This window comes from Thunnus thynnus, chromosome 3, assembly GCF_963924715.1.
Source record: "Thunnus thynnus chromosome 3, fThuThy2.1, whole genome shotgun sequence".
NCBI classification, from domain to species: domain Eukaryota; kingdom Metazoa; phylum Chordata; class Actinopteri; order Scombriformes; family Scombridae; genus Thunnus; species Thunnus thynnus.
Genome location: NC_089519.1, coordinates 10,206,766 through 10,327,719, shown reverse-complemented (window position 1 = coordinate 10,327,719; position 120,954 = coordinate 10,206,766). Strand labels below are relative to the sequence as shown.

At 39.1% G+C, this 120,954-nt stretch overlaps 3 protein-coding genes and 1 long non-coding RNA gene across 4 annotated transcripts; 1 reads left to right on the top strand and 3 right to left on the bottom strand.

Moving 5' to 3' along the window:
• Positions 1-1,608: 1,608 nt before the first annotated feature.
• LOC137179473 (uncharacterized) lies at positions 1,609-6,573 on the top strand. The gene is made up of 3 exons (XR_010927820.1): positions 1,609-3,291; positions 5,299-5,400; positions 6,443-6,573. It is a non-coding gene; the product is annotated as an uncharacterized lncRNA (long non-coding RNA).
• On the bottom strand, positions 4,601-55,959 carry LOC137179469 (neuronal acetylcholine receptor subunit alpha-7-like). Its single transcript, XM_067584144.1, has 10 exons — positions 49,448-55,959; positions 38,608-38,747; positions 29,733-29,777; positions 23,453-23,562; positions 14,845-14,924; positions 14,116-14,283; positions 10,298-10,492; positions 9,694-9,780; positions 7,951-8,060; positions 4,601-7,061 (listed from the first exon to the last, which is right to left on the bottom strand). Exons 1-10 carry the CDS (start codon positions 49,515-49,517, stop codon positions 6,462-6,464), a joined length of 1,605 nt encoding a protein of 534 aa, XP_067440245.1. The 5' UTR covers positions 49,518-55,959; the 3' UTR covers positions 4,601-6,461.
• A 13-nt stretch (positions 55,960-55,972) lies between these two features.
• chrnb3a (cholinergic receptor nicotinic beta 3 subunit a) lies at positions 55,973-73,035 on the bottom strand. The gene is made up of 8 exons (XM_067584146.1): positions 68,502-73,035; positions 62,021-62,172; positions 60,185-60,229; positions 59,078-59,187; positions 58,346-58,859; positions 57,167-57,357; positions 56,865-57,081; positions 55,973-56,570 (listed from the first exon to the last, which is right to left on the bottom strand). The coding sequence occupies exons 1-8, from the start codon at positions 68,554-68,556 to the stop codon at positions 56,439-56,441; spliced, it is 1,416 nt and encodes a 471-aa protein (XP_067440247.1). The 5' UTR covers positions 68,557-73,035; the 3' UTR covers positions 55,973-56,438.
• Positions 73,036-88,976: 15,941 nt separating this feature from the next.
• chrna6 (cholinergic receptor, nicotinic, alpha 6) lies at positions 88,977-112,474 on the bottom strand. The gene is made up of 8 exons (XM_067584145.1): positions 110,940-112,474; positions 100,423-100,562; positions 99,295-99,339; positions 96,558-96,667; positions 95,488-95,695; positions 93,920-94,531; positions 92,556-92,828; positions 88,977-91,164 (listed from the first exon to the last, which is right to left on the bottom strand). Exons 1-8 carry the CDS (start codon positions 111,022-111,024, stop codon positions 91,039-91,041), a joined length of 1,599 nt encoding a protein of 532 aa, XP_067440246.1. The 5' UTR covers positions 111,025-112,474; the 3' UTR covers positions 88,977-91,038.
• Between the last annotated feature and the right edge of the window lie 8,480 nt (positions 112,475-120,954).

Sequence of the window (120,954 nt, the reverse complement as noted above, 5' to 3'; positions counted from 1 at the left end):
CTCCTAACCTCTTTTATTAACCTACTTTCTTCTGATCAATCCTTTTATGAGCGAAGATTATGCTCTATGAATAACTGTGAATGTACTGTACTGTTATTAGGATAGGAGTCATAATGAAGAGGGGAGGCGGGAGGATTGAGGGAGTAAATGGGATTATATGCCCCAGTCACTCTGAAACCAGATTAACAATGTTTTATCGTACCCGCGCGCACACACACACACACACACACACACACACACACCTCCATCTCCGTGGATTAAGTCAGAGGGAAGAGGACATGGATGATGTTTGAAACAGATGGGTCCAAAGGAAAATTAAGGTGTTTTTTATGTTTGTTTTTTTTTTGAAGGGGAAGGAGGTGTGGGGATTTAAAAATGATGAAGAGTGTGAGATTGAGGCATAGAGCAAACACTGTTGATGAAAATCAGGAGAGCTGGTTACATGAATATTTGACAAGTTATCAACATTTTTGTAATAATGAAAAGCACAGAGCAACAGTAGGTCAGCCTTGAGCGCTGACTGCAGCGATGTGTCATTTGATTTAATGATGATGACAACAGTCATTTGGGCTGAACAGAAAATGTGTTTGCATATATCAGATTGGACTTTGTAGGTCACAGGTTATTCAACGTAGTTCATTAAATGTTCCACCATAGAAGGGATGTCAGGCTTATACGCAGTCATATTTAAAGGAATATTTAGACCTTTTGGGAAATACGCAATGCTACACCAAATATGAAGCTACAGCCAGCAGCCGGGTAGTTTAGCTTTACCGTAAAGACTGGAAACAGAAGGAAACAGCTTTAGCTACCTGCACAAAACACTTGGTTAAACCATAAAATGTCATTTTATGCTTCAGGTTTTGTACCGATTAAAGTCCCCCTCCACTCAAAGATTTGTTTTGCTTAATGTTACTTCATTTGGATGTTTGGACTTCACTGTGCAGAACGATGAATGTGTTGATGAATAAGTTCGGCACTTGAAGACTAAAAGTTTTCACATTCATCTGCTGAAGTGGAAAAGTTTCTCTGTGCTGCCAGAAAACCTGAGTTGAAGACGTATATCTGCAAGCATAATTTGTGACATTACAACCAGTTTGCAGCGTGTGATGTGGAAACTTCAATTCTCCAGTGCACTGAGAATGGACTTTTTGGTGAAGTAAGAGACATTTTATCTATAGAAGTTACACTTTTGAAAATAGAGATATTTGCATATTCAGATTCTGGATTTTTCAATGAGGGAGGAGTGGATGTCATTTCATTTCATTGCCAACTAGTTAACCAAACTTTTTTGTGGATAAAACATCACACACAAATTATTTCAAGCGGAGTATTTTATATGTCTTAAAAGATGTCTGGATGGGATCTTTAAACAAAGATATAACATGTTTTGATTTTGTTGGACAGTGCCAGACTAGCAGTTTATCCCCTGCTTCCAGTCTTAATGCTAAGCTAACCGATTCCTGGTTTTACCTTCATGTTTAGAGTAAAAACAAGGGGAAATACATAATACTTGACATTTCGATAGTGGTCTAGTTTGACACATTGATTCAGACTCCTTCTCTAGTTCTGAATGCAGGGCAAGGAGGAGGACAAGACTGAGTCATGTACAGCTGATTATATACTGGTCAGAATCAAGACTTTTTGAAGCTGTGACCATGAAGAGACCTTCCATCTCAGTCATGCAGAGGTTAAGTCGGACAAGCAGAGCACTGTCTGAACCAGTGGAGGGACCCCACCTGAAGACCAGAAGGGCGTGTGCGTGCATGCAAACGCTCTACAAAGCAAATGTCCATATAGATCTCACAGGAGGGGCAGGTGTGTGGTCTTTACATTACACTTACTGCACAAAGTCTGCAGAGATCTGTTCCAGCTGACCTGGCACGAACAGTGCCACCAAACAGAGCAAACATTATTCACCAGGATTGCGTAACTACCCCCACCCCCACCTCCAGCCCAGGTGGTCTGTTCTATTTCACGACCAGAGAAGGGAAAGCAGCACAGCACTGACAGTCCAACCCGTTCTCATCCCAGGTCGTCAAATACCGACACCTTGTCACGCCATTCTGGCATCTCATGCAGACGCACAAGGCACCCTAAAAGAATTGGTATTTGATGCCCGGGGAATGAGAACGGGCTGGACAGTCTGCAGGGAAGGCTGGAGTGGAGACACTGTCTCTGTCAGCTCAGCCTGTTCGCAAATGGTAGGGTTGTGCATTTGTTTGTGTGTGCGTGTGCGTGTGCGTGTGTTTGCATGGTGTGATACAGTGTGGTGCAATTCCAGCCACCAACAGCTGTCTGTCTGCGTGAAGTGAAGCCTGAGATTAGATTTGACCAATTTGAACATGTCATCACTCTGCTGAGCGCCATTTGGTGTGTGTGTGTGTGTGTGTGTGTGTGTGTAAGCTGCCAAACGTCCTGACTAATATCACAGGCAGTAAGGAGATTGGATCCCCCCTGACTTGGTCTATCTCAGCTATTCATTCCTGCTGGGAAATGAGGAAGGTTGCTAAGCCTTGCCCGCTGAACACTCACTCTTATATGTTCACATATCTGAGCTCATGTTGACCTGTCAGCTGTGGGTGCAGAGGAGCTTACAGCACAACTTTGTGCAGAAGTCTGTAACTTGTCCTTAACCTTTAACTCCCCTGTACCTGGTCCTATGTTTGAAAACAACCTCAAGGAATGAAATACACCTTCCATGGCAATTGAAGTTCAGTTAGTTGACAGAGGCCTTAAACAAAATTATTCATCCACTTGTATGAATACACAATGAAAAAAGAGAAAAAAACATGTATTCCCAAGTTCAGCCGAAGCTAAAATGAGGCCATAGCAGTCTGTTAGCCAAATAAAGTGTGTGCAAAGATGTCCAAGTGAAACGCAAAAAGAAAAAATTGCCCTGAAAAGACTGTAAGTAACCCACTTGATTTTCTAATTCAATAACTCTCAGAATACATGATAGCATGTGAGTATTGTTTTTTGTTTTTGTTAAGCCAGACCTTAAAAAACGTAAACCTATCCTTTGAGAATTTTTGCTGGAGATTTCAGATTTAAAGCTTATTGTGAGAAAGATTAACATTTCCAGTTTTCTGTTAGTTTGTTTTTTTTAAGCCATGGAATGGCCCATTTCATATAACTACGTGAACAGTACTGTTGTTGATCACATGCTATGACGGACCAGGCACATCAGATGACAAGCTATCATTCCAGGACCAGTGTTAGAATGACAAGAGCAACCCTGTTATAACCCTGTCACTTTCAGAAAGGAACGAGGATCGTCCGACAACTTTGGTGAGTAGAAGCATTTTTTAAGTGTATTATCTAGTGAATTGTCGGCCCATTGAATGCCAGTTATTAGCACATTTCTCCTTTATTTTTCTCAAAATAGTAATATACAGTGAGCATTTATGTACATCCTTCAAAGGAGAATAAACCATACTAAGCAGAGAGGCACAGACCACAAAGTAAAAGACACTCCAGTTGACCAAAGTACAACACCGGTGATTAAAAAAAAGCCTGTGATAGCAAAGCAAACTGTCACAACCTCATTTTAACTGCACATCACTATTATTTGAGCCAGTTGTATGGTTCCAGCTTTGACTGTTGAATTTCTTAATTTTTTTTTTTTTTTTTATATTCTGTTACAGTCTCATTTGAGAGTTCGTCATTCTTCATTTGACACACTCTGAACACTCTCAGTGCCATAAATGCTTCTCACATGAAAAACAGATATGCTGACTAGACATCAACATGAGTCGATAACAATAGAAATGGGTCAGGTTATCTCACAAAGTATCTACAGGATTGGCTGTCATTAGTTGTCAGTCCAAGTCACATACAGTATTTAAAAGACAGTTTTCATCCCAAGTCTCATATGAGTCATTAAATCTCCAGGGTTCATCTTCTTCCAGATGAGTCAGTGATCAAGGTTTTGCATTATTCCTTGATTTGTTACGCAACTTTCTTTCTGTAGCCAAGGCCCCTCTCTCCACTTTTGTCCACATGAACTTTGATAGGCAAAACAGTGTGAGTTCTGTCCAAAAACAGCTTCATTCTCTCAGCTCATTGATGCTTAGTTTTCTGTCTGCACCTGCAGTAACTTCAAACCTACAGTTCATAACTACAATGTGCAATGAAAAATGGATCAATATTAAAGGAACAGTTTGACTTTTGGGGAAATACGACTAATTGCTTCCTTGCCTAGAGTTAGATGACTCTTATGTTTGTGGAGAGTGGCATCAATCTTCTCATTGACAAGACACCCAAAATGCCAAACTATTCCTTTAACATTAACGTTAGCATCTCTAATAGCATTACATTACATTTTTGTAAAAAAAAGAAAGAGAAGAAAAAAAGACCATAATCATGATGTTTAAACCAAATGTAAATGCTATATCACATCTCTGGTTATAGATAAAAAGTGTGGTGGATAGTGACATTTCAATGCTTTTACAGTGTTGGACTCATAGAGTGGCGTGAAAGGTTGTCAGAGGGTGGCAGCCATTTGTTTGAACTCGGCAATTGATTAACTGTAACAGCATGAAATCTGTTTCAGTGACTATTTTTTGCATTGCAGTCACTCAGGACTATATGTGGTTGCTTTCATCCTTCCTCTTACATCTAAAACCGCCCACGTACTATGTCAAAAAAAAGTCAGTTGCGTGTGTAAACGTGAGAATTCACACAAGACTCGTACCACTGAGGATCAGAGGGGACGTTCGAGGGGCGGTGAGAGGAGACAAGGTTTAACACAAATCTGTTACATAAGGTCACCCAGTAATCCTTGTTGCATGTTGTTTGCTAGAGATTAGAGAAGAAAGTGTTTGCCTTTCGTTGAGTATTACAGAGTAAAAACACAAAGCACTCAGCACTACAAAAGATCAGTGCCAAATGCATCTCTACTTGGGTGTTGTCTCTATGTTTAAAAATCCATCACAAGAACAAATATTGTCTTTCAATCATTACTGACTTTGTTCTTTTTTCTTCATTGCAAGATTTTCTCAAAACACAGCAACACAGTGTGTAACTAGAACACAAGTCAAACATTAAATAACTATCAAAAGATGAACACATTGTGAGTGAGTGTGGCTCATTTACAAATAGCCAAAGTGTATCATATGCTAACACTAAATACGCTGTATTAGCACAAATTGTGCAGGCAAAAACTGCTGTTGGGAGCTCCATTCATGAACTGCTGCATGGTTTAACAAACTGACATAAAAAGAGCAAAACTTTGAGGTCACAGTTAAATATGACTTTCACCAGTAATGGTAAAACTTTCTCTATTCACATTTATAGATATAAAACCTGGGTCTGAGCTGTGCTAGAAGGAAATGAGAGGATTCGTGGCAAAAAAAAAGAAGGGCACAGAATGATAATGACTTGAAAGGCAAAAAAGAGGTAGGTAAGGAAAACATCTAATATCTACATTTATGGATGACAAAATGGAGATACTATTTTAATTATCGATTGATTGTTTTAGTCATTTTCCAAACAAAAATCCAACACACTCGCCTTTTTTGGCTTTTGATTCAATTTCATACTTTTCTTTGTCATATATGACAGTAAACTAAATATCTCTGGGTTCTGAACTGCTGGTCAGTTGAAACAAGCGATTTGAATACCCTGGGCTCTAGGAAATCATAATGGGCGTTTTTCACTGTTTTCTGACATTTTACATACAAAACAACTAATCAAATAATTAAGAAAATTATCTGCAGATTAATGTAAAATGAAAATAATCATTAGATGCAACCTTAGTTAAAAATAAAAAGGTGAGATGTACACTGCTGTAAGTCAACATGTCAGTAACTCGTATATTTTCCAAATCAATAGAGATTTCATCTCAACTTCACCACATTATAAAGTAAGATGTAGATTTATTTACAAAAAAAAAATAGCCTTAATGGATTACAGGCCTGAGAAAACAATTTCAGGGCATAAAATATACTATTTATTGAACTCTATTGACCCTATTGTATTGACCCTGCTGAAAACATTTACTTTATTGACTTTATGACATTTCTAGAAGATGAAATGTAGTAGTGTAAGGAAGTGAAAATTGTGAAAGTAGCAGAAAAGAAAAAGCTGAAAAGAGTGGGAACTGAATATCTGATGAGATGTGAAGCCCGTGTGGTGGCAGGTAAATTTATGTGGCTCAGCAGGGATACAGATGAAACGTGTGAGTTTCTACATCATTAACTACTGCATGTAGCCTCAACCTCCTACTTGACATACTTTATGTACGGTGTTAGTACATACAGTATTACTGACAAATATGTGAGAACACAGGAAAAGGTTTGGTTCTGAAGCACTATTACAACAATTTTAAAATACAGGATCTTATGTGCCTCTATGGTGTAGTAAGAAGGAGGCTTTTGTGGCACAGTTCTAATTGTGTCAGGATTTGAAATGTTAGTTTTGCCTCTCTTTTATCTCTCAGAGAGGGAAAAAGATCAGCCTTATGTGAAGTCTTTGGACACAGCCTCGATGAAATTGGGAGCTGACATGAGGATGGTGAAGGTGCAGATGATGGAGAAGAGCGAGAAGGCCACCAGGCATAACCGATCCACCACTGCCGCTGCAAACTTCCATTCACTGCAGATCGCTTCTCCTTCGTCTTGCTCTCGGAAGCGCCTGGCAATATACTGCACTTCCTCCAGGATCCGTGAAATTTCTGGTATCTGCTCCAGCAGCAAAGTCCGCGACTGCTCAGAATGGATGTCATGTGGAGAAGAACCATTAGGGTGGGTGCCCCCGCCTCCTCCGCCGCCGCACACCACCACACCTGGATCAGTGCTTGGTGGGAAAGCTGGGTTGTCTGTACCCATGGAGTGGTAGCCAAAGTACAGGTTCATGTTCCCATTGGTTGTGGTTGACTGGGTGGAGGCCTGGCCTGGTATGGTGCTCATCTGAATGCTGCTTGTACTTGTATGGTGAGGTGGTGGGTGGGAGTACTTGTAGGTTAGGGGGCTACTGGAGTTCACAGCTGTTTTGCTTTCCTCTCCAGGCTTCTTCATGCGCAAGAACCAAGCGCACCAATTGAGGAGGATGACTCGGACCTGGATGAAGAGATGAGATGAGATGAATCAAAACCAGAAAGAGAGGCAAGATTTTAAAAGGTGAGAGATAATCAAGATCTGCCTCTTAAAACTTTGACTTACTTCTCTTTTTATATCTGGACTACATTTGTCACGATTTAGGGATAATCCACAACAAGCCATGAGGTTATAGACAAATAATACTTTGAGGGTGAAGGTGGTTCACCTCCATAGAGTGCATTAATTTTTGATAACCGCGTGGTTCCAGGATTAGTGGATAATCACTGAGACTCTGGTGGGTCTACTACGACTTGTAAAGCGAGGATCCACTGACCCACAGAGACAGCCACCGGCATCAGTAGGCTACTTTTTGGAGGATACAACTCAATGCCATTGTACTAAAAAAGACAACATAATTTTCAGTAATCAATCCCTGATAGAATATGTTCATTGTAGAAAAACTCATAAAACATTATCAAACCTACAACCATTGTGGTCTATTGGTACTATTATAATAACAGCTCACACAGCCAATAGTAGTCAGCTGGCAGTAAACACGCTAGCAGAGAAGCATGCTACCTTGTCTACCTTCATCTGATACGTGACCCTGCAGGTTATAGTTTTCCCTAAAGACTCTCATAGATAATCCTGATTAAAAGTGCAGAATTAGCCAAAGAAAATACACTTTTAATCTTTTTTTTTTGTTGACAAAATCTTGGAACATAAATGTTTCTTTATCCCTCCAACAAATGGGAGCTCTAGCCTAGTATCGGCCTAGATGATGCTCCAGTATGTATAGCCATGCATTTAAAATAATACACCACCTATGCCCAATCAGAGTTGGCTATTCTCCATTTTTTAGTCTGTAGTGAGAATTAATTCTTGATTTTAACAAATATTGTTAACCTACCCATTTAGGCATCTTCCCACCATGGGGGTCGTGGTGGTGGAACTGTAGAACCAAGACTGTCACCACCACAGATAAGCCCACAATCATCATGGTGCTTGCAAAATACTGAGCTGAAGAGGAAAAAGAAACAGCATATCACAGATTCAGTAGAATACAATTATTACAGAGTCATGAACAGCCTATTATCTGAAAGTGACCGGTACATTTTGAAAAAAACATTACTCATCTACATGTACGAAAGAGAGGTGAGCGTAGTATTTTGGCCAGACATTTCCCAAGTCAGTCAGTCAGTTGGTTAGTCAGTGGGGAGTTTATCCCTATCAACAAACCTAAGGTCATAACGCCAAAGGGACTGGTAGAAGGATGACTAACATTTTGTTTCCTAATTTAAAAACCAGCCAAATCATACACATGCTCGGAGGCATTGAAAACCACAGAGAAATAAAAATGTATAACATTTGCATGTAAGCACACACGCTACCCCATTCACACACAAATCCTGTTACACACAAACATTAGATATATTCCCCTCTCAAAGAGAAGTCATTTTTCATTTTCAGCTGTAATGTTAGCGACCTCACAGAGAGGCGGGCCAATCAAATATCATTTTACATTTCCATGTCAGAGTATAATTGGAAAACCTGTCAGAGTGAACGCAGTGCAGCATTTTGTTTGGTCTTCAATCTATCAGTTCTGCTCCATCTGCAATGTGTTAATATGTCTACTGGAATAAAGGGGTGTTTGCTAATGACTTCGTTTTACATCACTGAGCTGCCAAATGATGCCGAGCAGCATCTCTATCTGCAGCCAGCCTCTCCTATCTCATGGCCTGCTGCCTTGTCGCTTCTGGTCTGTATCAGTGTGGCCTTATAGAGTGTAACTCTGTCTGTGCTCCTGCACTGAAAATAATCTTCACATCCTGCATCAGCAACCTCCCTCCCACCCACCCACCCACCCCAAGCCACAACATATCGGTCAATCTGTGTGAAGACTGGAAATTTTCCACTACGAACTGCCCTGCAGGGTTAATATGAGGTATAAATATCTTTGCCATTCAGCTGTCATTCTGTTGTTTTTTTTCTGACATGGCAACCTATCATGGCCAACTGCCTGCTGGGTAAATTATTCTTTGCATCCATCAGCTTTCCCAGGTTATCTGTCTGTTTGACAAAAACTACTAACAGTTAATGAGGAAGAACATCCACACTGACCAACCAGCCAAGGACTTCCATGCTATAGTACTTTGTAGCCTGTCCAACATGTGCCTATAGCTTTCTGCTGAAGGTCAGATTCAGGTGGAAGGTGAAAAAAACATGTGTGGCACAGCATTTCTATTTTTTGCAAAAAGATTGACACCATCATTTTTAAAAAAAAAAGTTTTTGGAGTAGAAGACTTACACAGATTTTCCTAATTGGTTTGGGAAATACACTTATTGGCTTTCTTTCCCAGTGTTAAATGAGAAGATTGAACCACGCTCATGAGTTTGGTATCAGTCTTCTTGGCTAACTCTCAGCAAAAAATCGGATTTGTGTATTTCCCATTATTTTCCAAACAGTATTCTTTAGGTTTTGAATGTACTGTACACTTTAAACACACTCACTACTTTGAGTAAATGTCACATATCTATCACCAATAACTGTTTGCTGGAAGATAAGCCTTTGATTATTATTTAATCCATCGTAATTGCTTTTCTTTCCTTTTCATCCTTCTCAAAGTCAATTAATCATCAGAAAGTGTCTTACCAATCAGAGGAACAGAGTCTGAAGTGGCAGGCATGATCTCTGCTACCAGTAACATGAACACTGTTAGAGACAGCAGCACTGTGATGCCTGGAAAAACACAGCAGACAGAGAGATGATTAGCTAAAACAGGGAGTGAAAACTTTCATCACTGATGAGATTTCTCTGAAATGTTGACTTCGGTTGATTCAAGATAGGTGAAAACACATAGCTGTGGATTTATTTTGGAATATTCACTCTCTTTTCTAACCTCAAGGGAACACTCACAGTTATATATTTATATATCTGACCCTGTCTCACTGAATGGCATTTTCAAACAAGCTGGCATTTTCTGGTCCAGGTGATTATCTTTGCTGTGTTTATAATGGAGCTTTTATTCATCTGCTAATGAATATAATCTAACACAAATGCTAATTGAAAGCCATAATGTCAGAATTAGCATAGAGCAATGACAAATAAATGGGTTGGCAACAGTGTTGGGACCTGGTGGGCTGAGATCACCATGGTAGGGAGGAGAGATACATTTTTGTCCGCATGTATGACTACTATCATGAATCATTGTCCCTCGGTGTCAGTGTGAGAGAATAGTGTGTGTCCTGCCCCGTACCCAATGAGATCTTCTCTCCAGAGTCTGCAGGCAGCAGGAAAACCAGCAGGGCCAGACCAGAGATGAGCACGCAGGGGATGAGCAGGTTGAGACCGTAGTAAAGTGTCCTGCGGCGCATGGTGACCGTGAACGTCACATCAGGGTATGGTTCTTTACAGCAGTCGTAGTACAGCTCATTACGCTTAGCCGGCACACCTTAGAGAGAAATGAAGAGGTGGTCAATTACAGGTCAGGACTCAGGATTATAAATTAAAGATCCAGTTTTCAGTCGTGCTTGGCTGACTCATTTTCAAAGACCTTATTAATGTGCAGCTGTGGCAACTGATTTCAATATTAATGTCTTTTTAAAGTGTTCGGGAGTTCAGTTAATAATCATTTAACAACCATAATTAACATAATTTGTAATGGTATAGTTTAAATATGATTGAAAGAGAAGGTTTCCAATCAGAGGGTCACTGGTTTGAATCTGTGGATGGGAAGGAAAAAATGTGTCAGTTAGAAAGATAAATGATAAATCCTCTCCTGCCCCTTGATAACCACTGTCACATGTGCCTCTGAGCAAGGCACTTAACTACCACCTAAAATAATAAAGAAGAAGGACTTTTTACTAAAAGCAAACTTGTTGTTTCGTCATATACTAGAGTGTATAAAATGACTGAATATCAGTTTCCACAAAAGACAAAGGTCGTTCTCTGTGATGCCCTTAAATCCACATTTTCTTTATCTGCAGGAAAATTCCACATTGTATTCCTATTTTCTTGGTAGCCATGTGGGAAGCAGCTTGTGGCTGAAAAAACAAAAAAACAGCACTCTTATCTAGATGAATAACACAATAACATAACACTATTCATTTAAATAAAACAGTAATCTATTCAACTCTATTCAGCTTGTGCAAAACATTTTAGCTTATCTAAAAATCACTTTAGATATCACTGTAAAGCGCAGCTCATTGCGGCTTGTCATCTAAATGGACTGACTGAGGTCCAAAGTCAAGTCCCAGGTCATAAACTTGTTGTGTTTTGAGTCTTAAATTAATATTTTTTTCTAAAGTAAATTTAATGCCACTTCAAAATGTCAGCGTTTTGTTTGAGAGCAACCTTTGTGTTAGGAATCTGCATGCTGACCATCTGGCAGTTGTTGCTTATAAACCTTTCATCTTTACTGGATGTGTGACTGGACATGTTTAGTGAAACCAGCCAAGTGATTTGCAGGCAAGTCAGCGTCAAGTTGATGTATGATCCAATGTCATACATACAGCGTGTCAATAGATTTTACAGCCAACATCAGCAACAGCTCCTGATCCAAGGCAAGGCCATTTATTTTTATAGCACATTTCATACACACTGGCAGTTCAATGTGCTTTACAAATTGCATTATAAAATATATTAGACTGTATAAAAAAATACACAAGTTAAAACATTAAAGTAGATGATCAGTGAAATGTAAAATGGGAAAAAAGTTCAATTATAGGCAGCAATAAGTTCAGATATGAACACGGTCACATTTGGACAGTGCCCAAGATCACTGGGGAGGTGTTGACCCAAATCTGCAGACCCAAGTCACAAGACCTGACTGTTCAACAAACTTCATATGGAGAAAGCATGGCAGAGATATCATTTGTTCCTAGTCCAGTGAAACCAGTAGCGGTATTTTAAAATCAATTCTCTGACTTAATGGTTACCAATGCAGAGACTTATGTTCATATTTCTTTGTTTTGGTTACAACTCTCAGCTCAAGTTTTCTAGGACAAAGAAAGACACCCAGGCAAAAAATAGTGCATAAGGGAAAATGGAAGGGACCTTAGGATAGGCAATTCATAGAGAGATCCCCCCCCCCCTCGGATAGCTTGGGTCCAATAGGTGCCATGAGTGGTAAAAAGGCAATTAGAGAAAATGAAATGAAAGTTGTAGCAATTAATAGAATAACAAAGTTCAAAACCAGGATTATAAATCCACATTTTTGCAGACTGACACATCAACACATACATCTGCATATGAGCGTGTGCATATTTGAATGTACTTGATGTTCATTGTGGTTGGAGTTATGTGTAAACTGAGAACTGGTTGGGAAGGAGGGACAGTTGAGATCAGTCTAGCTGATCAGTGGCTGTCCACTGTAACATCTCAGTCTCAGAGGATTCAGACAGACAACCAGTAAACTGACTATGTGGTATGTTTTCATATCAGCTTGTACCTTCTGTAGAACATGTTGCTAGCACCACACATCTCAGCAGCTGGAGAAGTAATCGTTAGGACAATATTTAAATGCTTTTCATCGAGGCCTTATCTGTATTGTTGGCATATTCATGTTCACTCGACTAATCTGTCTCAAACATCAGACCAACAACAGAAATCAACATCATAGTTGGATGGTCAAAGTTAAACAAGAGTAAAAAACGTTGTGTGCTCATCCTTGAATCTCAGCGTGAAAGCCATTGTGTTGCAGGGAGATTGATGAGCATGACTTTGATAGATTTCATACGCATAATCATTTCAAAGTGGACTACAGGTAGTGTTATCTTTTTCCTTGATGAAAGATCAGCAGTCTGGGAGCTTGAGTGTGTGTGTGATTCTGTAAGAAAGAGGGAGTGAGAGACTCAGTTGTAACTCGCAGCCAACAATCAGTGGTGAGCAAAAATCAACCTGGAGTGGCCTGAATTTGATTATAGCTTGAGCATCGTTGTACAGCTGTATTACCCAATCATACTCCTCAGTGTTTAGTGATTCTGAATGAAGCCCTGCTACGCAATCAGCAACATATTCAAATATGCACCTCATTTTGGGGTTAGCTACCACAAAAAAAACTTGATTTTGAGGCACCAGGACAGTGTGTGTTCTGGGCTGGCTTGCCGCCCGGCTGTGCCTGAATCAAGTGAACCATTCCTGGGCCAGCTGTCACCACACGCACCCATGCCCCCCCTTCCTCTCCATTCCTCCAGCCAGCTGGGTACTCTCACTTTGTGTATACGTATGGGGTGTGCATGTGCGTGGAAGTGAATTTTTTCTGTTGGCCTCTGACTAGCACCCAAACCTGAGTTAGTTAGAGATTATGTGAGTTCTTCATTACAACATGGAGAGAGAGGACAGACAGTAAAAGAAATAAACAGAAGAAGGAGAGAGAGAAACAAAGGAAGAGAGAAAAGGAACTGATATTACCTTTATTATCTTATCTTGACTATTGTTCTTTTCCTTTGTTTCTTGGGAAACGACAGACAAACTGAGAGGTAGTGTGGACAGAGTTAAAGAAGCTAAGATCAAGAAAAAAACAAGGTAACGGACAGAAACTAGCCAGGGAAAGCAAATAAGAGAGTGCAAGTTTGCATGTTTATAATATTTTATTTTTAAAAATATATACTGTATATAATTAAATAAATAGGGTTAGAGTCCCAGAATTCATCATCCTGAAGAAACTGTGGATACCGCTGAGCTAAACAGTAGCAAGCTTCCCCAGGCTATCTGTGAAGTACTCTTTAGCCAGGATTGATAGACAGGAAAATGTCAGTGAGAATGACATATTACAAAGAAGTCGACACACAGTTGCTAGAACACCTGCTGTCAGAACTGTTTGACACTGACTGGTTGTCTAACTCCATGGAATATGACATAAAGGGCCTACCTAATGTTAAAAGTGCCCGTCTGTCTTTTTCAGAGTCTGTCAGTCTTTAAAATTCCCTGCAGGAACTTCCAGTTTGTTGCTCCAGCATATCTCTCAAACATAGGTTTATATTTTGTGACTTACAAGACTGTTACTGTAGTATTCACTGTAATAAACAGCCTGCTCAAAACTGTTTCTCTCAGCAGGTATGCCTTTCTTCTTACCTACGAGATCCCACTCCCCATTGGGTATGTAGGTAGAGATGTCAACGTCCATCATCTGGAGGTCCAGCAACCAGCCATTGTGAGTCCAGGAGCCAAACTTCAGGTCACACTTCTGCACATCGAATGGGAACCACCGTACATCGATGTAGCAGGTACTCTTCAGGATGCCTGGAGACAGGTGTTGAGGAAAGTTATTTTTAAAACTAAAAAGTAATTTTATTATTATTAAGTTACTTAAATGTATTTTAAAAATGACCCTTCTGATGCCAAAATAAAACACAGCCCAGTTTGACATGGCTTTGGTGATTTGCAGGCACAAGACATCTTGGTTAAAACCCAGCTACATTTGGTTGAAAAGTTTAGAGAATATAGGACATAGTGAACTGCTATGCTTTACTATTTTTCAAAAGCATTTCAATACCCATAAGCCAAATATTGTAATACAGTAGTTGAAATGCTATAGAAATGTATGTCTAAACCACCAATTTTTCAACCATATTTGGGCCATGCAGTTAACTGAAAATCACTCAAACCATGCGTGGAAGGTGGAAGTTACAGCGAGTGAGTTATGTGATTGTGGAGGATGATGATGATGGTGAGGATACTGTAACAACAGCTATATATGATGATAATAGTGTATACTAATAATACTATAGTGTTAATAGATGAGGTTATCAACGGAAAATAATATGTGCCACAGTGAAAGAGAGAATATCTGGAATGTCTCACCTGGCGGGATGTACTGGCAGGATCCTGAAGCATTGACCAACACATTTGTATGGAACGTTGCATCAAACCTCTCATCAGCACTACAGGGACAGAAGAAGGGTTGGATATAATAATAATATAAAATCAGCAAATGAGCATTTTAAGATAAAGCCCAAAAAATAAAAAAAATATGAAGGGTTTTAAAGAAAAAGCTAGAAAGCAGAGGAAAGGGCCAGAGGTTGAATGAGAGTTAAGTGCAGAGAGAGAAACTCAGATAATCAACAGCAGGCGAGAATGAAGGTGACAGAGAGAGAGGAAGAGGCGAGGGGGATTAGAGTAGATCCAGACAGACAGACTGACAGAGTTTAATTTTACCGATTATCTTAAACAAACACGCCATCGAGACGTCCTTCAGACAGACGCGGATTATGTGCCCTCAGTTACCAAAGCACAGACATCATAATCAGAAAATTACACATTTCACACAAGTATAAAAATTATCCCTGGGAAAATTAGAATATTTGAGTTCTTACTTCAGAGAGTAAAAACAGAGGACTCATATCTGAGAACAGCTAAATTACAAATGTTGAGAACTCTTTTTGGCTAGATATAAATGTATCTCTAGGCGCTGACTGCAGTCATAAGAGGCATAACAGAAATATTAAAAATTTCATCCTGGCTAAGGGAATTTTTTTTTATGGGTCCCAAGAGCTGTATTCAATTAAGTACTTTCAGAGAGCACATCCTTCCACCTAGGCTACAAGTCCTCTAAATTTGTTGTGTTGATGACATAAAATGTTTAGTTGTTTTTTTTTAAAATATACCTGTATCTAAATCCACATCTACATCAGAATACACATTATAATAGACAATAAACACTGATTGTCTTGTGGCGGACATGATTTTTTGGGATACAAAACCCTGTCTGGTAATATTAAGGCTACCAAAAGAATTTGGCAACCAATTACAAAGTAAGACAAAAAAAACCCAACCCAATAATCAAGCAGAAAACCTAGGCTTATAAACCAGGGAATCCAGTAAAGTATGGTTATTTACCTATCCTAACTTCATTTAAATCTGTGGAACACATTTTGTGCTATAATGCTGAATAGTGGAACAGACAAACAGACACAAAAATGTACATGTCTGAAAACAACCTCCATGGCAGAAGCAACGAAGCAGTAAAAATGCTCCCTGTGATGATAACGCAATGTTTATATATTATTCATTTATTCATAAGTATAATATTTATTCATACTTTCCGGTACACTGTGCCCCCATGGATACACTAAATGAGGTACAATGAATGCGTCTCATTTTGAACAATGAATGAGAGCTCATCCAAAGCCAAACAAAACAGCCTGACTCATACCATCATCTATTATTGTCCATTAGTACATTTCTACTACCTACAGGTGGAGACTAGAAGCAGGGGGAGAGAGCAAGTGATACGCCTAAACTCTTCCTGAAGGCTTTTTGTTGGACAGGTGGAACATAAATTTTTAGCAAAGTGCACTGGGACGGAGCCCAGAAGACATATAGCGCGACAAGGCTTTACCCATAACAGATTTATAGGTGTGACATCAATAATCTAAATCTAATCACTCTTTTTGCTTAGCAGAGAGGGAAAAACAAAGAGGCTGTGACAACATTTTGGCTGTAATCACTCTTATCCATTGCCTAGAATAAATGAGCTAAATTAGCATTTAGCCTTGTAATGGTATTTGGATTAGATCTACCTTACATATAAATTACCTGCGTAGCATTAGCATTTGAAATTACATGGTTTCAGTTTCTCATTCTGAAAACCATCTATCAAAACACTAATGCAGGATGGGATGAATATACATTAAAAGGGATTCTTTTAAATTAAGGTTCAGAAAATGATTTTTTTTGCCATGGTTAAACAATGTATAGCAAGCACATATGAGCATCACAGGATATCCCCATCTTAATCAGATCTTAATCAGATCACTGAGTAAGTAGAACATGTTTTGAAAAGGTCATATGCCACATGGGAAAGATAAGGGCATGATAAAGGTGTTGAATCCCAATGAAGTCCTTTTGCCTGCAATGAGATTCTTCCACAGTTTAAGCTTTTTTTTCTTTGGTGTCATCCGTTACATTAAAAGCAAAAAAAGAGGTGGAAGTGAAATAATATGCTATAAAAAAGGAAGGAATTATGCTGCTGCAGAAATCCACAAACCTCCAGAAGAAGGTTTTAGGCAAATGACCTTTCCTCTCATACAGTACAGAATTTATTGCTTCAATATCCTCTGGCTTAATGCACCACCTGCATTTACATTTAGTTCCTGTAAACATTGTTACAATACGTGTTAAAACATCTTCATCAAAATATGCTGCCCATGTCAGGAAAGGCAGCATTGTACAGTCTAGACTCACAACAAGTCAAACTCACTGTACATGTCAAGAAAGCAGCTCAACAGAATGATGGCTTTCATTATTTACATAAGAAACACAATGAAAGCAGAAAACTCTGTACCTTTGGTTTCTAGCTTCCTGAGTGTCTGTATCAGATGGTGAAATATTTAGAGTCATGCTTGGGACAGAACAAATGGTTCCTGTATTATTCATCTGAAATGGGTTTAGGTTTGTTGCTGTGCTGACAAGAGAACATACAGAACATACATCTGTCTATCAGTTAGATGTCTGTCTACCGTTTAGATCCTCCACCAGTCAGTCTGTGCAACCACTCATGTCCATACAGTTGTGACTAACTTAGATGATGCAAAGGCTGTGAGACTACCCTGCTGTGGACCGAATAAACCGATTTATACTGCATATGGTGTAGTGAATACATGAACATGCATATCTATGCACATTATCTACAAATGAAATGAGTTGATCACTGATCTTAGGCCAAAGGGGTTGTAGTACCAGGTACAAACTCCCTTATGCTCAAACAATGTGTGTGTTATGGACAGAGCATGACTATCACAAAAGTCTTATGACAAAACACCTACTTTGTTCAGATCAAGTAGGCTGTTGCTCCCGATCCCCCCCTCCAGGTTCCACTACCTTTGCCCACATGAGCATTGAAGATCTCTGCAGATCTCCCCAGACTCCAACAGGCTTGATACTTTTAACTGCTGTACGCTGCACAGGCATAAACAACAGTCAGAGCTTTCCTATCCACAGCATACAGTCACATAGAGTCGATCCTCTTGATCTCCAGAGAAAACTCCAACATAGCAGCTCTCAGCCGGAGGCTTGAGTACTTTTCTACCTCCTGTACTACCTGCAGCTCCTTCCCCACAGAGAGAAGTGACATTCTACATCCCTAGAGTCAGTTTTCATAGCGAGATGTTAGCACACCAGGTCCCCCACCTTCATTTACTGCATAACTGACAAAGCACCAGATCCCTACACCTAACCTTGTGAGTGGTGGGTCCATATTAAAACACCCACAAGCTCCCAGGCCTGGCAAGATTGCTTGTAAGGCCAGGGTACACTTGAAACAAACAAGTTTGTACAACGTTTTGTCAAACAACGTCTGAAGGCAACCGTCTTTCTACCTATTCCAAATAATCGCATTTGAAAGCACGGCGAAAATCGTGCTGTCATAGAGAGCAGCGAGACGCAATGAGTCATACAAATTAGGGAAAACGTTGCACTGTTTGGACAGCCTCTCCTTAGAGACATCCTTGGTGTTGCACTCTGTTGTACACATAAAAAGTGATGGAAGTAGCTGTGTGAAGAATGAAAAAAGAGAGCATGAAAAATCCTGCATACTATCTTACATTTTTCAATATCCATTTTTGTTTTGTCATTTGGCAGACACTTTTATCCGAAGTGACTTACAAGACAATCAAACGTTAGAGGACAGTGACTCCATAACAGCCGTGGTACAAATTCTCAAGTAGCTGACCACGTACGAGTGCAATGAGAAAGACAGGTTTTTATGTATATGTATATATATATATATATATATATATATATATATATACTTTATATATATGACCTGTATAACACACAATCAGTCTCTTAGCCACACTTTTCATTTACTCACTCACTCACTCATTCACTCATTCACTGACCAACGCATTCACTCAGTCATGCACTCAGTGACTGAGACTGACACTCACTCGGTCATTTTCTGTTATTCACTCACTAAAACCCCTTATGAATACACACTTAACTTAGACAATTACAGCTTGCATTAGAAGAGCATGTTAATATATTCATAATGTTTGATGTCTTCATTTGTGTACAATGTTCAGACAGACTGCACTACTTGTTAAAGTATTTACTTTTAAATAACTGAAATGCAATTTTAATTACCTGAATGAGCGCCATGCTTTGTTTTTTCTATTACTTTCTAATTTTGTACAAATGTTTAGCATCTTCATTTACAATGTTAATAAAGTGAAACATGGATTGAAAGTAACACCTTGAATTGTCTTACAATTATAAGTTACAATTCAAATGGTTATTCACTGTTGTAAATACTGTCCATGAGTAATTATATCAAGTCACAAGGTTTGGAAAAAAATATTTAAAAAATTCAACAAAATTTACTGTAGTACTCACTGTTAGTAGTCAGTTACACAATAGTGTGTAGAGTAGTATGTCGTACATATTGCAGTTTACAGTAAAAATCTCTAATTTTACCTCTTGTGAAAAAAGTGCAAATTAACAGTAATAAACTGCAATTGTTTTGGGAGTATTTAACTGTAAACGTAGGAAATAACAGTTGTATGCTGTATTTATAAAAACAGCAACAAACTGTTAATTTCAGCAACAGCAAGACAGTGTTAATTTTACAGTAAATTAATGGCAACCCTGATGCCAGTTTCTTTACCGTTTTTTGACAGAAAAATCTTTAACAGTGTACTGACATATTTAGTTGCTCTTGGTCTGGTCCAACCCTGAGACTGGGACCAATTTGCCAACGTGCTGTTGCCCCAGCAAACACAGCTCTCACAGTCACAACAAGGTAGTGTTTCTCAGAGGGGTTTTTGTTCTGGGAAAATCCAAATACTGACTGATGTCAGTGTTTCTCTTACATAAGGTGACTGAAAAGTTCCCCAAATGCTGTTGTTAGTTTGTAAATAGCTGAAATATTCCTTTGTAGTTTACTTTTTTTTTACTTTATATACAATGTTTGTATTTCCTAGACTGTATTTGTCCCTGTGGGAGTTTTGCATCTGATCTAATTTCCTGATGAGGATCAGTAAAAGTTCATCTTATCTCATAGATTTAATCACTTTTCTTGCTTGCTTTCTTGCTTCATAAAAATAGAAATAAATGATTTCACTCACTCATAATTTATACTGCATGCATAAAGAATGTCAGTTTCAATCTGGGTCTGTGTCAGGACTACAGTGTCGTTATCGTTAGTGATCGCTGATCCCCACCGTAAGCTGCTTAATGTTCTGTATCATCCCTGTTAGATAGTGAAACCTCTCCCCCCTCTCTCTCCTCTCTCTCCTTCACACACGCAACTCCGGCCAAGCTGGAAATCTTCCATAAAAGAATCCTCAATCACCTTGATGGTAGTGCTGACAAGCAGTACCATCAATCAACTTCAGCTTGTATCGTGTTGTCTTTCCCCCATTACAAGTGTGATTTTTTGTGTGTGTTTGTGTGCCTTTGTGTGTGTGTGTCAGAGATAGTGTTTGATTCTAAGTATGCTGAGAAGGACTGATGCATTAAAAACATCTTATGCCCCTGTTAAATACCCTCTCTTGGCGCTTGACAGTATAATAATGGTCAACAATCACATAACCTTTCTCCCCCAGTGCTTTTCACAGTCAGCAACACTATAAATAAACTGTTTCAGTTACATAAACAGAAGCACCAAACACCACTTTAGAATTCCCTTCCAGATTAATATGTTTTACATTTAGTGGGTGGTTTCAAGTGAGAACTGTCTTCCATCACTTTATTTGCTATGGTACTATAACTGCATAGAATGCCATTGCGATACCCTGACTGTACAGCATCTGATTTTGTTTTACTGATACTGCATTACCTGAATTTATCTTTGCATTGCAGGTCTGAAAACGAATAATGCAATCCTCCAGAGCCAAAGGAATATCAAGACGGAAACAGCAAATTTTTGCGCAAGGTAAGCACTTTTATATAAAAAAAGACATTTTTTCACAGGTTGTCACGCTACATTTGCATCACTCACACCCTTCCACTTCTCTTTTTTGACAGTCTTCCCCTCCTACTTGACCTAGGGAGGACCTAGTGTTCCGTAGTGGCAATTCTTTAATAGCCTTTCAGCAAAATGAGCAAGAATAAGACCTGTTTTGCTCTTGTATGCCAGACAAAGTCATGTAGATGTACCACATAGTGGCACATTTCTTGTTTTGTTTTTTTCTTTATGCCACAGCTGTTTAGCAAGAATGTAAATGTTCTGGATGTTATTTGTTTCTAGGCAGCCGTCTGTAATAAACATCTAAAAGCAGCTTGTGTTTAAGGACAAAACTGACGTCACACGTATTCTTTTAATTTGCACAAAAGCCTGAAACACAAAGGACTGTGGAAAATCATCAAGTCAGTCACTGGCAGGTCTTTGAAGAGTTCTGAGACAGCGGGCAGGTCCAGAACACATTCTGAATATCAATCTCAGAAAAACCTAGCAACCTAAAGGCTTTCTATGTCTGCAATCTTGCCAAGCATTGACAGAACAGGCAAAGACGCGTCACCTCTATCCAAACCAAGAAGAAAGCTGAGATGATGGCCAAGCAGGGTGAATAGAAAAGAGGTTCTGTTCGACTGACTTATGAATCAAAGAAACCAATATAAAAGTCTCATTCTTTGACCAAAGTATGAATAGAAATGAGCTCAGCCAGATTACTGTTTCCACTGCGACAGTTTGATATAAGAGTGAACCAGCTCTTTAACAAAATGAAATTATTTGATGACGTCTCAAATAGTAGACACAAAGAAAAGAATAAAAGTAATATTTCATATAAATTACAGGATAAATATTACATACATTTAATATACTGTAGATTATGGTTATTCTTCCCAAGGTAGATGCATCATTAGTATTTGCATTATAAGTATTTCACAGCAGCTTTTCTGTTGACATTTCCAGCCATTTGACGCCATGTTTTCAGCAGGCACACTCCTATTGCCAGTTGCAGGCAACATATGCAAAGCCCCCTAGGAGTTATGGTTTATGTTCTCCCAGTGGGAATTGGCTCAATTATCTCATTAAATGAAGCTGTAACCAAGGGTGAAATTTCATCTGGGGATTTTTTTCTATCTGCTGTGTTATTGGATAAACAGAGCCCAGGCAATCTAGAGTATTTGTCCATGTATTACAGAAAATAAATTGGTGTAAATAGAAGAGGAGAAGAGAAGAAAGCAGATGAGAAAAGCAAAGAACAAAAATATGAACAGAGAGTATGAAGAATTAGATGTAATGAGAACATGAGCTGATTAACCACAGGGCTGATCATGCTAGTAGCCAGTAGCCACTGATAATTACCAGCAAAAGTGAAGTTCCATAATTGTAATTTTAATAATAATATGTAATACTATGTCATATTCATGAGCATAAAACTTCACTATGTTGATGACTTTTAAATGCAGTATTGCGAAATAATAAATGGCTCTGTCAGTACAAAAGTAGAGGAACTCTTTGGGCCTGTGGAGAAGAGATTAAACTTGTACAGTGAAATTACCCAAATATGATAAAACAAAAATTGACACTTTAATTCCTGAAAACCAAGAACTGATGTGACATTATAAAATATTTTAGATCATTTTCTGTGTGAACTAGTTCATAAGATTTCTGTTATACCAGTGAACCCTAATGTTAGTTTAAGAGGAGCACAGCTGTTTCATTCATGGCTCCTTTACCAGTGTGACTAACAGCTGACTAATCATGTCCAATCATATTCATGCAGGTGTACAGCGCCACCATTACAACCTGACATTCTCTCTACTGATGCTAGTGCCGTTTGCTACCGCAGCTACATATAACTCTACCACCCTAATGTCATCCCTATGCACTATATTTTTGATGTTGTTGATTTCACTTGCTGTAGACTTAAATTTGTGTGTGTTCTTTAGAGGGATTATCTCTCTCAACAAAATTCTTATCGCTGCACTGATTATTTGAGAGCTCCCACAAAGAGCAGAGTCATTTTCACCACATCTAAGTGTTTAAACATTTGCTATAAATGCATAGTCCCATGCTGCAAGTGTCTGACTGAATTCCATTTTGGTGAATGTTTTGATTTTTTTTTTTTGCTTTACTTCTTTCACTGTTAAGTCAACCTTTTAAAATCACCTCATTTCATTTCGATGAGAGCTGAGTAAAAAGTTTTTTTTTTTCTCCCTCCTGCTCCTCAGTGGGTTATTTGCCTGAGGGCCCTGGTAGCAAAGGCCATCAATGCTTAAGCTAAAGATGCCAGGATGTTTAATGCCTCATATGGTATTTAGAGATCTGTGCTGTAGCTAAGGGCCAGACCAGATGTATAAAAGTAGGTTAATCGTTAAAATTTTAAAATCAACTCACAAGTACCTGGTGAAAGAAAGCAATGACTGGGGTAGTACAGTATGAAGTGGGAGAGGAGAGGATACGAAATGAGACAAAACAAGACAAGACAAGGCAACAGAGTAGAGTAAAAGGATGTGAGACTACCTGTTGTAGAGGAGGATATCTGGGACCCATACCAGATTAGAAGGAAAGCGCAAGTTCTGAACCCCGGGGTAGCTGTCTGGGTTCCATGAGAGGTAAATGTCTGTCCAATACTGGAAAAAAAACAATAGATTAAGAGAGGAATCAAATAGGAGAAGATATAAGAGGCAGATAATGAGGTGAGGGCATCAAAAAACAAGATAAAATAAGTTCAGCAAGCAAATGGCAGAACAGGTGAGAAATGAGCTAAAGTTGAGATGTATTCCATATTTTAATTTCTCCTTGTAATCTGTTTTTTTTGTCTTCTGTAGTTTGTTTTTGTGTTTGTTTGTACCCAAGCCAAGTGAGCCAATTTGTTATTTTTGTTGTTGGCATCTTTGGCAAGACAGCACATTAGCAACATCCACAGCTCTGACAGCAAGACGTGTTCCACAGCTTTAATAGTGTTGGTACAACACCACACACTGCATAGCTGTACATCAGTTGTGTGTTACAGCATCTCTCCTAAAGTGTGAAATATATTCTGGCACACAAAAGCAACACAAGCAAAAATGCACCAGTCACTCTTGATGATTATGATCAACCTTTACCCATCAGAAATCAAAAAATCTCCCTTTACACAGGCTCCTATTCCAACAACTGTTGGCTCTGAGTCTGCCTTCTGCTCTGATAATGAAACCTCAAAGTGAAACCTTGCCAAGCTAACAGTTGTTGGCACTGACCCTTGCACTCCAATTTGAGCCTCAGCCCATATTCAGCAAGGGGCTAACTGAACCCAGCATCAAAGCATTTAAAGCACAAAGAGTGATTGTGTGTTGCCTCAGTGCCTCTTTTCATGACCTACAATAAGTAGCATAATATTATGTGATCTGTGGAATGATATACTTATTAGTATGTGTCTGGGCTTGTAAGAACATTAACTTTTTTGAGTTACTATATGTGTGTGTGTGTATGTCTAGTATATGTACAGAAGTTACATATATAGATGCAAGCACTCAGATGTTGTAGCCATAGGGCACATTCCCTATGGAGCAAACACAGTCCCATTACTAATGTGGCTACAGTACACCGAGCACATCTGTTTGTGCATGTATTTACGTGTTTGTGTGTACGTGCATTTGTGTATGTGCATGCATATATACATGCACTTATGCACATGAATATAAGTTCCAGTGTATAATATGTATTTTTCTGCTCTTGGGACTGTTAATGTATGTGCATGTTTCCGTGCACATGCAAATCTATCAGTGCCTCTTTCCATATGAATTGATTTACTATCAATCCAAAATCATATTCTCTTCAAAGAGACACCATCCATCTAAACTGGGCCTGCTGACATATGTCGCCACTCACGCAGCTAATGACTTAATCACTACACTTGTCATCTGTGGGCCTTTGTGTTTTGGTGCTAGAGAGCCTTCTTTTCATATACATTGGCTGGGAAAGCACAACTAACAGCCAACTGAAGAAATCACAGCTCAGTAACTTTGTAGTCTGTCAGGAACAGATGAGGAGGACACTGGGGTACATAAGGTAACAGCTGTCTAAGAATAGGTTTGCAGTTACGTAACAGAAATTTTAAAAAGCGTCACTAATTTGAGATAACTAGGTTCTTATCAGAAGAGTATGACATTCATTCTTTAAGTAAGTAACAGCTGGACTAGTTGGGCAAAAAATGTAATGTCTTAATGTCTATAAAACTATATATTAATTAAGAGACATAATTTAGAATACTAATTAAAGACGCTGACAGTTTAGGGTTTCTTTGTACAGGTTTTGAAACATCAGTTTCTGGTCCCAGGTTCCATAGGGACTGTTTTCGGTAGAAGGTAGTTCCAGTGAAAGCTATTGCTGGATTATTAAGATTAACAGGGATGCGGTTTTGAGAAAGATGCATAACTGTTGAATTTTTCATATTTTTCAATGCTGTGAGCGCCTCAAAAGTAACTCTATTCACATCTGCTGTATTGGGTGGAAGCAGAATCTGACATGAATTTCTCAGAACTTGGATGAAATTGTTTTTTGGTACCACCAGCCATGAGAGTTGGCTATAGGGGAGAACACAAAAGTAGCACGCAGTTCTTAGAAAACTTAAGCTCATTACACTTCTCACAGTTAAAAACCACATAAAATCCTATTCATTCAGATGTGGGACATTCATTGCCCGATAAATCTTTAATCCTAAAATCCTCTATGATGCAGCAGAGGTGAACCTTTCCCTTCTCTGTCTGACTGTCTGTGAGCTTGTTAATGTACTTCTCAGGTCTCCTTCAAAATATGCTGCATCTGCAAAGCCTCCTTAAGCCATTACACCAGAGTTGATGCCAATATTAAAGAGGTGGCTTCCTGAATAATTGATTCATTCATAACCTGTAAACCAGTCAGCAGCCTACTCAACCTGACTGCGTGTGGGCTGTGAAATCCTTAATGGGCTATCCTGACTGGGGTTGCTGTGATAATGAGGATGTTGTACCTGTACCTGACTGACCTGATGTAACATTACCCTCAAGCCACTGAGGATTGTAATGCATGTTTCTTGTACCATTCATTTATTTTCAACTTCCCATAATGGGATACATGTGCATAAGTAGTTCAGTATCTATGGCAGTACGAGACAAGCAGAGGCAAATCATTGGATCCTGTTAGGAATTTAATAATGGACCATTTGCTAATCCCTTCTCCCAAACAGCTATTGTTCAATCATGATTAGCAACTGCAACTATGCACAGCATTAAAGAGTTTTGAGGGTGGTGCTTTTTAGCTTACTACCTAGAGTAAGGCAAGGCAAGTTTATTTGTATAGCATGTTTCAACAACAAAGCAATTCAAAGAGCTTTACATAAAAAATTAAAAGCATTAAGACATAAACACATTATGAAAGGACATTTAAATACAATTAAAATAGTTATTAAAGGGTTAAGAGAATAGAAAATAAAAATAAGCTAAAATAGAATAAGACAGATAAAATATGAGAATAAAAGTTAAAGTGCATTGCAAGAAATGAATGAAAAGCCTCAGATTTGATTTAATAAAAGGCAGCAGCAAACAGAAAAGTCTTCAGCCTTGAATTGAAGACTTGAATAGAAGTGAGAGTTGCAGCAGACCTGCAGTTTTCTGGGAGTTTGTTCCAATTATGAGGTGCATAAAACACTGAACGATGCTTCTCCATGTTTAGTTTACTCTGGGGACAGAAAGCAGACCTGTCCCAGATGACCTGAGAGGTCTGGAGGGTTCATAACGTAGCAGCAGATCAGAAATTAATTTTGGCCTTAAACAATTCAGTGCTTTATAAACCAACAGCAGTATTTTAAATCAATGCTTTGACAGACAGAAAGCCAATGTGAAGATATGAGAACTAGAGTGACATGATCCACTTTCCTGGTCTTTGTGAGGACTCAAGCAGCAGCATTCTGAATCAACTGTAGCTGTCTGATAGATTTTTTGATTTCTGGCTTGGTTTATGGCTTTTAACATTATTGACTGAAGCTGGGTGCTGACTTTCAATCATTCTTCTTTGGCTCCAAAAACAATTACTTCAGTTTTGTCTTTGTTTAACTGAAGAAAATCCTGGTACATCCAATCATTGATTTGTTCAATGCACTTACTCAGCGCTTATTGCGCCCAGGTGAAATGGTTATGTTAATCTGTGTGTCATCTGCATAATTATGGTAACATCTTTTGTTGTTTTCCATAATCTGAGCCAGTGGGAGCATATAGATGTTGAACAGAAAAGGCCCCAGAATGGAGCCTTGGGGAACTCCGTTTTTAAAAACAGTTTTTAAAAAAATGTCCTGACTCGCAGTTGGAAACATGACACTCACAGTTGGGAATGGGAACTCGCAGTTGAGAACAGGGGTCTCTTGGAGCAAAGTCCAATATCTATTTAGCCATCCATCCAACCTGCCTCATTCTAACAAGGCAAAATCGTCTTATCAAGTCACCTTATATATTATATTGAATTTTAGACCTATACTGTTGTTTTTCTTGTGAGGACAGGCTGAGTTATATGGTGTGGTCGACCGTGCCGAATGCAGCACTGAGATCCAGTTATACTAAAGCCCCTTTCACACATGCAATGCAACCCTGAAGTTATCCGGACATTACCTGGAAGAGCTGTATGTGTGAACGCAAATGTCCGAATCAGTCGGAGCAGACATTAAACAGACTTTACTCTGCCAGCTCCCTAGAACAAATTCCGTATAATGTCTGATTTAGCCCATGTGGGAATACAGCAGGTCATTTTCTTGAGAATTCACATCATGTTGATGACGTATCTATCATGCATCTGGATAAATGCAGCAGTCCAGCTAAGCTGCATTGTTTTGACTGGGCCAGAATGCTCCGCTGTGAAGCTAGCATTAATGGGAAAGAGGGCTCCCTGTGATTTCTTGTGAAATAAATGTCATTTTATTTCTGGTGAAAAGCTTAAAAATGCCGAATTACAACCGCAGCCTACTTTTTGCGTCATGTCCTGCCTGCTGCGCGCTTTACACAGGTGCCACTCCTCACCTAAACCAAATGGAATATTTCTAGTAGGTGAGAATGCGTCTGACACTGATAATCTCCTGTTGTGTGCTACATGTGTGAAAGGGCAACAGATTCTCTGGTCCGGAGTTCATATGTGAAAACGGCTTAAGACTGAAATTCTGGTACTGTCTGTGTTTAAGTGGATGCCATTGAGGACCTTAACAAGAGCAGGCTCAGTGCTGTGGTGTGGTCAAAATCTTGACTGGAAGATATCAAAACAGTTGTCTAGTGCCAAGAAGTGTTCAGCTTTTTCAATGATTTCACTCAAAAACGGTAGGTTTGATATGGGCCTATAATTGTTCATTAGTGAGGTGTCTAGATTGTTCTTTTTTCAGAGTGGCTTGATGACGGCAGTTTTCAGGGCCTGTGGGAAGAAACCTTGGAGAAGAGATATGTTGGCAATTTGTAGAAGATCTGAGGCCATGCAATTAGAAACATTTTTGAAAAGGCCTGTTGGCAGAATATCAAGGCAGCAGGAGGAGGATTTCAGATGTTGTATGATGTCCTCTAAGATTTTATGGTTGATCGGATAAAATTGTGTTATGATATTTGAACCGAATTTAAGGGGACACAGGGACAACACATATCTTATACCTGGTATGGAGGCACTGACTGATTCTCTAATTTTCTAAATTTTGTCAGCGAAGAAGGAGGTAAATTCATTGCTGGCCCTATTGGATAGAAGAGACTGAGGCTATGTTTAATAATGTTAGATTTAGTGTGTTAAAAGCATTATCTGCTGAACTTTTAGGGACAGGCTGTGACTGAGGAATGGATGCTAAATTTGATACATTTGCAGAATTGTTTGGGTGCATCCTGTTTCTTATCAGATTCACCATTCTTTTTCTGTTATAGTAGTAACCTCATGTCACTTCAAAGGCCATAGAATATCATTAACTAACTAGTTTGTTAGTTTGTGGAATGAAAGATCATGTTAAAAAGCCCAGTTCATGACAGCAAAGCCACTGTGTATTTCCCCACTGTCCAGAAAGGTTACAGAAATGTTGTGTCCTGCTCTTTACTGGGTTTGGGGAAGTCTACATTCATTGATAAAATCTGTCAGCGATAGCTGTCATTTAACAGTCGCCAGTTAGAAATAAGACTATTTTTGTCTACTTCTATCTGAAATTGAGAACACATTGTTGCAAAACTTAAGAATTTTAAGGATGGTATTGTTAAGTATATGTGCTGTAGCTAAGGGGGTGGCGGTGTAGTGAATGGTCATTGGCATTAAAATCAAAGTCGACAACTTTGTAGTAATACAAATGTAAATTATAAAGTCTTATAAGGCAAAAAAAGTAACCATCTGTGAGTCTGAGAAATACCTTGAAAGAATATCTTAAACATGATTTGCTGGCATAATAAGATATTTATATCCTCATCCTCCTGTGATATAATGTAACCTGACGTTACTGCCTTTTTAGGAAGAGGAAGGGTGTGAGTAAAGTATTTTGACACTACTGTCCGACCTAAACATGCGGTTTATATTTTATATTTTGTCACATGAGGCCCTGGAGATGTATAAATAAACATTTTTGAAATCAGTGTTGTAAAACAAAAGGTTATCAGTTGCAGCTTTAAATTGTACCTGGCTCCATGGCTTCAAAGCAGTCAGATGTGATCACTTTTTGAAAGAGGAAATTAGAATGGTAGAGCCCAAAGGACACAAACAATACACACAGGCACCTTCCAAAAATATACTAAATAACAATTATCACGCAGTGATCAAACAAAAAATGTTTGGAGAGGAGACATACCAGCTGCAGCCAGGCATTTGTGATCAACACTTGGTTCTTTTCATCCTGGAGGGGAACAGGAGGAGAGAGAGAGCATAATCAGCAGTGAGTTGACGTTGTTTTAGACAGATAGTGAATGAAAATATTCTGCAGGGCAAGATAAAAAAAATACTGCATGTCTGGTAAACAGGAGGTGAGATTAGGAGGCAGATCAGCAATGAAGTCAAACTGCAGCCTCGATGACTCAGAGCTGGCATGCTCACTGAATGACAATGATGGCACAGCTTTTTCCTCTCTGCTGTTATTATTTTAACATAATGGATAATGCAACTCATGTTTTGCCATTTTAAACAATGCTGAAAACAAAAATAATAAGAAAAAAAAAGAAACAGACAAGTTACGTAGGGCAAACAGGAATTTGCACAGGATGTAGACAGTGACACTGAGCAGTACGGATGGTTCCCTTCTCCAAAGTGATGACCTAACACCAATTTCTATCAACGTCATGAAAAAAGAAATACAGAGACATGGTAACCCCTGCTGCATTTCGAGACATTTCACAAGGGTCAGCTTATGGTCAAAGTGTCAGAGAGAGAGAGAGAAAGAAAAAAAGGTAAGCATGGATAAATATAAAGAAATGAGTGACAGAAATCAAAATGACAGAGACAGAAGCAATGCAGACAGAGGGTGAGATAGTTCATGAGACAGCAAAGAGAAAAAAAAAACAGAACGAAGTCTGAAAAATAAGCACAAGAAAGAAGAGAGAAGAAATCTGAGATGGGAATGGACTTCTTTAGATTCTGTTTTGCAGAATCCTACATGACAGCGACAAGTTTTGTTCCTTGTGTTACACACCGGTACGCTGTGTGCCTGAAGTGTTACAGTATCTCTCTCTTACCTCTGAAAATATGTGCAAACTGCTTGACAGTAATATTGGGTCACAGCAGCAGCTACTCTCTGCATTTCTTAGTGGATTAGCCCTTTTTTCTTTCTTTCTTTCTTTTTTTTTTTTAATAGAATCACCAAAGTGACTTATCATCTTATCTTCTACCCATGACTGAAGCTGGAACAACACTTCTAGTTCAACCCTTTCAGAACTTTTCCTTTAATGTTACTGTGGTAAAATCTAATCATGAAATCAATTTGCTCACTTTATTTCTTTCTATTTCTCATCATACCAGACCTAATCTACTGTATGGGTTTCTTTCTTATCACTCTGTTTCATACCGCTCCTGCTTGTTTCATCCTGCTCGTTTCTCTCTCAGGACATTATTTCAGAGGGGAACCTTGAAAAATGTGACATTGAGAGACAGACACAGAGGAGTCTGCTTAGACTGGACCTTAACTGTGCACAAGGTATTTGAATCAATCGGTTTCATTGTTCTTTAGTGAGGGGTCAAATACCAGTGTGGTCCTTTTAAAGAGAAAAAGTGCTCCTAATTTAGGTATTAGGAATTTTCAGATAATTAGATTATACAACAGTAGATTAAAGTGCATAAGCCTGCTTGAGCCACATCTGTTGTTTGTTTTTTTCACACCTGAACACAGTAACCATTCAGCCTGATGATCTTGTTATTTTTATCCAGCCAGTTTTCAAACCACACCTGGAGGATTGATTTGTTAATCAATCCTTGTTCTTAATTAGGAATAAAGGCAACATGAGTGCAGACTGAAAGCCATCGTCAGCACTCATCCCCTCAGCTGTCAGTTTTATTATACAGTTTACAGTAGCTCTATACTACAACAGCCGTTCAGTAAATCCCACCCTCTGTTCAGTTTTTGTTGAAACTATGTTAAAGAGGTGTTGATTCAACTTAATGCACATGCTGTAATTTGTGATGCTGTAGTATTGTATTGCTTTATACTGAGGTGTTTTGAATAATTGATATGAAAGGGATTGACAAATGTATGCAATTTATGTTTGCAAATGTGTTTCATGCATATTATTGTCTTAATGACAAAAGCCATCTTATCTGGTTCCACTGTTCAAATCAGCTGTTAGTAAAATTTGAAGTGTTTCATTTTTTTCTAACTGTACTGATTTTATTTTATTTTACTGGCAGCATCAGTATTAAAGTTTTTACTTTTTGATAGTTATTTAAATAAACTTGTATCTTTGAATTACTGCCTTAGAAATATAGTGGTCATTCATATTTGAGAATGAGATCACAGATGTAGTGAAACCTAAAAAGGCCTCTTGCTTGTAGGTACATGCCTTTAACTCAGATTTTTGGAGACCACAGAGGAACTTTTCCCCTCCTGCAGATGAATGTGAAAACAAAGTTTGAGTGTCAAACTCTGCACATACATCATTCTGCACAGTGAAAGTCAAACATCCAAGTGAAGTAATAATAACAAAAGCGCTTTTTGAGTTGAGGGGGTCTTTAGAGGTCGCTCTAACACTCAAATCAGCTCAACTCATCAGCAAACAATGGAAAATATTGGTTTCATGACCTCTGTCTCACTCTCTCTTGCTCTGGTTTCTCTCTTCACTGTCTCTGTCACAATGACCTTTTGATGTAAACAGTGATGCAACAGAAAACATGAACATAGACTAACTATACACTCAGGTTTGGAATTACCACAAGTTGAACAACAACTATGTAAATAGAGTGTTTGTAGCATAGACTGTACTTATTAATCACAAACACCTATTTTCCGTGTGTTTGAAAATACCCTTGAGAAGAAATATATGAATCTGACACTCCTTATAATACACATTATCCCATTCACTCACTTTATCATTTTTATAAAGATGTATATCAGCTTCAGAAGGCGTTTAAACTCTGTGTAATCAATGACAACCTAACCAAACTCCCTGCTCTTACTTCCTATGCAGTGAAAATCGATTCTCACACAATTGCTGTTCCTCTCTCTCCTCCCCGCCTCCTCACCTCCTCCCTAGCTCCCTTCACGCTCCAATCTAATCTCTACCTGTCCTTTCCGATCTGTCCCTCTTTTAAACAGCCTCCTTTCTCCACTGCTGAAATAAAACAGCCTCCCATTGTGTACTTCACAAAGTGACGTTTTTCTGTCCCTTTGGTGTGAGCATGTGCGATCGAGCGCGCAATTGTGGAGATTTGGCTTCTGTTGGAGGTTGCTGTGTTTCCGCTCTGTTTTGTGCCTGACCTCTCTTTTGTGGTGTTTTGAGGGATTTCGCTCAGCTGCAACGGGCAGTATCAGCCTTGTCACACCCACTATAAACACTCTAATCTCCTCATAAATCTGCTCTGATTGGTTTTAGACAGGCTGGCAAGGGATTGACATACACTTGCACTCAGGGAAAGCTCCTTAACTGTATTTTATTGCAAGTCATCTGATATCATATGGCCCAGGACAAAAACATGTTTCCATATATATGAACTGATGATTTACTGTAAATCTTCCTGTGTATTGCTCCAGAAATGGCTTTGTCTTTGTGGAATTCATTCAGTTTCATCTTCCTCAGGGAACAATAGGATAACTTCAGTTCTTTCAATACACATCAGAGGATCAGTGTTTTTTTAAAAGATATTGAATCAACAAACGGTAGAGAAATGAAATCATGAAATCATGAATCATATCTCAGAATCCTCTGTTGTTCTTCCCGTACTTGGCTTCACCTTCAATTTTCATAATTTTCTTGAAAAATAGATCTTTAACAGGGCATGGTGATGTGAAGGATGAACACGATGCCCTCATGTTTTAACAGTTCAACAGATGTGTTTGAATTTCTGCTGCAACACAGCAGAGTCTGTGCAGAGGAAGCAATGCTGCCTGCTTTGGCAAGAGCACAATGAAAAGCGTCTCTCTACATATAGCTGCTGTCTTAGGGATGACAGAATCAAATGTGAACACAAGCAGAAAATTGCCAGCTATATTGTTGCATTTGTTGAGAGGAATGTTTCTGACCTTGTACATCTCAATCAGGAAGACTTGGCAAGACAAGAGTTGTTAAGTCACTCTAACGATCACCATGCCAACATCTACTGATGAATGGCTTTTGTATGTTTGTTTGGTTTGCTTTGTTGGTTTTGACTGTTTTTTTTTTCATTTCTTTCTTAATGCACTGCATGTAACCTTGGCAGTGGAGGAGGACCGTATTCAGATCAATTTTATTTATTTTTTTTTAGATTTTTTATTTAGAACATGTTAAAATATATATATATAAATAAGAAAACAAAACAAGAATAACCAATAAAATTAACAGCAAACATGTACATCAAATTCTCCATAAACAACATAAATAAATATTTCATGTCTGAAAAGGAGTAGGAAGAAGTGAGTTCTTATCAAGTCCTACCTTTTTTTAAATATTTTATCAATAATCTTAATGTTACACATAAATATTCTAACTTAACGCCCCAGTATTCAGCATACAAATCAATGATCAAATCAAAAACAAAAGTAAAACATTCAAAACAAAAACAAGAATGAAACAGTCAGTATTAAACAACAAAACAACAAAATCAAAAACAACCTACACATCCTATCTTACTATGCCATCCATTCAATATCCATTCAATATGTTATTTAAACATTCGTTTAACCGATTAAGTGTTCTACATGTTTTCATTTACTCACTACAGTTGTTCTGTCAATTAACTCCTTTGACTGTGATACAATGATATTTTGCATTAATCCTCACTAATTGTTTCTTGAACATACAAATTCTTCTCATATCGTGTTGACTTTCTCTCATTTGAAACAACTTTTGGATACTATTTGGTAATTGATGTTTTGTTTTGTACATGATTTGAACCATTTTGACCAGATTTTTAAATTTTATTGCTTTTAATTTGATAAGGAGTAGGTTTGTCGGTTCTCTATAAGTGGTTTTGTTTACAATTCTTATGGCTCTTTTTTGAAGTATGAAGATTGGATTAGTGTTTGTTTTATATGTATTTCCCTCATTTCCACACAAGCTGTATATGGGAATATGAAGGAACAGTATGAGGAGTATAACGAAGTTTGATTTAGAAGATCTTTGACTTTATATAATATTATAATTGGCTTTGATATTTTAGCGTTTGTATAATTTATATGTGGTGTAGGACAACTTACGGCTTTTCTATAATTCATGGATAAAACAGCCTTTCTTGAATCTCAAATTGAGGGAGTGAGTGAATATCACAGAGACATGGTTTAATGCCTCACCCTGAACCCCGAACTGAGCTCTTTGCCAAGTGGGTGTCTGTCAAGATGGTACTGACCAAAGTAAACACTGAGAGAAAATGGAGACTGAACAGACCTCCTGAGAGACCATTTCTGACCAATAACTAAATTATGGCCTGAACTAAAAACATAAATCACCTTTGGGGTCATTTGGCTCAGAACCAGGATTGATAACAACATACAGACAGAAAACCTCCTTCTCTTATCTTAACAGACCAAGCGTCATAAACTCTAACTCATGTTCCTGGACTCACGTTCCAACTTTGATAGTTGTGTGATTATCTGTTGAAGAAATATTAATTTTAGATTTTATTACAATTTTTACTACATGTGACATTACTTCCCTCTAGTGATAAAATTTTCAGTTTCCTTACGTTAAGAGTTGATGAATTTTTATATGGCAACCATGCAATGCTATTCTAAAATCACCAAAGTGTTTAACCTTTGATCTATTAACCTCATAGACAATTGTATTTTAATAGATAAATTAGATAAGTAGTTGTATTTTGATGAATGAAGTTAAAAAAAATGTATAATATAGTCTCATTGAATGCGTATTTTAATCTTTTATTGAAAAAAGTTCAGTTTGTTTTGATTTATTTATAACATTGAGTCTTGTGTTTCCATGTAGTGTATTCTATTTTTTAAGTTTACACTGCTAAAGATTTGAGTGTAGTCAGATTAAACTTTATTCGGCATTCAACTACAATTACAAGAAGCCAGCCAACGCCTGAATTCTTTATTCCAACTGAGGCGTTGCTTGGAAGCAGAGAGCGATGCTGATGAAACTGGATTCCTGACTGCTAATTGAGAGCAGTGCCGCAACTAGGACTTAAATTGAAAAGACTCTTTTCAGAGCAGCCTGAAACGGCTTGACTGATTTTTTAGCCACTTCAGGGCAGCAGAAACAAGTTATGAACACAACAATGTAATATCATCATCTTTCAAGTTGTTATTACAAACTTTTTAGCAAACAATTGCTGATTTACACATCCAGCAGTTATACAGATTTGTAGTCGTGTTTCTGTCCACCTGATACATGGAAGTTCAATATTTACTCTCCTTTAGCACTGCTTTTGCTCTCTATCTACTCCTGAGGGGAATATCTGGCTCTTTAGCTGCTAAATATTTCACTATGTTAACCAGCTAGTCACTAACTGTTTGCTAAATCTGTTTGGTGCTGAGCAGGTAACGTTAGTGTACAGTGGGTTTTAGAGGTTTTTCTCTGAAAACAGCTGCCTTCTGCAGCTGAAAATGACACTATGAGAGCAATGAAAATGAACCAAAACTGTAAAGTTGCAGCCAGACAGATAAAAAATGAGCTGAAAGTTGCTATAAAGCTCCATAAAGCATAAAGGGGGCTGCAGAGTTGGGTGATAATTCTCAATAAAAATATTGATTACAGTCGCTGTAAGTAAAACTAAAAGTAAACCAAAGTAAATAGTTACATTCCACCACTGAACCTTAGTTTCTTTGTACACTACATAAGGTTCAGGATGACCCCTTCCATACTGGATGGTGACCAGTCCTGAGTGTGTCTGCCAGTGTATCTGTCATTATTCATGGTGATGAACCCACTCTGTGGACATCAACCTGCCCCAGTTCCCTGCATAGCGAGCTACCTAGCAGCAGATGGAGAAATCAAAGGCCACATTACACACACACACACACACACACACACACACACACACACACACACACAAACAGCTTTACATTATTTACAACTGCCCAGTAAGCATTAATTTATATGGTCTTGCCAGCTTATCCATTATGTATTGGGTCAGCGAACAATGTAGTTAACAATACATGAATAGCAAACAAATACATATAATCAAACACATTTAACAACATATATTCAACAAATGTATGATTTTCTTTTGGCAGGAGGGAGAGGGGGCAGTGCAACAAAGCTCTCCATCTAATGCATGAGGTTGCTTTCCAATTAACTTCAACGGACACTTCATAAGGATGACAATATAAACAATATCAGTTTATGAATGACACATTTTCTGTTGCTTTTCCACAACAAATAACATTCATTTAAACCACCTTTCAGAAAAAAAACACTAAGTATTCTAGTCACATAATTTTCAAAGAGCCATATGTTCTCTCTTGAGTCAGCCTCACCTTTTGACTCTGTATCGCCAGTCTGTTGTTGGCAAGATCTGAGAATACATTAACATGTTGTTTCATATGTGCTGTAGGAGCCTCGACCATATTAATAATAGAGCTGGAATCCTATATTACTGCCCACCATACGGCTCTTACCACCATGTAGTTATCATGAGGAGACGTACACGTCTTGTGACAGGGCTGGCTCAGGGATGTGACTTGGTGTCAGCTTGGGTTTTTTGGATGAGTGCGTCGGCTATGGGGCCAGGGCTAACAGTCAAGAGTTTATGTGTGGGTTTGTGAGAGGATAGGTGCATGAGATGGGGAACAGGAGAAAACATACAACGAAATGCAGGGCAAAAACTGGAGAAACAAAACATAAAATGAGATGTGACAGAAAATCTACCCACAAACCACAGAAGTGTCAGTGCAAGAGCTGCAGGTTTGACATGAAAAAGAGTGAAGAACAACAGAAAAAGAAACACATCGAGCTAGATGGAGTTTCTGAGTGTGTTGGGGTATTTGTGTGTGTGTGTGTGTGTGTGTTTGTGTTTTTGTGGGTCTAAAATCTAGGACACTTGGAAAAGGACTAATGTTTTTAATGTAGCTTTTGTCTTAAGAAACCACTTCAGTGTTGACCATGAAGAACAAACATTGTGTGGTATTCTATTTTTTGACATATTGTCTGACATTTTGGGAAATATACTTCGCTTTCTTGCAGAGAGATGAGAAGATGTCTGTATAGCTTAGCTTAGCATAAAAACTGGAAGCAGGGGAAAACAGTTAGCCTGGCTCTGTGTAAAACTGACGCTTCAGTGGGACTTTACAAGGGTTATGGGCAGGACTATTTCTTGTCTGAGAGCAATGACTTCCGGGAGTCTTGTTGTCACTGTGGGGTTAAGATGAAACAAAACCTGAAGTCTTTATGCTAAGCTAAGCTAACTGTCTCCTGTCTGTAGCTTCATATTTACTGGACAAATATGTTGTTGGTGTCAATTTTCTCATCAAACTCTTGGCAAGAAAGCAAGTATGTATATTTCCCAAAATGTCAAACTATTCCTTTAAAGGAGACGTATGAAAAAATGAATCAAAATGGAAAAAAGGTCAAAGAGTTAGGGAGAGTTTGGATAAACTGAGAAGAAAAAAAGGGGCAAAAACTGAGAGGGCATATCTCAACACTGAGATTGAATTTTCTTGTCCAATGAAAAGAGGGACTGAGGGTGTGTAGCGCCACAAAACAGAAAAGGATCGAGGGGAGAAACAAAGAACTTGTTTTTTCAAAAGACAAATATTCTCACTTGGCTGGGTGCTGCCACTGGTGGAATAACAGTTTTAAGTTCAGAAGAAGATGAAGTGCAACAGCCACAAGGCATGTGGATTAGCATGCATCACAATCACTGTAGATAAGTCACACAGAATACCTTAAGCATAAACAAAACAAAACAATCCTGAAAAACACTCAATATGTAAAAACTTTCCCAAAGTGTTCAACTTAACTTTCTCTAGCCCGTTCTATTTGTTGATTTCCAAACTCCACACACATCTTCTCCTTTTCTATCTGTGTACGATGTATCTTGCTCTTATTTGCTAAAGCACACACACAAAAACACACGCAGGTGCACACACTCACCACATCAATGATCTGTAGCAGCGTGAGGCCGAGCTCCACCACAATGGGTGCTGAGTCGTTTTGGACGGGTCTTTCCAACCGATTGTAGTTGACCATCAGGTCATGGTATAGCTTCCTCTGGTGCACACCGCCATGACAACCTGGAGGCAGGAAAAGATGTAGAGAGGGAAATGATGAAGGGTGTGAAGGAGGAAAATGAGAGGTCAGGAGTGGTGGATTAAGAAGAAGGAAAAGAAAGAGGTTGTTTTTGGTATAAAGAGAGCAGAGGAGAAATAAGTAAGAGTGACAGACAGTAATGGGATTATAGGGATAAAAAGAGAGGGGAAATGGTAGATGGGTCGAAAGTGAGAAAGAGAAAAATGTGAGCAATAGGAATGAAGAAAGTGGGAGGGCGAAATGGCAAAAAAGACAAATTGAATAGTTAAGTATGGTGAGGGGAAGGAGCTAACAGATTTAACTTTGCTGTTTACATCTTAAGAGTCAATCAACCCAGTAGTTTAATAAAACATACACAAAATATTCCCCCACACATATTAATGTCTATAATCTAATCAACACTATTATTGCAATTATTTCCAGCGTTGTTCATGCAGGGCCAAATTCCTCAAGAAATCCTGATTAAGTCACGATAGGCTGAATATAATGAGCACATTATTAACTCAGTGAGCTTTAATTATGTTGATTGCCCTCTCTTTTAGTCTCTCCTGTATTTATTAGACCTCATCAAGATGTTTACACTGAGCGAGGCATTCATTTTTAACAAGAATATTACAGCACAGCCAGTCACTTCTCTTTCACCAGTGCTTATAATAGAAACCTGGCCTGAGGTAACAATAACTGTAATGATTTATATTACAATATTGTAGAATCTAGTCCACAACATCACAATCCTTAAACATCTTGGTACTGTGTTTTATCATATCGCAGCCCCCAAAAAGCAACATATGAAGTCTTCAGTACAACCACTTTTGAAGCTTTGAAAATGTACAGTGAAACTGCCTGAGTACATTTGTACATTTCTTTAGGAAAAAAATAATCTGTTGTTGAATATGAAAATTAACATATTTGCTATATCTGCAATACTTTCCATCTTAAAGCAGTATCAGTATTGTTTCTTTTTTGTCCACTACGGCTGGCAGCACAAGCAGTAAACACAACACTTTTTATCACCACAGAAAGATGCTCTGGCAAACGTGTTACCAAACAGTTGCCAAGTCAGAATATCCAGCAGGCAATGAACAATATTAACATTCATTGTAGAGTTGTATTGCTGGCTGCCTGGCAAATGTAGGTCCAATATCCCTGCTCCTTTTAGCTCTGTTTCCACCAACTCTTGAGGGAAACATCTAGCTCTTCAGGAGCTAAATGTCCTAAATGCTCACTATGTTCACAAGGTAGCTGCTAACTGTCGTGTGGTGTTGTGCAGATAAGGCTAATTCTGTGCAGATAAATGTGAAAACAGCTGCCTACTGCTGCACATGAGGCTGATTAGGGCAGTGTTAGTGAACCAAAACAGTAAAGTTGTGTGCTATAAAACCAAAACAAAGATTCTAAAACGCTCCATAGAGCTGAAGATACCTGTGGTTTTGTCACTACGAGAAATTCTTCTAACATTACACATGGTCATTTGATCCAATTGTTTGATTTGTGCAGCTTTAAAGCTATGTGTGGAATTTGAAAATGTCCTGCTTTGGCGCTCCCATGTGGTAGCGTGTAATCACATAAAATTATATACATGTGAACTTTAAGTTACTCCAACATCCCAGAATTTATAGGAGGAGCAGCTTCTTCTCTCACTTGAATGTTGCCACCAGCACAACATTTGCAAAACTCCGAGACCCCCCCCCCATCATCCTACAATGTCTCATCTCATCCAGAACTGAAAAGGTCTCAGCCTGCATCTCCCCAGTGACCCTTGTCCAAATTAGATGTTGTCTCAACATATTCCAGCAATTACCGAGTGACAGTCAAGACGTGAGAGCACCCACAATGACTGAATTGATGACTAATTAGCTAATGAGGCGAAAATAAACAGGCAGCTTGTTGTGTGTTTGTGTGTGAGGGTGTTGGTGAGTGTCAGATGGGGCACCCTTAAATTTTGGCGTGACGGGGAATCTGCATAATGGGCGAGAGTGGCAGCCAGCAAAAGCTTCGAGAGTCAATGGAGTGAAGTGTACCGAGCCAAAACAGACTGAACAGAGTTGAGCTTAACAATAAATCCCCCTGTAACACATCTACTGCAAAGATGAACACTTCTCTGAATGGGTGGCAGAATGGCATATATTGCATTATTGTTTCCAGTTTCCAAAAACATGCATCAGTACTCCTGCGTCATTCCTCTTGTGTATACCATAATTTTTCAAACCAAAAGTTTCTGCCTATGAGAGGGGACAGCCAAGTACAGTAAGTTCTGAACAATTTGTACTCCCTACTCCTGGAAGAGAGTTCAACATCTTATAAAAGCTCACATGGACAGATTGAACTACAAACAGGTAGACTGCAGTGGATACAGTATGTACTGTACAGCCTGTTGTTGGTTAGTTGTGATGACTTATTCCATTGAATCCTCAGGCAGTGTGTTTGTGTGTCTGTGTTATTAAACTGGGCTTTGGTCTGAGAGCTGCATGTTTATCCCTACAGTGTCCCATATGTGATGCTTTATGTCAGTAGTGCAATAGTTACATAATCACTCTTACTCACTACTCTTTGTTTGCCTGTTTTCAATATGTGCTCCATGTTTGTATTTACAGAGCTTTGCCATAGTTACTTGAATGCATTGCTTTGAATTTATAGGACAGTGTCTGATAGAGCTTTTATGAAAATTAAGATATTGGCCAGTCATTACCTTTAGACATTGGCAAAATATACTTTTGTTAACATATCTGATTTGATGATAGCACTCAAATTTTTTGTATAAATATAAATTTTTGTTGGGAAAAAGGGAGGTTAAAAAAAAGAAAGAAACAATTGTTTTAATAGACTTCCTCTTGATTAACTTCTTGCCTTGCTGTAGCGATGCAGAAGTGTACTTTAGGGTGTGTTAGTGCACTGTGATATCACTGTTGGCTGTGGTTACAGGTGCAACAGAGAACATTTCTGACCACACACAGCAGTGATGTTGTCGGGGAAACAGACTTGATACTTTCAAACAGAGAGGGCTGTGAAACACGGCTTTTCTTTTACTTTTATTATGAAGAAAAATACTGGATAATGGCAGCTTCACTCTGAAATACTGGTATTTGTATTGGCCTTGAATACAAAAATCAACGTCTAACTGAATTGATATTGATCTGCTTTGGCTAAAAATGTGAAAATCACGATCATTGGAAGAACTTACAGTGAATATTCACCATGAAAGATACATTGTACAGTTGAGAATAGATACTTTTTACAGCCACACTAGGAGGGTGCTGTAACATGACCTTCCCTACACGGTTACTTTTAGATGATGATATCTTTGTGTTTTTCACATGTCACACTAAACTCCTTTTTTTTAAAAACACTTCTGTTGGAACAAGAACAATGAGTTTATTTTTGTTTTGCAAAATCAAGCCATGATTAGGTGTGTCTCTAAGAAAAAAACTGTTACTATTTTAAAACAAAGTACTTTATTCTGAATTATCTGTGAACCAGCCCAACACCTTAACATGCATCTGTCACAGCTGGCTAAAACGTATGCATCAAAAGAGTTGGCATCCATTTATGGAAAAAGTTGAAGTTTTCTATTAATCTTGATGTTAATCTCAAAGTACATTAATTTATAGAAATCAACAAGAGCATAAGATGCATGCCAATTCGCCCCAACCTCACCTACTCTATATAAGCACCATGTAATAGCTAAATAGATAGAATAGAATTCAATAGACCTGCTGTATTATCATTGATGCCATAAATAGTCAAATCCAGGAATCAGTTGATTCTCCAAAAATCAGGGGAGACTTAACATAGTCAGGAGTGATCTGTTCAGGCTCTTACATCCAAATTAGTTTAATTAATCTGTGATGATTGCCTGGGTCCACACCTTTGAATCCGCCCATTCTACGGAGATCACTGGTTCTACTTTACTTTCAAGGGTGAACGACTCATAAACTGAATTGCCTGTGTGTCTAGCATCCCAGCAATAAAATAAACCTTGTTTTATGTCTGAACAATACAACTGAGCTTTAACGATTTTGGATCGAAGGAGGCCCCTGGTGGGCTCTGAAATGGAAATATGAGAGGTTACTAATGCAATGAGAGAGATATATGGTAGCTGTTTGAAACTGATAGATGCCTTCAGGCTACGTTATTGCTCTGTCCGTATTCGGTGTATCTATTCAGGTTGTGGATCATATAGCAATCAGCGAGTGTAGTGTTGCTGAAAATTGAAAAACAACAGTTTTTCTTAATATGACGAGATTGAAGTTGAGAGTGTCGATCTGGGATTGCAAGTAAAAGTATGATTTGGTCATGGAAAACTGGGGCAGGAATATTGTATGGGAGGTAGGCAGGCCCCGAGGGAAAGATGAATATTAAGAGAATGTGATTATCTGTACGAACAATAGTGAGGATAATATTTTGTTAAGTGAAGTCATATGATATTACGTGCTTTTTGAAAGTGGACGGATGCGCAAGCAGTGGCTTGTGCACACCATTAGTCAAAGCAGCATCATCAGAAAGCATCATCGTCATTTAAGATAAAAGAAATTACTTGGTGAGCAGCTTTGCCTGGCAAAGAATTGAGTTGTATTGCTGAATGAATACAACTGTGTAGTTTGTTTATTGGTCCATCCATCAACTGCTGCTAAAGTCAGAAATGCACACAGACTTGCAACTGGACAATGTAGAGACTCGAGGGAGAGAAGGTGTGAGAAGTGGAGAAAAGGACTGCAGGCAGAGTGCCTTTTTTTCCTGTTTACATTTTCCACACTGCAGTGATGCCCTCAGGGCTATACAATATAATAAGACACTAATCTTGTCTTCCTTAAAACCTTTGTGACCTCCTTTAGTGTGACAGGTCACACTGTCAGCCAAGTACACCAGGGCAGTAAAGTGAGGATGCTGAACAAGAGATGAGCTGTCGTTTCTACAGTATCTGTTCTTATCCCTTACAACAATCTTGTAACAGCACTTTTCTAGCACTCCTTCATGAGAGCAGAGGCTTTGAGGCTGAGCTTTTCCTCCATTATTCTCTGTAAAGAATCATTTACGTATCTCTCCAGCTGTCTGTACCACCATTTGTCTCATTCATATGCTATATAAACCTCTATTATGCAACAGCATGGACAGTGTAAAAACAGCTATTGATTCTGCTTTTTTAACCTCATAGATATTGTCACTTAAAAAAGAGAATGACAGACAAATTTATGCCTTCTTTCTACAATCTTTGAAAATAATATTAATTTTAGTTTTATCATCATTTGCTTCACTGACACACCTTGAATTTGTGGACAAAATGACAATGTGATTTTAAGGTGATGCAGGATTTTATATGTACTGTATATTCTAGCATCACAGTTGCCAGATACCAGACAGAATTGTCATCTTGTTACACTCCATTTGACATGCAACCAACATTAAATTAGAGTACATATGAACTAGTTTTTGGATGACTACTGCATACACACACCATGCAAAATCTAAACTCATAAAATGTTACAGGGCATATCCCTAGCTTCTCAGTAGGACATGTTTAAGAAATTGTTTGAGTAAAGTACAGATGAGGTGTAGAAAACTATATAAACTGTGCACCCCTTGTTTGCTCTTGTTCTAATTTAGGCTTTTCCCATCTTTGTTTACACCATATTGGAGCTTTGAAGGGCCAAAAGGAAACCTCTAACAGCTTGTTGCTCGCAGCAATATTAACCTCACAGTAAGAGGAACGTTTGAGGACAGTAGAGCACAGACTGACTGGAGTAGAGCCGAGTCAATCTTTAATGTCCCCGAGAGGCAGTTTAGTTTACAGACAGTAGTCAAAATGAATAGCACAACATAAAATACATAGTAAACGAAATACATTAAATACACAATGGACCTTTGTCACTGCAACCATCTAAAAGTACACAATGAAAATGAGTGAACAGCTCGCTGTCAGCATTTACAGCGAGTGACAGACAAAATTACAGCTTGTTTTAAAAAAGCCAATAGTTGAATGAAGCACCTCATATACCTATTAGTGCTCCCTCTATAAAGAATGGTCGTCGTAGAAGACAACACCCCTGGGACAGTCTTCATTTTGTACTGGATGTACTGTGGAGTTTGCAGTACTCTTGTAAAGGCTTTACATATTGTTGTCATAGCTGCTGCATATCTATGTGTTGGCTTACACATGATTAACTTTTTCTTGATGGATGTTCCTTTCATTTTTCACATCAATGTTGCTTGAGCAAAAAAATGTATTCTTTCTATTATCACATTACATGTATTACTACAGTGTTTGTCTCAATGCTTTTCCCTTTAAGATATAGAATAGATATAAGCACCTGTTATGGTCTTAGCTACAAGCTGATGAAGGAATTTATCAGAATCTACATACCATTCAACTCAGGAACAGCAAGCATGACAACACTCACAAGAACTATCCCACCACAGAGACAGATTAAATATTGATCACCCACAAGCACTCCAAACATCTAGGAGACTTGGCCAAGTTTAAAATCGAATCACATTTAAGTGGCTGGTTCACAAATATGTGTATAAGATCAATACATTTCTAGAGTCAGAAGCGAAGAAGAAGAGTAGAGCTGAATCTGATTGGGTCAATGCATGTATAATGTACCTTAGGTAGATCATTAAATGTCACTGTAGCTTAATGTTTAAATATGTTGCAAAGAGCCTTTCCTCTTACCATGCACTACCATGCAGAAAACAAGTAGTCTTGTGCATCATGCAAGTGTTGCAGGTTACTTTTTTGCTTCACATAAGTAAGATCCATTTATGCTGTCAATCAGGATTATTTGACAAGCTATACCCACACAACACTGGCACCCTATCATTTATAGTTTTTATGGTGATGATGTGAGCAGACCGTTGGCTATGTGCATATTCAACAGATGTGGAGCAACATTAACATTCATTTAGAGTTGTGTTTGTGTGGACTTGAAAATTTTAAGTCAAATATTCACTCATCTTTTAGGTCTCCACCAACTTCTGAAAAACATATCTCACTCTACAGCAGCTATGTTCACCAGCTAGTTGTTAACTTGGTCTGGCTTTGGTGCTAGACGTTTATCCTACAGTGGAATTATCAGTGGAATATAGCTGCCTGATGCCGGAAAGGTTGATGGGAGCGGTGACACTGTGGCAAAACAGTACTGTCATGAACTGTAAAACCAAAACCATGAGCTAAAATATGCTGAAACCAAAAGCTCCAAATTAAATGATGAAACATATTGTTGGTCCATGCTCTCCAGAGCTACATATATGTTTTCTGATCTGAAAACATATCCTATCGGCAGGATGACATCATTTGGCTGCACCTTTCAAAACTGTTCATCATGGTTACAGTAAAAAACACATGGTTAAGATTAGAGAACAATCATGGTTTAAAAATGACAAAAAAACATGGTATTTGTCGCTCTCTTATAATGTCATATGATTTCCTCCTTTGTTCCCATCATAATTACTACGGCCACTAGGGGAAGAGTCACTTGAATGTACATACAGTAAGTCATTTTGGGGCACTTGAAACAACTGATTCTGTTGTTTTTCTTGAGAGGAGTGTCTCGCTGTTTTTCTTGGGAGGGGTGTCAATGGTTAACTGTTAATTGGTTAACCACGGAGAATATTTTTGAGCAGTTACGCATGTCGGTCTACAGGTTTGCTTGGATACACACTCCACTAATGTCTTTGCTGCTAGCTAGCAGTCTGAGCTAAAAAATGAACACTAAAAAAGCTTGGTGTGTGACCATTTCCTCCAGAAAGGCAACAAAGTCAAATGTACGTAAACTGTGTGATACTACTCTTCACTTTAGAAGTAGTACAAGCATTATGCTGTACCACATTAAGAAAAAGAAACCTGGCTGCCATGTCCCAGGATGGCTCGCAGTCGCAGCCAAAGACAGCCGGGGGAAGAAAGTGTGATACATGCTGGTCTAAGGCCATCACCCAGTTGGTGTGCCAAATGATTGAGACCAATGAGCTGCTAATCAGTGTGGTAGAGGGCGAAGTATTGAAAGAGATAGATTGGTACCTCGAGCCTGAGGACGTTATGCCATCGAGAGTTACTGTGACTAAACACACTGAAAAACACTTTGAAGAGAAGAAGGATGAGCTAAAAGTCAGGTAGCCAGAGCAGACAAGCTAGCTCTGACCACCGACCATTGGACAGCTCTCACAAATGAATGAATCCATGACAACTTTTCTTAAAAATTAACTGGTTAGTTACCGGTTAATGGGTGTCGATCTATCAAAAGCAATATTAACCGAACTGACATCCCTAGTCTCACTAAAACATTCAGTAGAAATGAAGGGAACTGCTGAGCTGGCTGATTATAATTTGTTGGTTCGTCACTATAAGCAACAACTTTCATATTATACATTGTCATTTTTTCCATTGTTAATACAAAAATATTGATTAGTGCAGCTTTAAACAAATGTTGACTCTATTATGCAAAAACTCAACACTCAAATCTTCACCCTCTTACTACATCCCAGAAAATGTGATTATATAACACCGGCAACTGTATGGAAGCATGATTACGGACATTAAAGGTCAAAAAGCACATCAAAAGAGTCTTAAATCACTCAGCCAAATTGCCATCAGGGTGACTAAAGCTGTTGAATAGTATGTAATAACAATTAAAAATGACATTTGTCTGAGTCACCTTGATGCAGCCCCATGAATCATTCCAGATTTATATACATTTATATTCAATAATTTTGTCTTTTAAGCTGATGTTTTCATTGAGGGTCATTCCTAATCATCTGCAGTGGCAATTATTTCTGATGATGGCTCAGCTGGACATAACTCCTGCATGTGTCTACATGTTTGAACCTTGGACACTGAAAAATAGCTTTTTACAGATTTTATAGACATTGTAGCAGTAACAAGAGTCAACATTTTAAAAGCATCTTTCTTCCACTTTTATAGTGTAGAGGATGACCTCTCACGAGCAACCGCTGTTGAAAACATCTGTGACAAGCCAACTGCAAATTTAGGTAATCGTGTTCAGTGAGCAACGGCAAGACTGGATCCAGGCTACATTTGACACACTTAACCCAGAGAAACTAATTGGAGGGAGTGTGTCTGGAACAGAGGGTGGACACAATAATTCAAACAGCTAATTGTGTGAACATCGGGTAACAAACAGTACATAAATATTCCAAGCTTTGTGGGGTACTGTAGCACTCCTCGTGAAGGAAATCCTTCACCTCATTGAGGGATTCATTCTGCACTCCAGACATTTCCATAAAGGCTCAAAAACTCAAAGGTTTACATCTGGTGATTAGGTATCTCATGAAGAACATCCAACTTCATTCTGGTGTCTATGTAACTGCACTTTGTTCAGCAATGGGCCATCACTATCATAACACATGGGTACAACTACACTCGTATTATACCATGAAGCTGCAATTAGTCACTTAATCCATTAATTGATAAGTCGATCGACAGAAAATTAATGGCCAACTATTTTGATAATTGATTATTTAGTCCTCTTTGATAGTAAATTGAATATCTTTGGGTTGTGGACTGTTGGACAGGACAACAGGAGACATCTGAGGACATCACTTTGGACTTTGGAAAACAGTGTTGGACAAATTTTACAATTTTCTGATGTTTTATGTACCAAATTACTAACTGATTAATTGAGAAAATAATCACCAGATTAATTGATAATAAAAATAATCATTAGTTGACTAATTATCATGTGGAGCACCTCTTTGCCTGCTTTGTAGTTGCTCACAGGTGAAGGCCTCTTTGATTTGGTATGTGTTATCCTACAACACTGTACAACCTATTGTGAGAATCTGTGAGGACACTTTAATTTAACCTCACCTATGTACATTTGATAAGGAAATAAATGATAACAACCCTGATCCATTTGAGAAAAAAAAAAAAAAAAAACTTCCAAGAACTGTACTCTGGTTACACATCTTATTCCCTCACCTTATTCCCCCCCCACATCAGTCAGTCAACAAAGTATGTTCCATCATTAAATCATGGTTGCATAAGCAACAACATGTATGTATATATAAAAACACATCCATCTAGAGATATAAAATGTAAACCAGGGATTCAAACACATTACAGAGATTTAACCTCCTCTGAGGGTCTTCTCTGTTCCGCTAGTCACGCATTTAACAATCCTTTGGCTGCAGATTACACTGCAGGGATGAACAACCCCAGTGGGCTTCGGGACGCCCTCCTTATTCTGGGCCAGATGTTGTCGGTCTGTTAAAGAAGGCTCATTCACGCACGAGCACGAACACACACACACACACACACACACACACAGAGCCACGCTGTCTCGGCCACACGCACGTAATACTGCAATATGTTTGAGGCTGTGGTCATGTTATGGACTTCAGACACAACACAGTAGCCTTTACAAATATCTTAGCACAACTATAAACTACAGTATATGTGGTCTTATTATTGGCTCAGTGGATATACACAGATGCTCCTGACAGCCACTTCCAGATGTACAATGAACAGCGGAACTACTCCGAAGTATGTCTGAACTGCAGCTCTCATCTTTCTGAGAAATGTGCATGCAAATGATGCTCAAATAACAAGAAAAAAAGAGAAGAAAAGAAAAGAAAAAAGACAAGAAAAGAAAAGAAAAGAAAAGAAAAGAAAAATGTCTAGCTGCATCTTTTGTTCTGCTCTTAAGATTGACAGACGTGCACAGTGACCCACCTTGACAGCAGAAAGTCGCCCACAGGTAAACTCCAATCAATACGGATCCAGTACACTTCCGAGGATCCATCGCAGCGGCGATAACAGAACTCCCTCTGTAACCCGCTGGAGATGTCAAACTTCCAGGGAGTGCAGCTCTGTCAGACTGCTGGTGCTCTCTCTCTCTCTCTCTCTCTCTCTCTCTCTCTCTCTCTCTCTCTCTCTCTCTCTCTCTCTCTCTCCCTCTCTCTGTGGATGTTGGAGGAGAGACGCACGCGCGCGCTCCTACACACACAGCCGATGTCTGTCCCCTTGTGTTTGAGTCGACTGTCACCGCACAAGTCACTCTGGATTCAGCTCTCTTTGCTCTCCCTCTGCGCTCAGCTGTATTTTTAACATCCAGAGCTTGTCCTCTGCGTGTTCCTGTCGTAACCGTGCGCGGTGATGACAGCCACCTGTCCGCTGGCTGCTGCTGCGCAATGCCGTCAACTTCGTCAAGGTTTGTCCCCTAAAGTCATTTTGTCCCCATCATCCTCTTTATGGATGATAACTAAGAGAGAGATACGCACATCTCCCATCAGGCGGCGACAGGGCCCCGCCCCCCGCGACTTTGGAAAAGTTTTTTAGTTTTTGCTGATATAATTCTTTGATCAGTGGAATTGATTAAGGTTTATTAATACAGTGCGTGCTCAATAGTGGACTTGATTAGTAGGCTTTTGACGTCAATCAGAGTTTATTGGAGTAAGGAGGATTATCTCCCCTCAGCCTAAAATAAAGGGAAAAACATTTATACAAAACAATTTAGACATTTTTATAATATTTGGAACAAGTAGTGCACAGATCCAATTCAGGGCTGCAGTGGTAGTCCTTTCCTTCTCTTCCTTTTCCGAACTGCTCTCAATCTTGTCACCCTTCAAATATTCTCCTCCATCATCTCTTCCTCTTTCCGTCCCACTTCTTCTTTTCTAGCAACCTTGTCCTGTTTTGCAAGTGGTCAGCCAATGACAAAGCAGATTTTTGTTTTTCCTCATCCCTCTCTTCTCTTCATCTTCTTGCCTCTTCCCCAAAATTATTCCTCTTCTTCAGTCTCCACAATCTCCACATTTTCACCACTGGACATCATTTTTGGCATCTTCAGATCACACAATTCAGAATTGATATCGAAATTGCGTAGTTGCACAAAAAGACATTTTAGGATATGAAAGGGACTTTTTAATATATGGATGAACAGTAAGGACAATTTGAAAGGGGAGAAAATTGATGGTAAGGCAGGTCTTCTTCTTCATATAGACCTGGAGTACACATTTAGTCTTTGTGGGTGGATGATGGATGTATTAAACAATGATTGAGGTACCCAAACTCATTTATTCTAATAAAAGCTTCTTACCAATCAGCACACGCAATGTTTAACTTTCTAATGTGGTATCCATGACTCATGTGCATTAGTGCTTCTCTCTGGCCGAGCATGCATATAAATATACTACAGTTTGGATTTTGAGAGCCAGAAATCTCAGCCTGTTGCAAAGAAATTGCTACTTAATATTGCCATTGGTCTGTAATTATATTCATCCTCTGTGCATTCTGTACATGCAAATTTTGCCTCCAAAAATTTTGCCTCAAACACTTTGAATTCTGCACACTGGATTTTGAAATGCTCAAACCTCACTTTAGTAATGCAAACATCAGCTGGTATATGGCGCATTTCATACCAAAGACATTATCCATACAGTATATGTTGCTATTTTGAGTAATGAGCATTTCTCTACAGCAGTGATGCAGATGATACATTCACAATTTGATGTTAGCGTGCACCACTGAATTCATCTTTAATCAGCATGGCAGCCGTCTAGTAGAGTAAATTTTGGTGCATGTGGCCAGTTGTTCAAACATATTGCATCACATAATTACCTCTAACGAGACAGCCTGAGCTTTAGTGTGGTTCTGTCCGCGGGAGGGGGGGAACATCTTCAGGGCAGATCTTACACACGCCATGACACAAGATGGAGTATTATTGTGTGTGTGCAGGTGTGCGTAGGAGCTTGTGTGCATCCGCATTAGCCTGTATGGAGACCTGATTGTTGTGATGCGTTGATGATCTGTTTTCTGATCTGTTTGCTCTATACCAACCCTGTCTTCTCTGCATTCCTTGTTTCATTCCCTTTCTGTCCTCTCCTCCTCCTCGCCCCTCCATCTCTCTAATCCCTCTTTCTTCCACATCTCTGTTTTGTACTTATGCAGCACTGCCTGTGAGCATCAGATGCAGCGATGTCCTCAGACCATTACGAGAGAGCCTACAGTGCTTCTATAGCTCTCACTATCTATCACTCTCCCTCTACCATTCAGCCTCAGTGTGCAAACCTCCCACCGCCCCTCTCTCCCCCCTTCCTCTCTTTCTGTCTCCCTCTGGCTTCAGTCTGGACACAGTGTCTTACATGTATGCAGACTGCCATCAGCTCACATTAAATAAATGTCCTTATGGCTGAGCCTGCGGGGATAGGATTTGGTAGTTACTGTGTGTGTACTTGTCAGAGTGGGGGCTTGTGTCTTTTTGAGTTTTTTTTTTTTCTTTCTGTGCGTGCACTGTGCACCTGTTTATTTACAGCGCAGTCCTGTATATGCGTGTTGTCGGTCCAACTGAAAGAACCTCCCCTCCCTTAAAAACACACATCACATTAACATACAGCATAGTAGCCTCAAGCCTGTGCCATAAATAACAAACATATAAACAGCATCATCATCAAACATAAGGCTGGACATGTGATTTATACTGAGGCTTATCCTGCAGCATATTTCACCATGTTAAATCAAAATGTACTATACATGTATGGTAGGAGGAAGGTCACTGTCAAAGAACAATTCTTCTAAAAAAAAATCACCCTCTTAGAATTATAAGGTTCTGTCTGACATATTTGGCAAAAGTATTATTGGCTCTGAAATTGAGAAAAGTCAAGAGATAGAAAAAAGTTCTTCCTCAAAAATCAATCGCAAACTTGGTAGCATAAGGTTCCATCTGCAAAGCACCAGTCAGTGCTCGGAATGTAGACAGCAGGACCAATCAGGTTCCGCCTCTTTGCCATGTGACCGTTACGTTGAGCCTCTTCACTGAATGCAGATGCAGCTGGAAGAAGCTGAGTTAATAAGAACGGTAACAGTGAACAAAAAGAGCAAAGTTTGCTTACGTTAAAGTTAACTTTATTGTTGAATAAGCTGAAAGACATTAAAGCACTCCAAGGGGAACTCCAGAGTCATGTGAGGGTGGTAGTTCTCTGTGGGTTCGACACTACAAGTGTTTCACATTACATGTGCTCATTTTCTCCATTGTTGATATAAAACTATTGCTTAGTGCACCTTTAAATTAAGAAATCAAGCTTTAAAATCCATCCTACTCTTTCAATGAATGCTAAATTTCAATATGACCTTTATCGTATCTACTATAGATACATTTATTTACACAGGAGTATATGCACTGTAGCCTTATGTTAAAATCCAAACCATTAACAGTCAGTCAGTAGCACAAGAGCTAATCCGTCTCCAGTGACTACTTCCTTTGCCTCTTTGGCTTCTCTATCTGTTACTTTATTTTCATTTGTCTTGTCTAAATGATCAAAAAAAAGAAACATTAACCAACACTTTTCACTTAGACGGTCTATTCTCATGACAGAAGCTAAAGGTCATGTTTAAATCGGGCTGTGTTATCTCTCAAAGGCGGGATCACACCTTTAGACATGGAAGCTGTGGTGAGTTACAGAGCATGTTTTAGAGCGCCTACAATGACCTTTCCACAGTGCTATAGTGCTCCTGGCAGTCTGAGTCATGTAGTCTGAAAGTGACAAGGCTTACACACACACACACACACACACACACACACACACAGAGTTTGTACATGGGATTTAAAGGATAAACCACACAGGTGAGGATACAGTTATCTTACTGTTCTGGTCCCCAGCTGATCAATTAGTAAGTGGATGCATTATCAGCTTTTCTCCCCAAGCTTGCAACCACAGAGCCAGGACCCTACCCTAAAATTTCCCCATGATGTACAAAGTGGAGTTGCATCATTAAGAATGTATGTGACACTGACATTGTGAAGAATGTGTGTTTCATCCTTTCCATTCAAATGAGCTTCAATCCACTGCAGTGATAACAGATGTGAAGCAGAAAATTGAGTCTTTCTCTATGCAGAGAAATTCCCCAGAGTGCTGCCATGATCACCTTTTCAGTCTTTTCGCGTTCATTGCTACTGGAGCTGTATGTCACAGAAAATAAAGTATGCACATCCCAAGTCAATACTTAACAAAGGCACCTGTACACTCTCTGAATGTTGCTCATCATGAGCTTTTAGTGTGAATTTAAAGCCTGTATCTCTGTCAAGTAGTGCCAAGACTATAAATTGGAATACCTGACACACACACGCAGGTCAGGGTGGGTGCAGACTACAGTACGGTATCTGGTTTAGCAGTGAATGTTCACTCAGATGGATAAAACTGCCCTATGGCATCAGACAAACAATTGAGTGGAAATCTCTGTAAATATAAAAATACTGAATAAAGACTCCACACAAAATACTACTGGCTTGTGCCCTTAAGTTTGTATTCTATAAACAACTGAAAACAGACTGTAATTTCTTAACTCTATTGAATGTAGTGCCACAAATGTTTGTACAGATGTTCATGGTTGTGCTACATATCACAACCTCTTGACTTTGTACTGATGTTCTTTGAAAACTACTCTCTAGAGACTGAAAATGTGATCGCTGTTATTAGTCATAGGTGTTTCCAAACAAACTATTGTGCTCAAAATTCTCTGTGGCAAAGCAAAATGTCACCCAGTGTAATGGTGTGACTCACTGATGTGTTTTTAATCATTTTTGGACAACAACGGACCTCTACAGCACAGAGGAATACAATATATCAGGCTTTGGATAGTCATGCAGTACTTGTAAGTAGGATGAGTTCATTGTTGGTTTGGCTCTGTGCATGAGATTAATTGACAATCAGAAAAATATAGAAAATCACCAGCTGTATTCTGTAACACTATTGTAACTGCATTTAAAAAAAAAAAAAAATCAAAGCCATGTACTATGATTTTTAAGGTTATGGTGAGATTTCGGTAATAGTTTAATCTAGAAAAAGCAGTATGGTCCACAGCCTTTTGCTTTTTTGAAACAAATATATTCTTTTTCCACACGATTTAGTAATATTAAATTATGAATTTCCCAGCAGCTCTAGAAAACGCTGAGTACATGAAATATGCTTTTGCTCGAAAGAGACGGTCCAATCCAAAATATTTTGGGTGTCTTACATACGGTAGCAGATTTTTTTCTCAATCCACAGACCTGAAAGCTTGTTTATATGGAATCCTGAGGGGCTCACACCCTCCTCTGTCACAGTCTGTCTGTCTCACACACACATGCACTGTGCCTTTCTCATGCACTCTCAGTCAGTCTCACACTCACACAGACATACCTACGCACTGACAAACACACAGTGGCACGCACACACCTGTCTGCCTGAGTCAGATCTGTAGCTGTGAATAATAGAAGAGTGGGCTGAGGTCAGACTGTTCAAGTACAGGGGAAACAGGGGGAGGGCTTTCACTTGAGCATGCCAGCCATTCTTAATAAATCAGAGACCGAACCCATTTCACCAAAAAATCTAGGCCAAAGCACAAAATGCTATGATATCACCTGGACACGCCACTTGCCACCCACCATATTATGTGATGGGTGACAAAGGCCTGAAGGCTAGATATATAAGTTACAGTAGCTAATAACTGGTAGGTTGGTGGTTCAGATAGTCAAACTCAGCCAGCTGGGAAAATGAGTTTAGCGGAAATGAATGAGCTGCTTTCTCCAATTGTAATTTCTACAGATGATGTGCCCTTTAGCAAAACAGACGACATGGAAAGCTTGAGTAGAGCTAGTCAGTGGGGGGCTGACAGTATAACGTAATATGTCATACCTTAGCACAATAAAATACATGCTCAAAAATAACTAAAATCTCAACAAAAAATATGACATTATAAGCTTCACAGAGATAGTATCTATAGTTGTATCTGGAAATAGTACACAGGTTCTGATTTAATTGAGCCTTTCCTGTGTGTGTGCACTGCCCTGTTAGATGTTAATGGCTGTAACCTTATAGCTATTCATCGAGGTTGATGCTGTGAATGAGGATGCAACATAAGGTATTGGAAACATGGTCACAAAAAGGTTACTTTGCTTAAATGTTTATTTGTGCCATGACATTTTTATAGGTAACATGAGTTCATCTTGTTAACTTCTTAACTGACTGACTGTATACTATATTTGAAAATTATTTCATCACATCATTATTTTTTAAGTGTCTGTTTTCAAGTAAGAGCAGCTGTTTCTCTTGCAAAAGAAAAAGATGTTTGCTGCCATTTAGTGGTGATAATGTGTCATTACAACCCAAAACCCAACCTAAGTGTTCCACTGCATGACGTCTACTGTAGTCCATCCTCTAGTATTTCATGACACTTGCATAACATAATCATGTTTGTCCTGAAAAAATCAATAAACATTGATTTTGTACATCAGATTTCTTTTTATTATCATCATTATTACAGCACATTAAGTACAGCTTGGCAACATACTGTAGTGCATGTGACACACAAAACAACTCATTATTGATGGAGTGATACTGTGAAAGTGGTTGCATGTATTATTACAATGCCACAGTTATACAAACATGGATATTGAAAATCATACACGCTACTATAACCTGCTTATTGCTGTCAGTCGTTTGCACTCCTGTGCATGCACTTTACACTGAATGACAAGCTGCATCTAGAATATTACAGTATCCAGTAGTCATTACAGGCTGCAAACAATACTGTAGGGAGGTAAAAGTTTGTAGTTTGAGCTTATTTCTACAAAAAAAATATACAATACAGTTGTTTTATTGAGCTTATCAATAAATCATAGTCAAAGACCAACTGGAAAACAAGAATGAGCTGTTGAAGAGTATTTATGAGTGTGTGTTTGTGTTCATTAAGGTGAGCTGAGGTACATCTGCAGCGCAGGGGTGAAGATTAGGACTGTTCCTAATATTGACACTGTTAGGAAGGCCCAGAGGAAAATCCTGTCCAACACCTGAGCCACAAACTTCCAGTCTTGTACTACCTGAATGAGAGACACAGAGAGAGAGGGATGTATAGACAGATTAAGAGAGGCAGAAACAAAAAGAGTCCACAGGTGTTGATGTGAAACTTAAGCAACAACATCTGTTATTCAGGACACAAGAATGATTCTGTGTCCCTTTATAACACTTATAGAGCAAAGAAGAAATCAGTTAGGAGCAAAATTTTAACGAGCAGGAAGCTGTAATAGTATAAAAAATTCAAAGAGAACGTCGCACAACATGAATGCAGAAACATTTCATCCCACGCCTTCCCTCATGTCCACCCACTCACACACCTCTCGTATGAAGTGCTCCTTTTTGATGTGACGGCTGATGTAGCGAACTGAATTTGTAGCTTTCTCCAGCATGGCAAGCCAGGCTTGGTTCTCGTCCTCCTTCCCTCCGAGGGGTCCTCTCTGCTGGCCGGCACTGTGGCCAGGAACCCCCCTCCTCCCTGCACCTCTGCGGGGCTTCAGCTCAGGGCTGCGCATCTCAATATCTGGGAAGTGGTATCTAAGAATAGTGGAAACAATTGATTTCACAAATGTATCCTGTCATATACATGGGTAGATATTCAATACAGGTGATCCTATTTTACCTGTCAGTGTGCCCCCTCATACACAGCAGTCTGGGCAGTCTCTGAAGGAAAAGGCTCTTTACCCAGGGGGCCATGGGGTGGTAGGTTGCAGAGGAGCGATGATGGACATTAATGACAAAGACGGTGACGATGATGGAGAAGGTGACAAAGATCATGATGAACAGCAGGTACTCTCCGATTAGTGGGATCACCTGGGACAAAAAATAAATAAAATGGTTAAGGAATCAGACAAGACTCTAAAGTATATATTTGTTTCCTCAGGAAATAAAGAATATATTTCATAGATGGAGCCTGTTTAGTGACCATAGTTTATTTAATACTTAGTATTTAAGTACATTTACTAAAGTACTGTACTCACATACTTGTACTTCACTTGAGAATTACAAAGTATGATGCATTGTTACTCATTAAAGGCCCTGCATACCCACACGGGTATTTTCAGTGATGTGGCTGATCAGACCTACTCTGGTTGGAGTTATGCAAAGCTGCCTATGCTGGGATTGATGTGAGGTTACCAGGTACTAATAAGAATGATGATGCCACTGAAGTCCCAAAAAGTTTTGTTTTTTTTTTAAAATCATTTTGTACAAGATAAAAGCTTTTGCACACAAATTATTATTCTGTGGCCTTAAGATTAAAAATATATAATGATCTGAAATGGGCCATTATGCATACTGAACACTTACTTTGGATGGTTTAAGTGCATTTACTTATTTATTTTTACATTGTGGTGTTACTACTTTTAACTTAAGTAAAGAATTTGAATACTTCTTCCATCACTTTTGAGTTCTGTATACCACATAAATAACCCTCAATGGACAATTTGGCCAACATTATAAAAGCATTTTAACAGACTAATACTAATACTTATAATGGACTATACTGTAGAGTAAAAAGTATATGATTTTGAATGATGTCATTTTAAGCTCTGCTTTTCAGTTGTGTTCTACATTGGGCTGAGAAGTGTCTGAAGCCAGTAGCTTGTTAATTGAGTTGACATGCAATAAGCTGCAGGTAATTGAGAGGACTGTGGCTGTGGTCTGTGTTAATTAGGTCATACTGCAAATAAGATTACAATTAGGATAACTGAACACATGAAGTGTGGAAAGAAAAAAATACAGTCGAGTAGGACCTTTTGAAGTCACATCGACTTCAATGTAAACTTTCAAGGTTGCCCACCTTTGAGGATGATGGAATAATTTCTTCTATGACCAGGAGGAACACAGTCAGTGACACCAGCACAGATGTGGAAAGTGACAGTTTCTCTCCCTCGTCTGATGGCAAATAGAACACTAGTACAGTAAGAAAGGACAGGCCGAGGCAGGGGATGATGAGGAACAGGGTGTAGAACAAGGGCAGCCTCTTGAGGATGAAGGAGTAGGTTACAAACGGGTACCAGTAAACCCCATCCCTCCTGCTTCCTTTGACTCCTGTAGCATTGAGGATTTCCCACTCGCCATTATCAAAGAAGTCTTTGCGGTCCACATAGTGATCCACCAGGACCAGATCCACCATATTTCCATCATAAGTCCAGGAGCCAAACTTCATGGAGCAGTTCTGTCGGTCGAAGGGGAAGAAGGTTACGTCCATGGTGCAGGAAGACTTGTAGCTGGCAGGTGGGGTCCATGTTATGGTACCATCCCAGCGCACAATGGCTTTTGTCATCAGGGAACCCTCAAAGCGACCATCCGCGCTGGTAGTAGATGGGAAAGAGAGGGAGAGGAGAAAGTTAAGAAAAAGCCACGATCACTGGGTAAGGTAATGTGTAAGAGAAACACAGAGGCAGAGAACCAAGTGTGAGAGACAGCAATAAGGAAAGGCAAATTGATTTAGGTTACAAATATGTATCAGAGTTATCAAGCACAACCTGAGAATGTGTTGCTGATGAGCACAGAGTGCTGCATAACTCACTTTTCATACAGGACGATGTCAGGCAGCCATATAGTCTCTGAAGGCACTCTGATGGAGGTAATGCCTGCATAGTCATCTGGGTTCCACTTCAGCTTCACGTCAACCCACTCCTTTTAAAAAAACATGAATCCATACAATGCATGATTGGTTCATTGTTGATGTAGAATGATCAGATAATGACATGGTTAAGTGCATATTCTTCCATTTCAGCACGATGGACAGCAGTTAAATTCAGAGCAAAAACCACGTGTGTGTAGTCATTGTACTGTATAATATAGTTTCATTGTCCCTTTTCCCCAGTTTGTTAATGTGTCCATGATCATTACCACATTTGCGTATAATTGATTCAAAATCAAATTGAGTAAATGTCTTTTGAGTTTTCCTCAACAATGAGGTTGACATTTTGATTTTTAGTGACATCTCCACAACTATTGGATGGATTGATGTGGTACAATGTGGTACACATGTTCATGTCCTCCTCAGGATGAATTAGAATCACTTGCTGATGCGTTAAGTTCTAGCTACATTCTAGATGTAGCGATATCATTCCAAAATTTCTATTTGTCAAATATATTTGTTTATGAACTAACACCTGCAAAACTAATTGGGGATGCATTCGATATTCCCATCAGCCTCAGCTGTACTAGGCTACTTTGTGTTTAGTGCTTATTGGAAACTGTTAGCAAGCCACCATCACTGTACGTAATTACCCTTAGTAGACTCTTTAGTCTTGTTTTAGACTCTTTAGTCTTGTTTTGCCCCTGATAAGTTAAAGCCCTTAAATATCTCTTATACCCATTGGAAATTTGATGTAATTATTGACATTACTTGATACTTTTTAATATAACTTTTACATTGCATAGACCAGATTTTATGTCTCTTCATATTGTACCCTTGCATATCTAAATTCTGAAAATAACACTTGATTTGCTAGGTTTCTTTAAATAGTCCTTCAGTAAAATCATACTACACCATACTGAGTGGCTTCACACTACATTGCATCGTTTTATATACTATAGGGTAAACTGATGGTTGATACCAAACCACAGCCATTCAAAATGTAGAGATCTAGTATCTGTGAAGAGTTTGGGAAGTGTTCATTTTTACCTGCCAGAGCCAGACATTTGTAGTCATCAGTTGGTTTTTTTCATCCTGCAGGAATAAAAGGGAAGAAATTTTGTTCACAGTTTATAAATCTTAGTGGCAGTTACTAGGAGCGATTAGAGGGGCTAATGAGGGGATGAGAAGCAAACCAGAAGCTGGAGACAAAAAGTTGAAAGTTGAGGAGGATGAAAGAAAGTACTTAAGCCCAGTTAGACAGGATTTTTTTTTCCAAAGTGGGTTAATTGCTTCTCTTGCTTGCCAGTAAGAAAGCACACAGGAACAGCTCGGGGGTTAAGTGCCTGGCTTCAGGGTATGTCTACGTAGAGCATTTAATGAGAGAGAGAGAGAGAAGCACAAGGGACTCTGCAGTGACCAGTATCACTGCTGTCTCATTTGCTCAACATGAAATGTTGACATATACTGTACTGTACAAAAACAAATCAGAGAGGCATGGAGAGAGGGTGGCTGAGAGGAATAAGAGGATTGGTGTTCACTGTAAGCTGAAAGTGAAGTTTATGTGCAGGAAAAAGGTAAAAAAATGGTAGTTTTTTGGCCCCCGAGAGGCACTGAGGTAAACCTTAAAACAAAGTATCAGTATTTTAGTTAGACACCACAAGAGGGCACTCTACTAAATGTTATTTCTGAGACGGCAAGGGTATGAAGATCAGATGCTGATGTAGTCAAAATGTGGCCCTCTGTGGAGTTAGGGGAGCGGCTTTGTGTGTGTCCTTGTGTAAATAATAAATGCGATCTGGTTCCTCTCAGCCTGATGGCCTCATTACTTCCTCTGCTGCTATGAAAGACCACTTTGGACCTCTCTTTTAACCTCTCTTCCTCTCTCTTCTTTACACTCTCTATTCCACTCTTTGCCCCTTTAAATCCCTCAGCTCCTCATCCTCCTCCACTTATTTCCTCACACTTCTGGTCCTCAGTGTATCCTCTGTACTGTAGTTCCTCTACTGACCTCCTTTAACAGCCACTCTCTACAGCCTTTAATCACCATTCCTACCTTTCTCTGTCTTTGTATTTGTCTTCTCCTGCCCAAGTTATTAACCTTCCAGCCACCTCTTTATGTCTTGCCTCCCTCCAAATAATGAACAATATCTTCTATATTGTTCTGTCAGTTCCCTCCTTTGCCTCTTTCTTCTAAATAATCACCAGTCCTTGTGGCTGCTCTATATTCTCTTTTCCATCTCAGTAATGATGAGGTTTGCTTCCTTCCTCATGTCTTCTTTCCTTCCTTTCCTCTCTCATTCTGAAAAATATCCCCTGATCGTCAGAGGACTTTAACAGGATTTTATCAACCGTGTTACACAAGGCAGTTTTAATTTCTGCAGAGAGCTTCCTTAACAGGTGCATACAGCTTTAAATCTGTGTGCTGGGTTGCATCTCCTCGAAGCATTACAACACTGCAGAGACAGTTTAAAATACCCTCATCTATCTAATATTAATCTAATACATAATATATAGCAGGGCCATCACTACACCACTGAGGACAATGAGGTCATGGCAGTTATTTAATTTTTTAGTAACCAGGAGGGAGTTTACATTCTCTAATTAAAAGACTTCAGTTTTAACTAAGAGAGTTTAATATTTTTGAATTTGCCTACTTTTAGGCCAACAAAATAATGCATAATTTAAGGCTTTAGCATTCTCAGCTTCTCCCACTGAATTCTCGTCCTGGCAGTGTGGGATTTGAAACACAATTTAGACCTTCATGTTGGGAAACAAAATTTACACAACATACAGTTGAAAAGTTGACTGCATGAATAAATTATGAATTTTTCAAGTAAGCCTAATTCAACCCTTCCCTGTGTGTTCTGTGTGTGTTGTCCTCACCACATCAACCAGCTGTGAGATCTTCAGTCCAAAGCGTACAGTGATGGTGTCGTTGGCATGCTGGACAGGCCGCACCCACTTCTGGTAACCCCTGAAAAGGTTCCTCAACAAGGAATCCTCCATCTCCGCCAGCGACACAAAGTCCTCCTGAGCTGGAAGGAGCCAGAGAAGAAAGTAGTATCGAGGACAAAATCAAGAAGAAGTAAGTTTGGGAGAGAAAACTGTATAGTGTGCACAAGGTTATAGTTATGGATATGATTATAAGTGGTGAAATTAGTAGAGCAATTGATTAACACTTAATTAATCTTCTTTGGATTCATCTTTTAATAAAAAAAGAAAGAAAAGAAAAAAGACCAAGAGTCTACAGCCACATTAGCACTAGAGGGGAAGTCACGGGATCACTTAAGTCATTCAGATGCATTGTTTGGGAATGTCTGCACAACATTTTGTGCCAATTAATTTAGTAGATGTAGAGATATTTCATCAGATAAATGAAAATTTTGAGCTGCTGATGGTGCCAAATAAAAAGTCAGGGGATCACCAAATTCATCTTCTGGGTACTGTGAATATTAATAGCTCTCATTACTATTACATGAAATAGGTTTATGATAACCAATTGAAAAATGATGGATTGGAAATTGAAATGATGGGCATTTTTCCTAAATTTTCAGACATTGTATGAAGTAATCATGATTATAATAAAAATGAATCAGAAGAAATTAATTGATAAAAAAAAAAGTTAGTTGAAGCCCTAATTATACGGATAGTTAGCTCATATGCATGTAATATTCATGTACACAGACAGATGTGCACAAGTTGTGCCTGAACAAAGTGAACTCTCTCAAGAGTCTAAAAAGCAAGTGGAAGCAAAAATTAAGTCAGTGCCTTAGAGTCAGACACACACACACACACACACACACACACACACACACACTGTCAACCCCGGACTGACAGCTGGTCATGGCCGAGCAAATGCATCTAAGCTCCCAAGGCTGACAAAATGATCATGCTGACATGATCACCTCAGACAGAACAATTGCCAGGGGAGACGAGCTGAGCTCAGAGCGCTTTGTGCAGTCAGGCACAAGACATAATAGTCAGTTAAAGAGTGACGCTCACACTGAGCTGGAGACAGTACAACGAAGGAACAGTGCTTTCACTTCACCAGCCACTGTTAAGAGAGCAGACAGCTGCGAGATATCAGGTCTCTTAGGTAGACAATTAAAGAAAACACACTGTGATGTTTTCCACTTTTACAGAGAGCGACTTGACTCTGCAGTTAAAATATACTATCTATGTCAAAGCGTCGGTGTGAAACATGTTGTTTTCAATAAAAACTAAATGGTTTAGTCTAGTAGTCAGACTGCTCAGAGACTATTAAGTAAGTTCAAGTGCACATGCTCATCAAGAACTAAATGTCCAGATGTCCTTAAGCAAGACACTGAACCTCTTCACTGTTACTCACTGTACATAACTAAGATGCAGATGACAGCAACATTCGCTGGATGCTCAGAGCATTATTTGGTATTTGTACTGGAGCTGTAACTCAGCGGCTCTATCAGCACAGAGCTCTGAGCATTCATCCACATAAGAGGGCGATATTTGGCACTGCCTAAAGTATGTTAGTGTGGCAACACAGGCAGAGGCCAATAGACAGAAAAGAGAAGTTTGATTCAACAGCCTCTCAAACAAGGGGAATGGAGCAGAGGAGTGGAGAGAGCTGATAAGGAAAGAGAGAGGCAGAGTGACCCAGAGCAATTCCCTCTAGTGTCTGAGAGAGACAGAATGAGGGGGCAGGATAGAGGTTGGTACAGAAGGAGAAGTTAACTGGGGCAAGGGGAATGAGAACAGACAGCAAAACAGATAGCAGGGAGAAAACAAATTCCCATTTCAACTTGAGTCTTAAGACAGATAAGTCTCATCCCACAGTACATGCTACATACACTACACTACATAGTCTGCTGCTATAGTTTACAGGAGAGAGAGACAGGAAGGACTGTGTGGTTGTTTAAAACTTTCTCTGTCATGGACAGTAAAAGAAGAAGCAGTATCATCTTTCTCTGTGTTTAAATTTCTTGTTTAATTCATCACTTGTTCAGGGGGCTGTTTAGGTTTGAAGGTAGAATTTGTATTATACAAAAAATATGGTCAGGGTCAACATACTGTCAGAAGGATATGAAGAGCACAAAAGTCTATATTATACCATACATAAAGTGATGGTCCAAATATTTTCATTATTGATTAATCTGCTAATTGTTTTCTCGATTAATCATTTGGTCTGTTAAAATGTCAGAAAATGGTGAAAAATGACCATTACCATTACAGTTTCCCAGAGTCCAACCGACAGTACAAAAGCCAAAGATATCCAATTCACTATCACGTATGATGAAGAAAAGCATTAAATCATTACATTTGAGAAGTTAAAAACAATAAAATTTTTGTCATTTTTGCTTTTATGAAATTACTGAAATGATAATTTGACTTTCAAAATAGTTGCTGATTAATTTTCTGTCAATTGACTAATTGATTAATGGACTAATTGTTGAAGCTCTAATTACTATTACATTTTATTACTGGTAACTACACCTGCAACATGACACCTGTTTGGTGTCTTGGTAGTTGTTGGAGATTTGAAATTACTATTTTGGCAAGTATTATTGTCAACAAATCCATGAAAACATCAAAACCATTTCTCAATACTTTCCAACAAGCCCATTTCTTTCAACTGCAGACATAAATCTTTAAAAAACGTGTCACAAATATTTTAAAGAAAAAGGTAATGTAATTTCTTAAAACGGCTGGGCACTGTAGTTTTTAGATCTGTTACTTAAACAGGAGTAGATAGTGTATTTGTTGGGGACTAATTTAAACAGATTACTATCTACAGCAGCAGGACAGTGTTGTGGGAATGACTTTAAAGATCCCCTCCAGACATGTTTTAAAGGTGCAGTGCATAGAATTTAGTGGCATCTAGCAGAACGGACTTAGCAGATATGGAATATAATATTCATAAGTATGTTTTCATTAGTGTATAATCACCTGAAAATAAAAATTGTTGTGTTGTTTTTGTTACCTTAGAATTATATCATAGCATAGGATGTGGGTCTTCTGCCACGGAGCCCGCCATGTTGCACCACCATGTCTCTACAGTAGCCCAGAACAGACAAATCAAACACTGGCTCTAGGAAGGGCCTTTCGCGTTTTTCACGTTTTTTGCAAGAACCGTAGGTTCTCCCGCATGCTTGGAAGGGGAGGGGCAGGAGAGGGGTTTTCAGTTGGTTGCAATCTGCAACCTCACCACTAGATGCCACTAAATCCTATACACTGGTCCTTAAAGATGTATATAAAATATTCTACTTTGAATAATAATTTGTGTCTAATATGTTTTTTCCATACAGAAAGTTAAATTATACTGTTAAAATCCTTAATATGAAATCAACTCCTCACCCTCAATAACAATTCCAGAATCTAGAAATATGTAACACAAGATGTCTCCTGCTTCACTATAAAGTCCATTCTCAGTCTATGTGCACTGGAGGCTTCAAGTTTCCACATCAAACTAGTGTAAGTTGAGTATTGGACCAATATTGGCTTCCAAACTATTTGTGATCATCACCATGCTCGTAGGCCAACCCCTTAGAATCAGATTTTCAATAAACACAGAGAAACTTTCTGCTTTCAGCAGATGAATGTGAAAACAGCCTTCCAGTGTCATACATCATTCAGCTCAAACATCCAACTGTAGGAACAAGAAGAAAAAAAATTATTTGAGTGGAGAGAGACTTAAACTACAGTGCCCATATTCATTGTAATGAAAAAACATGTCACCAGGTGCAAGGGTGTGGCTCATTTATGTGTTTTTAGTCATTTTTGTCTTTTCATGGGATTTGTCGACAATTACAAAAATATAGAATATCACCATGCTTATACGGTATTTTTAAGTTCAAGCTAAGTAAATTTGGTAATGACTAGGTGATACATAGTCACACATATATGCATGTGTGCTGTTCGATGCTTGTGCGCATGTGTGGAAAAGAGAGACAGTGCTTTAGGGTGTGTGTGTGTGTCCACGGGCACAAATGCAACCTTGTTTTGCATCTGTCTCCCTCTGTTTCCTTGGCGGTGTGTTGGAATCTGAACTTAAAGTACATGCCATGTTCAGAGTCAGACAGATTACCTCCTGTTGCATCAGATCCCCTGTAAAGCACTCAGTTTGTAAAGGCTTGAAATGGGGCACCAGTACACTCAGTCAGCTGAATCTCTATCATCATCTCTACAGGAAGCAGCTGTCTCAAGATCCTCATCAACAAAAACACAGGAGCCAAACTGGTAAAACACTGCAGGGATGGCTCCCTCTATAAGAGCCTGCTCCCTCCCTTAGGTAGAGGCTGATTGCCTCTGTATGTGTGTGTGTGTGTGTGTGTGTGTGTGTGTGTGTGTGTGTGAGAGAGAGAGAGAGAGATTGGTTGATTGAGTAGAGGTAAAGGGGAGAGTATTGATTAGACCATATAGCATGATAGCTGATGGGGGATGGGGTTGATTCTTTGTGGGGAAATTATAATGCATTAGTGTGTGTGTGTAAGAGTGTGTATGTGCCCGTGTATTTGTTTGCATATACAGAGGACAATGTACAGTATGCGCATAGATTGTATGTGTCCTGTGCACCTTTGCTGATGATTGACAAACGCAATCTGAAACACCCCATGGGCGACACAGTGGTACAATCACCTAGACACTGTCACCATCTGCTCGCCATGGAACCACAGTGGGATGTACCACTGAGAGGGGTAATGGGATGAGAGGGAAAACAGAGGGAAACCTATTGTTTTTCTTTACACACTAGTGCAAACGAAAGACAGTTTAACTTTAACTTAGCTTTTTCACTGTGTGCCGTTTCTGCTCTTTAAATCTGCCAATTGAGAGAAAAATAAAGAATGAGATGGGAGGAAGAAATACAATCTAAGCTGCTGCCCTGCTTTCGTTTGCCCACAATGCAACAAGACAGGTGCATCTGGGGGAGCCAAGATTTTTCACAATTGTTAACCCCATCAGTCACGATGCCCCTGAGGAATATGTGAACATACAAGCCCACACATGTTGTTCACACATGGTCATATGATGTCAAAGACAGTGACCATCACATGACCAGAGGTGAACACAGTATTTCATACATGTGGTCACCTCAGTTTCTGTTGGAACTACTTTCTACCAGGGAAACAGCCTGTATGAAAACTACGATCACTGCTGTTAATTTATTACTGTCATTTTTCAAAGGAAATTCCATTAATCTATATTATACTAGTAGAGGAAATTGTAAAATCATAACACTCAAGATATCTGCAAAACAATAAACAATGTTTTTTGTCTGTTTGTTTGTTTTTTCGTACTTTGGGTGAACTGACCCTTTAAAATCTAGGCGTATCATCCCATGCCAAACTGTTTCCAATAGTGTCATTAATCAGAGCTCCTTTTCAGGTAATTCAGTGTCTGTTGAAAATGTGATTCCTCATGAAGTTAAGTGCATGCTGACACTGGGACAGCTACTTGGTAACTGAGGAGGGATTTATCATTTTCTCTCTAGTTCTCTCTCCTCTTGCGCGCGCGCACACAGACACACAGACACACACACACACACACACACACACAGACACACAGTATGCATATATACAGCAAGGAGGATTTACAGTATGTGTTGCCAAGAGCCACTCCACTTCTGATTAGAGGGGTGTAAATACTTTACAGTAAGCTGATATAAACATGCACTGACACACGCAAACACACACAGAGTGAGAGAGAGAGAGAGAGAGAGAGAGAGAGAAACAGAGAGAAACAGACAGATAGGGAGAGAGAGAGAAACAGAGACAGATAGAGAGAGAGAGAGAGAGAAAGGGAGAGAAGCTGTTGCACCAAGTCTGTTTCTATATTGCACAATCACAATATTTCATTTACTTTTGATAACAAAACCATATGAGACATATCCGAGTCGCAGCTTTATTATGTAAGGGAATTCTTCCTCTGTCCCATGTATTCAGTTCTATATTGCCCCATATTGTAGACTCTTATACAGCCTATCCTCAGCCATACATCCCCAGGAGGGCGCTGCGCTCCCGTTCTTTAATAAATGATGATTGTGCTCCACTCACCTGACCCCATCATTTTGTCCTGCTGCCTAGTACACGATTAGAAGCGCAATCATATTTGAATTATAAAACATGCCCGATTCAAAATGAACTCTTTGCCTGTAATTACTGTTAGGAGCACTGGCCAGGACAGGACACCGCTTGCCCAAATAGTTTGTTGGATGAATGAGACTGTTCAGAGATGATGTGTTGTGATCGCGCACCACAATCTCAAATCCTCATCAGGTTTAAGATGTTTCTGCATTCTGAGATAATTGATCCTTTATTTGGTCAAACAGATGCTACCTGGCAGTTGCACAGCTTCAACAGTTTAAAGACGAACCTGTCTTCCAGGTCCTTACCTTGCATCCTGCCGAGAGCCAGGGAGAACCACAACACCGCAACCGCAAACTTCATGCTCCCTCTTATTGTAAATGGGACCGAACGGATTTCTCCACAGCGAAGATCAAATCATGTTCACACAGCGAGAGCGCAGTCCTGCGGGATGCATCACTTCAACAGGCAAGTGGAAGCTCCGGAGTATCACCGCTGTGTTGTCCAGTTTAAATAATGAAGGACAGCCGGTTGTTGGTGGCTTTGTATAACACGGACCGCCTTCACACCGTGGAGCAGCAGCTTGTGAGATTTTTTTTTCTCCCTCGCTGGTCTGCCGCCTGTTCAGTTTCCTCGCAGCCTCTTTCCGTTGCGTGTGTCCCGGTGCAGAGATGGATGCTGCCGAGCCCTGAGCCGGCTGAGGGCGGGCCGGGGGAGGGATGGCCCGTCAGAGGATGGAAGGAGGACAGATCTGGTCCCCATCCAGAGGGAAATAAATAAGTGAATAAATAAATTAAAATGAATAAATAAAGGAATGGGTACTAGGCCTGCTGCACACCATACTCATCCAAAATACAAACTTAGCCTACAGCAAAGATTTTAAGTGAATTTATTTGACATTAACGTTCCCTTTTTGCATGATTGTTACCTCGATCTAAACGAAATTGAATAATTGTGTTATTGTTTTGTTTTCTTAGGCTACATCTCATAATGTCATATTGGCATGATAATAACGATTTAGTCATTCATCAGTAAGTCACTTTTAATCATTCACACTATTAATTTGTTAATATATAGGTCCATTCATTTGGTAAATTTCAGTTGTGGTAGCAAATAATGTTATATGCAAGGCCTTATTTAAATATTGTTTTAGGGCTTGCTACACACAAAAAACTCAATTCTGAATCAACTTAAAGCATCTTGGGATTCTCTGCAGTTGAACGTTTCAAGTTTGTTGCTCAGATGTGTGTAAAACTTGTAACCACACCCAACAGTGATGTCACAGCATACTTACCACACCCCAGAGGACACATAACCGCAGCATGGTGTGAAGTTAAACCACTGGAGGTCAGCAAAAACAAGACTTCCAGCTGCTAGTTAGTTGCTCTTTTTTTTACATTTTCTGAGTGGGGAAGAGCAGGCTTTGGATTTCACATATGCAGTCAAGTGTCCATATGAACACTGAAAGAGGTTTTCCTCACTGTAATTATTCTTCCTGTTCATACTGGCAATTAAAAGAATGTGCTGTCAGTGTAAGTGATGGAGGCCAAAATCCAGAGTGTGTCCACAAAGTCATTTTGAGCAGAAATGCATTTAAAAGTTGATGTGAAGCTTATATGAGGCTTCAGCAGTCTGAGTTTGTCATATCAAGTGGATATCTGACACATTTACAGTCTTCTTAGCATCAAATTCTTTCTTTGTGTTTCTTCGGACATTGTTTCCCTGTTGAGCTGCGGTGGAAGTATAGTAACAAAAAGAGGAACTTTAGCACTAAAAAGACTGTAACAGTGAAAGATATCTACTTGATTTGACTCATTTGGACGACTGAGGCTTCATATTGGCTTCAGATAAACTTTAAAAAACATTTTTGCACAGGAGGACTGTGGATCACTTACATTGTAAGTGCATTTTGAAGGAATCTGCTAATGGTCAGTATGAACAGGAGGAATGATTACAGCAAAAAAAGACTGTTGTTTTAAGACAGACTTGAAAAATTGTGAGCCCCTCATTTAATTCTTAATGGTGAATTGAAACCTTTGACCTAAGCCAGAGAAGAAAGATTGGTGCTCAAAACTCTCGCCTTCATATCACCATCAGTCATGATCGGGACTTTGTTGGGCTTCAGCTCAAGTTACTGGCCAACAGTTCACTGGAGGGGCAAAAAATTGTGCTGAACTACTGTACTGTGCAGAGCTTACTATTTTAATACTTTATGCTTTATTAGTAACACTCATAGATGTCATGAAGCACTTTAGTTTATGATAAATTTCTCAAGATCCTCTTTCAGGAAGCACTGACCTGTAAGTTTCCTCTCAGAAGCGCATCACATTGTTTTATAGGCAGTGAGTCTGCAACATTATCGTAAATCATCAGAGAGGGCAATTTGATGCTTCATTTATTCGGCTACACACAGACACACAATTATACATGCCATGCCTTGCCATGTCACGCAATACTATACATGCCGTGTTATAGTCTCTTTATTGTCAGAGGAAAGTGAGGGTGTGGCCGCGAGCACAAATAGTGTTTCAAGCCAAATTGAATCCATGCTAATGATATAAGGACACTGGAGTGAAAAAAAAAGATCCCAGATGACTGGAAGAATACACTCTGCCACATCACATCCCGAGACCAAATCTGATTAGAGCGCATAATGTATCTGGGCATCATGGCCCCTGATTACAGCCTGATTCCAGTACCTCTACAAAAACCCACATGAGGCAGTTGTGCAATTATTGTATGTAAGTTGTAATTCCAAAGCTATCACCTTTCGCTGATAAAAGGTAAAGCAGCGAGGATGAGCACTTACTGTAGCACCGTCTATCTAATTACCTGCTGTACAAACTGAGTGGAAGAGGTGATGTAGCTATCGATCTCTCGGAGAGTTTCCACACAGTGTTGAGAAATTGAGAAAAATGCATCTCCTGTGGTTCAGTTTACTCCTGTTACTAGATAATAGTGACATAACAGAGAGAAATAAGACCTACAGTGATAGGTTTAGCAGATTCATGATCCATGCATGTAATGTAAAATGTATTTTGTTAAAGAAAGCTAGCAGAGAGCAGATAGTGTGAAGACTGGGAGTGATTTATGGAGGTGCAAAGGGCCGACAGCCAGACCATCTGACAGAGAGCAGAGAGCTCAGATTCATTTGCTTTGTGTCATTTATTCAGGCAATCAAATAAGCAGTTGGTCGACTCGTAAACAACTCATGTCGAGCTAGACAAGGAGATAGACCCTTGTTCTCTCTCTCTCCTAATTAAGTTTGAGCTAACAGCAGCTGGAAGAAGAACTGCAAGGTGAATCATTCTGCACCCACGCACAAACACACACACACACACAAATGCATGGGATTTGACGGTTCATTCATAATCAACATGAAAACATACACTCACACGCACACACTTTCAGTGCCACTTGGAAAAGATCTGCCACTTGGCTGCTTTTGTTGGCTTTGTGTATCTCATTAAATGCTGTCTTACTCAGGCACCTGATCGCTACTCTGCTGTTGCCAAGACTTGCCCAGAGGGGGAACCCAGCCTATCTGGCATACACACACACACACACACACACACACACATACTTCTATCAAGTAGGTACAACCTTCCTGCTTATCTAACACCCAAACAAACTCTGCCACTTCTGTGTCAGTGCACATACTGACAGCTAGTGCTTTAAGAGCCTTGTTAGGCTCGAGGTAAATGTAGATTCTGGATGGTCTTTAAATAGCAGACTTCTTCGGTAAATAGTCTTATTCCACTTCCATTCAAAGTTAATTAAGAAAATTAGTTCATATTAAGGTCATCAGTATGAGGGGAGGTTGGTGAGAGCAATCTGTGCTTTAATTATAAAATAAATGAGAGAAGCTGCTTCTTTTTGACAAAACTGTCAAAATACTTGAGTGTTTTGGAAGAGCGGAAGGAGTTTGCAGTTCTTTCTTTCCCTTTGAGGAGGAAAAGGATCCACTTTTCACATCTGTGCGATTTTCCAAAATTACTGTAACTGCTCCTGATTGCAATGCATCGAATAAGTGCCAAATTTCTGTCTAAAAGAATGTCAAAGCGTTGTAATGCAAGGTTTTATGGCATTAGAGGACTCAGTCTCTGTAGAATTGCAGCTGCCCTTTCAGCTAACCTTAACAGACCAAAGCATAATGCAAAAACATAAAGACACGTCCATCTGGCCGTCCACACACACAGGCAAACAAACTAACAACAAATGTGTGCTTTTTATTTAACTGTGGTTGTTCCCGCTACCATTTAACAGTCATGCTCCAGTGGGTGTTCAGTGACCTTTTCAATACAAACACTGAGAGAAAGGTAAACCAAGATCAAAATATTAGCATTTGCCTGTGGCTGTGTGCACACGTGTGTGTTCCTGTATATCTATGTTTAGAAGAGTTTAAACCCCTAAAATTGAGTCCATTTTGACTTATAGGATCAAGTTAAAGGGGAACTGATTCAAGATCAGTTTATTATGATGAAGAGCACTACTCAGCCTTTGAAAAAGGTTGTATAATGTCATTTGGGGCTCTGGGTGGAAGATTGGTTCTTCAAGTCTGAAAAAACAACCTTGGTGATGTCATTAGCGTAATTTTTAATATATAATATATTTTATATATAAATAATACATTTTTAACAGAGCCTGCATTACAAATCAGACGTATGGAGTCTAATGAAAAATGCAATACAGTTATGGGAAATGTAGGATCATGGGTTTCTGGAGCTTGACACATACTTGGGAATAAAATTCAGGAATTTTCAGACTACATCTACATTAAGTTGACTAAATTCTGAAATGCTGTTTTTGTACAAAAAACGTGTCCAGACCAGGCGTTTCAGCTTTTTGTGCAAATACCTCTGTTCACATTAAAGCGCTAAAATGGGTAATTCTCCTATACAATGAGGATGTTGTATTGTATGCCATTGTTGTTATTGTTTCTTCTTCTTTCTCTTCCAATGAAATGCCAAGGAAAAACAATGAAATGTTGCACTATTGCCACCATCTGTTTAGTCACTGATATGACAGCATTTCTATAAAACTCCCCATTTTCACCCATACACACTACTATGAAACACCAAGCCAGCTCTTTCAAATTTGCACACTCTAGAGGCCATTGTGGAGAAGCTCCATTTTAGGGGCAGAAAAGCGCCATTTTAGTCTGGACAGAGGGCAGGGGCGGATTTAGTGATTTGGGGGCCCCAGGCTAACACCATTTAGCTTTACTTTTCACCCTTTCTCTAACTGGGAATGTTGGTATTGGCAGTGGTAACAGAAGTACTCAAAACCTTTTTCTGAAGTAAAACTATTAACTATTAATAGTAAAACTATTAATACCACACAGTAAAAGTAAAATGTGCTTAAATTTACTTAACATCTGTTCAAGGTGGAGCTTTTGATTCCAACTATTTTATATAGTGCTGGATAGTTTCATGAATAATAATGCATCATATTTTAATTGTTACATTTTATGAGTAAAATCTGAATCTGCAACATAACCAGTAACATTTATCTGTCAGGTAAATACAATGTTTTTTACAAGGTACAATGTTTTCCTCTGAAGTAGAAGTACATAGTAAGTAAGTAGTGTACAGTTGCACATTTTTTTAAGTGCTTGGGGCCTTTTGTAAGTCATCTCGGGATACAATAAGTTAGAATAGTACAAATTCAATATTTTTCATATCTAAGCATCGTAATAAATCTATAGCTGTTTTGGGCCCTTTTAGTTGGGGGCCCCATGCAGTTGCCTAATGGTTAAGTCCATCCCTGACGGAGGACAAAGATGGAGAGAAAAAGATGTGTTTACGACTTTGTGTGGACATGGTGTCTGTCTTTGCTTCTTAGATTCTGATTATTCTTTGTTTAATGTGTCTCTCCTAAATCAATTGAAGGGACATACAAGACAAAATCGCTGGAGTATCCCTTTAAGGTCAAGGTTAGCGGAGAATTAATGTAGTCATTTGAAGTGTGTCTGTGTGTGTGTGTGTGTGTGTGTGTGTGTGTGTGTGTGTGTGTGTGTGTGTGTGTATGTGTGTGTGTGTGTGTGTGTTTACCTTCCAAAAACACAGACAGTATAGACTGGTAAGACTTGTGTGTTATGACGCATTAGCCTGATAGCTGTGAGACTGAACCAATGCATTGCAGTATTAGCATATAAACAGCTAAATTCCACGCAAGAAGATTTAGAGGAAGATGACAGGATTCTGACTATGAATCCCGCTGCAAGCGCTAATACCCAGGACTTGAGCTCCATGGGCTACTGTCAATTGTCATACTGATATTATGTCACATTCCTTTCATACCAATCCCTCTATATTTGTACTATATAGAACAGTGATTTATCTTCAACTCTTGCTTTAATATGTCTGCTCCACTACCTTCAGCAATTTATGTCCCTTTAACATCCCATCTCTATCTATGTCTTATGAGACCAGTGTTTTCACAACATCATTTGCCTCCAGACATTTACTGAGTGTCATTTAATTCCAGGAAAAATGTCATAGAGAAAAATATATATTCCTGCGGTTGCACAAGCATATTTGTTCTACAGTCCTGTGGACTATGCTCTCCCCCTTAGTGTCTCCCCATAAACACACACACACAGACAACAGGCATCCAAGCATTCACTTGAGCAGAGGGTGACAATGGAAGGCTGGTGCAAAGCCTCACCCACCAGCAGTGATCCAGTATGGCTGAGTGACCAGCATCTCTAGCAAGGAGGAGCTCCCAGGAGAATAAAGCTAAATCTTCCTCTCAGTCTGGCCATCTTAGACAGAGACAAAGACAGAGAAATGGGGTGGGAGATGGACATTGGATGGAAAGACAACCAAGGCCGAATTAGAGATTGTGGATTTCAAAGGGCATCCAAAATATCACTTGGTTCTACTTCATTTTAGTCTAGTTCTCTATCCATGCATGCTGGACTTCTGTTGTGTAGTGGTGATGACAGGTTCTGGGTGAGGAGCTCCCTGCATCAGTTGTGTTTGCTCATGCACAACAACACATGCATACATACAAACAGCATGGCTCTTAAGAAGAGCGTAAAGAGAGAGAAAGAAAAACACAGGAAACTGAAGCGCAAAATAATACCTGAGAAAGATTAAATCATCAAATAAAAATCAGAGCACAGAGAAAGCGGCAGACAAAAAAGAAAGCAAGTAGAGAGACACAGAACGACAAGGAGATCGGAAACCGCGATCCGTTGCTGATTATGACATAGCGATAAGTCTGATTTTCTGCCCCAGTTGCCGTGGCAGCCAGGAGCAGCTGCAGTGGCAGGGTAGCATTCGCTCAGCCATTCCACTCCTCCATTCCCAGAGCCGGTCGATTATCAATGATACGGAAAAGCAAGGAAGATCCTGCCGGGCCCGCTGCCCAGCACATGCTGGGGCAACACGAGGGGTGGGGGGCATAGACTGAGAAGAATGGTGAGAGAGGGAGAGAGGGGACATGTTGTCAGCTTAGTTAGTACACCAGTTCATGCTTAAAGGCACGAGGGACTGATAGAAAAGGGGGACAATCACACATGCACATACACAAACTTAATTTTATCCCTAAGGGCGTAATCATATTGACTTACATTAATTCTCTTGAGACCCAGAGATGCCCTCCAAGAGCATTGTAGTTAGGTTATTTTTTTCTCTTTCTTTCTTCCTTTGGTTAATACGGTCTCCCCCTTTTGCTCTCTCTCCCCTCTATATCTTTCACACAGAAAACCCACCCACCCACACAAACACACACACACCTACATGCATGCAAACTACAATAAGAAAATCTAAGCCAGACATTATGCTTTTTTGTTATATTGTTGTTATTGTTGTTGTTATTATTGCTGCTCTTTTGCTTTTTTTGTCTTTTTTCAGTCTGTTTGAGTCTAGTTCTTCCTCTTGTCTTGTGCTGTGTCATATGTGTCTTCATGTCGGTCACTTGTATTGCACTATATGTTAAAAAAACTTCCCTGGAGACTTAGACTAAAATTAACCACGTGTGTAATGCCGCATCACTTCGTTAGCCTATGACATGGATGCCAACCAACAAGTCAAGATGGTGGCATGATTACAGAGTTGGTCATGTCAGGGTTAAAAACTATATAACATTGGTTGTATAAGTGACTAGTAAAGCCTACCTAAGCTTTTCAAAGGGAAGCAGTCCCAGCACGGCTAGCATAACCCAGCCCTATCCTTCACCTATCCGTAACCCTAACCCTAAAAACAAGTCATAACCACAGACTGTATATAAAGATGGACGTAGCGAGGTGTGACGTCACCCACTGGTTTGCACTGGAGCCAGTCTGAAGCCCAGAGTTACGCTCCACTACCTCGAACCAAATTGAATAATAGCTTACTGGGAACACCAACCAGTGTCCACTTGGGCTAACATTAGCTATCTTAGCTAAATTGTGCTAACAGGGCAGGTATTATTATCAAGTAAGATTAAACTTGTCGAAATATTGCGACAATACTCCAACTTGCAACAGGGAGAGAAGCAGGTGAGCAAACTGTCAATCACAGCTGTCAGTCAACACCCACATGGTAGAAATCAAAGCTACTATAATAGTCTTATGACTACCAGCACACTTATTAGAGGGCCTGAATTTAGTGATTGAGACCGCAATGATTTGTTGAAAAAAAAAAGATTGACTTAGTATTTCTAGAGAGAAGTGGACGCTTTTGTGAATGGGAGTCATTTGGAGCCAGGAATTTTTTCAGTGGCATTGCCTTTTAAGGTACTTCCATATTGGCTTCAGCCTCAAGCGGCGGTAGTCGCTTCTTGGTCTTAATCTATTTGTTGTATCTGTCAGTCATGTAACATCAGCTCTGTTGTGTGCAGGAACACATTTAGAGCTGAAATGACATTTTGCTTGTCAAACATTTTGTTTGTTGTCTATAGATAGCTAAAAGGACCAAAACAAATGCATCACAAGAACACAAAAGCAAACACACAGGACCTACATGCACACACACGTACACAAACCAGAGGGACAGGAGTTGGCATACATAAAACCAAGTCTGTCATTTCCACTTTCCCTCTCTGCCTCTTTTCTACTGAAGCTGTCACAAAAATATTCTGATAGAGAGACAGTGATCTGACTCAGTGAGACTCATTGTCTACACTTGCAGATCTTGCATACCTTGATACGCACACACACACACACACACTCTCTCTCTCTCACACACACACACAGACAGACACACACACTCCGTGCATCCTCTTTTGAGAATCAAGTGTGTTGAGTGTGTCACAAAAATGTTCTGGACTGCGAGTTAAAGGTATGACTCAATCAGACTCCTTGTCTCTTCTTTATTTTACCTTACCTTATTTTTACTCTCCCCTCACTGCATCACACACAACAAGCATACACACACACTGCATGTCCTGAGATGAGAATGTATGCATCCTCTCTATCACTGTCTCACTCTCTCTATCACAAACACACACACACACACACACACACACACACACACACACACACACACGCACCCTGTAATCTACTGTATAATACCACCCTGGAACAGACCAGTATTTGAAGCCTGTGCAGTATCCTGGGGGTATAGCTGTGGCAGCTATCAAAGAATAATGATTCACTCAGCCTGCCTTAATGTGGAATATTTTTTTTATCTAATATGCTTACACACACACACACACACACACACACACACACACACACACTGTACTTGTGGTATTACTGTATGCAAACTGAAAATAGAAACTAGTGCTCTGATTTGTAAATATTCTTAAAAGTCCTGCATATGGCTTATCATAAATTTCTGTCACTGGATTTGGAAATGCCTGTTCACTGTTAGTTACAAACTGTTTTCCATCATATAAACTATTCTACTGTCTCCCACGCTAGGAATTCACATTAGATATCTAGTATTAACAATCTTTGTTAAGCTAACAGACCAGTTCAGATAAATGCTTTTAGGAAATCAGAAGTTGCTGGGTTTAAGTGTGCCTGACAAATCTAAGGGGAGGAGATGATTGAAGCAAAGCTGTGCGGCAAAGGTGCTACTTTTCATTTCATAGCTTTACCAGCAGACTGTGAGTGCAAAACTCAAACTCAAGGAGTGATCAGTACGTTATTACAAAATGTTTCTCTTGCTGCCCACTTTTGTTCTCTCAAGAGCTCTTAGCAAAGGGCCTTTAACGAGATTTCTAATGAGTGGGTCATTAATGATCCATTATGATGTCACAGCGCTCTCAGGACAGTTTGTGCCACCACACTGAGTCATCATCAAGGACAATAGGCAGGATGAATATGCCATTCAAGTTGACTTAGTGAGTATCAGATCCTACCGTTGATTGCATGACTTCCCTGAAATAACCTTTTGATAGCAATGATATCATCCGAGTGAGCACTTTAATAAATGAGTAGCATCGGTGACTAAAAATAGTGATGTTAAACTGTTCTGATTTTCCTACACACAGTCATTGTTTCAATTTGGTTTCAGAAAAGTTTCCTGGTTGCCTGTTTTCTATGACCTTTCATGTCTATATATGATAGTATGGCCTGTTCTTTTAACTAACATTTTTTTAAGCAATGGAACACAATCTTGGTGTTTTCGATATGCATTTTTAAACTTGCTCCCCTTCTGTTTTTCTTTCTTCTTTTCTCATATTAATGGAATACTGCCACATTTTGGGAAATACACTCATTTGCTTTGTTGGCAAGTTTTATGTTTCTGTTTGAAAGATTCACTGAAAAAAAATCAAATTCTTTTTACATGTTTTAATTGTTCACTTATCTCTTGTTATATGCCATATATAGTGTATATTGATAACTCATCTTGAATTTGGGAATGTATACCAGCCCATCCCATCATATAAAAGCGGGTTGTTGTAGGAGAGCAATATAGGAGGTTTGGATCTCAGCTGGCACATTTCCAAAAGATCGTGGTTGAGGTTTGATTTATAAGCTCAGTTCTCTCTCATCCTCCCCCTGAACAGTCCTCTAGATCTCTGTGTATCTCTCTAGGGCTCTATATTTGTATTTGTATTTGCGTGTGTATGTAAGTCACGCCCACTTTTCCATGATCCGATCAAATGATTTGATTTAAATCCCCCTTAACAAAACCCTGCCACCACAGTCATAATCAGTTTCACTTGAAATCACATTACAAAAGATAAAGAGACTAACTTCCATTTCACTGTGACTTTAAATATAGAACTGGAGCCAGGAGGCAGTTTCCCAAAATGTCAGACTATCCCTTCAAAGTATTCAATTTACTACATGCTGGATCTTTTTTTTTTTTTTAGTTTTAGCCACCATTTCTTTTACAGATATGACTAGATATGATAACATTGTTCACACCAATTTTGGAGATCTGAGAACGTTGCTACAACTGAGTCAGATGGGGAATCTTTCCTTGCACAGCTATGATAAGTAAGGAAAGTTGAACCTGGAGGTGTGTCTGTGCACAACTGTTTTCCTTTCCAAATAAGTTTGACTAACCTCAGGGTTTGTTTAAATCAGCTTGACTGTCTGATTGCTTGCATCTCTGTCCTTGTCAGACTTGAGCAGTTTTGCTATGTTTATAGATCTCAGAATTTAAGTTGATTTACATAAAATGTATTGACTCTACTGTTTTGATCCAACCAGTAACAGGTTGAATTGTGAGAGTAGAGCTTCTGTTTGGCAACGACGGGTCTCATTCATGAATTATTGAGAGACATGCAGCCTCTTCCTTGTTAGTTCTAGGTGACTTGTCTGGCTTTATGGCAATAATACTGAACAGTGCACATGCACATGTACTACACATATGGGGTTGTTCACATACAAATGCACACATGATACAAACATCCTGCTACAGTACCATGAACTGCAGGAACACGTTCTTGAAGAATCAACATTTACCTGCTGACCCAAGAAGAGCCTTATGGGTCAGCTATTGGACTGTGACTCTTACAAGTGATTAGTTCCAGCCAAACCTCGATGTTGTTGGATTCATAGAAAGAGATGGCAAAAGACAGAGCTAGATCGAGAAAACAAGCAGTCTGAGATGTAGGGATGATGTGTAGCTGTACCTCTGAGAACCTGGGACATGGACAAAAACCTGTCTTTGAGTCCCAAGAGAAGACTTCACATGCCAGTAGGTTTCAATTCAGGGGTTCTGAATATTTGATGACCCAAGAAAACATTCTAAAACCATGAATACAGCAGTAGATACAGCCAGACACGCAGTTCGACAAAGCTACTTTAGAAAAGCACTCATCTAAAGTATATATACATATGTGACACAACAAACAGATCTTAAAAACTCTTATAATTCTATATAACCAATGTAACAAGGAAAAAAATCCTAGTAGTTTTATTCGAGATTTTTTTTAATAGAATGAAGTGTCACTAACAAAACAGAATAAGGCAGACAGATGTACCTGTATCAGGAAAATTACAGTTCAGTGGCAATTTGTCCCACTTTGTTCAGAAAAGAAGAAAAAATAACTTTGTAATTGGTTAAAATTAGTAGTTTCTTGCAGGAAAAGGGGAATGAGGAGCTTTGTGGACAGCTCAGATGTCTGAATTATACATGGCCTTGGTGCCATTTACAGTGGGTTTTTTCTGCACTTACAAGCTGGATGACATATCGACTTTTTTCCACCACTGAAGGAAACAATGGAGGTGTGTAGTTTTCTTGATGTTGGAATAGTTCCATTTAAAAACATTGTACACCCTGACAGCTTTAGTTGAATGTACAGAGCAACATTAGCATTCATTTGGGGTCATGTTTCCGGCCACTTAGTGAATTTAAGCCCAATATTTACTCTTTCAAACTTGGATTTAGTGACCATCATCTCCTGAGGGAAATGTCTGGCTCTTTATCAAAGATATTTTTATTGAGCATTTTGGTTCATGTAGATTACAATAAATCAGTTATTGCTCAGTTTAACAATTTTAAACTCCAAGGATGTGTTAAATAGGTATCCGCTTGACATTCAATCAGTACACAGTAAAGAAATTACTAAATGAAATAAAATAAAATAAGGAAAAATGTAGTGCTGCAACCTCATCTAAAAGGGCAGAAGATGGTATTTGAGCACTAGAAACCTTTGGAGGGATGTTGCAAAAAAGCAGGTCTGAGTATGTGCACAAAAAGTGATATTTATTAACAAAAATATTAAAGAAACAGAAGCAAAAATGAATCGGGAAATTCAACAAAAATAACTTAAGCCATAGCAACAAACAAATAAAATCTGCAGCCTCAGAGCAAGCTGCCACCTACTCTCTTCCCTACTCCCTTCAATAGACCAGTGACTGGCCTTTTACCTTCTCAGCCTCAAATAACTGGAACATATCATCTCAGACTTTCAAAACATAAAGAACGTTGACAGTAACAATTTCCTATGGTTACACACACACACAGCTATGAATGCACCAAATTATACTGTCATTTACTACAGAACAGTTTTATCCTTCCTACCTCAACTTGAGAGAGCCTAGTGACTCACAGAGTGCAGCTAATGATGCACACCTGTTGCCACTACCACTGATTAAGCAGATGATCTGCCCAACCATCACAACTCTCAAAAAGAACAGGACTGAAGCCCTTCAACAAAATATAACACTGTGAAACACAAAATACTCAACTTAAACCCATATTATATTTGTGCAACACGACTGAAATTAACAGAAATATTAGACTGAAATTAGTGATAGTGTATTTTTTTAATCTGATTTTTCTTTTTCTTTTTTTCTGCTGTAATGAGGGCATAAGAAAGAAAAAGTCAGATTCATTGTTGATTCAGTTGAGCCGAGAATGATAAATATCTTGTTCTTTAGCTGATAAATGCTCCACTATATTCAAAAGCAGTGGCTGAGATTTTCTGTCTGCTGTTTAGTGCTGGTCAGGTAGTGTACAGTGAGTTTATCAGAGCTGAAAACATCTGTATGCTGGAAATGAGAGTTTTTGAGCCAGAAAACCAAAACAAAGAGCTCAAAGACACTAAACCTGGAAGTGGGCCTGGAACTGCAGTGTGGTGACAATTCTCTGTGGATTTGCCCATATGAGCAACTCCCTTTCACATTATGCTTTGATCACCAATGTATTATATAAAATATTGATTAGTGGAGTTTTAAACAAGCCTGAATTACACTTTTAATTCCAAAGTTCAAGATATCTGTGTTTGTGTCATGGAAATAATTGTATCCTTAAAACTGTAACATTGCTTTGCATTATAAAATGCTTCTCATGAGAATATTACAATGTAGCATTTAGTATGATATATTTTTGCAGTGAAATCACAATACCAACACCAGCATGCAGTGTTGTTGTACATCTCCCTCCCACTGTTCTGTCTGAAGTGTGCCTGGGAGAGTTACTCAGTTTAACAGTGCACATTAAATCTTGTGATTTCCTGCCTCCGCCTGCCATCAAAGAAACACCTCTCTGCTGCTGTGGACCGCATCTCTCTCTCTTTCTTCTTTTCCTACAGTACCTGTTCCTCCTCCAGTATCCCACAAGCAAACAGATTTCTCATAAAGGAAAAGTCAGCAACGCCCTCATAAGTACAGCTGAAATAAAAATTAGGTAAGGATTTCCACACATAGAAACACCTTTTATCAATAAAGTCAGAGCACATGTTTAATACATGTGTCCTCCAACACAAGACAGAGTTAATAAAAGAAAAAAAAGATAAGACTTGTTGTTTATTTTTAACTTGTCTGGGTGAATGGGTTTGAGTTTATATTAAAGAACTAGTTTAAGATTGTGTGTTCCCTTGAGTTGATATGTGCCTGAAATAAGCTGACTGTATTCTTGGCCCCATCATAACTCTTAATACCACTTTACTCCGCTGTTTACAAAATGAGACCAGCCATTCAAAATTAATTTAAAACTGACGCTCAGCTGTTTTACACTCTCTGTCAGCCACTCTATCAATATGAGCAATCTCTCTGAGAGACACAGAGCTTCAGATAACACATTTTGGGGCCAAGCATTTGTATACATGCTTTATTACGATGTTAATATGAGGACATTTAACACAATTTTCAACATTGTCATCATTCCACTCGTTCATTTTTTATCAAATGTGCTCTTATTCACCCTCTGCAAAGCCTTCCTCAAATATAATTCTTAACACGCATCATAAATCCTTGGCAGCATAAAAAACTAATTATGTATATAAATATTACACTAGCTACACTGAACCGAGCATAAGGTTGCTTTACTTCATCCATTTTCACAATCTGGCTTTTCATAAAGTCATATGTCGTGATTTAATATGCACGTACAGCACAGAAAGGCAATTTTCTAGAGGGACTCAGATGTAAATTTGTATCACATATGATAATGTTTCCTATTAGGATTGAGCTCAGTTCCTTTTTGCAAATCCCATGGAAATAGAACATGAATCACCCCATACAATTCAATCCAATTCTGCTTGACATCCCAATTTCATTTGACCTCCATTACTAAGAGCCTCCTTTTGTACATGCCACTTCATAGCAACGTGTTACTGAGCTCAATTAATGTTTTTCATTCCTCTGCATCTCTTCTGCCTTTAAGCAAGGATCCAAAACTGTTTTGAATGGTTTGAATTGAATCTAAATCAAACTGCCCACTTGTATACAAATTGGGAAATCAAGACACTGAAATCAAACCCCTGTCAAAGCATGGAACGCATGGATTATTGATACTTTCTGGACAGATGACTCATTGTTTAAGACACAGAGTCCAAAAGGGGCCCAGTTTTGCTGAACTCAAACCTACACATCACTCCTTACAAGAAAATCAATTAATGAGCATTCAAAGATCAAATTTCAACCTAAAAGGGACTCCTTTCTAGAAGGTCAATTGAGTCTCCCAAGGTCAAATTAATTTTTGTGTTTATGTGTGTCCCTATTAACGCAGTGGAGACATAAATCTGTTCACAAAGTCACATTATGGGGATTGACTTCACACAAGTTAGGCAAAGACTTAGTTTTTGGCAATAGGGTCGGATTAGGGGTTGGGGTTAAGCATGTAAAAGGGATAGTTTGGATTTTTTGGGTGGGGTTGTATGAGGTAGTTATTCATAGTCAGTGTATTACCTGTTGTAGACTAGGGTCAGCATGCTCCCACTTTGAAGAAGCAGACAGGAGTACCGTCACAGAAGCTAAGCAATGTACTGCTGTGGACAGGGCCAGCAGCAAACAGACAGGTAGCTCCCGGTATCAAAAGTGAAGCCGGTGTGGAAGTGCCTTAAATCTACATTCTTTCTAATGGCCAGCAGGGGTGACTCCAATGGCTCCAAAAAGAAGTCCGACTGTGTGGAAGTCTACTTCTCATTTGGTTTATTACCCCAGTGAACAGTTTCCTCATGAGTTTATGGCCTCACTCGCTAGTTTCAAGTCATCTTCAACACAGCATGATATTCGTTATGTAAATTATGTTCCCACCAGAGTAAAATAGATAATAAAGCAGGGTATGCTTTAGGGCGTGGCTACCTTGTGACTAACAAGTTGCTACCACAGCGACAACGTTGATTATGTAATGTGACTATGGCATAACCCCAGATTCACAGTGTAGAGGCGTAGTTGCCGTTATTTCACAGTGTGCTTTCAGTTCATGAAAATTAATTGTAACATTTTCATCACCTAAAAATGTCTTGTTCAGCATTTGGTTGTATTAAAAGACCCTCTGAGGAGTCAGCTGTCAGCTGTTCAGTTTTTCTGGTAAGTACATTTTGTTTTAATGGTTTTAAGCTTGTTTTTCGCTAGTGAAAATGTCAGGGTGAAATACAACCCCCACTTTAAAAAATCAGAGCTATCCCTTTAAGGTTAAAGTTACAGTAAGTCTGGAAGGAGTTAATGTATTTTAAGTCCTCCTAAGTGAAAAAAAATAATTGTGTGTGTGTGGGCATGAAAACACATTGCACCTTTACATACACTACATACAGTACACACTCATATCTTGTGTTTCTTGTTTTACACTCAGGGTAGGATGTTTAAACAGTAAACAGAGTAAATTACTTATTCATATAACAGTATATACAACTGTAACATTACCCAATAACGTGTCTGCTGTCTTTGCAAAAATGTCATCCACTTTCAACATCTGCACACAGAGTTCTCTCAGCAGTTACAGATGAAAACACCGTGGTTTGTGCTGAATTAATTTGAAGTAATGGAAGATGAGAGCAATTGACATTTTCTGTGCCAAGCTTTCACTTTCACTTCAACATATAGACTATCATTATAGTTGTTTTTCAGACTGACAGAAACATGACCTGAGTTGAATAAGTACCTGTACAGAGAGCATGGGTGAGTTATCGTTCACATTAGATAGAGTAACCCAGCTACATCAGAAAAAGGGCTACATGGGTTTCTGAAACCAAGATATAATGTTAGAAAAATAGGATGATTTAACCTTGCATTCACACAACTCCCTTTGGAGCCACAAAAGGTTTTTCACATATGTAATGGTACTCACCATCACCTGTAAACAGACTGTAATGTGTAAAATTGGTGGAGTTCCCCTTTAAGGTGTCAACCATGAGCTGCAGTGTTCCAAAGTCGCATCCAGCTTTGGACTATGTCTCTGTCCCCTCAATTCTTGTCATCTTTCTACTGTAAGCTATACAATAAAGGCATAAAATACACAAAAAACAAGTTTATCATATACATTTTTTGGTAAAACAGTCTTTTCTCTCTTCCTCACAAACACACCCATACATTTTTTAGATTATTATTATTTTATTATTTAGATGCAATTTGCATGACTGCATACCACAGAGGGCACTTCAGGATATTGTATTTTCACCCTAAACTGTCATGATAAGTTAAGGTGGACCCAAACGCAGACACGGACAACAGAGTTAGCTAATATAAAAAGGGGTTTATGGTAGGAATAAGAGGATATGAGGATGACAGGCAAGACAGAATTCCTTCTGCCTTGCCTGTCATCCTCACACGATGGCGGATGGCAGAGCTGAGCTGAGCAGGATGGTGTTTAGCAAAGTTGAGCTGAGCAGGATAGGTAGACGAGGGAGTGAGCATCGCTGGCTGAGGATAAGCTTGGTGGCTTAGTAAGCAAGCAGGCAAGGCAGGCAGGCAGTGGGGACTGGGGGGGTAGTGATCATGGAAGCACAAGGAAACAACAGCCTAAGAACAGGTAATGCAAACAACATGAGGAATAACTCTGAATATACTGTTGCAGAGCGGCCGAGATTAAGAGACTGTAGTTGAAACAACACCACTGATGAGTGGATGGTGAACCAGAGTAGACATATACTGTACTGTAGAGTTGATGGGTTGATGGAAGGCAGATGTGCAGGCTGGGCAGGTGAGGTGAATGAGGATGGAGAGTATCAAGAAGGGAAGCCACGCCCACACCAAACACACACACACACACACACACACACACACACACACACACATACACACACACACACACACACACACACACACACAGACAGGGTGACAGGAGACACATGGGAAAAGGGAAACACAAGGAAACACAAGGGAAATAGCTGGAGGCACGACTGGGACCGTGACAAACGACTAAGCCATTTATCTCCTGTGGAACTCTATATATTGAGTTGGAGGGCTGCTGTTGTTTTATGGAGACTATTGTGATGAACAATTAATTTAATTTAAGAGCACAATTGTTGTTTCTATCTACAACTTTTTTGGGTGGTTGGCTTATTGAACAAACGCCAAGCCTTAAATTGTGTGATTTGGAATTTGTATTGCTTTGTAAAGAATTCTTGTCACTTCTTAATCCATCATCTATATTCATGCTGTAAACTACACACACAGGGAAACGAATTAACCCACTCACTTAAAAATAATGCCAGCCAGACCACACTGGCTCCTGAAAACACTGCTTTAGCTTGAACAGCCTTGTCCCACTCAGTTATCTTATTGAGACAATAGTAATAGTTTGCAGGCTTCTCCAGGTAATAACTAATTATATCTCTAATGTAAGAGTGCCAATATAAAATACCAAGAAGAGAAACTAGTTAATCTTCTGCCTATTATTAGGTCTATATCCACTGGGCAACAATTAGTTGTGAAATGTAGCAATCTGTCCAGCTCAGCATGTACAGTATGTTCTCTCTGTACTCTGTAGACCAGCCTTCATGTCCCTGTTAGCTCTGTCCCTGCTCTCTGGCACTGTTACTGCATCACTGAGGCCTCTCCAGCCTCTGGGCTATAGTCATGTGTTTCATGCTCTGATGGCACCATAACTTACCATATAAGAGATTAGCCAGTGAGTCAAACTGCTCTCTGATCTCTTCCAAGTGTGTGTGTGTGTGTGTGTGTGTGTGTGTGTGTGTGTGTGTGTGTGTGTGTTTTTGTTAGCAACCAAGTCTCCCACAAATTATGTTCATGCAACTATTCTGGTTTATGTTCAGCATTCAGCCAATGCAGGAATTCAGTGACATAGATGTTAAGAGAATGCGTGACTGTCATTTTAGTGGTTGGGCGTATATGTGTGTGTTTTCTAGACAGTGTTGATATTTTTATGTTTTAACCATTAACATAATCTTTGCAGATATTAAAGGTGCAGTATGTAGAATTTAGTGGCATCTAGCAGAACAGACTGGGCAGAAATGGAAAATAAAATTCATGAGTATGTTTTAATTAGCGTATAATCACCTGAAAATAAGAATCATTGTGTTTTTGTTACCCTAGAATGAGCCCTTTATATCTACATAGGGAGCGAGTCCTCTTCCATGTTGCAACGCCATGTTTCTACAGTAGCCCAGAACGGACAAACCAAACACTGACTCTAGAGAGGGCCTTTCGCATTTTTTCGCAAGTTTCGTAGGTTCTCCTACATGCTTGAATGGGAGGGGTGAGGACAATGAGTTGCAATCTGCAACCTCACCACTAGATGCCACTAAATCCTACACACTGGTCCTTTAAAGGAATACAGTACAATTAAAAAAAATAGAATCCAGGTGGCTTAAGTACGGCCAAAAGTATGTGGAAAGAGTCCCAAACTGCTGCCACAATTGTTGAAAGCACACTATTGTTTAAAATATCATTGTATGCTGTAGCATTAAGATTTCCCTTAATTAATAAAATACAGGTCCTAGCCCAAATTAAAACAGCCCCAGATCAAAAGTACATGAAAATATGTGTATTTCCTATTTTTCTACTGCAAAATATTATAATATATATATAATATATAATATAATATATGATTTTAGTTTGTAGACAAGGAAAGAAGAACAGAACATAAAAAAGAAAGGGCATGGAAATACTATATCACAGCCCAAACAATGAATATTCTAAGACAAAAGCAATTAGTGTAACCTTAAATAAATACAGTTTTCTGTTATTCAATGTGCCTATTTAAGAATTACGAACTCATTACCAACAGCTGATGCTGTCACTGCAACTTATCAAAGCAATGTTTCACTCTGCTAATGACCGGCTGCCTTAATGATGAGTCATGACCACATTCACACAGTCAGCTCTTTCCATATATATTCAAGGGATTTCATATTTCAAACACTGTATTTTACACACATATGCTACAGCTGCAGGATCGACCCACTGACAGATAAATGTGATTATGTGGCAATGTCATGTACAATGATGCATTTTATCTGAACACTAAAATTACTTCTGAACAGCACTAAAATGTCTGAATTTTAATTAGATGCTGCAACCAGAGGCTTAATTATACCGCTTGTGGCTGATATTTTGTGCACAAGAGCAACAAAAATATCAAAGCAATCCTCCTGTGTAAGTGTGCATGTGTGTGTGTGTGCATATAAAATGCTTGTGTATGCTGTCCTTCACAAGAAAGTTATTGATTTTTTTGTCATTGACTTGAAAAGCTAAACACAGCAAATATTATTCCCTTTATTTGAAGAAATATTGCATTTATTTTAAGTTCAAAACAGTCAGACAAAAGAAAGGCAAAGATAATTTTTTACAAACATTTTTGCTCCTTTCAGCATGAGCTGTGTGTTTCTGATACATCAAAACATAATAGATATAAGCAAAAATGAAAGGGGTGGATGAAATTAAAGAAAGTGAACAGTATTTGTAGTCAGTGCTGTAATCTGAGGACAATATATTTGTCATCAAAGCAATCAAAATTTCTGTCATGCTTGTTTCTTGCATTGCATGTTTGCTCTCAATACTAAACTTAATCAAAAGTGACAAGAAAACAAAAAGGTGAAATTAATAGCCATGGAATTGGATGATAGAATCCGCTCATGAATTAATAAATGTAATGCTATTTCAGGAGCAACTAATCAAGTACCGTTTAATCCAATATTTACCGGGCCAACCAATTACCTAGTGGAACATTAATCAGAAAGAACATTTATAAACACATGGATTCTAATTACAAAAGAGGAACAGCCTGCCCTTATTTGTTAAAAGCACTGTCAAGTGCACCAGAAATCTGAACTCTAATTAGAAATGACACAAAAAAGCAGCGATGGCAATTGGCTCTGAGAGCGAGCAGCTGGATGAATCAGACTGGGGATTGGGTATGACAGTCATTAGTCAGCTCAAGGGGGAGGGGGGGTGGTTGAGTTACATGGCTACTGCAGGGATGAGTTCAGTGTGGTGGACAGTTTGTCTACTGGACCTGGGAAATTCCCAGTTCAATAACCAGGCTGCTGTAACTCCACTGTTTTGGTAGTCTCTACATGATCCCAGCCAAGTTTTGATATACCTCTTTCAAACTATGCAGGAATCAACTTTGCCCTGCAAAGCCGAAAACAAAGTAACTACATATTTCATCAAAACTCAGTTGAGACCTAATTCTAACTTTTTGACATATGTTTTCATTTTGTGGTCATTTTGTTTTATTTTTTGTCATATAAAAATTATATGGATGGATATGGCGATTATATAATCACCATGAAAACACAAATGTAAAATTTGCAGTAACTGCAAAACGGGGTAAGAAACCAAACCACAGTAACTGCACTTTGGCTGTGTAGTTATTGCATTCTGGCTTTATCACTGCCCAGGCTGCAGTAACTGCTTAGGTAAACCCTGGACTCTACAATACACTGTTGCACTTACTCCATTCTCTGCCACAGAGAGACAGTCAACTAGCTTACACAGCTAAAGCAAGATAGCTACACCAAGTCAAAGCTAACTGGTGAGATAGCCATGGCTAGCATTATCTAAAGCTAAAACTAAATCTAGTTATTGATTCTCCCTAGCTGTTACCTGTAACTGAAAACTGTACATTTTAATGGACTGAAATCTTGGTAATTCAGTGAATTATTCCACATAACTAAATGAGGCAGTAACTGAATTTAATCACAATAAAAAATAAAGGCCCAGCTAAAATCCTGCTAAAGCTAACGTAACTATCTTAGCAGAGTAGCAGTAACCACCAGCTCTAATGGAATTCATGCAGTTAGATGTGGTTAAGGTACCGTTAAATCACTGTATTGAATTATTTTTTTTATATTGATTTCAATGTAAATAGAATATTAAAAGTAGACAGGCAGACACCAAGCAAAACAGAGATATACATTTAATTCCTGTGAACTACTGTATGAACTGTAAACAATAGAAGTAAAGTTTATTTTCTTAAACTAATTAAAATGGACAGTAAATCTGAAAGTACAAACTTTGTAGATGCATTTTTAGGTATACTGTAGGTTCTATGGTTATGATTTTTGGGGTAAAATATACAGCTTTAAAAGACATAAAATTAAGGCATTACAACCTTTGTATCTGTTTTGCAGTTCAAACACTTTTTTTCTCTCAACTTCACTGTTTTTGTTACTGCACTCTGCAAAAGACAAAACCAGCACACCAAATAGTTCTTCAGGACTCAAAAGTCTGTCTTCTAATGGGCCAACTGAGAACTGTGAGTTAGTCACTTGTTGAAAATGGTCAACACAGGGTAGCAGTGAACCCTGATTGATTAGCGGTTATGAGACGAAGCCACAAAGCGGCTGGAGGAAGAGGCCCAAGGTTCCCAGGACGCACACGGTCACAAATACCCAAAGGAAGATTCTATCAATCACCATGGCAACGTACTTCCAGTCATCCTCCACCTGTGAGCGGGGGAGGGGCAAACAGTAGAAAGTGTCAGTGGTGACAAATGAAGATGAAAAGTGGAGGTGAGGAGAGGTGTACAGTGAGAGGAAAACAGGTGAGTATAAGGATCTCAGAGGGTGGGAGGTTGTGGGAGTCAGTGGGGTGAGGTGAGGATTACATAGCAAGGATGGAAAGAAGGAAAGACATGAAAAAAGAAGAGGAGAGAAAAAAGTTGAACATATCTTGTAAGCCAACAAAAATTGATATATAATTTACACAGGAGAAAATTACAATGATAATCACATTCAAACCACAGCATCACAAGAAGCGACAGACGTTTTGACAAATCTGATTGAGCCACGAGTTTTGCATATCAAAGGCTTCTTCTCACCTTTGGGAGATTTCACCCACTGTATTTATAACTGACAGAGAAGGAAGGGAGAGCTCTCTACACAAATCTAAAATTATTTGGTTCTAACTTACACTATTGTCAACTTCTGGAGGCAGTTAGGATCTACAGCAATGCTGCCCAGAATCGCAGCATAGCTCTCCAAGGCCAACACTGCATATGTTTTTGCATAAATGCATTATGCATAGATAATGCTTGGTGTGTTTTTGCTTTCCATAAGAAGCTGCCAGTTTATATGGAGTTTCAAAACACTGGAATATTGTTTTTCCTGTGTGACTTGATTCTGAGGTTGAAGCACTCCATTTGGGTTTACAAGTTGCAGGTCCCTCATATAGGCCTTTTTCATGAAAACATTTGATATGTTACAGTAGAAAAACCAAATGTGTACATTTTAAAACTAATGTCTGAACTGAATCTAGCTGCTTCAGTTTCAATGTTCTGCTATTGTGCATGCTGCCTCACTGTCATGGCTTACTGAGATGAATGGAGCCATTGTAACGTTATTAGTAACAGCTGTGCTTTCCCTGCAATGACAAGTAAAAATGTCTGCTGTGAAAAAGACCTATTATCTGACTGCTTGTGTTTCTTGCCCCATCCGACTTCTTTTTAGTGAAGTCACCGCATTCTTATATCTCAACAATTTCCTTGGTGATTATAGTGTTATTATTACTGATAGGAATGACTGCCCAAAATTATGAAAATAAGACCCAAGCTGTAATAAGATAATGATCCTTTAAGATGTTGCTGGAAGTCTGTGGCTTGGTGGAGCTTGCCTAAAGCTAGAAAACAAAGTCTAGCAGTGTCAGAGGGTGTCCTTCCTCCAGACACCACCTTCTAGCGATTTTTTTTTTCAATCAATCACCGAGCCAAGTGTCTGCTAGCAATCTTCATACTTCTGTTCTCCATGATTAAAATTGACAACTTGGTATTTTTGATTTAAGTTCAAATATAAGGTAAATGATATGAAAATGATAGGAAATAAATATAAGAATGACTCACCTCTTTGGCCTTGTTGCGGCTCCTCATGTTTTCAGCTATGTACTTGACGCTTTCAATGGCCTGTTTGATCTCTGGTGACACCACAGAAAAGGCCACCACTGTATTGATGCTCTGTGGACTTAGCTGACGTGTCACCTTCCCCGTATCTGTTGTTTCTGGGGTTTCATTACTATGCTGGCAGGGGCAAGGGCATTTCTTCCCGGTGCAGCCCTCCATGGGTGATAGTTTACTGTCCCCAAACTCCAGACAGTTGAGGGAACCTCCTCCGACCTGCTGGAGATCACAACAAGAGATTGGATTCAGTTTCTGATTCATTTTAAAGTAAAATATTTGGGTCTCTGGGATACATCTCTGGGATCCTGGCAGTGCAAAACTTTCTTTCCAGTGTTTTGGAGAGTAAAACATTCAAGCAGTGCTTCCTCGGAGCTCTTGGTGTTGATCATAAAGGACTTGAATCATACCATATATACTGTGCATATATTGTGTGTGAAAACATTGTTGAAATCAATAGTAGAGAAAAGTTTTTGGTGGATTAACCTGTCAATACTTGCAGGAAGACAGAAGCACAGCAAGGGCTTATAGCATAGAAGAGTAGATGAAGATGGAAGAGACTGTATATGATCTGACAAGCCAGCTATCAAATGGTTAGAAACACTCAGTTTTTTGGTGGATTCAATTCAAAGAACACTTCTCAGAAAGGGGAATACATTTTATATGCTTTAATATGTTTTGAATATTAGGTAACAATTCAGATTCTTCCCTCAACTGTTCTTCCATGCTATACATCTAAGAGATAAAAGAGATGGTGGTTCTCTGTCTGATAGCTGAAACACACTTGATTGATTAGCTTTTAGATGGTATATTGACTTGTCTTTTAGAACTCACCGTAACATTGAGACACAGCAGGAATCACCCAACCACGAAGAAGAACATCTTGCTTTTTTTTTAAGAGGGAATTAAGTAAAAATGATACTATACTAGTCAAAGCCTGCCTCTTTGCTATCATTAATTGAGGCACACCAGAACTGACAAGCTTTTGAAGTACAGTAAACATTTGTTTAGGACTTTAGGACAAGGTGTAGGAGTTAAACTTGACTTGGGATAATTTGGTCTAGACCTAGGGCTTGACTCAGGACTTAATGCCCAAGACGTACTTGTGACTTGCAAAATAATGACTTTATCCAACCTCTGCTAGGACTGTACCCTTCTTTTTTTCAACGGGACATTCTACATAATTTAAATAAATAAGTCATCCGCCAAGATTTCTGTGGTTGATTGAACAGGTCCAGAGGTGACATAAGCGACAGAACCTTGCTCAAGTGGTCAACAAGAGGACTAGATGTTGTGGGATGGGGAACCCTTACCTGCATTAAACTATTCTTCCTCTTCTTCCCTCCTTTCCCTCCTCCGCCTCCTCCTCCCCCTCCAGCTCCTCCTGCCTCCCCACTGCTGTCCAACCCCCCAGCCTTGCTGTCTTCATCAATCGGTCTCCGCATCAACATAATTCTTGGCAGCACTTTGAGAAACACAGAGCGCACCCAACCCGGCATTGTGTGGGTCATTGGCGTGCGGTAGTGTACATTCAGCACGAACACGGTGATGACAATGCTGAGTGTGACAAAGATCATGGTGAAGAGCAGGTACTCTCCAATCAGCGGGATGACCAGCGATGTCGAGGGGATGGTCTCGGTGATAACGAGCAGGAACACAGTGAGGGAGAGCAGGACGGAGATACAGAGCGTGACCTTCTCTCCACAGTCGGACGGGAGATAGAAAACCAGCACTGTGAGGAAAGAGATGAGGAGGCAGGGGATGATGAGGTTGATGGTGTAGAAGAGCGGCAGGCGCCGGATATAGAAGGAGTAGGTGATATCTGGGTATATCTCCTCACAGCAGTTGTATTTGATATCATGCTTGTAGCCCGGAGCGTCAATGATTTCCCACTCGCCACTCTCCCAGAAGTCTTTCAGGTTCACCTACATGATGGATATAAATCTTAAGTCAAAGTCATGTAATGATTTGACACAACTTATCTTTCTTCATAGGGTCCTGTCAATCAATACGATACATATAAGGGTCATGGTTTCAGTTTTTTACAGGTTTTTTCTCTGATAAATATGAATAATGTATGAAGGTGCAAATCAAATTAAAACCTGGATTTCATGCCCACATGTGCACAAATCATGTTGCTGCAAGACACTGATCGCTTTATTTTACAGTAAATAGAGTGAGTAAGAATGATGTTTTACAGTAATGGGAAATAAATGGAAAATGGGGAGAAAATGCAAATTCAGCCACTGATTATGCCACTAAAAAAACTGGCTGGTTGTGTTTTGTGTTCTAATTTTACTTTCATTTGGATTCATATCTCATACTATATATATTTTAAATGTATATTTAAACAGGTACTCCAGTGATGTAGTATTGCACAGATTAATGATTAAAATTGAAGCAGCAAACTCTAATATCCTGACATTTAACTGTACATATTTGTCAAGCTTCAAAAAGGCTAGGTCCTACAATTCCCATACTGCAACTCAATAGTGTCCTAAATGTCCTCGTTTTGCCCCCAGTTTATGACACAGGTTTTTTGTCAAATAGTTGATGTCTCAGTTATTTATTTTAAAGTAACCCTTATGACACCACCATGTCATCATCAGGGTTATTTCAGGCCTTGAAAGCTCCCTACAGAGCTACATAATCCAACTGTGCTCTCAGTCTGAGTGGTGCTCACCATAACAAGTAAAATGACCTTTATGTGTAAAATCGATGGCGTGCCCCTATTATAAAAAAAAAACAAAAACAAAAATAATTATCCCTAAATACATGTAGTATCAGCTGGATGAGTGTAAACAATAAAATAAAATAAAAAATGAATGAGATAATGTAGCTGATAGTTACACCAGACTTAAACACAGTCACAAAAACTGACCTTAGACCCAATAAGTACCAGGTCAATCTTGGCTTTGTCATAAGTCCAAGAGCCGAACTTCATGGAGCAGTTCTGATAGTCGAAGGGGAAGTAGGTGATGTCCATGGGGCAGGAGGATTTGAAAATGGCTGGAGGAACCCAGGTGATGGTACCATCAAACTTAAGCAGAGCCTTGGTCTTATCCTCCACCAGGAAATCACCTACAGCACTGTGTATGAGGCGTGTGTGTGAATAATCAAGCAGAAGTATTCCCATGACAATGAGGCGATATGATACAAACATATGTGGGTTTTGAATAAGACACAAAGGTTTGAAGAAGGCAGAGACGTTAAACAGTGAGGGACAAAGGCGAGGAGAAAATGAAAGTGAGAAACACAAGAGAGGGGAGAAGATAAAAAGGTGAGGTTATGAAGGGAAAGAGCATTAGGATTAAAGGACAGAGGACAATGAAGGCTGCATTATGTCTTATTATGAAGTATATAATTGCTTTTGATTAACATTATGAGACACTATTGTAAGTAGAAAGAAAAAATGCGTCCACAATTATGTGAACTGAAATTGAGTGAATAGAGCACAGCACAAGCCCATTGTCTACGGAACAATAGACAATCCATCAGCATATTTCTGTGTTATTTCAGTATATTTCATCTGTTGCACAGTGTGACAGCTGAGACGTTGACATGACAAGTTTTAATTTTTGGCCAGTTAGGGGCAGTGAACAAACAGTAAACACAATATTGATGTATTCACCTAATAAGGTTGATATGTCAAACATGTTAGCAAACACTTGCCTATTTACACATTTTCATCATTTGAAGTCGAGCTCCTGGTGAAGTTCAATAGTTATTCTCCTTTTATCTCAGTTTTGGTCTCCCCCAACTCTTAAGAGAAATATCAGGCTCATTAGCCATTAAATTTTGCACTAAATGTTCACCACTTTAACACTATCTTGGCAAGTTGAACAAACAAACAATGCTGTCGTTTTTCTGGTGAACAGTCTCTAATAATGTTTGTTGTAATGGTGATTAAGCTAATTATACTGATAACGGTAATGATGGTGACAGGCTCACTTGTTGTAGAGCACAATGTCAGGTCTCCAGATCTTGTTTGATGGAACTCGAATGAACTCAATTCCATCAAACTCAGCCGGCATCCATCGCAGCTTGTAGTCATTCCAAATCTGAAAGATAAGAGGAGACAACCGCTGTGAATAGACTGGGAGTCAACCATCTGTTTTGTGTTTTGCATTGTGCACTGCAGAGAGTATTAGTCACTGGAGACACCCCCCTTCATGGGAATATTTTGAATTACATATTTATACTGCAGGCAAACCTTCCTTTGATGTTATAGAGCCAAATAAAGATATTATAGGAAAAAATCTAATGTTGATGGACTGAAACTCAAGTTTCACTGAGCATTGTGAAACATTTGTGGAGTACTTTCATTGTTTTTTAATTGAAAAATGAGCAAAAATATATTTTGATGCACATCCTCCTGGTAATAGAGCCCCAATGCAGCAGTTCAGTAAGCGAATAATAACATTTACTACAATAGTCACATCTGTATACAGAGCAGCTCAGTGAGAAGGGTAGTATATGAGTAAATAGCTCACTGACAGAAAGGATGAATGTGTTCACTTGCTATTCTATCAACATACCTGCGGGTAACATTTCATGAGCCATAGATCCATTAGTCTTGGCTATATTTGCATGTCATTCAAGATGAATTCATTCATTAGCAAGGTGGATTAATACCCACACGACCTGGGAGCAGTTTAATTAACCACTTCATGCTACACTGGCTTTTCCATTTATCTACCCAGGGAGTTTACAATATGATTGGCTGGAGATATAATTCCTGATAGGAAGAGCTTAGCTTATTGTTTACAAAATACCAGTGATTCTACATTTACCCTCTATCTTCTATTTAATTCAATGACATTCCAGGAATGAGAAAATCACACAGTTCTTAAAAATATGCAGGAATATTTGATTTGTTTTTGTTTTATGCAGTATAACAATTGTGGACAGAATGCTGAACAGCTAGCTAGGCAATCAACACCCCCACCCTCCACCCCTCATAATCAACTAGTAGCTCATACTTTAATTAATTGTGACAGTGGTTGCCTAACAACCTTTCATTTAATAACTCCTCATTCAAAAATAGAGAATGCCCAGAATAGCAGGATGCAGGCTTGTGTTATATTAGCCTTAAATGTGGAAATAGCTATATAATAATAATAATAATAATAATAATAATAATAATAATAATAATAATAATGTTACTTCTTCTAATTAGTGTATTCTTCCATTTGCATTGTTCCATTAAACAGATATTAATGTTTGGATCACATACATCTATGTATGTGATGTAAACATCTATGGATACGCCATCTTAAATTCTATATACCTTTTTTGCCTTTTTATGCTTGCTTTTATATTGGGGAGAAATTTTCTTAAGTCAAGGTGAAGGCTCAAAGAAAATATTAATAACAGTGGGGATGGTCTTATCGTTTAGTACAACATAAGGTTCAGCTCCCCTCCCCACTCCAATAATTTTTGTACAGTCCCTTAGTGTACCTAATCTGTAGTGACTGGCTTATGATGGATAAAAGAAGCAATAAAATGAGAAATAAATGAAAAAGGAGGGAGTCACACTGAAATGGACAAAAGAGGATACAGGATAAAGAGTGGAGATAGAAAGAGATGGAAAAAAAGAACATATTCTTCAGAGGTTAAAGCAAGGAGACAGGGAAATGATTCTTGAATTCTGCCTCTGTTGCGAGCACTTTTTAGTCTATAAATTTACAGTTTAAGTTCTCTTATCCCTCACATAAAAGTAGTCAGTTGCTTGTTTTTTGTGTTTTTTTGTTTTTTTTGAAGTATAAAGTGAACAAATTTGGAATACAGTTACAGAAGGAATCCTCTGCAGAGTTGCTGCAGAACAGATGCAAAAATTCATCAAGGGGAGTGGGGGGAGGAGGCTTTCTAAAATGGCTTCCACTGTAAATCCACTGGCTGCAATTCAGAGTGTTTATCAGTGACTGTGGTGTTGACACAGCTTCTCATTAGTGACGCCCTGTTATAAATAAACAGCCCAGCTTTTACAAATAACAAATAAGGTCGGACCATACAGACCTGTCAATGTATTTTAATTGGAGAGCTCAGAAATCACAGCATCATCTTATCCACCATTGAATCACATCAGCATCCAACAGCTGTTTGGCAACAATTAGACACTGATTTAAATAATGACAATGTTTATAATGTTTATAGCAAGTTTTTGAATGGAAATACAAATTGAGAACAGGGAAACTGAAGGGGAAATAAGGTATCAGAAAGGTAGCACTTCCGAAGACAGAGACAAAATGTGTTTGGGGGGATATCTGGCTGCGTGAGGTCAGGAGTTCAGGGTCTTGGCTATAGATCTGCTGAGAGGCAGAGTGTGACTAACCATAATGCTAACATTGATCACCAACTGATTGCATTCAAGTGTCTTTGTGGGATCTCCTTGTTTTCTTGTTCACTTTGTTGCCCCTCTTTTCATCTTGTTGTGTTTAACATTTCAGTGATGTATGACACACACACACACACACACACACACACACACACACACACACACACACACACACAGGGAGCATGAAACATAGATTGTGGCAAATGATATTGATGTCTGCTTAGTATGTATAGATACAATATGTGCTTATAGGCCTATACATGACCCCTCCTCATTCTCATTTACCTCTGTCTATGTGGGGTTAGGTCAGTAAAAGTGTATGCGTGTGTATGTGTGTGTGTGTGTACTTACATGTCTTAGCCATAAATTTGTTTCCATTATCTGATTCACCTCATCCTGCAGAGAGGCAGAGAAGAAAGACATCTTATTAGGCAGCAGAAATATGTCATTATGTGCGTGTTTGCATGGTGTGTGTGTGTGTGTGTGTGTGTGTGTGTGTGTGTGTGTGTGTGTGTGTGTGTGTGTTTGTGTATGTGTGTGTGTGTGTGTGTATGTGTGTGTGTGTGTGTGTATGGGTGAGAGAGAGAATATTCTATATGTAGTGTTAAAAGAAGATAGAAAAAACTAAGCCACGAATAAAAATCCACAACATTTTTGAAAGAAATTAATCCCTGAAATCTTTGTCCTCTATAGAGCTGGATGATTGACAGAAAAGATCGACTGTGAGTGAGTTAATAATAGATGGAAAGGTTACAGATGTCTCTCCCTCTTAACCTCTCTCTGTGACCCTGATTCAGATTTCATTTGCAGTCCTGTGATTCCCAGAATTCCAAATGAACCACATACATAGATGCATCAGCCACATGTATACAAGCAGACACATGAGAAAATACTGTATGTGCACAGTCACACACATGGTGACGCATTCAGTCAGAGCACGTACGCCCACATGTGCACATCCGCACACTCACCTTTAGAGTAATCTCACCTTGCCGAGCAAGCAGATATAGCTACGTATCAGTTGAGTCTGAAAAAGGCTCCTGCAGGCAATTTTCTCTTAATCTGAGGATTTCCATTCTGATTTGAAAACCTCTTTCACCAGGGGATGTGCGGCACCCCGTCCCCATCATCCCCCCACCCGCGTCAAACTTGTGCAGTGTATAACAACACTGTGTGACATTTTCGGAACCCGTGAAATTGAACAGACTAAATAAAGACTTTTTGCTTTCACTTTTCTCGTTCCGCTGCTTATCTTTCGCCTTTTCTGTTTCAAAGGTTGGGAATATGATCAACATGCTCATTGGAAGACATCTTACAGTTCACACAGACTCAAACATACTGTTGAGAGGATGCCTTAAATGAAACTGCATTTTGGATGCATTGTCAACACACACATGAATCAAGGCACACAGAACTGTATGAAAAGAAGGTGCAAAGGTGCTTAAATGTCTTCAATTCTTGTGCATGTGTAAAGCTTACAACTTTGACCAGCTGTGAGATGGAGACCTCAAACTCCACTGTGACAGGGTCGGAGACGTTCTCCACTGGTCTGATGAACTGGTTATATCTTCTGAACAGCTTTCTGAACAGCCGGTCCTCTGCCTTGGATGAGAAGCAGTCTGAAGGCACAAAGAGGAGCAGAAAGATTGATCAGTGACTGGATAAGTGAATGTGAATGGAAAGAGAGGAAGAGATGAAAAGCGGCTTTAGAAAAAAGTGCAACAAATTCAGCTGAAATCTAACTGTGTCTGAGATTCTGAAAGGCTAACACTGGCGGTGCTAATCAATCACACCCACAGTCCTTCAAGTCAATTTTAAACAAATCAAGTCATGCTACGAATAACGAAGCGAGAGAAAAACTGGGAGACATCATCTTCCATCATCATCCAATTTTGATGCTGCATCTTTGAGTTTGTGGAATCAATGTTTTATGATATTTGATGAATCATCTATTAAAAAGTCTCTTTAGAGCGTAGCTTCTCTGCTCAGATGATCGGACTTAAAAGTCTGCTTTCAACAAATCTTTGGTATGAGTTTTCTGTGTGGCAGAATAGCATTAAACACTGAAGTAAAGAAGCAGAGCAGCCATGTTTAGTCTGAACAGTTTAGGATTATGGCATATATTCTGTTTTCTTTTTCTCTGCAGGAACATTGGTCCTCATACATTAAAATTCTGTTACTGCTGTGATAGCGAATATGAAAAAGGGAGGAAAAAGCTCATTACTTTATTCAGGACACGGATGCCCCACACTGACCTTTCACCTTGGCCTGACTGACACGCCAGTTTTCGTTCTCTCTGCCTCAATATATATCAATTTAGTTCAGTTACCCATGAGACATTTTTCATTACCTCCTGATTCCAAACTCATCACCTGGCTTATAGACCTTCTGTCTTTACAGACCGACACCCACTTTAAGGATTTCCCTCACCATTCACCACCACATTGTTCTCTCGGCTATTACAACTACATGTTTCACTATTAAAGAAACCAAGCCTTAACCTTATTGATCCAACACCAGCCTCTATGACAAATTCCAATAGCACTGAAACCACAGTAGCCAGGGTGACCATTTCCTTCTTGAGCTCAGTGCAGCTCTTCAACCCTGCTGTTCACAGCATGTTATCACATTGCCAACAGAGCCATATTGGAATCCAGTGTGCATTATTGGCATGGCTTGATTTGTTTGTTGTACTTTACAATGACAATATGTCTGTATTTTCCTCTGTTAGCTCTGTTACGTCTCAAAGTCATGGCTAAATGCACAGTGGAGGTGCTGAACTTTGAGGAGAGCTCCAGTACAACATGGAAGCAGTGGATTTAGCCGTATTTTAGGGGAACATAGTTTGTTTTTATGAACATTTTGATACTTATCTGTTCCCTTGTGAAAAGTTTTCACCATTGAAAACCATTGGAACTGACCTGAATTAATCAAGTTCTTCGTAGCCCAGTGAGTAATTACTTTCTGCTTATTTAGGCAGAGGTATGAGCATGCGGTATAATCCCATATTCAAGATATCCTAGAATAGAATTTCATTTAAGCTCAATAAAACTGGAGATAAATCACTGTGACAAGCATGTCCTCTTCTCTTCTTCTGACTAATTGTAAGTAAGTGTTGGCAACTGTGGTGGTTCATCCTGTGTGAGTACATGATTTATTATAATTTACCTAAATATAGGTATGTGCTTGACTAGACTGCTGCTTAAGTGTTGTATACATGAGCAAATTATGAAGGTCCATATTTACTAATTATCCAGGGAGGAACCTACAGTATAAGGCCTGTGGCACAATATGTCTACCAAGTGAAAAATGAACGGCAGGCTATTTTAACATAGTGCAGTGCTGTAGCCTGAGGACAGGAAATGAGGGTTTTTTTAGCATAGGAAGCCCTCACTTGATCTGAGGTTTTAGTTTGTTGTTAGGCACAATGAAACTAGAGGAAGGACTCTGGTACAGTAGGTGAATGATCTCATATGTTGATGAATCATGCATGATATCTTGGATGCTAATTATTGAATTTTGATTCAGTGATCATGCATCTCATTAGTCAGTTTACAAAATCCACATTACAGTTAAAATCTTTGACATTTTCATGAAATCTTGATAGGCCTACTATTCATGGTTGGAATTTTTCTGCATTAGTCATTCAATGTATTTACATTGTGTAAATTCCTCTATATATAGTAGTTTGTGGCGGAGTCCACCGTTCCCACCAGGATTAAAATTATCTTCCAACATACTGGGGTTTCAAAGGAAACAATGCATGAACTGTATATAAACCATTGTTACTGTTTTTAATTTTAACTCAACAATATCATCCTGAGGTTAACGTTGACAGTGACTGCAAAAATGCATTGAGAAAACAAAACCTGGTTGTTTTCTGCATTTTTTGACAGCAGAACATTATTAGAGATTGAATGGAATTATGGGACAAGATGGAGCAGCCACAGTAAGCTGTTAGTTGAGGAGTTGCAGATGACATGTGCAGCATGAAGTCAGATCACGGTTGCTAATGACATGAAGGAAAAAGGCAAAATATTGACTGAACATGAGTTTTGTTTGGCTGTTTATTGTTGTATTTCTGACAAAGACGCTGCTGAAGGAGTGTTATACTGCACTTGCTGTCACCACCAGTAATCATGGGTGTCGCCAAATCCAGCAGGACTTTTTATATTGACTAAGAGTAAAACCACACTGTACCGAGGTTTTGTTGGTTGTGTAAGCTCAGAAAGTTTCAAAGTGAACCATATCAAAGAGATGAGTGGAAAGATCTCCACATGGTTTGCTACCTTGAAGCCAACTGAGTCACGATGGTTATCACTACCAGTGTTTGTAAAGATGATCACCCACTCTTCCTCCTTCAAGACCCCCCCCCCCCCCCTCCCCCTGTGCCCTTAGTTGTCACGCAGAAACCCCACTCACTCCCCATCATTCTCTATTAATATCTAGCTCAATACCATGTTCTCTGCAGGGCAGCTCTCACGGCTGTTGGATGGAGAAGAGCATATGCAAGAGAGAGTTGGATTGGAGAGGGAATGTGCAAAAAGGGACAAAGAAAGAAAGACAGAAAAAACAAACAAGACAATGAAGAAACAAAGGAACTTGGAAGTACAGGAAGCAGAAGTCTACCATTCAGAAGCATTTGTGTCACCTCCAAGACACCAGCAAATTTCGCCTTGAAGTACTTCCATTGTTTTCCCCTAGACACTGTGGTGCCTCTCCTCATTTGACTAAAACCAGATTTAGTTTGGGATAGATGAGAGAAAATCCATTAATTAAAATGATTTCTTCGGAGAAGGCCTTGAAATCCTAATGATGAAACAGTGCTGACCCTATTACATCGAGATCTCTCCCTCAAAGGCAAGAGATAGCCTAACCCTCTTCATGCAGACAACAATGACACCAGAAAATCAACTGGTGCTGAACTCCTGGTGAGAGCTCTCTGGAGAGAACAACAAGAGGAATAAAAAAACAAAATATCAAGACAAGGGAGAGGAGAGGAGAGGAGAGGAGAGGAGAGGAGAGGAGAGGAGAGGAGAGGAGAAGAGAGGAGAGGGGACAGAGTCAGACTGGAGGTAAAGCCTTCTTAAGATGTCACTCCGCAGATTATGTGAATCCAGACTTCATAGCTTTCTGTTTGGTAGCTGCCTAGCATGTGCTAATGCTATGCTAAACAGGGTTTAAAGGGAGCATAGTGACGTGAGACATGATCCAATGTTTAACAAAAAATGACACATTCCAATACGTGATGTTTACAGCAGTATTTTCGAACAAGCGGAATAGAAGGAAGGAAAGAAAGACGGAAGGTAATTTTAATTAAAAGATAAAAGAAAAGAGAAATTAGATGGTCCAAAATGGACTGTCATGGTGCTTCATCTACTTGAAAGTACAATTACAAAGGCAGAGCTGCTCTCTGCTACACGTCCACTCGCTAAACCAGCTCTTTGATCAAAACCGGATCCTACACTCACACGCTCACACACACGTGCACACTCACATACACACATTTGACATGGTCAGATGCATTTCACATTGAGAATCATAAAAGAGCCAATTATGACAGAAAATGAGCCACAGGTTTTACCCACTTTCATCTGAATTTATCACATTTCCATCCCCTCTCTCTCTTTCTCTCAATGTTTCCAATTATTAGTCTACCAATCTAACTCACCAATTTTCATCGGCCGCTTTCATCGCGGAAGGATTAACATATCACATGGCAAAAAGGTAAAAGGGTGACAAATGATTGACATAGAAGAGAGTATATGGAGAAAAATAAGTCTCAATATGATGTATTTATAAATGAATCATGATCACAAATGAATCTTGTTATCCACTACTTACACACCAACAATAAACAATTTGAAAATGGACATTTTGATAAACCTCTCCCCCAGAAGAGCAATTGGTCCAATCTTAGCTTAGCAACTGTTACTAGGCAGGGCAGGTCAGTCAAGCTTTGGATTTCTCCACAGGTTGAAGCGATGTGTAGGCTATGTGGCTATAGTAAGAGAGATACTCCTCGTTTAAGGAGTTTGGAGAGTGTTTTTTTTTTTTCAGCCTTAAAACCAAAAACAAAAGAGCGCAAATATAAGGAATAGATAAAACTGCGTGTTAATGTCCAGATGAAACGGCATTTCGAGAGTATCTAACCTCCGTATCGTGACATATTTCCAAGTGAAACGGGATAGACAGGCGGGACATAATGTTGGGAGGAATTTGATTGGAACGTTTAAAAGTGGGTGTGTCATGATGAATCTTAGTTCTGTGCCGCAAAAAGCTCAAGATTGATTGATGGGTGGATGTCCTGATATTATTGGTTGAAACTGGTTGGTTGAAGCCTACGTAAGCACATATTTTGTTTTACAGGAAGAAAAGATGATTGGATTTTGATATAAAAATACAGAGAAATGGATTTTTGTAATTTTGTGGACATATATTGTTAAATAGCTGCACAATATGACCAGGATGTGATCTAAAATGGTTTAAAAGGCGTTTTTCATTTCATCTCGACTTTAACTAACTAACTAGCTTACTACATATGGATGTACCAAGTAGCCTATTACTTCCAAAACCAAGAAGCTTATCATTAACAAGGTACATTAGTTTGGGGAATTACAGAAATACAGAAACCAGCTGTTTCAAAAATTACAAAAACTTAAGAATGGTAAATTTGCCAAGTCATCATTATAAACTGCATATGTGCCATGAGAGCAGGCAAAGCTTAACAGGCAAAGCAGCAGTAACTAAGGGGTGCAGGGCTCAGTGAACAGTTTATTTACAGGTTGTTGAATCGGCTTGCAAAAACTTTTCAAACTCCAGTTCAAGAATACACGTTGTGTTGAGGTGCTGGTGGAAAACTTTTGTGAATTCACATGCAATTATTAGGAAAGTTTTTTCCTCAAATTATATCGTATATTAAACTGACAATTCCTTGTAAATGTGGTTATTACTTTGTTCTATTCATATTTACAGAGTTTCTGAGTTTAGCATTAGTAGGAAATATCTGATTAGGTTAAGTGACATCAGTGAGTGATTTTTTTTAACATTTTTACATTACACTTTAGTTATGTAGTTTGTCATTATTGGTTGAGATTAAATTTTGATATGACTTCTGTTATAGAACAAAATTACAAAAAGCCAGCCACAATTTATGAAGAGGGAAACCCGAGGAGAGAGGAAAAGACTTTGCAATTACAGTAAAGTCAGTGGCATGTGCATTTAAAGTACTGAAACGTATCAGTATCAATTATTTAACTCAATGTGCAGAATCTGTCAAAACTCACTTAGAAAGCAAGTTACTTCAAATACCGATCCCATGAGATATTTAATGAACCCAAGATATAAAGGTTGGAGGTCAACCTCCCCTGATATTTTTTTTTTTTCTTAAAAGTCCGGAGATGGGTGTCATTCATGATGATGATGGAAAACAAAGAGGGAGGAAACAGGGAGAGGCTGTAGGAGCAGAGTGAAGGGCAGATAATGAGTGATGGAGAAGAGGAAACCATTTTATGGGCTGTCTGAGAGGATACTGTAAGAGAGCCATTTAGCCTTCACTCTCCCCTGAGCATGCTAATGCTTTTAAAAGAGAGAGAGATGTGGATGAAAGAGAAAGTGTGTATCATGTACAATGCTTGTATGGTAAATATTATGCAAAGGAGTAACTGCTTTACCATGAACCGAAATGCTCTGCCAGGAGTTTGTTTTCTTTTTATACACCAATAAAGCTTAGCTGAAATGAGATGAAGTAAACTGACAGAGATTAAATGGTAGAAGGAAAGCAGAGAGAACGAGAGACAGAAGAAAAGGCGGAGATAAAACTGAGTAAGATGAAGCAGAGAGCTGATGACAGCGACAGAACTGGAGAGATTTATGAGTGAGAAAGTGTGGTGAAGGCAGAGGGAAGTGAGAGACAGGTGCAAAGAGCCAGAGAAGATAGGACAGTCTGTGTGTGTTTGTGTGTGCATGTGCCCAGCAAATGGAATAGAAAGGGATGTGTTTGATGCTTTTGACAGCAGAATGTGCCACAACTACATTGTGTCAAAACCTGCAGACATCTTTCATTCTTTTTTCCATTCGTTCTGTTTTCAAAAGACATCATGTTACTAATATACGTCCAATGTGTCTCTATTAAAAGCCTCGTGACATTCACAGAAGACTGCACGCGTATCTCACACGTTCTCATGCAGAACGCAAATGAACTTCTTACACCTTCAAAATGAGCAGATCAAATAGAAAATTGCACATCTTACCCTAAAGGCACACTCCCCAAAAAGTGGGTTACATGAATTTGAACATTTTTAATGTGAGAAAGTCATTCAACCGTTGTAGTCCAATATCTCTTCAGTGGTTTTCCTATTAACTGTAAAAACACACTTTGTCCTGATAAGGTGTAAATGAGACCTTGCAGTGGCCATATTCTTCTCTCTGGGATTCAGGAAATGTCAGTTTAACCTTCATCCAGCCAGAGCAACACTTAAAAATGAGGCGATGTGTCTTCTTTGGGTTAACACACGTGTTTATGCTATTAGGGAAAGTGTTAAAAAGTGAAACCTGTTTTGGAATATGTGGAAAAAATAATAAAAGTACTCTTTTTTGATAACTGATATAAAATATGGAAATAAAGGAATGCTCCCACACTTTATACGCTCTGGTATAATAGTGAAATCTAATGAACAGGTTGAGTGTTCATGAAAGAGGGGGATGATTACAGCGTTGTGAAGCGTGAGGTGTTCTCAACACATTTATCTGTGACTCAGTTTGTGTTTAGCCACGCCCCCTCTGCTCTGTGTTCTGCTCTATAAATGTTACTGTGATATAAGCCCTGGTTAACACACAGCTACACACACACACACACACTCATAAACACACACCTCATCACTGTGTTGCACAGTTCACTGATCAGTCATGCATTCAAATGCATTAAGAGAGCAGCCACTATATGAATACAAGGGACAGTGTCATGAATATACCTACCGGCTGAAGTAACACATTAGTAGTAGCACATTTGGAAACCACCAAAAGCAAAATATATTCGTTATACATGTGTACATACTGTTTACACTCTGTGTGTGTGTTAATCTGTTTTGAAGGAACAGGGGACCTTTATGTGCATATTATGCGGCACGCGTATGAGGCTAAAATTGAAGCTAAAAGTACACATTAGCCTTCCATTCAGCAAAATGTTCATACAAAGGACACAATGTCACAGTTTTGATCAGAGTGATCACAAATTGTGAACAGTCTGTAAGAGCAATGCTAGTTGGTAGTGTATTGTGCTACTAAACATGGTTATGATACACCCCTAGAATAATGACTTTTCAAAAAAAAATTGCTGCTTGGCACATACAGATGGTTAAAGTTAAAGAAATTCACGAAACAGAGATTTGTCCATTGTGCAGGCTCCGATAGGAGTGAGAGCGAGACGGTGAGAATATTTGTGTGGCAGAAGTGTAATGTGACTGTACAGTACACATTTGAAGAGTTGTATCTCAATCTCTAAATTACAAATAAGATTTGTAAGTGTATTAATTCAACTGACCCCTAAAAATGGGTTTATATACTTCTAACTGGCTTTGCCATACGGTATGGGAGAAACTGAACTGCTTTCCTGATTATGATGACTAATATTTCCAAAGAGAGAGATCGAGATGTACGAGGTGGACAGAGCACAGAACTGTGACACCAGCATTGTTGTGTTGTAAGGTTGGGTTCTTAAATACATGTGCTTCAAGTCAGTGTTGACATTCTTAATATTGAACCATGACCTGCAGCCTGTTCCTAACCTTAAACACTTGCTCTGAGTTGTGTAAACATGACCTAAAAACATAGGTTATACTCTAGTTGCCACTAGCAGACATTGTAGGAAAAATAAATGAAATATGCAAAGTTCAGTAGAGTGTTATAATACAGTGTTAATGTTATTTTGAAAATGCAATCCAAACAGCAATACCTTTCTTATTTTCTGGTGCAAATTTGTTGTATATGAAGGCAGGATATAGGAGACAAGGTTGATTATCTTGTGAATTTGTGAATTGTGTGAAATAATTTGTAAATGTGTACAGTACTTAGATTTGTGATCATGTGAAAATCTGTAAATTCACACTAAGATTTGTAACTGTACTAAAATTTGTAGTTGGTCTCAGATTTGTGAATATGTGGAGATTACTTGTCTTTGTAAATATTGTGTTGTAATGTTTCTCTGATTTGTTATTTTGTAAAAGGATCCGTAAATGTGCACTGAGATCCTCAGCATCAGAGTAAATTTTAAAATATATCCACCATAGTTTAGCAAGATAGTCTGCTAGCTGGCTAACATTTGCTAGCTCGCCCTCCAGTAAGTACTAGTGACTTCAGCTCAGCCTTACTTGCCAGATGTTCAGAGATGTTTGGTCAAATGTGAGTACACATTTACAGATTTAGATTCCAGTTCATAGCTTTGATTTAGCTACAAACTCGCCTCATGTGAAAATATTTATAGAGCGAAATACTGAAGACAAGAGAAGAAGAGTGAGAGAAAATAAACACAGAGACACCTCCCAGCCAAGAGGGTCATACATGGAATAAGGAATGTGTGTAGAGGCTGATAAACCATAAAAGAGCCTATCTGCCACCTTGCATAAATCAGATAGCTGCTATTTATGCCCTTGGAGCAAAATGTTTATGTTAATGCTTTGAAATGCCGCTGCATCATTACTGTTTCTGCATCTATTCCACAGAGTGGCTCCAGGTCAGATCCAGGCTCTCTGCTTCAGCTGCGGTCAGTGATTAAGTCAGTGGGTGTATTTCAATAATCACAAATCCCTCATTCCCTCCCTCTCTCCTTCCCTTCCTTCCTTCCCTCCTTCCTTATCCAATCTATTTGAATGTCTTCAGTCACAACAGTTGTCTGTATTGCTCTCTTTCTTGTTTTTTTTTAAGTATATATATGTATTCCCTAACCCTAATCTCAACCACACATTCATAATGTTGACCCCTACCTGACTTTAACATACTCCTAATACTAAACTTAACCCTAAAAACAACTTTTCAACCCTAAAACAGTCCTTTTGAAGAGGTGAGGATCCATCAAAATGACCTCAAAATGACCCCAATTCACAAAAATATCTTCACTCTAAAACTTAAAAAATATACTTTTGTCTTTTCATAAAGAAGAACAGGAACAATCCCACTAATGACAGCAGTTCATACAACTTTTTATTCATACCATAAATAAGGTTATCAGACTTATTCAAAGACACACATTGCTATGAGAAGTTTTTTTTTTTATCAAATGCCTGCAGACGGCCAAGCTCCCCTGAGTGTAAACCTCCTATCTGCCCTCTGAATAAAACAATGTTAGCACAGGCCTCTAACCTACAAACTCTCACCAGCTGTAAACAGGGAAACAGATCCTGTAAACAAATTCTAATCTGTTTTGGTTTCCTGAAATCAGGACTAACGCCGCAAAAACAAAATTTGCATTCATCAAAATTCATTTGCTTTTTCCGGATTCTTCTGCATTTCATTTTTGTTGGCCTAGTTAACACAAAAGCCGTTTCGTGGATGAGACGTATGTCACGATCCTTGAGAGAGAGAGAGAGAGAGAGAGAGAGAGAGAGAGAGAAACATTTTGAATAAGTTTTAATTCATAAGGCAAACATCTAGAGTTTGGCATCAAATCATTTGTCTGTTGTGCTGGTTATTCGGTCATTTTTAAAATTAGAAAACAGAAAAAAGTTGTGAGACTTCTTTGGCTTTTGAGCGCTGGACAGAAACCGCACTACCTTGTTGCTGACTTCTCACGGCTGAAGGAATGAGACAAACTTACTGAAAAGCGGTTCAGGCAACACACTATTCTTCAGCCTAACCGTCACAAATCTCCAAGGTAACTGTCCAGGCACTGACGCGCAAATCTCACACCGCATCCTCGAGTAAACCAAAGGATCTAAAATTCCTCACGTCTCTGAAAGTATCAAATCAGATATATAAGCCTACCTGGAATAAATCATTCTTACCTTGCATCATCAAACACAGGAGAAGAATCAGCAAAGTCCATCTCGCCGCCGGCTGCATCTCTCCCCTGTGTCGTTTGGGGATCATCTTCACTTTCTCTGAAGCAACTCTGTCTGTTTAATCGACGAGAGAAAGAAACAGTGTGAGATGGCATGAAAGCGTGCGTCTCTCCCCTGGTGCCGCCTGTCTCGCTCTGTGGGTGCGCTCCTTCCTGATCTGATCCAAACTTGTCTTGGTTCGTCCCTCCCGTCTGAGCGCAAAGCTCCCCTCTGGCGCATCCATATGGAGTGCACACACAGGGAGGGAAAACCACCCAAACACTTTCTAATAGGCGTGATTTGATTCCGTAGCTGACAGGGAAGAAAAAGATGATTAATTAATACGACTTTGCCACAAAATTCAGGAAGAATGTTCGCCACCAATGTCTGGTAACTAAAGCCAAGTCGCGCCCCCACCACACCCTCACGAGTGTTGTAGTTTTGTAGGTTTAAAGAGAGCAAATATCGTGTAAAATAAACAAAACTCACACTGGGGGAATATTCAATTGTCCCTTACGTTATTTGTGGTTGAGCAAGATCAGTAACCCAGTAATCACAACAATGAAATTATAATGATTTATGATTAACGTGGCTATATCTCGGCAGCAGTGGGCAGCTGCTCCGCTGTCATACCCAGACTCAAGCTGATATAAACGTGTTAGAAAGTTACCATGCTATAAGTGATGATGGATGAAGCTGCACAGCTCATTTCAGCACCACGGACAGCGCTAGTGGGTTTCAGTGAGCTGTCCGTGGTGCTGAGGTGAGCTGCCTACTTATAGTACGTATACTTGCTTTATTTAGAGAGATATTTTACGTATTAATAGCTTTTCACACCATGTTTTGTCGCATAAAACAATAAAATGTAGCAATATATCTTTCTGAAACATATGTCAGTGCGTGATGCGTTCAAGTGCAATTGTTGCATTACTTCAGACTGTTTGCGGTGCTAAATCAACAAAATAAAGGTTAGAGATAGACTAGAGATGCTCTCTCTTTCCCAGCCACTAAACTGCAGCACTGCGCTGTGCCGAGGAGGAAAGTTTAAGTGCTCCGAAATATCGTTTCTGCCTCACTGCAAAGCGCCGCTCGTATTATACTGTAAGCTCCCCAGGTGCATGTTTACTACCCTCCGGATCGCGCTGATTAAGTTTAATTTTAGCCTGTGATTTTCCACGCTTGGCTTGACGTCATCAAACAAAGTAATTAAGGCATAGCCGAGCTGAGCTGAACCGAGTCGAGCCGACACACAAGCTTTCAGTGATTGGTGAAAATAAGTGAACGAGACACAACCGGGGGATGTGGATTGAAGGTGCGTCTAAAACGGGAAAAACGGGACTGTGTGTGTGTGTGTGTGTGTGTGTGTGTGTGTGTGTGTGTGTGCGTGCGTGCGTGCGTGTGTGTGCGCCTGCCTGCAGTGGTGGAAAATAAGTACATTTACTCAAGTACCCTACTTTACTTAAGTCCAAATCTGTTATACTTGTACTCTGCTTGAGTATTTCCATGTCACACTACTACTACTACTAATTTTCAGAAGGAAATGAAGGAAGGACAAAACATATGATAAGCTTCTATAATAGAAAGCATTTGAATATATACTTAAAAATTCACTCTACATCCATCATCTACAACTGTAAAATTCAACTTACACATGAAGTCATCAGTAATAATACATCACTGATAATAACCCAATAAAATAATATAATATAAAAGTATAACACTCACAGTTTCCATTTTTATGAATACTTTACTTTTGCTACTTTAAGTACATTCAGCTGAAATATTTAAGTACCTTTAACTATAAGTAAAAGTTTAATCGTTACTTCTAAATTTGTTCTATTGGTGGGTTTTTGATATACAACATCAGGGAATACGGTACATCAACAACCCACCAACACCAACAAACTACTGAACCATGGTGCCACTTATCCAGTACATGTCATTTAAATTAATTTAATCAACAACATAATGAAAACACTGCAAGATGACACTGGAGGAAACGCTGATGACCTAGTGATGACCTGTGTATAAAATGTTACAATATTTAAGTGAAACAGCTGAAGTGGTGGTATTTTGCCTCGGGTTGAAACTCAACCAGATGTGGCATGTGAGATATAAATATCCACTGAATGTATGCACTATAGGTGTGTGTACACTAGTGCTTCTACCATTACATATACACGCACTTTATGTTAAGGCCTCCCTTTTTCCCTTCAGGCCATATCACCAGGATAAACACAATCAACCTTCAAAACAACTTATTTCCCGACCAAGTGTTGTCACAACAATCAGTATCCCCTCATTTCAACACAAGTTAAACCATCAAAACATGGCGCCTTTCTCCTTCTCTTCCTTTTTTAGCTATTGGAAGGAGGTTTGCCCAGTCTAATCCCTGCAGACATGCGCTGCATAAAAAGAAGAAATACAGAATAAGCACAAGGGGGATAATGTGTTTTTGCTGTTGCTGGTGTTGCCATCTGACAAGTGCTGAGCTCACAGCGTGGCGCCATGACACGCTTGTCTTCGCCAGTCTTATTAGTGAAGCAGTTTAGATGAGGAACTAGGTGAGAATCAATGTTTCTGCCAGGACTGTTTAGCTCGATGCACCATAGCCTGTCCAGCTGCTCTGCCCGCAGCAATGTTTAATTCATGTTTTTCGTAAAAGCTGGATGTGCTGACTCCAGAAGCCATTAGTGTCATCCTCTTCTCTCTCCTCAGCATCATCTCGCCATTTTCACTTCCTCTCCTTTTAGTCACACACCAACTTTATTTACCAATCACTTTCTTACTTCTGCTTTCCCATCAGTCCTCTTGTCGTGCTTGATTTTCCTTCATCGCTCTGTACATTTATTCCCCTCCATGCTTCATGTCACCCTTCAACTTTCACCTCACACATCCCAAACATGCTCTCTCCCCCTGCACCTGCTCTCATTCATATGACGTACACTGGTGCCATCTCTCTGCCTCAAGTGAAACACAACTCATAAAAATATCCGTCTCCCTCGCTACAACTTTTAGACCATCCTGAATTATTCACGTCCGCATATCTGCACTGCATCCCTGACCCCGTGAGAAGTGCTTTTATTTTCAACCCCAAGTAATGAAATCTGGATAGCCTCTTTTTTTTTCTTCTCCCTGGCATATTCGTCTCACTGAGGTGGGTTTAATGGAGCGGAAGTGATCAGAGGCTTCTGGAAGCTTCCAGAAGGCAGGGAGGTGGATATCATGTCTTTCTTCTGTGGCAAGAATGAAATAACAGTATAGTCTGATAGAGGAAAGAGGTCGGGGTTGAAATATGGAAGGAGAAGAATGCGTGAGTTTTGGAGTGGTTCAGTGATGCAGCAACCAGGAAACACATCAATCAGACTCTGCAAACAATGCTCTTGATACACAGTGCTCGCTGCAAAGGGCTGAACTGTGATGCAGTTCATACCAAGTGAAATATATCGTGGTCATTATATAAATGACATGTAGTTAATGATTGAATAAAACAGAAAAGAAAATGATCTAATATTTCAGTACAAACAATTCTGAGTGTCCAAACAATCCTACCCAATGAATCTAAAAGCTTCCTTTCCAAAAAAATTTTTGTTGTTTCTAGAAAAGTGGGTCAGGATAATAAGCATAACATAACATAATGTTTATACTGTATGTCAGATATCAAAATTACTCAGAGCAAAAGCAATGGGTTTAGTTTTAAGACAAACTGAGTATGATCACCTTCATAAACATTTATTGGATTTATTGCAAGGCTTCAGTTTGTATTGGATGAAACTAGATGTACCTAATATATGTTTTTACCTTGTCCTCTCCCTCTTTTTGAATGTGTAAGTTTGTTTTTCACAAAAGACAACTTCTATATTTAAGAGAAAGATTCTAACAAGTTAGTTTGAGACTTCTTAATTCAGATTATCTGTATTACTGTTTTACTACCTGTGTTACTGGAATGAGAAGCAGAAGGCTGTAGTTGTTTTAGGTGAACAACTGTGAAATAAAGCAGAACTGCTCTGTAGAGTAATGGTGAACAACTGCCAAAGATACTTGCCTCAGGATATTGATTCAAAATTAGTCACTTTTACCAAGATTTTTCACCGTGTTTTACTGCAAGTATAAAGTATACTTGAAATTACAGCTAATTGAAATGTCAGTCAGTCATCAGTGGTAGGGTTGGTGGCTCTTCCTGTTCACCTGTTGTTTTTGAGCAAGACACTGAATCCCAAATTGCTCCCAGTGTTTGTGTATGGTGAAAAAATAAATGAAGTGAATTGCTATTTATTGCTTCAATCTCATCTTACAGTAAAATATAAATTCATGTTTTTCCAGTTAATCTTAAAACAGCACTCACATACTCACAGTATATGTACATTTGAATAGTTTTTGGTTGGTGTAATTCTTCCTTTTGTCCATACTGACTTTGAAGTGATCCCTTTCTGATGCCAGTCCTGTGTAAAAGATGGAAGACAAAATCCAATGTCCTTATTCAGTGCAAAAATTCCAACCTTTATATGAGGCTTCAGCAGTCTGAGTTAGTTGAAAACATTGGGCCTCATTAACCATTCTCAGTTTTCATGAAGATTCTGACATTTACCAATGTTTTCTTATTTGGGATTTGTTCTTAGGTAAGAACAGAATGTACACATACTCAAGAACAGTTAGACACATTTGAGTGCTGACATGTTTGTGCACAATAATTGGTTATTGCTTTTTATTCAGTTCTACAGTTGTATTATATTATGGGATTTAAATTACAATAATATTTTTATAATTTATAATATTTGTACAAGGTACTGGTTGCAAAGTGCCAGGTTCTGCCTCAGAGGGAGATCATCTGTAAATAAATGATAAAAATCAAATCATTGTAGTCACCTTTTATTTTGGTTTCAATTATGCAATTTTTGTGTATACTGCAAATGCAAATTTAAATTTTAAATACAAACTAAGCACTTAGGCAACACTTTTTAAACACATGGTGAAGAAGAGTTATTCACAAAAATAATCACCTGCTTTTAGGTTTTATACACTGGTGTTTACATGTTAAATGTGTCACATGTTCCATGGTTTACAGCTACAGCTTTAAGATAAAATGTACCGTCAAATTGTATTAATTCTGAAAAAAAACAGCTTACCTGCTTATCTGAGATAAGAGATGGTCAGGAGATGAAACCACTCACACAGAGCCCAGGTCTGTGTCCAGATGCTCAGCTGATGGCACAGCTGTCTCTCCAGTAATGGCCCCTATGAGCTGGTCCAGCTCAAATAACTGTCCAGTGGCCAGCATCTCTCTTCTGTGTTTGGCAATTTTTTTTTGGCCTCAGATTTGAGATCAAACTATTTATTTTTACTTCCTTAGACTTTCGTTTGGGCATTCTTGACTTCTTTCAACTTTTCTTTTCAATTTCTGTGTGTACATGCGATCCTGCGGTGTCATGCCCTTTTATGGGGATTGGTGGGGCATTTACCTATGCTAATTAGGATCACCTGGCACGCACTTTCAACTTACAAGGACAATGGGATTCATCGTTATAAGAACACATGAACAATTCTGCAGTTTAAGAACACATCATGAATCTGATGTAGACTTTTCTTAGGACCTTTCTTAAGAACAAATTTAAGAAAAAACTGAGGAAGATATTGGTGAATGAGGCCCATTGTGTGTCTTCCAAAGTTGAGTCGTTGTAGACTGATGGCAACACAAACTGTACTGAACTGAAATTAACACAAGCACAAAAAGACTCCTTGAAGAAAATACCCATTAGATTTGTCCAACTCAGATTGCTTCAGGTGAACTTTAGAATGCACTGACACTTGAAGAAACACTTTTGTGTTCTGTTTTGTCTGAAACATTAAAAAAAACAATAAATGAACACTTATGTTTATATTCATATAGTCCGAAGAGAAGAAAACTTAGTAAAGAACTTCATAAATATATAAACACAACGGGTTGTATCTTCATAAAATAACATGAGGTGTGGTGTGTGTGTGAGTTGAATTATCAGCTTAATAGACACATTCATACAGATAAATGCAGGTTGAAGAGCACACACACTCACACACACACACACACACACACACACACACAAACACACACACAGACACACACACGTCTGTTCATTTGTCTAAGGGCAGCAATAATTTGATTGACTCTGCTCACTTACACCTATTAGCTCCACAGTGTGAGTGTATACACCTGAGCCTGCTGCAGACCTACATAAGGATGATTTACCGTTAGCAGCAGGTCCCATATTTTACAAGAGGACAGAAGGTGAGTATACACACAGAAACACACACATGCTGGTTTTGCAAAACTTATCCCCTATGGGACAGTAAATGTCATACTGCTCAGTGCATGTAGCCCAAAATATGGGTTAGCTCATGCTACCTGTAATTGCAATGAATCTAACTGGGGCCACCCATTTTTAATCCAAATTATATATAAAACTCCATAGCTCACCAGTTTGAAGTCAGAGAATCTGGCTCATTATTGTCCTCATATGCACACACACACGCTCATGCAAATCCCTGCGCTCCACAGGTCACTGTGTGAGGGGATAGCAAGTCAGGGATTGTAAACTGATGGGTATAAATGGGAAATAAACGTGGCAGCTCACCAGTCTGGCAACACTTTGACTGTTACAGCTTGTGATAGTGGGGGGAAAAGTATTTGACACTCATACATACTCGAGCCACAGGCAAGAGGAATACTTAAACAAGCTCAAAACCTCTGTTAGTACATCATAAGTGCTGTCTAAGAGCATCGCACTCATTACTGTCTGCAGAGCTGGAAATCTTTTATTCATCGCTGTGGCGGCAGAAGGGAAGGGCAATATAATTAGAGCTACTGTCAACACCGGGGATGTTTTTACATGGGTTGGATAACTGAAATGATGTGAAAAGCAAGAATTAAAACATAGCTGCCAAGTAAAGTGCATCCGTGCTGCGCAGGCTGTGAAATATCTGAACGGATAAGTCTTTTAAATATTTAAAGTTTGCTCTGACATTTGTTCACGGGACACAAGAGTTGAGCATTCAGTTTTCATCTTGAATTTATTTCTTAGCGCTGGTGTCCCTTTTGGTCATCCCCAGCCAGCAGGCCAGACACACACACACACACACACACACATACACACACAGACTACAAGCTGACGCACAGAGCGGTCAAATATTGTGTGCTGCTGAAAGTGGGTTATTCAGTGGGACAAGCTGACTTAAGCCATCATGCTTAGCAGGCGATATCTAGAGGAGCCACAAAGACACAACAGAGACTCTCTCAACTCAGATTTCACTCTGACTTGAAGAATATACTGCAGTTCTCTAGTCCAAAATGATTGCATATGACTGTGTCTACTGCTATGGTCAGTCAATTTGTAGCTCCACACTGGTAACAGTGGAAACTGTTAAATTAGTGCACTGAATAGCACACACATACACACACACATGTTTGTGCATTCTTGTTTGGACATTGCATTGACTTCCATTTATTGTGGACAGCCTAACCCAAACCCTAACCCTAACCTTAACCAAGACCTCAGAAATGACATTTTGCCTCATTATGACCGGGCTTTGGTCCCCATGAGGACTACTGGTCCTAACAAGGTCGGTGTTTATACCGGAAAATGTTCCAATGAGGTAACAAAAACACACACACACACACACACATACACAGGTGGAGGCAAACAAACACATGAATCCACACTGAGGGCTGGTATCTGGCACACAGCCTGTCCCATGTTCTAAGCTATTTGGGCGTGTAGCGTGAAAAAGGACAGATAATTGGGTTTATCACCGGCGTATTTTTAGTTCCCATTTCTCCACATGCAATTTACAAAAGACTGAAGAAAGGCGGAGGGAGTGGAAGAGCAGAAATAGAGAGAGGAGGAGGGGAAGGAGAGGAATGGAGGTTAATAAAGGGAAGAGGAAGAGACAGGAGGAAAGAGAAAGAAGGAACAGGCCAGATACTCCAGCTCCATGGCACGTGTCCAGGTTTGGTGGGGTGTGTGTGAAGGAGCAATAGTGTTTCCACCTTCAGGCACAAGTGCGGGTAGAGGGAGCAGAACAAGCCCTTTGGATGACTGCAGGGGAAGCCTGACAAACCATGCTTATTTAGGAATGCAACCTCAGGAAATTTTAGCAATGCAGGAAGCCAGATTTTCCACCATGATGCAGACCTCTGTTAGCACACAGACAAACAACGCAGGGCATTAATATGTATATCTGCCGGTTGTGTGTGTTTGAGGCATCACGTCGGCTGTGTTTGAAAGAGAATGAAGAAGCTGTTCACAGTAAAAGTCCTGATTTAGTGGAGTTCTGGATGAAAAAAATAATAGACAAATACAAATTCAACAGCAACAATGTAAGTATTATTTGACAATAGCATAAGTCGGTCAGCACATTTCAGAGATAAATATACAGTGTGTAATGAAAAGTTATCTCAAAGTCTCAAAGTAGGAAGTAGTACCAAATATTTTATTCAATAATTAGGCGTCGCAAAAACATACATGCTGTACATAATAGAGTAAGACTTCATTATATCAGCTTTCAATTTGCAAATAGGATCTGCGCCCAACTAAATTCTCAGTTCGCTGGCTTATCCTTCATAAACGACTGACCTCAGTTCACTAGTTAGCGAACTGAGCTGAATGTTCGGCTGTGTTTCAGTTCAGTGAGTGGGACTACACAGTCAGAGCTCCGGTCAAGCACTGAATGATTCGGTGAACAAATCTTTTGAACATATCTTTTTAATGAACTGATTCTAATGATTCAGTACACTGAAAATAACTGCTTTGCCATCACTAGGAGCCAGTAGGTGATTAGCTTAGCATAAAGATAACTGCAAACAGAAGGAAACAGCAAACCTAAGGTAACAGACTGTATCTACCAGCACCTCTAAAGCACTCTAATTAACACCTTGTATTTTGTTTGTTTAATCCATACAAAAACCGTCAAGTTGTGATTAGGCTATAAGGTGTACCATTGGACAGCACCAGGCTTGCTCTTTACCCCTGTTTCCAGTCTTTATGCTAACCTAAGCTAACTGGCTGCTGGCTGTAGCTTCATATTTAACAGACAGATCATAGAGTGGTATAGATCCTCTCATCTAATTCTTGGCAAGAAAGTTAATAAGCTTATCTCTTAAACTATTCTTTTAAGGCGCCTTTAGACTGTGTGACAACATCAATCGTGTAAGTTTATTGCATGTCACATTGTGCAAGATGCCTATGATGAAACCTTGGTTGCAGTCTGTGTCAGACTGTATGACTGTATGAGGCATGTCAGATTGAGTACTGAATGTATGGTGAATCCATGATGTAAGTAGAAATAGTACATGAAAGCAGAGACAGGTCATCAGCCTGAGTCATCCATCTGCCCCACTCTGATGTTTTGAAAATGCAGCAAAGTCACACAAACTTCTTTTTTATTTCAACTCCATTGTTTTGGTTTTTGTGTGCCATGAATGTATTAAGGAGAATGAGAACAGTTTTTTTCTATACAAAAAACTGCACTTATGTAGATGTGGATTGTAGCAGAAGACTTTGGCTGCCAAAGCTTCAATCCAGCCATCTGTGGACAAGTCTCATGGTGCGATCTAGGACCACCGTTTTGGACTGACGACCAAAGATTCTCTCACAGTTGTCAACTTTCATCTCAGATAGTCCAAAATTGCACAGCGTAAAGGGGCCTTAAGGCAATTAACAATGTGGTCAAGGTCCTCCGAAAAATTACTTTTTAATTGTTATATGAAATATTTTTTTGCACAAGTTTGAGTCTATATCTGTCCACCACCTGGATTTTCCACGAAGCTGTTTTCTATATTTAACTACGTGTTGTCATGACTCCCCCAGGTCATATTTGACTTGTACCAGTCGCTTTTTTTTTCACAAAACTAATTATTTGCATTTTCAGAGAACACATTTCGTGACAGTATTCACTTGGAGCTATGGCTATTAAAAAACCTCAGTCACCGCAGTTACTGTGCCTTAAC

Bases quoted from the DNA above. Each gene is read 5' to 3' on its own strand.
- LOC137179469 (XM_067584144.1), bottom strand. From the start codon at position 49,517: ATGGATCCTCGGAAGTGTACTGGATCCGTATTGATTGGAGTTTACCTG. The intron at 14,925-23,452 runs GTAGTCTCACAT...CTGTCCCTGTAG, and splicing joins GATATCCTCCTCTACAACAG to TGCTGATGAGAGGTTTGATG. The intron at 14,284-14,844 runs GTGAGACATTCC...ACCTGTCTCCAG, and splicing joins CTGCCAGTACATCCCGCCAG to GCATCCTGAAGAGTACCTGC.
- chrna6 (XM_067584145.1), bottom strand. From the start codon at position 111,024: ATGATCCCCAAACGACACAGGGGAGAGATGCAGCCGGCGGCGAGATGG. The intron at 100,563-110,939 runs GTAAGAATGATT...TTGTGCCTTCAG, and splicing joins CCTGTGTTTGATGATGCAAG to ACTGCTTCTCATCCAAGGCA. The intron at 96,668-99,294 runs GTAAGTACACAC...CTTATCTTTCAG, and splicing joins CAAATTTATGGCTAAGACAT to ATTTGGAATGACTACAAGCT.
- chrnb3a (XM_067584146.1), bottom strand. From the start codon at position 68,556: ATGAAGTTTGCGGTTGCGGTGTTGTGGTTCTCCCTGGCTCTCGGCAGG. The intron at 59,188-60,184 runs GTAAAAATGAAC...TTTTTTTAAAAG, and splicing joins CAAATGTCTGGCTCTGGCAG to GAGTGGGTTGACGTGAAGCT. The intron at 57,358-58,345 runs GTGGGCAACCTT...TTTTTGTCCCAG, and splicing joins TTATTCCATCATCCTCAAAG to GTGATCCCACTAATCGGAGA.